Source organism: Eumetopias jubatus, unplaced genomic scaffold (assembly GCF_037043125.1).
Source record: "Eumetopias jubatus isolate StellerSeaLion01/CBP00866 unplaced genomic scaffold, mEumJub1_p1.0 scaffold_8, whole genome shotgun sequence".
Taxonomy (NCBI): domain Eukaryota; kingdom Metazoa; phylum Chordata; class Mammalia; order Carnivora; family Otariidae; genus Eumetopias; species Eumetopias jubatus.
Window position 1 is genome coordinate 122,879,584 of NW_028274814.1, and position 144,179 is coordinate 123,023,762.

Consider the following 144,179-nt stretch of genomic DNA (forward strand, 5'->3'; position numbering starts at 1 on the left):
GCTGATATCCTAATTATTTTGTTGTTACTGTGCTTAGTTAACAATGGTTGCTATAATTAAAGTCATGTTAACAACAACAAAAGAAAACTTCTACCTATGTTTTAAAAGGCATATTTCTTTAAATGTATAATTAGAAATGAATGTTAGCTGTTTTGAAATTCTTTCCCAATGCCTGTTAAAATAAATGTTTTTGAATCAGCAAGGTGTTAGATTAAAGAAACAGAGTGTTCTCTCCTGTCCCTGTTACTGAGCACACCGACAGCTTGATAAAGATCTATTGGAACAGAATGTTGCTTCTGAGGACTTGACTATGCTCTCATGAGGAATATGTGGAAATGGACCATCATAATGGTGATTTTTACTTTGCACATTTTATTTGGGCTCAAAACTAAGGCTATTACTGGTATCATATAAAGTTGGGTTGAGTTTAAATTTTCGAGCTACAGAAAAAAATGGGGAATAATCTGGAGCAAATACGTGTCCTCTCCTCAGAAATCAGTCTTGGGCACAATACTGTCTCATAACTTCCCAGTCAGCATTTCTGGGATAATGTCAGATTTTGGACAATTACAAAAAACCAGACACAAATGTGCAAACCAGATTTCAATTTCTTCTTCACCGACATGAGATTTAAAACAGCAACAGGAACATTTCTAGGTCAGTGTCAATATGTAGTCACAAATTACCAAAGAAACAAATTGGAGTGCATGGGTGTGTGATTTTGTGTTTTGGCATGGGAGAGACATTGAAATATTCACAGTGTACAAGCCAAATCATAAAAATAAAATGGGACTTATGATCCCATCATTTTGAAAGAGTAGGATTTAGTTCTGACATCTTGCAGATTTGTGATATCCTGACTTTTGCTTCAACAATCCTAAATAATATGAGTTTTAGAACATAACTTTTTCTTCCTTTCCACAATGTTTGTATGTGAAGCAATCCTCAGAGAAACTTATTTTCAACAGAAGAAAAACCCTCTTAGCCATACACAAACATGGAAAAACTAAAACTAACTAGGATACATGTACATACACAAAAGCATAACTCATGTTATTTATCAGGAATTAGAAGTCATGACCAATAAAAACTCCCCATTAAAGATTGCTTCCTGTGTTAGTCTAATTTAAACAGTTTACTAAGAACAAAGTTTTCTAAGGAAAAAGAGTATCATTAAAGTAATTGAACATAGTAAAGTTTAACAAATGCTTACTCAGGATAGCCTGAATACCGCTCCTGAAGCTAAGAGGTAAAGATATCCCTCTCATTTCTTGAGACTTTAGTGTCACTATAGTCACCATATTAATTCACAAATGAAACAACCATTTTCTCTCTTTAAGGACAACACTTCCTGCCTCTTGTTGGCATAAATCCACCAATTTAGTACTTACATGACCACCATGGGTTATCTTCTCCCAGGACAGCTTCCCTTAACAGACAGTAGTCCTACTGGGTAATTTCTTCAGATAACTTATATTTGGATAAGGCCTCATTCCAGAGAACCCATTTCCTAAACACCCAAATACCCAAGGCCAAAATACCTTTTTAATCTCCATCCTTAATCATAACCCACTCAATTCCTAAGTCAACTTTCCTAAGTATAAGACAATTTTCAAATGCACTGGCTCAATCTGTCATCTCAATATGTATCCCTTACTTTTTTTTTTTTTAAAGATTTTATTTATTTATTTGACAGAGAGAGATAGCGACAGCAGGAACACAAGCAGGGGGAGTGGGAGAGGGAGAAGCAGGCTTCCCGCTGAGCAGGGAGCCCGATGCGGGGCTCGATCCCAGGACCCTGGGATCATGACCTGAGCCGAAGGCAGACGATTAATGACTGAGCCACCCAGGCGCCCTATCCCTTACTTTTGGGACACATCCTGAAATGATAAATTTTTACAAATTCTTTTGTCTATCCTGATGCTTTTAGGGTTCTCTGTCCCATCACAGAAATTGTTAAAAGGAAGTAAGTCCAAATTCCCTGCCCTTTGCCTCTTTAAGTTCCAATCTGCTTATGAAAGGGTAGAGGCAACTATTTCTACTATTTGGTAATAATATTTTATTGTGTCAAATAGTTGACTTGGAAATTGCTTATGCTATGCAATTTTTTCATCTGCACTATAAGCATGTAACAGTTTATACCAAACATCTACATGATTATAAAATTTCATTGCATTAAAAAAAATTACCTGCAACATTTGTCTCTTAAAGCTAATTTTCTTGATTCCATTAGATATGTATTATAAGACAACTTATGAATAAAACACGATTAAAAAATACTCATTGGCATTCTTAATTAAAAATAACACTTAAATTCCTCAAAAATAAGAACTGTACATCTCTGAAATAAATTAATAATACCTACAAATCCCTGAACTGTGAGGCAGACCCATGTTAGGTATTTTTATTCACCTTAAGTTAATACTCACAATAAATCCATGAGACAGTGATTCCTATTTCCATTCTATAAGAGGAAATGCAGTTGCAGAGGGCATTAAATCACAGGGACATGGAGTTTGTAGGAATTAATTTTCCTCTATGCTTTATGGATAAACAGAACCATAATCTTATACTTTTCTGATTACATCACAATGTGTCACAAAAACATGATATGGCTGCCTTGCATAATGATAATTTCAGTGATCTTGAGAGTCAGGTGAATACAGTTCTACTGCCACTAGGGGCCATCACAAGAACATTTCAGTTTCTTGGTAAAAATGGTGAGGATTCATAAAAGGCAGAGGCTGTCAAGATTAAATTATGATTCCTTTTTTCAAGGTAAGCTTTATCCCATACACCAGAAAGAACTTCTAAGAATGTTGAGATGTCTAGTCAAAAGAAATTGGCAGGGGCGCCTGGGTGGCTCAGTGGGTTAAGTGTCTGCCTTCAGCTCGGGTTATGATCCCAGGGTCCTGGGATCAAGCCCCATGTCGGACTCTCTGCTCAGAGGGAGACTGCTTCTCCCTCTGCCTGCGGCTCTGCCTACTTGTACGCGCTCTCTCTCGTCAAATAAATAAAATCTTAAAAAAAAAAAGATTTAAAAAACAAAACAAATTGGCATACAGTAAACAGGGTTGAGTAAATCAGTCACATTTTTAAGAAACTGAAAATCATTTTTTTTAAAGATTTTATTTATTTATTTGAGAGAGAGAGAGAGAGAGAGAGAGAGAGAGCGAGCACAAGCAGGGGGAGTGGCAGGCAGAGGGAGAAGCAGGCTCCCTGCTGAGCATGGAGTCCAATGCGGGACTCAATCCCAGGACCCTGGGATCATGACCTGAGCCGAAGGCAGATGATTAACTGAGCCACCCAGGCATCCCTGAAAATCATTCTTTATATTAAACTGAATAATTTTTTATAATTACTGAGGAAGTTGTAAGACCCTTACACATACAGAATGCTAACAAAAATGGATACACCCACACATATACATTGAACCACTTCCAGAGTAACACTGAAAGAAAATACATTTTCTTCCTTTTGTAAATGTTTGTGTCTCTGAGAATTAGGAAAACAGCATATATGTGAAGTATAGAGGACAGGATATACTTTGGATAATCCTGTGATAAAATCACAAATATATATGTTTCTCTAGTCTTCTCTTTTCTAGAGCTGCTGAGTCAGTTATAGCCTTAAAAGATGATTTAAAAAAATATATGTATGTGTTATGCATGTACATATACACACATATAGAACAGAGCAAGAAAATGATTTTTCAAACCATTAACATTTTATTTAACAGAAGCAACAATTGGGACATTTCTAAAGCTTACCATATATTTGATATAAAAATAAGGAATTCTCCAAAATATGTATTAAAAATACAAAGTTTATGGATCTAAAGTACACAGAAAATTTGTTTTACATTTCAGTTACCCAAAACAATAGCTTGTGGTCTCCTCCAATTGCACACAGTGGCAGAGTTCTATGCCAGGAAAGGCCAGATCCGACGGCTACAGAACCAATGAGGACAGGCTACAAAATACGTGAAGAATTAAAGAAACTTAATAAATCACCAAAGTTAATAAGTAAAAACTACCCTTCAAAAATAAGAAATGCATTGATAAATTGTCTTTGGCTAACATAGAGGAAATAGAATGAAAAATATGCTCCCTCATAGCTGGAATACACATTATTTGTCTGCAGCTGGCTAGAATGAAGGATACATATAATCTATGAGTAACTGGTTTAGCTTAGACTCACACATTTTTGTAGCCTAAACCAAGCAAGCGAGTAAAATAATTATGTTTAAATGAAGAAGGAAATAAAAAAGAAGTAAAATGCTTCTTACATGAATACTGGCAAAAAGGTCTGTTACCACTGGTGATTTAAACACCAAAAAATGCTTTCTCTTTCCAATTTAAGCAGATAAGACATTCACAAATGTCTTTAGTTACACATTACAGATTTGGGGGCTATGGGCAGAAGAGTAGAAAACACAAATTTAAAAACAACTCCAAATTACCTGAGGGTGTCCTAAATGATGAATTTGAAACTGGCTTGCAATTTTGCCAGGATAACCAGTGGTTGCAAACAAGTTCTCATTAATTGTGGACCACCTAAGAAAAGACAAAAATACCTATAGTATCCTAGAGATAACTATGAACTTTTCTAAAACAATTTATTTCTTTTTGCACAAAACCAATAATTTTATAAGTCTAACTTTGTCAATACAGCTTTACAACTGGACTGGAAATTTCAGGGAAGTTAGCTATAAATATTTTCTCATTTTGTGAATATTTATTAAATGCTCGCAATGTGCCACTTTGTTAAGTTCCAAAGTTACACAAAGTTAGCAGTTCCTTTCTTATAACCGAAGGGCTGACAGTGTGGTGGGGGATATAAACATGGCATCAGACAAATATAAAATATTTCAGTGTAATACATTAAAAAAATCAATGTTCTTATTGACATTTGTTAGAAAATTAGTGATAAATTCATGCATTTAAACACCTAGAATAGACATTTGAATATTTAAGTTTCAAGATATCCTAGACTTGAAATACCTTAAGTTAATGAAACAAAAAGTGTTAATATAGCTCCAGCGACATGCCTAGCACTATAATAAGTCAGTGGGGAAGATAAAAAAAGAAAGGATTCATTGATTAAAAAAAAAAGGCTAAAGTCTGGTTAATATTTTTATATGGGCAGACATTATTAGTTGCTGTCCAACAGCCTTTCTGCCCTTTTTCCATGCTAACTGAACCCAACTACCTTCTGACAGTGTGACTGACCAGAAGGGATGGTAGACAATGACAGCAATCCCTAATAAAAGAGGAGTGCTCCTTCTCCTCCTTACTTTGGACAAGCTCGTATGAGGCTATGACACCTGGAACTCTGGTAGTCATCTTGTGACTGTGAAGCTACAGGACCGAAGCCCTGGCACTGTGGACAGCAGAGGGAAAGGACTGAACTCCTGCTGGCACTGGTGAGCTACTGAGCCAATCCTGAGACTGCCTCCTTCAGAAGCCATCACGTCTCTATGATGTGCGCTCACATTTCTAAAATCAGAGTGCATCTTACAATCTATGGCATCTTACATTTTGTTGAATACATTATTTTCTTTTAAGATTTTATTTATTTGACAGAGAGAGACACAGTGAGAGAGAGAACACAAGCAGGGGGATATGGGAGAGGGAGAAGCAGGCTTCCTGCTGAGCAGGGAGCCCGATGTGGGGCTCGATCCCAGGACCCTGGGATCATGACCTGAGTAGAAGGCAGACGCTTAATGAATGAGCCACCCAGGCGCCCCTGAATATATTTTTTTCTAAGGTGTACAAAAAATGATGGTGTCCCCAAGTCCTGTAAGTTTATTGGGGGTATTTTAGATTTGACGAAATACAGCATATAAGAAATGTACTACTTGTTTTAGTTTTGGTTAGTAAGTTTTCATGTTACTTGAAGCTAAAAGCACCCTAATGACTACATTATACAATGGAATATTACGCAAAAGTCAGTAAGAACAACATAGATATGTATATTAAGTAGAAAAAAAGTCAGATACATAATACAGTGTGTTCTCATCTAAAGCACAACAATGAAGTTTATATGCATAAACATGGGCCCACCTACATTTTACATCTATCAGAACAAAATATAAGGAAGCATATATTCCAAATTGTTGGAGAGGTATTAGCGGAATGGCAAGATGTTTTGTACTTTATAAAACTTTTCAAAGAAAATGAATCACTCCCTCACCCAGACAAAAAGACAAAAGCAAAGACTTAGTTAGGAAAGCAAAATAACCATTTATCAAACAATCAGTAAACAAACGCCAAAACACCCCCAACACTTCAGTGCAAAGGAGAGGACTGGGAAAGTATTCGAGATGGTGGCACAGCATGTGATGAAATAACCAAATTCAAAAAATTAAATAGAACTCCAACAAAAATGGTACATTACCTGAATAAACAGGCTTGATCCATGTGGACAGGCCTCTTATCTTGAGGATAACTAAAAGGTAACATTTTGTATTTTATGAATTTATGTGCTGGTCTCAAGTAGAGGAACTTAAATTAAGGTTTAAACGGTATTTTTTCTTTAAAGGACATGATGCCCAATGTACTTAAACTGTGACAAAATTCCAAATAAGCACTGGATTAACACAGATGAAATATGACAGAGACACAGACATGATTTAGAACTGTTATAGAACACCATCATTTAACAGAGTCAATGTTTTTCTCTTTTTTTTTTAATGTAAATAAACATTGCTCAGATCAAAGATCTTTTCCTTTGCATTGTTCTTCCCGGGTTACTCTCAAAGTAAATCTGCAAAGCATGGGCATCTATCTCTGTTATGTAAAAACCCATAGCTCTGGTCCTTTTGCAAGAGAGACTTGTTTCTGCTCTATAGTGAGGCTCAGGTATATAAGAGTGGCTCTGTGGATCATTTAGCAATAGTGACTGACTTTTTGGGTATGCAACAGATAGTTGCTAAGGAAATACCTGGATCGAGTAATATCCCAAATTAACCAATCATTTCCTGCAACAGCTCCAACTTTGAAGGTATTTTTTAAGCACCAGTGGGCTGACATTAATGGCATCTGTTCTGATTCCAGAGATAAAATAGCCTGTTGAGTCAAAAGATCATAAAACCGGATTGTTCCATTCTTCTCTGCAACCATCAGCTGTAAGACAGAAAAAAAAAATTCACCTAATTCACTAGCCAAATCTGAGGCAGTAATTCAATATTATATATAACATGTAAACATTTGCATATATTACAAATGGGACATCGAATGCAAATGAAATAGGCGAAGCCAATGTAAAAATCTCTGTCAAATATTAAAAAACTTACAGAAAACTGGTGAAATAAAGACTCAGAAAAGTTGAATACAATTTTAAATGATGATGTATGGTTACTAGGACATAGTAAGTCCAAAGAATCATTCTGGGAAAAGTTACAGCTTTAAGTTATGTGTCTAGAAAGGATAGCTAAGTGTGTATTTCTCAACAGAGCTATATGATGTGTTACACATCCGCATGTGTTGTGAGATTGTTTCCAGAATGGAAGGCAGCATGGTGTAAGGAGCACAGACTGGCCTGGGGAGCAAAGCTGCTTCCTCCACTTAAAAGCTAAATGACTGGTCAAATTACAAGTCCTTGACTGGCAGCTTTCTCCTTTCTAAAATGTATATATAAGGATAAGAATAGCTATAGCATTGTTGTGTTGATTAAATGAGTATTATAGGGGGGCACCTGGCTGGCTCAGTTGGTAGAGCATGTGACTCTTGATCTCGGGGTTGTGAGTTTGAGCCCATATGTTGGGTGTAGAGACCACTTAAAAAAATAAAATCTTAAAAAGATAATACATGTAAAGCACCCAGTACTATGCTTGTCACAAAGCAGCCACTCACTCAATATGTAGTAGTTACTCTTACTTCAATATTTCCTTTATTCTAAAATACTACTGATTTAAGATGTTGAATAATGAGCTTGCTTGCTTCCTTCCTTCCCTGATCCCTCTCTTCTTCCTTCCCTTATATCTAAGAAATATCAATGCAAAAATAATAAATTTCAATTTTATAAAATATTAACATGTGAAAAAATTTATTTCTTAGACTCAAAGAAGCAAGGCATTAGGATATCCATTTGTGAGAGTTAAGGTAAAGAGATTGCTATGAATAGATAAGTAGTTGTTGCCCAAATAAAATGGTTTAAAAACTCTCTACATTTTCTGTAAAGTTCTTACTTTCTAATTCTGGTTATATGAAAATATCCTGTGTGAAGTACCAGTGGCAGCCTGGAAAGAATGAGAGACTTAGTGTCAATAATCCTGGGTTCTACTAATCTGTTGAGTGACCTGGAGTTTGCTTTTTTCCTATTTGTGAAATGTGGGATAATTACATCAGACTCAAAATGTTACCATATGGCTATAATGTGATATTGTACATAACAGTATTTTCCTAAACCCATAAAACACCATTAAAGTATTGTTACTACTTCTAATAAGACAGATCATGTCTGGCTTAGGACTACTGGCAGTCATTCTATTATTCATTATCTAAGAGACCTTTACTGAGCATCTACCTCCACATTCCCGCACTGCCCACACACAGAGTTGAGTCTTATTATTCATAGTAGTTAGAGTCTATTAAATTGCTGCGAACAAGGAATTAGTGAATATTGAACACTGATCCTAGAAGAAATAAAGGGTTGGGTTCTTGTGAGTCTCTGGGCATAACATTTTTTGTCAACTGACCAATGCATAATCTGGTCTTATGTATTTTTAAAGATACCATGTTTCATATATATTAATTCATTTAGAACTCACAGCAGGGGCGCCCGGGTGGAGCAGTTGGTTAAGCACCTGACTCTTGGTTTTGGCTCAGTCTGATCTCAGGTTCTTGAGATTGAGCCCTGCATCAGGCTCTGCACTCAGTGCGGACTCTGCTTAAGTTCCTCTTTTTCTCCCTCTGCCCCTCCCTGCCCCCTCTAAAATAAAATAAATAAATCTTAAAACAAAACAAAACAAACCTCACAGCCAACAGCACTATAGCTCATGCTTGAATAAAGCTTATCTAATACCATATTATTTTCTCCATAAAGCACATCACAGCCTTCTGGCACCTAGGAACCCTAGACTGCACTTTAGCACTTGGCTTTATGCTTGGGGGCAATTTTACATGGTGAAATCACCAACAAAAAGCACAAAAATGTGGCACTAAATAGACCACAAATAGGACACTTGCTTAGAGTACGAGAGCTAAAACAAGAAGGCAGAGCACTGGCCTCATTCAGCCTTAGCTGGAAATGTGCACGTTAGCCGACTCGAATTTCTTGTTGCTCTGTGCATGTCTGCAACTGTGAAATGCCATGAGTACTGATTTTGGGGTTATAAATAAATTTCAGTGAGTAGACAAACTTGCAGATACAGAATCTGCGAATAATGAAGATCAATTATATACATATGTTTATGCAAAATACTATGCTAATTTCCACAGAAGTCAAAAGTAAAAGATGATCCTTGATATCAAGAAATTTCCCATCTAGAGAAGAGAATTATGAAAAAAAAAAAACAACTGACCCTAGAATATGAGTAGAATATTGGTAGTCTTTCCAATTTTGGAATTCCTTTTTTTTTTTTTAAAGATTTTATTTATTTGAGAGAGAGAATGAGAGAGAGAGAGAGCACATGAGAAGGGGGAGGGTCAGAGGGAGAAGCAGACTCCCTGCTGAGCAAGGAGCCTGATGAGAGACTCGATCCTGAGACTCTAGGATCATGTCCTGAGCCGAAGGCAGTTGCTTAACCAACTGAGCCACCCAGGTGCCCCAATTTTGGGATTCTTAATAGAAAAGGTAGAATTTAAAACTTTTCTCTAACAGGCAGAATGTTAAAATAATACTAATTCTACTAACAATAACATCAGGTCAGTGACATGTTATACAACAAAAACAAATGCAACACTGAGCTTTACATGCCCTGCCTTACTGAATCCTCATAACCACTGTATGAAAATATTACTATCATTAATCCCATTTTTCAGAAGAAGAGACTGAGGTGCAGAGTGACAAAAGTAATTTGTTGAAGTCTCACTGCTAGCCTGCGGCAGAGCCTGCATCTGAACTCAGGTCTTGAACCTAGGTCTGTCTGACTACAGAGCACATGTATTTCTACTACAAGCTAGACTGTGAAGACAGGTGAATGGTTTGGTGTGCTAATATATAGTTGAGGAGAGGAGACCAAGGAAGCGTCACTAGGAACTAATAAAAATATTTGAGATTTTAAGCCTGACTCAAAAAATCTTAAGGATTTCAGGTATAAATTATGGATTGGGGACAGGCAAAGTCCATCTGGGTCCTAGGTCCTAAATTAGGAGGGGCAATAAGTGGGTTTAGAATGCAGCCATTGTTAAACAGACTGCTTGGGTGGTTCTTAGCTCTGCTGTATGACCTCGAGCAAATGACCTCTCTGTGCATTAAGTCCTCATCAGTAAAAGTGGAACTAATAACAGTACCTATTTCATAGTATGGTATGAATTAATACATGTAAATCACTTAGAATGGTCATAGCACAAAACATTCACTATTATAGGTTGAAGTCAGATTGAAAACTGTTCTATTACTTATCTTTTTAAAACTGTGCTCAATTGTGATGATAGATGTTTTTTTATTTTTTTGGTTGAAAGCAGATAGAGTAAAAAAGTTAAATAAGTTTGGGAACTGCTGGAGCTAAAAAGTTTACAGGGGAATTTTTCCTTTAGGACTTCCCAGAACCATAAACAGAATATGCATTGAATAAGAGGGGATTTATCTTTTGTAGCACAGAACACTAGTACTTGAACCAGAGTAAGGTCAAATCTGTGACTGTGTGGCCTTGGGCAAATTACTTATTAACCTTTTGGTGCTTCAGTTTTCTTATCTATAAAATGGATAGAAAAATGTCACCAACCTCAGAGTGTTTTGTGAGAATTACATGAGAGAATGCATGTAAAATACTCAGCCCAGTCCCCGGTGCTCAGAAAGCATTCAACAAAGTGTCGGTTGTTAGAACTCATTTGATTTAGCAGCAATCTACTCTCTTAGAGTCAGAGACTCAGATGTCCTCAGTCCCAATTCTCTGATTCTGTGACGTCCTAAACTCTTGGTTCTGTTATGACTACCTGGTAAAATCCTAGCTCCAATTGTGGTTAATTGGATTTAAGATCTTAATTGCTTGAGATCACTTCTGTGTCGCCTTTCTGTATTTTAGATTTTTGCGTTTAGGGGTGACATGATGAAACGGGTGTTTTAAGATTAGTTTAACTAAAGTAGGCAAGAAAAATCAGAGTGGAGAGTCAAAACCTTTGAAATAGCTAAGCCTTGACAGGAGTTACTCGTGGGAAAAGAAAGGTGAAGAATGCACCTTAATGACAGAGGAATGTGTTCTAGTAATGTGTTCCTAGGGAAGGAAAAATTAAAAACCTGGTAAAGTTTGCATATATAGAAGGAAGACATCAAAAGTAATTTCAGATTTTAAGTGTATGTGATCTACAGCAGGGACTTCCAAACATTCTGAAGTCATGGAAACAATAAAAAAAGGAGGTGGGGTGGGATGGAGTTTTAAAGATATACAGAAGTAAAACAGAAATTAACTTAAAGCATATAAAGGAAAGGGACCTGAATCACAAGCATTAAGATACAAGTTTTGGGATAGAAGTTGTAAGAAAAGTTCTCATTTCTCATCTAGGTCACAGATTTTAAAAAGTAGCCTATTTGGGGCATCTGGGTGGCTCCAGTTGGTTAAGCGTCCAACTCTTGATTTCAGCTCAGGTCATGATCTCAGGGTTGGGAGACTGAGCCCCGTGTCAGACTCCTTGCTGGGCATGGAGCCTGCTTAAGCTTCTCTCTCTCCAGGGCACCTGGGTGGCTCAGTCAGTTAAGCGTCTGCCTTCGGCTCAGGTCATGATCCTGGAGTCCCAGGACCAAGCCCCAGATTGGTCTCCCTGCTCACTGGGGGAGTCTGCTTCTCCCTCTGCCCCTTACTCTGCTTGTTTTCTCTCTCAAAAAAAAAAAAAAAAAATTCTCTCTCCCTCTCCCACTGCCCCACCTTCATTTGTTCTCTCTAGAAAAAAAAAAGGTAGCCTATTGTATTTATACACGGTGATATTAACATTTAGGTAGAATCCCTGTTATACTTCACGTAGACTCACTGCTACAGGGGAGAAATCTTCCAAAGAATAAAATATAGGACCTGGCTTCAAAAACAATACTTATACATGGAACAATCCCTACATATTTAATATGAATAAATTGGAAAATTTTACTCATGCATATATACAGAGTATACAGTTCTACTAATGAAAGATCCAACATGCCTGAAACAAGGTTTCATGGTATCCCAAGGCTCAGAGAACATACTTACATAGTCTGGGACATCTCAGCTCAGGATTACCTCCTCTGTGAAGGCTATCAGCAGATCTGATTAATCCTTTTTGCGGGACTCCAGCCCAGGACCCCAGGATCATGACCCCAGCCTAATGCAGACGCCTAACAACTGAGCCACCCCAGCGCCCTGATTAATCCTTTTTTATGTCATGGATCTACTTACTAGATTTTTTTATTCCAACACTTAAAATCTGTGTTGCTGTATTTACATGTTTTTCTTCCTTATAAGCCAGTAATTGTGTAACTTAAGGGCAGGGGCTTTATTCATTCTTTTATCCTCTCTTACACCTAAAGAGCACAGTGTAGGCGAGAACTACCTCTGCCAACAATTCACAAATACATGGTGAAAGAAAAGTTGGCAGAGAAGGAAAAAGGGAAGATACACGCAGAGATGCTCAAGAGGACTAGAATGATGCATCTTCAAAGATCAAGTGAGCAGGGTTTCAAGACAGAAGTGACAGAAATGGTTTCCTTATCTGTAAAATGAGGGTCGTCATAGCTGCTATCTCATAAGGTTGCCATGAGGATTAAGTGAGCTAACATGAAATGCTGACAATGGGCCAAGTATATTTAGTACTATGTGTTTGCTATAATTAATCAAGCTTATCTTTTTGTGCAAGTATGAGGACAGAAAAGAGTCAATGGAGAAACATGACGATGTTAGACAGCTATAAAAGCAAGATGACTAGGGAACTGGCATGAGATCTACACAGCTAAAGAATTAACTTTAACAAGATGAACACAGTAACTTCTTAGCTTCTGGGGAAAGATAAAATAGAGTGATGCTCAAGAGCAGATAGTGGCAAATGAGAGAACTCTTGTTGAATGAGTCCTATCTTCTCAATGAAATAAGAATTAAGGTCAATTGATAATAACTTGCAGTGTATTTTTAGAATTTTAGAAAGCTCTACTCTGAATAGGAGTTGAATACCACTGCAGCTAGCTCAAATTTGCCTTATGCCACAGATACTTTCTGTTTACATATTATGGCTTCAAGCATGGATTTTAATCTTTTTTTTTTTTTTTTTAAATGAATACTGCTACTAGATAGTCTGGGCATCTGTTTTTAGATTGCAATCTACCAAAGGGCAGGAAAAATGTACTCTGAAAAATGTCATTTATGGTTGATGAAAATAAAAGCTTAATTACAGAGTTTTTAAGTTACAGAATTCTAGACTAGTCCAAATGCATTTATGACAATTAGAGTCGCTGAGGTGGAAAAAGTAATTGATTTTTCTCCTCTATATATGCATGTATTACACATGTATATGTCTTTTCAGCTTAATAAAAGAAAGCTAAGTTATAAATAACAACCTTAAAAGTTTCTTCAGGATGCCAGCACACACTCATTCCAGGGGAATGAAGAACAAAATGAGCTGTCTGAATTCCTTCCAAGTTCCAAATCCTAATAAAAGAATAGGAATACAATGTTAAATATTTTTGCTATATCACTACTAAGAAAATGACACTTCCATGAATTTATTCAAAGCTATTAACTAGAGATTATAATATATAGACATTTATACCTAAAGTATATGTTTAAAAAAAACCTAACAATTATTTTGAAAATGTGAAAGTAGTATGAAGAATTTGTTTTACCATACTCAGTCATGGAAAAACAGTCACATACATTTTCTAATTTAACAATGCAACACTGTAACACAGTAACCAAATTAAATTATTCATATAATCTTTATTTTGTGGGCAGAATCTTGAAGTTTCCAGTTCACTAAATAGGTTGCATTCCTACTTCAGTAGTCATTTCAATAACAATTTCTGCCAGGGGTGCTTAACACACACACACACACACACACACACACACCCTAATACTCTCATTTTTCAAAATAACACATAAAGAAGCTAGTATGAGGTGATGTGATCTGAATTTAGGGAGATAATTTCCATACTTGTTTATTCCTTCTGCTTTTGGCTTTCCATGCCAGGGGCTACTTCTTATCCTATACCTTCTCTGATCTGGTTCACTTCCCCAATTCTCCTTATCAAAGGTGGCCTTGATTGAAAGCTACCAGATTAAACCAGATTAAATGTTGGTTGAAGGAAAAGATACCTGGTTCCTCCTATTCTTCCTCTCCTTAATACTACAAATCCATAGTAACAAGGACCAAGCTACTCATTGACATGGCTTTCTATCTCAATTTCTTTCCCAACCTCCTAGTAGAGATCAAGACTTAGAAATCTCAATAATGGCACTCTACTGTGAGCAGTGCTGCTCCCCCACCCAGACTGCTAGTTGTCCAGTTCATCCTGCACACTCAGCCAGTTATATTTCACTGGTCCAGAGTATGGCAGAGTTAGCATGGCAGGGGACACATGTGGTGAGTGGTTGGCAAAGTTCCCACAGAATTCTGGTCTTTAAAAATTTAAATTAAGAATTAAGAGTTAAGACAGCTCATTAGAATGCTTAGACCTTTTCTCCTAGGGTTTATAGTTCATATCTCAGTAGGGACTATAAAACAATTTCAACAAACTTAAGGAATATATGTTTAAAGTGTAGGGAAAGATTTACTTCAAAAACAGTAGACATAGGTATTGAACAATGCTGCTATTCTGTGCCAAAGCACATTATTTCAAATATTTTCTCTCCCATGTAGAAATTATAAGGTCTCCAATCATGAAATATCAGTTACATATAAACTAACAGAAGTGTTTTTCAAAATGATTACCTACTTGATTAAATAATTTAGAAGCATACTCTTTTCTCTTGCCAAATCAACACTTTTCATCTATATTTACTATACAAGGGAAACAATTATAATTTCATTGAAGAGGGGAATCACAATTGTGCAATTGTGTTTCACTCCCCACAATGAATAAAATTATTAATTATGGCAACTGAATATTTCTTTCTTCTCTATTCCTCTTGCATAATAAAGTGTTGGGCTAGCATATATTTTACTACTATTGAAATAGTAGGAATGTCTTGCAAATTCAGTGAGTCTCATGAGAGAATGGTTTAAAGGCTCCATTCTTTTGAACTTATTCTAATATGTATTTGATTTTTGTTTGCTATTATATAAATTGAATAAATACGTATCAGAATATTTTCATGACTTTTTTTCTTTCAAATGAAGAAAACCAAAGAGCTAGAAATTATGAAAAAGGATATTCTATAAAAACAGGTCAATTAATGAAGTGTATTTTAATTTGGTCCAATGAACCAAATTTTAGTCTAATTTTTAAACAGTATTTTATCCTGACAGAGCCTGATGCTTAAAAAACAAAACAAAACTGACTTAAAAGTGAGGAGGGTGATCCAGATTACTTTACAGGACTAGGATAAAGTGATTTATGGTTTATATTTATATGCTTATTAAATAATTCTCAGTGGTCACATAATCTAAGTACTAAGTATGCAAAATACAACAAATTGGGCTGAAATGAGTTATCATAACTAAATAAGCTACAGATGGTACACTTTAAGTTGTTAAGTCTTATTTCCCTTTTTGATAGATTCCATAATTAAGTTCTTCTCAAATCCCTTTGTAGAGCTCAACTCATTTTTCTGTCATTACTTCATGGCTCATCTAGTTAATATTAGTTCCATCAGATAAAATCACATTCTTTTATTGTTTGGATAAATTTTTTGCAGTTCACCATACATCATAAAAACACACAAATTTTAAGCATACAGCTCAGAGAGAATAGCACCCAAATTAAGAAACAATATTTCCAGAACTCCAAAAGTCATCCTGGGCTTCCTTTTGATCATACTTCTTTGCTTTCTCACAAAAAGCACCTACTATCCTGACTTCTAATACCATAGTGTACTTTTGCCTGATTTGAACATCATAAAATGGAATCACATAGTATGTATTTTCTTGGTCTGGCACCTTCCGCTTATCATTAGATTTTGTGAGAATTACTAACATTGTTGCATGTTGTTGTACTTTGTCATTCACATTGCTATAGATAGTATTCCATTAATTAGGTACACTGTAATGTATTTACTTATACTGTTGACACTTAGGCTGTTTCCAGTTATAGTCATTAATAATGCTGTTATAAATCTTCTTGTATGTTTTTTAGTGAATACAGACACAAACCCACTCCCCCCCCACACACAAACACACCCACCCACTCCCCCTGCAGAGTATATACCTGAGCATGGAATTCATGGATTATAGCTTACAAATATGTTGAACTCTAGCAGGTATTGTCAAATAGTTTTCCAGACTGGTCGTACCTTATTTTTCTTTTTTCCTCTCATATTTCTTTTAATTACCAACAGAATAAAACCTACACTTTCTCTGACAAATTTACGACAAAAACAATTATTTGACTGGCAAAATGTGCAACTTTTCAGTTGGTCTTACTTGTAAGGCAGACTTTTCAAATCCTCCCCTTTTTCTTGCATATGTTATTTTCATGTATCTATGTATGGACTAATTTGCACAAATTTTAAAATGTTGTGAATACAATGTGTAGTCAAAGCTCTTAACTGACTTCCTTCTGACAGATTCTTCCTTTTTCCCTCTGTAGAATTGACAGGAATAAGAAGGCTATTTTCTAATAGGCTCACACGTACATTTGTGTGACTTACCAAGAAGGAAATTTTTTTTTTTTTTTGCTTAGTTAACCCCTGTAAGGGTGTAAAACCCATGCCTATTTATTAGTATAATTACACAAATATTATGTAAGCTGACAGAATATGAATGTGAAAGAGCTATTTCAATGAAACTAAGTTGATGGCAACTAACTAAAGGTAAATTTCTAACTTAAAATTGCTCTTAAATTAGGAAGGTGTGTCAGTTACAGAAGATTAAGCAATCAAAGTAAGTCATCTAGATATATTTGAATTAAGAATACTCAGCAAATGTTTTCACTACAGACACTATTATAGGTGCAGTTCATGCAAAAAAAGGTCCAGTGCTAGTCAACAGACTCATAAATTATAGAAAAATAAAGGTCTTGATCTAAAATTAAAAAATCGGCAATTAGCACATTGGTAAATTTTCATCCATATGTTGCATATTAAAATAAGGTGGGTAGACAGTCTCTTAAAATGATTTCAAGTCACATTTTTATTTTTTTTTATATTTTATTTATTTATTTGAGAGAGAGTGAGAGAGAGAGCATGAGAGGAGAGAGGGTCAGAGGGAGAAGCAGACTCCCCACTGAGCAGGGAGCCCGATGTGGGACTGGATCTTGGGACTCCAGGATCATGACCTGAGCCAAAGGCAGTCGCTTAACCAACTGAGCCACCCAGGCGCCCGTTAAGTCACATTTTTAGACTAGTTTAATTAATTAAATTTTAATTCCAATTTAATTAATATACAGTGTTATATTAGTTTCAGGTATACAATATAGTGATTCAATAGTTCATATATTACTCAGTGCTCATCAAGATAAGTGTACTTTTAATCTCCTTTACCTATTTCATCCATCCCCCACCCACCTCCCCTCTGGTAACTATCAGTTTGTTCTCTGTAGTTAAGGATCTGATTCTTGGTTTGTCTGTCACTTTTTACCTGCTTGGTTTATTTGTTTTGCTTCTTAAATTCCATATATGAGTGAAATCATATGGTATTCATCTTTCTCTCTTATTTTGCTTAGAACTATATTCTCTAGCTCCATGTACAATATATATATTATACATATACACATGCACACACACAACATCTTCTTTATCCATTCATTTATTGATGGACACTTGGCCTGCTTCCATAGTTTGGCTACTGTAAAAAATGCTGCAATAAACATAGGGGTGCATATATCTTTTCAAATTAGTGCTTTTATATTCTTTGGGTAAATACCCAGTAGTGTGATTCCTAGATTGTAGGACAGTTCTATTTCTAATTTTTTGAGGAACCTCCATACTGTCTTCCACAGTGGCTGCAGCAGTTTGCATTCCTACCCACAGTACATGAGGGTTCCTTTTCCCCCACATCCTTGCCAACACTTCTTGTTTCTTGAGTTTTTGATTTTAGCTATTCTGACAGGTGTAAGGTGTTATCTCATTGTGGTCCTGATTTACATTTCCTTGATGATAAGTAATGCTGAGTATCTTTTCCTGTGTCCGTTGGCCACCTGAATGTCTTCTTTGGAGAAATGTCTCTTCATGTCTACTGCCCATTTTTAATTGGATTGTTTTTTTTTGGTGCTGAGTTGTATAAATTCTTTATATATTTTGGATACTAACCCTTTATCAGATGTGTCATTTGCAAATATCTTCTCCCATTTGGTAGGTTGTCTTTTAGTTTTGTTGGTTGAGTTTACTGACTTTTTGATTATTTAATGAACTATAGGTTTAGACCATGTCAGATAAGAGAGTTTCTACTGTAACAGGAAAAAAATAATAATAAATTTGAAAATTCATATTAATATTTTCAAATTTATTGCTAATTAATTTGTTTATAATGAATAAAACTACTTAAAGTTAATTACAACCACAGAAGCATACTTTTCAGGGAAGTGGTATGTCACAAAAAAAGAAAAGCTGTAAGGATTCATAGCCTTTTTTTTTTTTAAAGATTTTATTTATTTATTCATGAGAGAGAGAGAGAGAGAGAGAGAGAGAGAGAGAGAGAGAGAGAGAGGCAGAGGGAGAAGCAGGCTCCCCACTGAGCAGAGAGCCCAATGTGGGGCTCGATCCCAGGATCCTGGGATCATGACCTGAGCTGAAGGCAGAAGCTTAACCATCGGAGCCACCCAGGCGCCCGATTCATAGCCTTCTTAATACACATAATCAAGCATATGGAAAGATAATAGACTATAAAAGTATAACATCAAATTAAATTATGTGTTTTTTTTAAAGATTTTATTTATTTATTTGACAGAGAGAGACACAGCGAGAGAAGGAACACAAGCAGGGGGAGTGGGAAAGGGAGAAGCAGGCTTCCCCTGGAGTGGGGAGCCTGATGCAAGGATCATGACCTGAGTCGAAGACAGATGCTTAATGACTGAGCCACCCAGGTGCCCCCAAATTAAATTATCTTGACCAAAAATCAGGAGCTATATGAAATACACTGTATACCTATTTAAATGCTTGCAAGGGAAATTTCAAAGAAAAAGATTTAAGGTAAAATTAATTTACTGACATATTAAGTCAATACTATAGATTAAATCAAAGAGCACTGGAGTACAGATAGCATCCCTCTTCAAGTAAAATAAAATAAATGACAGTTTTGACCCAATTTGACTATAATTATAACAAACACCTCCAGCCCTCCCAACTCTGTGGTCCTAAGTTGAACTCTTAGATTTTAGCTGTAAAATGTACAGATGGAGAGCTGTCCAGATCTAAGATTATGAATTATACTTTACTTTTGGTAGTTAATTGTTAAAATTATTGCCTCATTTCAGGCTGAGTGCTTTTCAGAACATTAAGTATCCCTACCATATGGTATTTAAATGTAATTGTCCTATTCAATCAATAAAAAGGTCCCATAAATTGGGTGTTGGCATATTGGAGATATCCTAGATATTCTCAAAGGTCTTTTAAACTGACAATAGAGGGAGATGTTCCCTCTAAGGATTTGAAAGGAAATTTCCTGGGTAATACTCTGCTCTTTTTATTTGTTCTCCATTTTTTATTGGCATCTCACTGTCTGTTAAGGAGTTCACTGTAGAAGGAAATTTCTGCTACCGAATGTTTCTGACAACACAGACAAAAGAAGGAATGGATGACACTAAATGACACATCTGTATCCATTTGGCCTTCTCTAACCAGTAAAGCAAAAAATACTAACTGTAATCTTTCTAAAAAATACAAACTGTAATCATGTGACTGGATCACATGAATCACTACTGATTAATTAAATATGAAAGCAAGAAAAAAAAGGAGGGGGAGGTACTTTACAATGTTACTGGGTGCAAGAAAGGGTCTTCCAATATTCTTAGACAACAAACACTTTCTTCATTGAGTTTTGTGATAATAAAATAAAGATCTTCCCTTCCCATTTCCAAATAACTGATCACTAAGTTACTCGTTACGTCTGGATAATTTAAAAAAAAAAAAAGGGAAAACAGTATATTTCCTTAGTAAGTGAATGCAGAATTAGGAAGAAGTGAAACAAATTACAAAGTAATTTAGTGCTAAAATGTCTGGTTTTAGGTACAAAAGAAGTTCAGAGGTGGGAAACCACATTATTGAAGACACAAATCTAGGGATTGGATGGGCAAATCTTGACAGTGGGTATGACAGGTTCGTGTGGTGAATCAATAAACTTTGTCAGCTGGGCAAAAGCCTTTTACAAAATGGCATGATAGTATAAAATAAGAATTTTGTATAGGGTACTTTCAGTATGTGTCAGTATTTCAAATATATTGAGAAATAACATTAGCCTAATTTTGCTTTGTCTTTTTAAATGCTAGAGACTACTAAGCAAGTAGTATTAATGTACTACCATTAATGATAAAAGAAATGGATTACCAGAAATTTTATTGACTTGAGTGTAAGAATTATAAGGAGGAAAATGAGAGATAATTGCATTTGCTTATTATTTGATCCTTCAATAACAAAAAATAATGAGTCAAAAATAGAGTCAATAATCAAAGGCTGTGTGTGTTTTAGAGGGGAGACAAAGGAGGCCTGTTTCAAACATAACACTAATAAACCAACTATACCACACATAAAATAATCTACTATTGTAAATCTTCACAAAACCTTAGAAGAGTTAAAAAAATCTTACAAGCTCACATGTTGTTGCTTCATTTTGTTTTCTTGAAATTATAAACAAATTCAGCAGAGACTACAAGTTTATCATCACAGAGGTGAGAAACTAGCTGAGGCTGCCCCAAGGGATAATTAACATCTTCACTTACATAGACAGATTTTTGAAGGAAAGGAGTTGTGAGAAATTTTGTCATATTTAAAAATAAACCTTAAAATTAAACTCTCAACTGCAAAGAAATACCATATGGTAGTTTTCAAACAGATCATATATAATGATTTCATCTTCAAGGAATTCAGAGTAAAAGGACCTTCCCTTTAACTAACATAAACACCAGTAACACTATCCAGGAAATATTAGCATTTCATTATTTCCAAGAAAAATTTTGATATATTTTATAACCTAAAATTTGACTATTATGTTGTAAATGAGGGAAAGTAGTCCTTATTAGTGACATAAATGGGCTTTCAAAATAAACCTGAAAAATGTTTATGGATCTGATTCTCATTTATACAATTCACTTACTGCAACCACACGAGGGCCACATAAAACAAGCTTAAATTACTGCAATCACTGATACGGTAATACACTTTATGAAATACTGGTTTTGTATTTCATCTACAAGGGGACATGAGAACAAATAATTGAATATTACAGAGAGTAGTGTGACTAGCACACGATCATATAAAAGTTTAGAAAAATCTTGTATCACTTTAAAACTTTTACTCTATTATAATCTTGCATTAACATACTATTTCACTGCATTGAATTAAAAAAGGTCTGCAAATGTGATCAACGGATTTTAGTATAAGTTTTGGATAGTTCTCATAAAGACACTGAATCCTTACGTTCCATTCATTGGAGGTAAACTACAACCAAACCCAACACAAACTTTATTTATCCCATTCTTAAAGCTGTTATAACTGTGCAATAATTGATCTTGATTCAAAATGTTACAAAAATTACATGGAATTTTAGAAGATAAGCAGAGAATTTTATTTCTGCAATTATTTAACCATAACATTATAATAAAGAATATAAACTCTCCTGATTTCACTTTGTACCTGGAATTATTTAGGCACAGTTTATTGGCTCCTGAATTGGGATTAACCTCCCAAGAAACGCTTGGTTTTCAGTCCCCTTCTCTGTTTCCTGAAAGGACTATTTTTAAAATAAATCACATATTTTGTGATCCCCGTTGGGGTGGGGGTGGTATTGGAGCACTCCATCTTAGCTATGGATTTTGAAGACTATCAAATGTACATGAACAATGGTCATATGGAAAGAACTTGGCTAGCATGGGGTACAGAGAAGACATTTGATAAACATTCTTTTTCCTCTTGTACAATTTTTCAAAAAACAGTACAACTGGCTTAGTGAATGTCTTAGGTAATTTAGTATTCCCTTATCCAATGATTTGGTTATATTCCTAAAAAAAAAAAACATTTTTTTATATGCTACCCCTCTCCCATTCTTTTTAAAAATGATGACAGCTAGAACATGACAGCTACTAATATCCCATGTTTTATAGACAAAATGAATAGCACATTACATGTTTCTATTATTTTAGTCTTAAACTAAGAATTCCTTGGTTTCTAGAAGCCAATTTTCCTTCACCATAAATTTTATCTAATATTTAAAAAAGACTATTGAGGGGAGTGGAGGAGGAAAGGGATTTACTTCTGACATCCTTTGTAGTTACAGTGAGTACTGGGTCTTCTATTTCTTTTATATCTCCCAAAGTACTAAATGTTGGCTATACTAAACGTGTTTAATAAATACTTGATCTGACTTGTTCTTACAGAACGGTACTGTTTTTAATATACAAGAACATCTGTTATTTGGCACTGACTGGGAATGAGATGTTCTGTATTAGTGAGTTTTTAAAATAATAAGCTTAACCCATCAAATACTTAAATACCACTTTTACCTTCTTTTGGAGGTATGGGATAATTAGTTTTTCTAAATGAATATGCCCTTATTTACTTCTCAAATATTCTAATAATTTTAACCTTCTTTTGATAATGCTGGGTCATAATTATGAACACCGGTATGGGCATTTCCCTGTGCATGCATATACATACATGTATATACATACATGTATATGCATATGTATTTGAATATGGTGGACACGATGAGGGACCACAAAAGAAATGGTATCAAACATAAGGCTGAATGGCTAGCAATGCCATGATTTACCTGAGGATTTTTCTTAAACACATCTCCTGTCAGATGCTTTGTTTGGTGGTGGCAAGATGCTGTGACAGGTACAAACTGGTATTCATTCCTTCACCCACTCACTGAGTACCTGCCACAAGGGCATCCTTCTAGATGCTATGATGACTCTAAGGCAGTAAAACAAGGCTGACACTGTAAAATACTTTATTAGTGCAAAGGCCAGAGCAGTCTCCTCTAGAATAATTTTTCTTATCCTCTACAAAAGTCTGTTTCTCTTTACTCTTCTTCCTCATCTATAAACTGGGCTAATGAAGTATGAAGAAGGAACATGACATCTTCATTTCAAGAACTGGTACTAGAATGTTTTAGCAAAGGTATCTCAAAAATTATAAATTCTTCACAAGCAAAAGATAACACTTCTGTAGAAATGACTCTATAACTACATTTCTATCCATTTTATTAAGCCCTACATGTTTGCTTTTGATCAGAACACACAGGTAATCTGAATATCTGCCTTTTCAATAATATAAAAAGACTAAAACTTAGAGTGTTAAAGTAGAAACAGCATAATGAGTAAGCTAGAATGCCTGGAATTCCCCTCTATATAAGAGGAATAACAAAAAAAACCTACCACGTAAGGTTTTTGAGGATTAAATGGATTGATTCATTAAATGAGAATGAAATTTAGAAATACCTCAAAAGGTGGGGGTGTTTCAAGATAGAAGATATACTTTTTGCAGTCTTTCTTAGTATTCTATCACATGGTACAACAGTGAATTATTCTCGTATTATCCATATAAAAACTGACTGATTTGCAAGAATGTTATCCTTCCTTAGTTTTTCAACTTGACATTCTATAGTTTGTCTTGTGTTATTTCTACTTTGAAGCATTATTTCCCTCTTTAATTTTTTTCTATTACTACTGACATGAGTTTTATTCTGACAACCATAGCTTTACTCAGGGCTATGACACTGCAGAACTCCGGATGGCACTATTTACATTGTACCTTATGCAAACCATATCCCTGTAACTGCACTGGCAGCCTTGCCTCTGCCTTCCATTTTCCTGTCATCTTATATTTCTCATATTCAACTTTATTCATTGTAAAGAGGGACAAAGACTATCTCACTATGTCTTCTTATGTAGTATACATAAGTATACTCAGTATACACACACTGCAATGTTATTCTATAACAATTTGTTTTCTTTTTATAGAAATGTATAGTACAATTAAGGTACTAAAATTATTTTTGATGGTTTTATACTTTGATAGCTTATATTTTCATGAGTTTAAGACTGTATAGCTGGCATTATAAAATATTTTAAAAGGGGGATATTAGGCCTGATAAAGAACTGCTAACTTAAACGAGAACTTGATTTTCTTACAAACTTGCATAGATCACAGAATACTAAAACTACATGGAAGCTTAGATAAAATTTATCATCTTCTATAACATTTCAGACTGTGAGTAACACCCTGGTTCATAGTTTGAATTAATGAAGCTATATTACAGAATATAGAGAAGTAAGAAAGATCTAAAATACTTTTAGATATGAATACGATCTTCTCAGGATAAACTTGAAAATTGTCACTCAGGCAGGTGAATGCAGGTAGTAGGGCCAGACTGCCTGATATGCCTGTTCCTCTACTTAACAGCAGCTCTATCCCTTTCTACAAATTACTTAGCCTCTCAGTATCCCTATCATGTAAAATGAGCATAAAACAGTACTTACCTCAGAGTTGTAAAAATTAATTAAATTTACATAGGTAAGGTAATTAGAGTGGTGGTTAACATACAGTAAAGCACTCAATAAAATGTTTAGTAATACTTTGCTTATTAATATTGTAATTCATTTGGGCACCTGGGTGGCTCAGTCGGTTAAGTGTCTGCCTTTGGCTCAGGTCATGATCCCAGGGTCCTGGGATCAAGCCCTGCATCAGGCTCCCTGCTCAGCGGGGAGTCTGCTTCTCTCCCTCCTTCCTGCTTGTGCTCTCTCTATCTCTTTTCCGCTCAAATAAATAAAATATTAAAAAAATATTGTAATTCATTTATACAAAATAAAATACCTTTGTCAGTCTTGGAGAAGCCTGAAATGGTTCTGAAATGATTATTCACAGGTTTAAAACTAAGTCAGTGATTCCCCCTGCCCTTCCTCTCCTCTTTCCCCTACCGTCCCAATACTCCAAAGAAAAAAAAAAAAAAAAAGTCAGTGATGACTGAGTACCTAGCACAGTGCCTGGCACACAGGAGATGTTTGATTATTTGCTGACTGAATGCACTAGTCTATAGATTAATTTATTCTCAATACATCTATTTGTTCTTTATAACGAGATAAACAAGTGACAATTTTTTAATCCATAGATTAACATACTAGTATAAGAACTATCTTCATCCTGATTTAGAATTTAGCAATTTCAATAAAATACGTAACTCTTATGAACCTGTTCAGGGGATAGATTGTTTTGAAAAGATGTCCCTAAGGCCATAAATCTAGCTAATTATAATACTGTGTCTCTCTCAGAAATGACAAAGTCAAACAGTAGAAAATATGTATAGATCAAAATATATTTATTTTAAAAATTATTTTGGGCGCCTGGGTGGCTCAGATGGTTAAGCGACTGCCTTCGGCTCAGGTCATGATCCTGGAGTCCCGGGATCGAGGCCCGCATCGGGCTCCCTGCTGGGCAGGGAGTCTGCTTCTCCCTCTGACCCTCCCCCCTCTTGTGCTCTCTCTCATTCTCTCTCTCTCAAATAAATAAAATCTTAAAAAAAAATTATTTTAAGTTGGCATTGAGTCAGAGAGAAATATTTCTTCTGCTCTTTCTAGTACAAAATTTTAAGAATCCATATTGTAATCCTGCTCCTATTATATAGTCTTTTTTGTTATGTATGTAATAATGTAATATTCCTTTGTACAGACTATAATATTTTACATAACAAAGCTTAGTATTTAAAAAATTTTATTGACATTTTATTCACTTATTTTACTCACCATTTTAACCATTTTACAGGGCACAATTCAGGGCCACTTAGTACATTCACAATGCTATGGAACCATCACGACTCTCTAGTTCTAGAACATTCTGATTATCTCAAAAGGGAACACTATACCCATTGAGCAGTCACTCCTATTCCCTCCCACCCCCACTGTTGCTGGCCACTAATGTTTGCTTTTGAACATTACTAATGTATTTCCTGTCTCTATGGATTTGCTTATTCTGGAGATTTTATATAAATAGAATCAGAGAATATTTTATGTCTACCTTCTTTTGCTTAGCCTAATGTTTTTTAAGTTTCATCCATGCTGTAGCATGTATCTGTACTTCATTCCTTTTTATAGCTGAATAGTATTTATATGGATATACCACATTTTGTTAATCTAGCCATTTGTTGATGGACATGTGGGTTGTTTCTACCTTTTGGCTACTGTGAAGAGTGCTGCTAGGAATATTCCTTTGTAAGTTTTTCTTTGTGCACCTGTTTTTTTTTTTTTTTTTTAAGATTTTATTTATTTGACAGAGAGAGAGACCGCAAGAGAGGGAACACAAGCAAGGGGAGTGGGAGACGGAGAAGCAGGCTTCCCGCTGAGCAGGGAGCCTGATGCGGGGCTCGATCCCAGCACCCTGGGATCATGACCTGAGCCGAAGGCAGACACTTAACGACTGGGCCACTCAGGCACCCCAGAACACCTGTTTTTAATTCTTTTGAATATACACCTTGGAGTAGAATTGCTGGGTCACATGTTTAACTGTTTGAGGAAATTGCCAAAATGTTTCCAGTGTCTATACCATTTTACATTCCTACCAGCAGAACATGAGGGTTCCAATTTCTTCACACTTTTCCCAGCACTTGTTACTTTCTATTTTTGTTTGTTTTTATCTATCCTTGTGAGTGTGAAGCAATATTTCATTATGCTTTTGATTTGCATCTCCTTAATGACTAATGACATTCAGCATCTTTTCATGTGCTCGTTGGTTGTATCTTTTTTTGGAGAACTGCCTATTCAAGTCCTTTGTCCATTTTGTCTTTATTTTATTGAAGCAAAATTAGCATATAGTGTTATATTAATTTTAGGTGTACAATATAATGACCCAACAATTCTATCTGGGTTGTCTTTTGTCTTTTTAATGTTTATTTTAAGAGTTCTTCATATATTTTGGATGAGACCCTTATCAGTTATGATTTGCAAATATCTTCTCCCATTCTGTGAGTTCCTTTTACTCTTTGACAGTGTCCTCTGATGCCCAAAGCTTTAAATTTTGATGAAGTCCAATTTATATCTATTTTGTTGTTGTTATATTCACCTTTGGTATCATATCTAAGAAACCATTGCCAGATCCAAGGTCATAAAGATTTGCCCCTATGTTATCTTCTAAGAGCTTTCTAGTTTTAAATAGATATTGAGGATTTTTTTCATTGATATTTGTAAGGGACATTGGTTTGCAGTTCTCTTGTGATGCCTTTGGTATCAAGATAATGCTGGCATCATAGAATGACTTAGAAAACGTTTCCTCTTCTATTATCTAGAAGTATTTGAGAGATTGGTATTTATTCTTCTTTAAATGTTTGGTAGAATTCACAAGTGAAGCATTTTGTCCTGGGCTTTCTTTGTTGGGAAGTTTTTGGTTACTGAGTCAATCTCTTTGTTATAGGTCTATTCAGATTTTCTTGCTTTTTCTTGAGTTTTGGGACTTTTGTGTTTCTGGGAATTTACCATTTCATCTAGGTGAATTTGTTGGTGTGTAACTGTTTATAATATGCTCTTAAAATCTTTTTTATTTCTGTAAGGTTGGTAGTAATGTCCCACTTTTTCTGATTTTACTAAACTGGAGCATTCTGTCTAGTCAAAGGTTTGCCAATTTTGTTATATGAACCAACTTTTGGTGTCATCGATTCTCTATAATTTTCTATTTCTATTTTGTTTATCTCTGCTGTAATCTTTATTTTCCTTCTTCTGCTACCTTTGGGTTTCCTTTGTTCTTTTTCTAGCTCCTTTAAGGTATAAACTGAGGTTACTGATTTAAGTTATTCTTTTTTTCCCCCTTCTTTTTTAATGTAGGTGTTTACAGACATAATTTCCCTCTGAGCATTGTTTTGCTGCATCCTATAAATTTTGTTGTGTATTCATTTTTACTCATCTCAGAGTATTTTCTAATTTCCCTTATGATTTCTTCTTCTTTGACTGTTTATAGGTTATTTAATTTCCACATATTTGTAGATTTTTCAATTTTTCTTCTGTTACTGACTTCTATTTTATTCCACTGTGGTCAAAGAAGACACTCCGCATGATTTTAATCTGTTAAAATTTATTTAGATTTGTTTTTAGGCTTGACATACGGTTTATTCTGGAGAATGTTTCATGTGCACTTGAAAAGAATGTATATTCTGCTGATGCTGAAAGTGTTTGGAGTGTTTCGTATATGTCCGTTAGGTCTAGTTGTTTGTTGTTGTTCAAATCCGCTAGTTTCTTGTTGACCTTCAGTCTAGTTATTCTACTGATCATGTATTTTTTAAGCATGGTATCACCTGCATATAAAACTACTCCCAAGATGAAATAGCTTTTGCCTATAAATGGACAAGGATTTTATTTGTCCAAGTGAACAAGTGAAACATGCAGACCCAAACTAATTGGTAGGCATTTCTTTAGTATAGTGATAGGAATGATTCCTAGGATATAAATAGCTATTTCCATTGCTCAAACTGTAGTTGCCATTTGGGTGGTATCTTTATTAGTAACTTGGCAATTCTATACTTTGAATTAATGAAGACAGTTGTACTGAAATGTTTTTTCTTGTAGTCTTCTCAGAATTCCTTCTTTCCTTTGTTACTATGAAAGTGTATGATACCCACTATTCCTCCTTAAACTTCTTGATTTATGCTATTTCTTTTAAAAGTCTTATCTATATTGCTTTTGGCCCAAGAGGTTTGACTTTAATGGCCAATCAGAACTGTCCTTTACCTCTCATTGGCAAACTAAGCTGATGAATTCTAAATTTAGCTCCCAGCTATTGCTAAAATGATGTTATCAACCCTTATATCTCAGTGGCTTACAAAAATAAGCATAAATTTCTTGCTCATGAGTCTGTGGGAGGCTTTTTTTCATAATGCCAGATGGGTCCATATTTTTTCCATGTGTTTCTCATTGTGGGACCAGTAGCTATCTAGACATGCCCATCTTAGAGAAGACAGAGGACAGTAGGTTAAGACAAACCAGGTAAATCATTTAAATATCTGCTTGCATCACAACTGCTAACATTGTGTTGGTCTAAACAAGTCACATAGCTAAGCCCAATGTGTGAGGAAAATTTCTTCCTTCCATGGGAAGGGGAAGGGAGAGTAAGTATTTGCTGAACAATAACATCATCAACTACATAGCAAAATAAGGCAATTAGGGACAACACAGTATGTTTTTTAAAAAAGTTGTATTTATTTAAAGGACTTACTTTGAAGCTAAGCCTTTCTCCTTTTTAGAGTAATAAAGTTCTTACTTTCATAAAATGATGGTAATAATAGAAGGCAGTAGACCTTTTAAAATTCTTATTACTTGACAAAATAAAAAGTTGGCAACCCTTTGTCAATCCTAAAATTTTAGGACAATTTTACTAGTCTACAAAAACTCAAAATTCTACTACAAGAAAAAAGTAATCAGACCACTGAATGTAATCCCAGGTCTCTGGCTACTGTTCACTATTCACAGGCTATTCTTTGGCTTGCAAAGACACTCATTTTCCCTCTTCTCAGGTTTCATTATTCCAAATGCTTGTGATTAGGAAAGTCCTTGAGTTAGAGAACTAAAATGTCATTATTTATATCTAGTGATCTAATCTAACTTTTACCTTAAAAACGGTCCCATTCACTCTTCAGGTCTCTATACAAACTTGGTTTTGTAACACTCGAGGCCCTAAAATCTTAATGGCATGTAAATCTTTCATGTCCTTGACATGAAAATTTTAAGAGGCAGTACATAAAGAATAATGGCCTATGACTCTATAACTTTAGAAATATGAGCTATTATGATTAAAATTTAAAAAGCAGCCAGTGGCTTTACTTCCAGTGTGAAAGGACACATATTTAATGGTTTTATATGTATACAAGTATTTATGAATACTAATGATTTTGTCATACTCTTATCAAACATTAAAATTATGTAAAATAGCAGAGCCGTGGTTTTTTTTTTCTCTCTCACAGTACTGTTAAAGCAAATGAAGCAATTGGCACGCCTATAGAATTCCCTCATTTCACTCCTGACTCCTCAGCTTATTTCCACTTCCTACTCTTGCTCTTCATCTTGTTCTTTACTTGTGATATTCTCCAGCTTTAGGCACTATTAAAAAATGTCATAGCTATCTAATCCATTCTAGGGGTGGGGTTGAAGAACAGGATATTGAAGTGCATTACATCTACAGAAAACCTTATATAGAGACTTCCAAATTTGTCAAAACAGGAAATTTCCTGTGAGTCTTACTTTAGCAAATGAGATTTGCAATTGATTTTTAAACATTAACTTATCAGACAGGATCTGTGAAATAACTTGACAATACGGCAACTGCCTTTTATTATCTTATTATCTATTATTATCTTATTGATCTTACCCAATATTGGAGAATTTGACACAATATATATTTAAATTTCATAAATGTACAACTTTACAATAAGAGGCAGAGAGGGAAATTTCCATTAACTGGGATGAGAACTCAAGTCACCAGTTTTGAAACTCACGTTTGTGTTACGCTTACAATTTAAATAAAGTATGTATCTTTTACAACATTTTATGGAGTATATACAGAAGTTAAATTTTCTGTGATTTTTACATAATGTAATTCTCATTAAAATAGGATGAAAATTGAAAAATGTGGTTTTAACATAAGCAACATACCTGCAGGTATGATCATCACTCACACTTGCAATTTCTTGGCCTTCTTTGGGATCAAACACCAAACCATTAATGAAATCTGAATGGCCCTCTAAAACCTGACATAAGGGGAAAAGGTAGTAAGAATACAGGAAAATAATCTATAATATTTCCACCTAATATTTTTACTTCACTGCCTTAAAAGCTTTCACTGCATGCTTCCCTTTTCTATAAATATTTCTTAAGCAATCTGCTATTTTTAAAGCACGATTTATACACCGCACGATTTATACACCCACTTTTCTGGAAGGTTTATCTTGGAAAGAAGCTGATCATTCAACACATTGCTATTAGCTTGATCTTTCTTTTCTAGCATGCATTTCTTATAAAAACACACACATACTTTTTCACTGTACCTGTCCTCATCTCACCTCCTCTTATTACATAAAGCTTAAATAAAAATTAAAGCTTGAAGAATTTTCTAGGGGCACTGCACTGAAACAGAGCCCCCTCAACTTTTTAACTCATACCTACTGCTCTGCACACTCACTGCCTAATACAGTATAGATTTCACCTTATGAGGTCTTTATTCACTTCCTCAATGTGACTGCCAGCACTGAAGACAAGTTAGTATTAGAAGCCCATAATCACAACAACCCAGAAATCCATTTTTGTTTTGTGGTGAGAACATTTAAGATCTACTCTCTTAGCAACTTTCAAATATATAACCCATACTAACCCTAACCCTAATGCACATTATGCTGCACATTAGGTTCCCAGAACTTATTTATCTTATAACTGGAAGTTTGGTACCCTTTGACCAACATCTCCCCATTTCCCCCAGCAACTACCATTTTACTCTCTGTTTCTATGAGTTTGGCTTTTTAAAATTCCACCTGTAAGTGAGATCATACAGTATTTGTCTTTCTCCTATTTTACAAGGTTATTTATTATACTAAGAGAAAACATATATATAGGATTTACTATGTACAAAACATTGTTCTACCTATTTTATAGGAATTACCTCAGTCAATGCCCATAACCCTATGAGAAAGATGCTATGATTATCCCCATACAAGGAACTGAGCACAAAGAAATTGGGAACTTGACCGGTCACACCGTTAACGTGATAGACTTGGGCAGTCTGGCTCCTGTGTCTGTGCTCAAGTGCTTTATAACCCCACCCTACCTTATATGCTGCGCTGATCGTGGGTTCTCTTGAAGTTTGACTCTCAACTCTAGGTGTGTTCATGTCTATTATACTCCTACTATACCCAAATGTGAATTTCTAAATCTCCCTCATTTGCTGTGCCTAATATTTAAATAAATGATATCAGATTTATAATATGTAGTCCTTTATATACTTATTTTTTAGATATTTATTTATTTGGAAGAGAGAATGAGAGAGAGAGAGAGAGAGAGAGAGCATGAGAGGGGGGAGGGTCCGAGGGAGGAGCAGACTCCCTGCTGAGCAGGGAGTCAGATGCGGGACTCGATCTTGGGACTCCAGGATCAATACCTGGGCCAAAGGCAGTCGCTTAACCAACTGAGTCACGCAGGCGCCCCGAATTATATATTTTAATTAAATGTCATTTTAAATTGAGATAAATTCAATTAAAAAGGCAAAAATAATGTTTTAAAATAAAGAGTTATGAATTATATTTGTCAACATACCTTGTATTCATTTTTATCTTGAAGGTCTGAAGTAAACAATCTTATTTTCGTATCGGCAGCTGAAGTACAAAATCTGGAAGTAAAAAAACAAAAACCAACACAAATCAATCACCAGAGCTACAAGCAGAAAGAAGGATGAATCTCACATACATAATGTTAAGTGAACAAAGCAGGACAAAAAAAGGATATTATTATTCCACTTATATGAAAATTCGTAAGTAGAAAAAATAAACTATATTGTTTTAGGGATGCATACATAGCTGATAAAACTATTTAAAAGGCAAGAAAATGACTGTCATAATAATCATGAGATTAATAAGGGGAAGGGAGGTTGATTAGAGAGGGGCACAGGGGGACCCTGGGTGCTGGGAATGTTCACTTTCTTGACCTGGGTGATATCACATGGGTGTTTGTTCTACAATAGTCATGTTAAACTGTGCATGTACTTTTTTTTGCACTTTTTGGCATGTATGCTCTATTTCATAACACACAAATAAAAGGTAAGAAAACATAAAAAGCAAAGCTTATCTACCTAATTCTTCTCCTTTGAATTTGTCCCATTACTATTTTGGTTATTCATATTTTCCATTCAGAGGAAACTTTAGAACAGACTTGCTATAACGTTACTAATGTGAGGTCTCCTAATGTAGATCTCCTCATACTTATGTCATAAGAAATCATTTAAAAATCTCTCTCCAAAATATCATTTCTAAAACAGAAAAAGGCTACTTTAGAAGGTTTTTAAAAGAAATATTTCAAGCAAAAAGCTTTATAAAGTATTAGTAGAAGAGTAAGGCCAAGTTCAGTAAAAACATCAGAGAACAAAGGACTTACGGAGTCAAAGATTATTTACTAAAAAAAAAAATGACAGAATCTTATTAAAAGAAAAAAACACACAGACACACACAACTTTATGGCAAATCTTGTTTTGCTCCACTTTTCTCCAAACTTTGCTGCTTGAGTTTATACATGGTAAGTGTATTTACATCATCCCTTAATTAAACCATAAAGCCTCAGAGAACATAAGTAAGGTGAAAAGTTACTTTCCAGCAAGTGTGAAGAAAAGCAAGTGGGGATGAAGAGAGAGAGAGTAGAACTGAGGCAACTAAATGTTAAAGATAAAACACTACGAATGGATTCTTTCTAGCTGTAAGTTAAAAGTTAACGATGATAAGACAGAAACCAAGTTATAATTCAGTCATCTTGATAGATCAATCTTTAGTCATGAAAAAAATAATATTTACTTTGTAATATATATATATATATAAAAGTAAAGTAAAATAAGAAATACAAATATAATTTAGTCACAATGGTGTAAAATTATTTATGATAAAAATAGGATATTGAATGTAGAGACGGCCTTTAAAAATGTTTCTGTATATTCCAAATTTGATATAGTAAATATATATTGTTTTGTAATAAAATATATAATTTATTTAAAAACAAAACTGTGTGGTCAGCTTGTTCTAAAAATACTGTCTTTAAAATTGATGGCTGGTTAATATTCTGAATTTATCATATATATTTGCAGAATTCCAAAAAAAATTTGAGACTGCTTATCAAAAAGCAACAACAAAAAAGATGAAACAATACAGCATATCCATTAAAAGGACAGGAAAACAGGCACCAAGCAGAACCATGGAAGACTATACAGCTTTCAACATCTGCTAGAGAATGCAGAGACTGACTGACTCGTTTAGCTCCAGATTCTGTGAACACTTTTTTTTAATATAAAAGGAAATGAACAGCAAACTGGCTGTTGACAATGATATACGTATGTTAACAAGTGCTGTTGTGTGGATTATGTAAAATTCAGTTAGCTAAAACCAGTACAGCTTCTAGAAGAAAACAGAACATCTTCAATCTTGTTGTAGGCAAATATTCTTTAGATAGGAAATAGAATGCATATGAAAAACTGCTCAAAATCATGAGTCATCAGGGAAATGTCACTGTGGTCCCAACCATAATGGCTAAAATAAAGACTGACAATAAACGAAGAGTTGGTAGAGCAAGTTGAACATCTCTAGATTATTGGTGGGGATATAAAACGGTAGAACCATTATGGAAACTGGTACTTTCTCAAAATGTTAAAAAACACTCAACCACCCTCTGATTCAGCAGTTCTACTCCTAAGAGAAATGAAACCATGTATCTACTAAGAGCAGGGGTGCCCGTAGCAACTTTAGTCATAATAGCTAAAAACTGGAAACTGCCCTGGTGTCTATTTAGAGGAGAATGGATAAACAAATAGTGGTATTTTATACCATGTAATGGAATACTTTTCAAAAATAAAAAGAATCACCAGTAGTTATAACATGAATAAATCTCAAAAACAAATGAGGCACAAAAAATACATTCTGCATGATTCCACTTATATGAAGTTCTTGAATAGGCAAAACTAATTTCTGAAAATTAGATTAATGGTTGCTTTAGCAGAAGATGGGGTAGAAGGATTGACTGGGAAGGAGCACAAAGAAACTTCTGAAGTGACAGAAATGCTATGTATTACCAGCATATGGGTTATACATGTGTATGCATGTCAACACTGATTAAATGGTACCCTCAGAAGTTGAGAATTTCATTATATGTGAATTATCCCTTAATTAAAAAAAATTAGGTTAGCTCAGTAAGGTTACTATATTGTTTACTAAAAGAAAGCATATCTTTTAGATTTGGTATCTGTGGAAGTGAGGTTAGTGTTTTGAACAAACATTAAACAACCTGACACATATTGCCTTTGTGAAGAAGCCCTCACCAGGTATTGTCAAGATTTTTCTCAAAAAGGAACTGTTCTTTTCAAATGCTTTCATAAAAACTGAAGCCCAAGGATTAGAATTATAGTTTTATGTACTGTTAAACATGAAAATGTGATATTGGTCTGTGTGTGCAGCAGTAAGGTTCATTAATGACTCAATCAAATTTACTTACTTCAACAGAGTTGTATTTTCAGTAAGTGGAGTGGTGAACTCAGTGAAGAATCTGTAGACTTCAAATGATTCGGGTAGAACTCAAGTAAAGAGCTCTGTAGTCAGGCCCCAACATATACTCAAGGCATCACTACCATGTTGCGTATTTCAATCACAAATTCAGATAATAAGTCTAAATTATGAAATAATGGCTGATATTAAAATATCTAATACTGAAATTGGGGAAAATGGAAGTGGAGGGAAAAAAAGTCCTTATGATCAAAGGCTTCAGATCACTTAAAACAAAGAACATTAATACTGCACTTAATATTTTTAAACTTACTTGATTACTGGAGGCAATGAATCAAGTCTAGTTTCTGGGCTCCAAGCTATACCATCGACCCTGACTCCATGCTGAAACGTTCGTAGTGTTTTATATTGAAATCCTTCAATATCTGCTTCTTCCTCCTAAGCATACAGAGTAAATGTTTTAAGAAGTTATGAGAACAAACACTATAATATTCTGATTTTACCATAATGAAGACTTTATCAGGAGGTCATATATACTCTTTTGAGAAGATCAAAAACAGATTAGATAGTGAGATTTAACTGGTTCACTGAACAATGACAACAAAAATAGCTAAAACTGTCTAAGCCTCATGGAAAACTCTCTAGGGCAACTAAAAACAAGCAGTAAACATATTTTCACATAGTATTATATATGGCACTATACATGTGTAAGATGTTACAAATTGTTCATCTGTTACAGACTATGAATAATGAATATGTTAATACAATCTGGTTAATTTAGTCTTTTGGATATAGGATTCTGGTTTAGATATTTAAAGCCAGTTTATTTACCTGCTTTGGTACTACTAAAATGATTTCAGTTTATCTTCATGGGAAGATGAGGAAAAAAATGAATTTTGAAGAGTCATTTAGGTCTGGAAATAGGGATAATCACCTGAAAAACTTTCCCATTATAAAAATAATATAATGCAGCTATCTTAAGTACTTCTGTCCACATCCAAAAACTAACAGCTTCAGTTTGCAGGGCAAAAAGACAAAGTTTAGTGCCTGCACAAGGAAGGATGACTGGAGACTTCTGCATAGATCCAGGTCTTCTAAAGGGGAAGTAGAAAAAAAAAAACCCAAACCAAAAGTGCCATGCAAAATATCTACCTTGGGTGAAGGCTAAGAGAGAAAAGCCACTTACGAGAAATCTCTACCATTAGCTGGCCGTAACATGAGTCTGCAGATTGAATTCACATTATGTGCTCCAGAAAATGACAATTGATTTCAAAATGGTCATATGTTGGTAGTGGCCCAGAGCACCTGACAAAGGCAAATTCTCTGGATGAACTACCCCTACCCAGGTCTCAAAAAGTTCCCACAGATTTGGTTCAATCAAATATGATCTTACACACATGCACTCAAAGGTGAAAACAAAGAACCACAAACACAACAAGTATGAGTAAGCAACAAGAGATTACCAAAAATGATTAGGCAGATTTTAAAAAGAACCAAACAAAACTTTTAGATTAAAATATCACAATGGAAAAAAAAAAAAATCAATGCTTAGAGCAGCTAGGATACAGATTTGAAATTACTCAGAATGGAGCAAAGAGAAGACCCCCCCCAAAAAAGCTAAAAGGGATTCAGTGAGAAGTTCCACCATGTATTTTATTTGGGTTGTAGAGGAGAGAATAGAGGGAATGAGAGAAAAGGCAGTATTTGAAGAGATAATGGCAAAGGACCCTCCATACTTGATGACAGACACCAATATATATATTTAGAGAGAACAATACATCCTAGACAGCTTAAATAAAAAGAAATCTGCAGGCAGATATAGTGCAACTTCAGAATACACACACAAACTCTGATACATATTTGTGTGTATGTGTATATACATATTGAGGGAGAGAGGGAGGGAGGGAGGGAGAAGAAAGCAGGGCGAGGGTGGGGATTTCAGCAACAACGGCCAGAAAAAAAAGAGGTTTCTTATACAAGAGATTTCCTATAAAAGAATTAGAACAACCATAGACTTCTTGGCACTAGACTTCTCAAAACAAATGCACAAAGATAGTGGAATAAGATCTTCAAAACAATGATAGAAAAAACTTTAGGACTATAAACACAAAACTGTTTTTCAAGAATGAAGCTGTATTAAAGATATTTTCAGAAAACCAAAACCAAAATTGAAGCATCAATAAACTCTCACTAGATCGTTTAATCTAAAGCAGAGGGTGGCAAACTACGACTGGGCCAAATTTGGCCTATGGCTTGGTTTTGTACAGCCCATGAACTGAGAATCATATATATATATATATATATATAAGATTTATTTGAGAGAGCGAGCGAGCACAAGCAGGGGGAACAGGATAGGTAGAAGCAGGCTCCCCACTGAGCAGGGAGCCCTATGCGGGGCTGGACCCCAGGACCCTGGGATCATGACCTGAGCCGAAGGCAGGTGCTTAACCGACTCAGCCACCCAGGTGCCCCATCATTTTTATATTTTTAAGGAGTTGTAAAAAACAAAGAATAATTTGCAACAGGTACCATAAGTGGCTGGAAAAACCTAAAATATTTAGGCCATTTGGTCCTTTATATGAAAAATTTAGTAGTGAACTTTTTCTTGTAGTAAAGGATGTGCTTTCAGGTGAAGAAAAATGACCCCAGAAGGAAGGCCTGAGATATAAGAACAGTGAGTAAAAAAAATCAAAGGCAAACACATGGGTTAATCTAAACAAATATTAGCCCTATAAAACACAATTTGTGGGTTAAAATGAAAACAATTGAGAACTAAAATATGACATTAATATAAGTCTGAAGGGGGTGATAGTAGTTCAAGAGCCAAAAATCCTTATTTTGTTCATGAAGAAGTTAAAGATATTAATTTTGACTTTGTCTAATTAAGTATGCATGTTGAAGTGTCTTTGGTAACAATTAAAAGAGAAACAGCATGCACAACCTCCAAATTATCAGGGAGGAAAACAATGAAAGGAGGTAACAAAACACAAACAGAAGACATAAGAATATGCATACTGGCAATGTTTTCAAGAGTAAAAAACTAAAAATAACCCAAATAGCCAATGGAAGAATAGACAGATTAATTATGGTATATTTGCATAATATACCATTCAACAACGAAAACAAATGAATTCTGACATGCAGGAATCTAACAAATAAAATGTTAACACTAACACACTGTAGAAGAACATAATACAGAATTTCAATGATACAAAGTTTGAGACATGAAAAATATACTCATTTGCAACACCTACATATATGGTAACTCTATAAAGAAAAACAAAGAATCACCAACACAAAATTTCACACATGGTTACCACTTGGGGGTGAGTAGGAAAGGCAGTAAGGGAAGAACACCCAGAGGGATTCAAAGGAATTGCTAATGTTCCATTTCTTAAGCTGGGTAGTAGGCATCCAGGAATCTATTTTATTGCTCTTTATACCTTATATAGATAACATATATTTTAAAATACATTTTATAAGCTTAAAATATTGTAATTTAAAAATTGTTTTGTTATTTAAATCAATACCCTAACTGGGTCTCGAGACTACAGCAAAATTTTTCATGACAAATTTTCCCAAGGAATCCTCTGTATTAAGTGACTATAATTATCTTTTACAAGTTTATAGAATTATAAAATATCACCAGGGGAAAAAAATCCAGAGCAGGTGAAACTTATTTAATGGAATACATATGTCTACATAGATAGGAATATCATCTGAAGGCCTGTTCTAAGAATTCCATTCATCCTGAATTTAAATGCAGTTTTATTTGTACCTTAATTGAATCCTATTGAATGTGTTGATTTTTCAAGGATAAAATTTTAGTCTTTGGGATCCTAGCAAAGCCATTTCACAAATACATTGCACATGGGTTTTCTCTACATAGTTCAGATGCCCCTTGAAAAACAAATTTCAAACTTAGAGTTAACAGCAAAAAGTTTTTCCATAAATGAAAACAGGAAATAGAAATGTACTTATCAAGGAAAGAAAAACACTGTCAAATTTTATTACTTCATGATCTGTTTGTATAACTGTATAGCTAACAGCCAGATATGCCAAGGCAGCAACCACTAAGCAATTTTAAAATAAGGTTAAGAGCCTACTCATAGCTGACTTCATAGTTTGGGTTACATCTATTTTTCCACAATGGACAAATCAATCTTCTAAAAATGAAGTTTTTACCATCAAAACAACCATTACTTTGCTACTGTAACAACAGTGTTGACAATTAGGTCCTGTAATTTGTTACCCGAAGTATGTATCGAGTTATTGGGTGGCCATGGAGATCAAGAAATCCCAGGGACTGTATAGCTTGAGCTTTATGTATTCCCAGTGAAACCTTTTTTCCTGGCAGCAATGTCTGCCACTGAGCCAACTAAAAGGCCAGGGTGTGTGTGTGTGTGTGGTATAGGCAGAGACAAATGCTATTTTGGGTTTAGTTTGGGGTGTAGGCAGTATTGTATAGGCAGGAAATTAAGATACTTTGGAAAACCTGCTACAACATAAATCGTTATAGAAGGCTCTGGCTTATTTGAGGTTGGGGCAAAGCCAGGTTGATGCAAGGGCTCTTCTAAGGGTTTGAAATTGGCAGGCCCTCTCATCACACCCAGTTAAGGCCAAATACAGAATTTTAGTCAGATGAGACTAAAGTTTACCTAGTCCGCTTCTTTCACCTCACACTTGAATTTATATAACATCTGGAGAAAGTTTGCATAACTCTTCTCTGAATACTCTCAGTGACAGGAAACTAGCAACTACTTGGGGGAGCTTAATCAACTCGGGGGGGGGGGGGCGGGATAGTTGTAATTTGAAGAGCTCTCTTTAACATTAAACCCAAACCTGTTTTCATGTAAATTCTACTCATTGCTCCAAATTCTGCTCCCTGGAACCATATAGATGAAGTCTACTTCAGTGACGGCAAGTATTTGGCCACAGCTGATCTTAGGTGAACACACTCAAAGAAGATTCAGCGTCAGTGTTAAAGCACTACAAGCCACAAATTCACTCAGACAGACTTGACAACACAAAATACATTTACCATTCTGAGTCTAATCCCTCTTTCACATGACAGTTTTAAACATTTTAATACCGTTCTGAAATGTCTTCAAATACAATATCGCATTTGCATCATAACATACACTGCTGAGAAATGAAGATTAAAGGATACAGAGCTATGCTGTCCAATATGGTAGCCACTAGCAATGGGATGATTAAGCACTTGAAATACAGCTAGTTCCAACTGTGTATACTTTATAAAGTGCAAAATCCATACCAGATTTCAGACTTAGTATAAAAAATATATAAAAATCTCATTCATTTTTTGTTGGTTACACATGAAACATTTTGGATACACTGGGTAAAATAATACATTAAAATTAATTTCATCTGGTTTTTACTTCTCATAATGTGGTTACTGTAACACTTAAATTTATATTTGGGCTCACACTGTATTTCTATCAGACAGCATTGAATTAACTCCTTTTGGCAGTTTAATCATTACACTGATTCATGGTGAACATCCAGGTGACTAAAAACTGTAAGTCACAATTGTCTCTTCTAGCTTCAGTAGTGTATCATTTTAAGACTTTATTAAATTTTAGCTTGTTCAACTTGGCACATTAATCCAATCTATTAAATACTTGAATTCTAAGCACAGTGTCTGGCATACAACAGGTGCTCAATGAATACTTGTTACGTGAAGTTTATCATCCAAAGCATTAGGTATCCTTCTCAGCTTCATGTTCTATATAAATTTAATGTGCTTGCTTAAATCAAATGTTCTCGAAATTCAAGTCCCCAATTCATTATTGGTGATCCTTTGAATAGACCTAGAAACTTTCATGTTCCCTCTACCCTTTGCACATAGGACTTCTTATAGCAGTTTTCTTACTGCATTGTTTTACACTTAAACATCTTGAGGTCAGGGTCTTTGCTTTTTTAACATAGGTATTACCAGTTCCCAGCACCTGATTTGCACTTAATACTTGACAAATACATGATACCAATTAATAGTACTATCATTCAGTTCAAATTTCCATCATATTCACAAGAACACCATAGAATTATTCTGAAAAATGCTTTTGGTGAAATTTAAATCTTCTGTATTGACAGTGTTTTCCTGAGTCTTAGAATGAGGATTGCCTTTCCAACAGGAATGTGGAAAACTTTCAATTCAATTTACCTTTACTTTGTTTTTTCTCAGACAAGAGAGAAGCATGAAATTGGATGCTATGGAACTTGAAGATTCTAACATGAGAGAAGAGAAACAATGTTTAATAGTGTTTAATTAGATAACAAAATCATTTTAAAGGGAAGTGATAATTTATTATGAATCCCCAAGGGCAAATTAATTTATCATGAATCCCATTATGACTTGATTCTCCTCCAGAACTGTTTGAACTATGGTTTCAACCTATCTGAAGAGCAGCATCAAAGGAAAAGAACAAGGGTTTAGAAACGGGGTCTACAGCTTGTTTTTTCCTTTACTAGTCTCACACATCCCTGAACTTCCTTGAAGTACAACACAAACTCTATGAGGATGGGGACAGTTGCTTAATTTTATTGCCAGTACTTGGCACAGAAACGTGCCAAGTTAATAAAATCCAATTCTTTATGTAGTTTGGCTGTAAGACCTAGACTGCCAATGTGACAGGTCTGAGGATCAACAAGGACAATGTACATGACATGACAGAGCAATACAAATGTTGCTAGTTCTTTCTTCTGTCTTTTTCTCTCTGCCACTCATCACCTCTGGCTTTTTTTCCTGATTTTTTTCTCCCTTCTTGACTTTCTCATTTCTTAGGTGAACATAAATTAGAGATAAAACATATTTTTTCAGTATTTTTTAACACAATTCTGTGTTCAGTTACTAATTTTAAAAGTAATGAAGTAGAGTTAGTGTCAGCTGTAGGGAGTTGCTTTATTCTTTTGTGGGTTAGTAGCCTGCACCAGAAAAATAGTTTTCCCTCATTCTTTTTTAAGAGTGTGTTATATTATTTCTCCTAATCATGTGGACTTTTTATGATCCTAACCAAGTAGTCCAGCTAACATCAGGCTATGGGTCACTTAGCCTGAAAGCTAGCAATTCTTACTCCAACCCTAACAGACAACGTGGGGCAATGTAAGAGCTCTTGTATTCTACTCAGACACCAAAAAACCAAAGCCTTTCATACTTTCTCCTTAGGATAAATATGCATGCAGTCTAATTTTGTTTAACTTTATTTAATGCACTGTAAAATGCTAAACTGCATTTATGTCAAAACACCAAAATAAAATACTGAACTGCCTGAGTAAAAGAGGAAATAATAATGTTTATAATAGTACCACATTAGTGGTAAAGTTACTTTAATCTTTGAAAACTGATCACTGCCAAATTACCTGATTAATCTTGAGAAATATTGTTTTATGAATAATATTCTGGTAAACAAAGGATTAGCCAAGATTTCTGCATTGTTTACACTCTTTCACATGTGGAACTAGCTTTCCTGTGAGAAAACATGGTGTGTCCTCACCACAAAGCAATCTTGCTTTGGTGATTATATATGGGCCAGTGCTGGGGGGAAACACTGACTAAATTAATGACAGTTAAAACATATATATATATATATATATATATAAAACATGCCAGATGCCTTCCAGGAACTTCACATGATGTACTAATTACATTCTCATAAGACCCTATTAAGTATTATTTTCCTCATTTTTATAGAAGAGAGGTTAAGTACCTGTTCGAGGTCATATAGCTATTAACAGGTAAAGCCAGGCAGGAGTAAAAACCTTGGCATTTTGGGCTCCAGAGTTCACTGTCTTAATGACTATGCTAAATTGCCTGTTCAATTAATAGGGTCCCATACTTTGTATACTCTGGATGTATGCTTTAGATGTATAAAAAGTATGAGAGCATACTAATACAAAACCTGAATATCATGACAGCTGTAAAAATCTCCTGGAGGATTATTTTTTAGGCTTGTTTCCTATATCTATTTCTACATTAAATATATTCTATTTAATGTAGAAAAACTGGATTAAGTAATTACTTAGGTCTCATTTGTTTTCTCTGTACATACCAAATGTTCAGTTAGTCACAACCTTCAATTACCAGAATATTCCATTTCTAATCACGAGGCAAAAGAGAAGCCTCATAGTCTTTTTTTTTCACTACCTATTTAATGTTTGCACAAATCTCAGGCATATATTACTGGAAATATCTTCCTCTGTAGTTCACATCATTTTTTTTCTTACATTCAAACTCAATATGCTTTCCAGGTTTAGCCAGTTTACCAAGGTTTGTCTTTTTAACCAGTGAAATAGCTTCACTGTCATTCACTGAGTTTTGTACACTAACCTGAAATGTACACATGCCAACCACCACATAATTACCGCCACCATAGGCAATTAGGTTTCCTGAATCCCCACTGTCAAAGGGATTAAATTCTACCACATGCACATAATCTTCACAATCCACAGTGTAGGCAGCATTTCTTGTGGCATCTTGCTTCATCTTGTATGTCAATACTTGAGCAGTTGTAAAAATAAAATAGCCTTCTACCGGACAAGGTCACGGAACTGTGGATTACAGCACATACATAGTTAGACAGAAACCATCAAAGTGTCAGCCACTTTCAGCAAATGAATGAAAATAAGGACATGGTATTTCATATGCCAGAGACAGCTAAAAAAAAAATCAAGTACTTCTTTAAATACTTTATGAATAATACCTGTAGAATAAATCATAATATCCTGTTTAGATTAACTAAAAGATAGTACTTGAAGATGTAATCACTTTAGTAGTAAATATACTCATAAAAAATTAATGATAGTTAACATTTACAGAGCACTGACACCTAATACTTGCAAACCTAAGCGGAAGCAAATGGCTCTCATTTTACAGAAGAGGAAATCGAGGCTTTAATAGGTTAGTTAGCTGCCAAGCTAACAGCATTTGAAATACTTTACTATGTGTTGGACACCAGTGCTAGAGAAGAAAAACAGCCCTCCGCCTTGAAGATCACAATATCCGGTAATAGTTATGATTCAGTGTGAAAAGCACAATAACATAAGCAGATCCAAAATATAAGATCTGGAGAAAGGAGCGCCAAAATGCGTGATATAAAAATGATATTCATAAAACCAGGCACAAAACTTCAACCAACCTGTTATGGCCTGGTGTGCACTCTGGAAGTAGCATTCCCAGATGAGACTTAGGGATCTAAAGAGGTCTTCCCCCCCCCCACCCCCCCTTAATTGTATGCAGTTGTCCTGAGAATAGCTGGGCTCAGTTAACTAACACATCAAGACCTGATAAGTATTTACGGAGAATCAGTTGAATCCCACCTGAGGGAGCCTATAAACTAGTAGCCATACGAGTGGGAATCCAGGACTGGACATCTGTTAAGGGTGACCAGCAGGTGGATGCCCTTAGAGGCACAGTGGTGTGGGAAGTGGAAAAGATGCAAGGTCAGGAAACTCGGTCCCCTTATTGCTTGTTAAACTGCCCAGTCTCACTACACTTTCAGGGTTTCACTGCACACGGCGGGCTGGACTTGCCCTCTAAAACTGGAAGGGCAGAACAGGGAGGAAACAACTGAAGTGCCCGCAAAGCGCCGCAACGCCTCTCCCAGAGAGGCAAGTCCCGCGAGACCCCGCTACCACCTCCCGAAGCCCGAGGTCAGAGGGAAAAGAGGTGGGGTACGGCGCAGTAAAGAAGGAACTCGCAAGAATAGGAAGGGATCCCTGGGCGGCCAGCAGCAAAGCGGCGCGAACCCTTAGGTTCCCGCGCGATACGCACCGGGGGCGTCGGGAAGTGGCGAGACGGAAGCCGGTCTCCGCGGGCGCCGACCGCGGCGCGCGCCGACTCTGCTTCCGGGTCAGAGGGCGGAAGAGGCGATTGGCTCCCGAGCCTTCCCGCGAGATTTAAAATATAACTCACGACGGACTCTTACAGCTTCTAGACTGCATCCCGGTAGGACGATTCTTCAGTCCAGTCTGCACCTACTAGGTCTATCCTGAGTGAGGTGAGTCTCATCTCTTGCTTGCCCGCCTGTTACACTTTAATTTGTGATTCAGGCCGGGGCTGGTGAGAGATTTTCGGTGACAACTACGTGACTGTCTAGTGGTTTTGCTCTGGAGTCTGGTTGGGTTTGGGGGTGTTGAAGAATTCACAATATCTAGTGATGAATAGAGCTAGAAGGTCCTGAGGAATCATCTGCGCACTGGAAACCTGGGGCCCGTAGAGACCTACTTAGGTTCATTGCGTTAGCAGGAGATCAGGGTTCTAATTCCAAGACGCGCAGACTCCAGTTCCACTACTTTCGCCCTCTCCCTGTTATATTCTCCCGAAGAATGTTTAGAATCTGCACTCTGACGATGATAGCACCAACGACTGCCTTTTCTAAAAAATTGAGCACCTATTAAGTGAATGACACTAGGTGGATTTTTACTTGTGTCTGATAGTTTTATGAGGTAAGATATCTTTTATATTTAAGGAAATTTATGTTCATCAGAGATTTTAAATACTGAAGGGCATACATCTTATAAATTGGGTGCCAGGATGTGGGCCCTGAATATCTGGCTCAAAAATTCTTTTACCATCTCACACTCTCCAGTGATAATTTCCTGTCTCACAATTTTTGCTCCAGTGCAGTTTGGAATCCAGTTTTTTTTTTTTTTAACAAGTATTTATTATCATTGCCACCTTCTACTCTTTTTGTATAGGGCAGCCTGACATTGGGAGTGCTTGCATATTCATTATCTCATTGATTTCTCATAACTGGCTAGAAGATATTCCTGTTTTCTATATGATGATACTTTCACCTAGGCAGTCAGTTGTAATGCTTATTGCCTAGGCTTATACAGCCAGCTGGCTGCTGAAAGAGCTGAGACTAGACCAGAGTTGGCAAACTAGGACACTACTTCGTTTTGTGTAGCCAGTTCCTGAGCTAAGAATAGATTTTACATGTTTGAATACTTGAAACAAAAACAAAAGGATAATATTTTGTGACCTGTGAAAATTATATAAAAGTTAATTTCAGTTTCCATAAAGTTTTGTTGAAGCACAGCTATGCTCATATGTTTATGTGTTGTCTGTGGCTATTTTCACACAGCAAGGTCAAGTTGAATAGTTGTGACAGAGACTGTATGCTTTGCACTCCTTAAATATTTACTATTTGGCCCTTTCCAACAAGTGTGCTGACACTTGGATGAGACTGTTGGCTTTATTTTTTTTTAAGATTTCATTTATTTATATGAGAGAGAGAGAGAACGAGCAGTGGGGAGGGGCAGAGGGAGAGAGAGAGAGAAGCAGACTTCCTGCTGAGGAGGAAGCCCGATGATGTGGGGCTTGATCCCAGGACCCTGAGATTATGACCTGAGCCACCCAGGCGCCCTGAGACTGTTGGCTTTTATATGTGTCAGACACTGTGCTAAAAGCTAAACTTGTATTTATGTCATTTACTTTTCACAAAACCCTGTGAGATAGGAACTATTATTATTTTTGTTTTCAGTACAAGGAAGCTGATGCAGGGGAGGTGACATAACTTGTTATATATCTCACAGCTAGTAAGTGGTGCAGCCAGGATTCAGAACAGTCTAATTCTTGACTAGTTTTCATTCTTAGCAATCTGAACTCATATTACTTTTAATTTTTTAAAAGATTTTATTTATTTATTATTTAGAGAGAAAGAGAGAGAGGGTGGGTGCACATGTGAGCATGGAAGAGGGGCAGAGGGGAAGGGAGAGAGAGAATCTAAAGTCAGACTATGTGATTTGGAGCTCTGGGTGGGGCTGGATCTTAGGACCCTGAGATCATGACCTGAGCTGAAATCAAGAGTGGGTCACTTAACTGAGCCACCCATGCACTCCAGAACTCTTAATACTTGTAAAGAGTACCCTAAATAATTTAGTACTAAAGATTTTTTTCAGGCAAACTGATCATATCACTGAAGCATTACTTCTTCACTTTTTTTTTCTTTTAAGAAATGAGGGTGATATTTTAAAGAGAAATATAACTTTTAGCTATTTACTAGATTGTAAAGATGCTGAACAAAATCAGCAAAGAGACAAGCTATATGGGGAGAAGGTGCATGGGGTAAAGTCCTGGGGAGATCAGGCATAAACTTCCAAAAGTCCTCTCTTAGTGGAGTCACACAAGACATGCCTAAATCCTCCAACAACAAATTGTGACAAGTTATATGAAATGTTGTCTGTCAGGGAAGCTCTTTAGAGACTCAGTGTCCAGGGTACTGATGTAGGCATCCTCAGTCTATATTACAAAATTCCAGACTCAGAAGAAAAGCATGTGTTCAGCATAAACTATATTATTTGTATAAACAGGTTAGCTACAGTGAGCCACTCTTACTGGAAAATCTCCTGAATTCTAAGTTTCCAGGTGCAGCCAAGGGTCAACCATGTAAGCAGTCCTTTCAAAAGATAGACATCAGGCCTGCTGCTTTAACTCTTCTTGTGAGCCTTTTGAGCTCTAGGCTTGAAACCCCCATGATGTCATTCTTCCATATCAGTTGGTCAAATCAAGTTACCAGACTAACCCATATTTAAAGGGTGGAAAAATAAACCACTTCTTTTGAGACAATATAGGGATGGGAGGAAATTGGCACCCCCCCTTTTTTTTGGCAGTCTACCACACATATTACCATCTATCTCAAAACAAATATTTTGAAAATACAGCTTTAATTAGCTATGTCTGTGTCTATAGATATAAGTTTATAGAATTTGCATATCTGTTTTGTATGCATTTTCAGATTGAAGGTTGGATTTTGTTATTTCAAAAGATTTGGCTTAAGAAAAATAAAGGAGAGGAATATATGATTGGGCAGAAATTGCATTGTTCTGTTTTCCTAAATTTAATTAAAAGGAATCTTAGTAAATATGAAATGACCTCTCGTTCACTACTTATTTTTCTCTAACTCTGCTCCCTTACACATGTTAAATATTAGTTTCCAATTAAAATAAGGTTTTTAACATTGCATTTTGTCCTACTTTCAGAGGATGGCTGAGCTTAATCAGAAGTCTATCTTGGATATGATTAAAGAGTTCAGGAGGAATTGGCACACTCTTTGTAACTCTGAGAGAACTACTGTATGTGGTGCAGACTCCATGCTCCTGGCATTGCAGCTTTCCATGGCAGAGAACAACAAACAGGTTAGTAGACTATATTTAGGTTTACTTTTTTTTAAGTGAGTTTTGGTAGCTGCTTACTTTAATTATATTTATTTTTTTGCAATATATGCCCTCCTATGATAATATCAATACACCATTTTCAAAAATGCCTCTGCATGTCTATGTCAGAATATTACAATTGGATTTGAAATGATTTGCTTCAAAATTAAGGTCTTCATATGGATAATATAATGTAGGACATACACATTCCATGTTTAATTTGAAGTCTTAAGATAAACATGCAACTGTTATTAAGGTTAAAAATATTTTTATTTATGATTTCTTTAAAAAGTTCTAGAAGGCACACATAAATAATGTTTATTTTAATATAATCAAAGTATTTTATGACTAATTTCAAACTCTGGTATAGATTGATTATTCCTAAGCCAGGCTATGAATCAGAATCTCTTGGGAGGGTTTTTTTAAACAATACTGGCTTCTGTGCTTCGGTCTTGGAAATTCTGATTCTCCTAATCTGCACTGAGACTCTGGAAATTGTCTTTTTAAAATCTTTTCTTAATCTGATCCTTATGTAGTTGGCTTGGACCAAACTAGTTTTTGGAATGAGCTATACATAAAGGGCTTGAGGTGTTTAGATGAGAGAAGGATGAATATAGGCTGGAGTGGTAAGAAAATGACTTAAACATATTGGATTTCAGGTAGTATACTTAAAGGAGGGGAACTCTTTGGATGGGAATGTTTTAAAGAAGGGATGAGGGAAGGGAAAAATCAGTTAAGAAGCATCCAAGGGGATCAAAGTCTTGATGGTTTGAAGATAGTAAAGGAGATTGTCTTGACCAGAGAAGATATTTGAAGTGTGGAATAGTTTCAGTGGGTCTATTGGGCTAGATAGTGAAATGACATTCTGATGAATTATTTTAATCCTATATGTCAATAGTTCCCAGATTTTTATTTTATTTTTTTAATAGTTCCCAGATTTTTAGATTTCATACACCAATAAAATTTCCAAAAAAAATATTAGACATTGACAGATTTGAACATTTCTCATGTTGGCAAACAAGGCCATTGAGAAAAAATAGTTACTAGAACCATCATTTTGAAAAAGGAGGAGAATTTTAATGCCTAAAAATTAGGAATTGTAAACTCTTAAAATAAGAGTTAGTTTTTACTACACATGGCAGTTGGCAGTGTTGTGTGTTTAAAACAGTATATATTAAAATAAAGTTTGAACATAGATTCTAATAAAATTCTATCTTGCATAGTCATTCTTTTAACAAATATTTGAATTTTTACTATGTACTGGACATTATTCTAAACATTCTGAGGGAAATCTCTGCTTTTATGGCATTAATCTAGTGAGAAGAGACAGATAATACTCTAATAAATAAGATATTTGGTATTTTAGGTCATAAGTACTACAGAGAAAAATAAAAAAGAGATGTAGTTAAGGATTGTATAGGGTTTGGGGTGAAAGAGTTCTTGGCAATGGGAATTTTTGTGGGAAGGGATTACGAGGCAAAGGGAACAGCCAATGCAAGGGCCCTGAGGTGGGAATATGCCTGGGCATGTTCAAGGAACAGCAAAGAGGTCTATCCAGCTGTTTATATACATGTTAAATGTTTATTTCTTCCCTTTCTCTCCCTTCTGGAGATGTATTCCTTTTCTATTTTTTTTTTTTTTAAGCTCCTTTGTGCCAGGCATTGTGATAAGTGTTGGGGTTAAAATGGTGAGCAAAACCAGACATGGCTCCTGCCTAGCTTATTGCCTAGTGAGTGAGGTAGACATTTAGTAGAGAAAAATACAAATAAATGCAAAATTATAGCTGTGAGAAGAGGTATATGATGCTATGAGACCAAGGAGTTGACTTGGTTGGAGAGATCAAGTTGAACTGTAAAGGAAGGAGAAGAGTTAACTAGGCAGAGTGGGGGGCAAGATGCTAAGGATGAAGGACCAGCATATGCAGCGGCCCTGGGCAGGACACTGCAGAGAGATTTGAGAAAATGCCAAAGAACCAGTGTAGCTGAGGGTGGTGGTTGTGGTTTACATGCCCCATTTGTCTGTTTGTTGTTTTTAATCAAAGTCATTGTTAAAAATCAATTTTATATAGGTATGTTGAAGAAAAAAAATGGAAGTCACACTTTTTGGCCCTTGTGTTTAAAAAAAAAAGTTACACATCTAGAAAAGTCAGAAGAATAGTATACTGAATTCCTTTATGCCCTTCACTTAATTCACCAATTAATATTTTGCCACCTTTTCATCATTCTTTTAATATTTTTGTATGTGTATATAATATAGATACATAAACATACACAGGTATATATCATACACATGCATACATATTATTCATATTACTCTGTAGGAACCATTCTATGGTAAGTAGTGGACATCCTGAGTCTTTATCCTTAGACACTCTTGGTATTGTACATTCTGTGGGTTTTGACAAATATATAAGACATGTATGCATCTTTATAGTATTTATAGAATTGTTTCACTGACGAAAATCCTCTCTGCTCCACTTATTTATCCTTCCCTCTCACCAACCCCTGGCAACTGCTGATCTTTTAACTGTCAGCATTGTTTTGCCTTTTTCGGAATATCATGTAGTTGGAATCGGGAAGTATATAGCCTTTTCAGATTGACGTCTATCACTTTCTTTCAGATGCATTTATAGTTCCTCCAGGTCTTTTCATGGCTTGATAGCTCATTTCTTTTCAGTTTTCAGCAGTGAATAATATTCCTCTGTATGAATGTAAATATTGTAAATATTTATGTAAATTTAAATATGAATGTAAATAAATATTCATTTTCCTTTTACTTTTCTTCCAAACAATGTTCAATAAGATATTCAATATTTAATAGCTTTTTAGTTTAATAATTATTGGATATTGTTATCTTTTTTAAAATTTTTATTGTTATGTTAATCACCATACATTACATCATTAGTTCTTGATGTAGTGTTCCATGACTCATTGTTTGTGCATAACACCCAGTGCTCCATGCAGAACGTGCCCTCTTTAATACCCATCACCAGGCTAACCCATCCCCCCACCCTCTCCCCTCTAGAACCCTCAGTTTGTTTCTCAGAGTCCATAGTCTCTCATGGTTCGTCTCCCCCTCTGATTCCCCCCTTCATTCTTCCCCTCCTGCTATCTTCTTCTTTTTTTTTCCTTAACATATATTGCATTATTTGTTTCAGAGGTACAGATTTTATTTTTACGTAATCTCTACACCCAACTTGTACTTACAACCCCGAGATTAAGAGTCGCATGCTCTATTGACTAAGCCAGCCACGCGCCCCTGTTATCATCTATCCTCTTTATTTCCAAGAGCTCTTTTTTGTTCTGTCTTTTTGAAATATCATACTATTCTTGCCTCAAGCATATATTTTTCCTTTGAGACTATTAATGATATTTTTTTTGAGGTTTTATTGCATAATCTGTGTTCAAGTTTCTTGTTTTATTAGTCTTACTTAGGAAGAATTTTTATTCTTCCTATCAGAGACTTTCTTCATGATGATCCTTGACCATGCACTTATATTTAAGTGGATCACTAAAATGCTTACTGGAGACTCTGCATGGAGTGTTAGGGGTTGTCAGTCTGATCTGACTGGGCTGTTTGGCTGGGAAACATCTGATGCCTATCCCTTTTAGAACAGTTTTTTCAGAAAAGAGTCTTTACACAAATGGTGTAAAGTTGAGTTGTCAATGTGTTGGGTGCTTGAAAGAAGTATGAGTATTTAGAATATAAGTGGTCATGTGATTCCTGTTGTTTTCATTTGGGTACTCTTGTTTTCACCTGCACTCTTCAGTTCAGAGACTCTATTTTACCCTCTCCAGGGAACAAACCCCCAATTTTTTGCCAAAGTGGTTGACTGTTCTCCCCTTTCTTAGCAGAAATTAATTATTAGGCAAAAGTTTAAATGAATATACACTAACAATGAGACAGAAGAGAGAAATTAAGGAGTTGATCCCATTTACAATTGCACCAAAAGCCATAAGATACCTAGGAATAAACCTAACCAAAGAGGCAAAGGATCTGTACTCAGAAAACTATGGAATAGTTATGAAAGAAATTGAGGAAGACACAAAGAAATGGAAAAACGTTCCATGCTCATGGATTGGAAGAACAAATATTGTTAAAATGTCTGTGCTACCTAGAGCAATCTATACATCCAGTACAATCCCTAACAAAATACCATCGACATTTTTCACAGAGCTGGACAAATAATCCTAAAATTTGTATGGGACGAGAAAAGACCCATAATAGCCAAAGGAATGTTAAAAAGAAAACCAAAGCCGGTAGCATCACAATTCCAGACTTCAAACTCTATTACAAAGCTGTAGTCATCAAGAAAGTATGGTAGTGGCACAAAAACGGATGTGTAGATCAGTGGAACGGAATAGAGAGTCCAGAAATGGACCCTCAACTCTATGGTCAACTAATCTTTGACAAAGCAGGAAAAAATATCCAATGGAAAAAGTCTCTTCAATAAATGGTGTTGGGAAAATTGGATAGCTACATGCAGAATGAAACTGGACCATTTTCTTACACTATACACAAAGATAAACTCAAAATGGATGAAAGACCTAAACGTGAGACAGGAATCCATCAAAATCCTAGAGGAGGACACAGGCAGCAACCTCTGTCACCTCATTCGCAGTAACTTCTTGCTAGACATATCTCCAAAGGCAAGGGAAACAAAGGCAAAAATGAACTATTGGGACTTCATCAAGATAAAAGACTTTTGCACAGCAGAGGAAACAGTCCACAAAACCAAAAGACAACCGACAGAATGGGAGAAGATATTTGCAAATGACATATCAGATAAAGGGCTAGTATCCAAAATCTATAAAGAACTTATCAAACTCAACACCCAAAGAACAAATAACCCAATCAAGAAATGGGCAGAAGACATGAACAGACATTTCTGCAAAGAAGACATCCAAATGGCCAACAGACACATGAAAAAGTACTCAACATTGCTCGGTATCAGGGAAATCCAAATCAAAACCTCAGGGAGATACCACCTCACACCAGTCAGAATGGCTAAAATTAACAAGTCAGGAAATGACAGATGTTGGCGGGGATGCGGAGAAAGGGGAACCCTCCTACGCTGTTGGTGGGAATGCAAGCTGGTGCAGCCACTGTGGAAAACATTATGGAGGTTCCTCAAGTAGTTAAAGCTACCCTGTGACCCAGCAATTGCACTACTAGGTATTTATGCCAAAGATACAAATGTATCTTTGTAGTAATCTGAAGGGGGCACCTGCACCCCAGTGTTTATAGCACCAATGTCCACAATAGCCAAATTATGGAAAGAGCCCAGATGTTCATTGACGGATGAATGGATAAAGAAGATGTGGCATATATATATATACATTGGAATACTACTCAGCCATTGAAAAGTTGAAATCTTGCCATTTGCAGCAACGGGAACTAGAGGGTATTATGCTAGGGAAATAAGTCAATCAGAGAAAGACAATTATATGATCTCACTCATGTGCGATTTAAGAAACAAAACAGAGGATCATAGGGGAAGGGAGGGAAAAATAAAACAAGATGAAATCAGAGAGGGAGACAAACCATAGGAAACTCTTAATCATAGGAAACAAACTGAGGGTTGTTGGAGGGGAGGAGGGCAAGGGGATCGGGTAACTGGGTGATGGACAGTAAAGATGGCACATAATGTAATGAGCACTGGGTATTACATAAGACTGATGAATCACTGAATTGTACCTCTGAAACTAATAATACACTATATGCTAATTAATTGAATTTAAATGGAAAAAAAGGAAATGAAAAAAAAAGTCTAAATGAAGATTACCCAGAGGTAAGCATAGTACCAAGGCTACTCCACAAATCTCCATCATCACCTTTTTGCTGGGCAGATTTTTTTTCTAGTGGACTTAGTAAGAGTGTTGTGTTTAGAGGCTTTGACTTCTTTGGCAGGGTGGGCAGGGCGGGGTCTCTGATCCAACTTCCTACCTCTTATGCTTAGCCTTGTCTCCTAAACTTTGTGCTCAGGGTTCATAAAAACCAGTTTCTTTAGTGCCAGGAATGGTAGTTACCAGGGAAATACTGGTCCCACCATTTGCTTACCCCTTTATATTGGCATTTGCTCATTGTTTTTGACCTTTTGTAATTTCCCTTTCTTATGAACAATTCAGTCATGCTTAAAAAAAGTTTTCCTATTTTCTCTTATAGTTTTAGGTATTTTATACCAGGAGGGGTTTCTCTGCATATCTAGCTGGGCAGATTGCCTTGTTAATGTATCTGTTTTAAAATTATAACAGATGGTATACATTCTTTCTGCATCTTGTTTTTGTTATCCAACATTGTTTTCAAGACCTCTTTAGGTACTGATAGAAAAGTTGATCTAATTTATTCATTTTAACAATCATCCTTTGTATGACTGGTATATTTTACTCATTGATAGACTTTTTTTTGGTATTATAATCAATTCTTCATTGAAATGAGATGTCTGTGCACAGAACAAGAGTTTCTCTAGACCCCATACACAGGTGGTCATATGATAGATACATCTTTAATTTGACTTGTTGCTACCAAATTACTCTTCAACTTGGTTATTAGAATTTACATTTATATCAACAATAGGACAGTACCATTTTCTTATCTTTCTCCATATTAGATGTTGTTGTCTAAGAACAAGAAAAGAGAGAAGAGGGTATTTCATTTGAATTTTTCTATTAACTAGAGCAATTAAACATCTTTAAAAATGCTTATTTGACTATTTAGGTATCCTCTTTTTATTGTCTGCTCATACATATCTTTTGCTTATTTTACTGTTGAGTTATTTTTATCTCTTTCTTACTCTTTAAAAGAGTTCTACATGTACTTTGGATACTCGCTTTGTAACACACTTTGTTGATAACTTCTGATGTGCTCCATTTTACCTACCTTCAACTGGTTATATTTCCTTTTACATTGTTTCACCAGTATTTATATGCCAGACTTCTCTACTGAGTCTAACTTGGTATGATCAGCTACTTACTGGACATTTTACCTTGATGTCCCAGTATGGTCTCCACATCAGTTTTTAAAAGTAGACCATATTGTTTCCTCCCTCAACTTACCTTCTTCTTCATATTCTGAGTCTTAATCTTATATACCATTGTTCACTTAGTCTGTGAAGCTAGACACCCAAAGGTCATTGTAAAGTCTCTTTCTTTTGCTTTCCATTGCAATCCACATTCAAGTCTTTCCAATTTTACTGCCTGAGCATTTAAAAAAAAAAAATCTCTCCTTCTTTAGTAACATGAAGAAATGGTGCCAAGGTAATTAATAGAATCTGAGGATATTGTGTAAATGGAATAGACTAGCTAAAGGTTAAACTTTGGTGACCATTCACTGGAAAATGAAAAGAGAGAAATTGAAGCAATTATTAAGAATCATTATTGTACAGTAATTGAGGGCTGTTGGAATTAAGCAGACCATGTTCTAATCACCTTCTACTGTTTGTTTATGAATAATTTTTGAAACATAAATATATCAGAAAGGTAAGTGAAATGTACCCTGAAGAAAATTTAGTTTTCATTGTAAAAATTTTGATATGTTGAAATACTCAGTTCAAGTCGTTTTTTCTTCTGGGCTTGTCTGTGTAGCACTCACTCAGGATCTCTTTCTACTTTTTAATTTTCCACTTGCTAATTCACTTAATTCACTGTGAAAGTTCAGACTCTGGGTGGGAAAGAAGAGGAGGGGTGAATTGCAACTGAGCTTATCACAGTTTGTGTATGTGTGTGCACATGTGCAGTGGAGATGGTGGACTGCAGTTCTGATTGACTCCAACTCTCCATGTGGAGTTAGCTCAGGCATCCCCAGCTGTGCTCAGACTTCCATGTCACTCAGCAATATGAAACAACATACACATATGCCTGCAAGTGCATTCATAAGTAGTAGACGGTAATAAAAAGTTGGGGTTGATTGTATATATGCTTCACCTATATTTTTCACTTTGTGAGCTTTATTTAGGTTTTTAATTCTCTGAAGTTTGAGAACACAAGTCTCTAAAGTATGATCCTCCCAACTGAATTTGACTACAATAAAACTTGTGAATACCTAGTAGAGTTGTTAGTCTATCTACTGGCATGTTTGTTTTCTTCACTGCTTTAATGGGGATAAAGAAAAGGTAATTAAAATAATCTTTGAGTTTTAGGTTTTGGCATGTTTTCTGAGGGGAAGTTTTTTTTAGCTTAAATTGGATGACCTCTAGGAGTTTTATACTGCTAAAGATTTAACTTATAGATTCCTTGAGGACTACATGGCAAATATATATGACTTTTATTATTAAGTTGCAAATAGTGTTTTAGCTTTTCCTTTCCTTGGAATTGACTTCATAGTTTGACTCTGTCTGGCAATTACATTATAAATGCTATTTTTCATGAACTTAAATAGCCTTAAGAACATTACAAATGTTCCATGGGGTGAAACAAAGATATTAATTTTATAACTTCATGGAAAGCCACAGTCTGTGGTTGACTGTCAGATTTGAAAATGACCTAACATTGACATAACAAATAAGAAGAAACAGTTTTTACAATTGTATTACATTTATATAATACTCCTCCTAACAAACAATTATTTTAGTTTGAATAAGAAAAGAGAAAGAATGACATTTTTTGATCACCTGCCATTCATCAGGTGTTATTTAATCTGTATAATCTCATTTTATAATCAGGGAAAAGTATTCACAGGATTTTCATTATTTTACCCATGGTCACCTAGCTGATTAATGCCCTTAAGTAGACTTGCTATCTTTTCTGTTTTTTGATAACAACAAAAGTTCCAGTTAGTTAAAAATGTAAAGTTTAAGTTTTTGAATAATTATTAAAATAACTTCAGCAAAATATACAAAGTACAAGTGCTCTGAAAAAGTGTAACTTCATTTTTTTTCTCATTTTTTCTTATGAAATATAATCCTTCTTATGTCCATCAGAGAACTAAAGCATTGACCATCTTGAACTTCCTTCAGATATTAGCCAGCTGGCATGTTTTCCTAGCAAAACATTTTCTGATTTGACCACAAGCTCTCTGAATCAGTTGTTACTGGTTTGAATAATAGAATATGCTGTCATGGTGGGCACCTGATCATGAAAACTGATATCTGGAGTACATTTTTATTTGGATTTAAAATGTTTTTACAATCCCAGTATAAACACTGTTAATCTAGTCAAAACCTTTTCTCACAAGATCAAGAGCTTGCATGGTTTTACTTTAACTAGTTACAGTCAACAGAATGAGACTGAATTGTACATTTACATTAGGCAAAATTTTAATTTATTATTCATATGAAGGATGTCATATCAAAACAGTTTTAGGAATTTTTGAGATAAAACAAGTTAGTTTCAAACTCTAAATAGCTGGATTTATTTAACTTAGTTACCATTTGGAAATTTTATTGTATAATTTTTGTGGGATTGGGAAGTAAAGTACACAATTTTTGATGCAATGCTGAGAAATTACAATCTGTCTTACATTTGGGTTATGGATTCAAGATTTGAGAGTTACTTTTTTTTGGTTTTTCATTGAATTAGTTTCATGAAATATAATTAATTTTTATAATTTTGATATAGCAGGTCCCTCCAAAGACAGTAAGGATAATTTTCTTAGTTGTCTCCATAAGGATGAGTAAAAGTTAATTATTTTTAAGACAGTTTAAACATAATTGCCTTAAATTTGGATAGTAACTAGAAATATGCCTGATTTTTATAAAAGAAATATAGATTTAAAAGAGTCAGGTAGAAAATAGTATATTATTTGGCTCTTTTTTTTTAAGATTTTGTTTATTTATTTGAGATCGTGAAATAGCACAAGCAGGGGGAGCAGCAGAGAGAGAGGGAGAAGCAGGCTCCTTGCCGAACAGGGAGCCAGACATGGGGCTCCATCCCAGGACCCTAGGATCTGAGTCGAAAGCAGACGCTTAACTGACTGAGCCACCCAGGCGCCCCTACTTGTCTCTATTTGATTCTTTTTATTATTCTTCATTGGCTAAAGATGATGTTACAATTTTAGTTCCAGTGAATTACGGTTTTATTTAAATATCCACCCATCTTTCAGTGCAAATGATGGAAAAATCTTGATGTTACCAGAAACTACTAACATATTAAGGGATCTTAACTGTGGAAGAGAGCAACATAATACATTTCACAAAATTACATATGGATACTTAAAAATATTTGTTATTCATGCTGTATTGGAAAGGAGTAGTTAGAATTTTTTACTGAATTAGGGCTGGCATTTTTTGGAGGACACCATTTTTTTTTTTAAAGATTTTATTTATTTATTTGACAGAGACAGACACAGCAAAAGAGGGAACACAAGCAGGGCGAGTGGGAGAGGAAGAAGCAGGCTTCCTGGCCAAGCAGGGAGCCCGATGCAGGGCTCGATCCCAGGACCCTGGGATCATGACCTGAGCCAAAGGCAGATGCTTAATGACTAAGCCACCCAGGTGCCCCATGGAGGGCACCATTATTAATATCTGGGATATTAAGTGGGAGCAGAATGCAATCAATTAAAAAAAAATCCTTCAGCATGTCTACTAATACATCATGTTGATATTGAAGAAGAGAAAAAAGAACAATTTTACCTCAGTAGGAACATCCAACAACTTATAGGAAGAAGCTGTGGGTTTTTAGCACTTGTTTATAGTTTAATGTGTCCATGAGCAGGGAAGAATCAAAATTCTTCTCTAACCCAAGGTTTTAGCACTGATATTTTGCTTTTCCTGGAACAATAATGAAAGAAAATGTGATTTTTAAAAATTTAGTGTTTATGATCATGTTTTAAGACTAACAGTTGGAATAGTGTGGTATGTGGTAATTCAGTATGGCATTGAAAGTTTTGAATAAGAGATTAAAAATACATTAGCTAGAGGAGCTAAAAGGAACTAAGTATTAACAGAATCAAATGTTTCCCCGATCAGTAGTACTTAAGAACAGATCACTGCCCACCCATTCCCTGAACTTGGGTAGAAGAAATTTAGTGAAGAATGACTATATATTTGCTAATTTTGTCATGCACAAACTTGCCAGTTATTTATATTTTATAAAACCATCAAAATCTTTTTCTTTTCTATCTGGTTTTAAAATTATTCCATAACTCAGCTTGGATGATCTCTTCAAATCCACAAGAATTCAATGTAGACTTTTCTGTAACAAAATTCAATTTGTACTTCCCATCTCAATTACTAGTTAATGAATATTCTGGTACCCAACTTTATCTTTTGATTTTTGGCATTGTCTCTTTCAGCACAGTGGAGAATTTACAGTTTCCCTCAGCGATGTCTTATTGACCTGGAAATACTTCCTACATGAGAAGTTGAACTTATCAGTTGAAAATATGGAAGTGATTGACCATTATGAGGACATTAGGAGGATTTACGATGATTTCTTAAAGAATAGTAATATGTTAGATCTGATTGATGTTTATAAAAAATGTGTTTTGATTTCTAGTTGTGAAAATAATGCCAACATATCCCCTGTAAGTATTTTTTAAAATAATTATATCTTAAATGAAAATTGGCTAGATTTATTTTTATTTTAAACTATGGTATCAGCATTTATAGTAACTTGATAATGCTTTTGCTTTTAAGATCATGTTAGAAATGGAAATTTATCTACCTGAAAGTTAGTTATTACTGGAAAGAAATATTTCAGTGGTAAATTTTACTGGAATTCTGTTATTTGGTTGAAATACAAGAACAGCTTCTTACTAGATCAAAAAGTTTTAACAAAGAGATCAGTCCCAAATGCGTGATTTCTTTTTGAATTTGTGCCAAGGATTGCTTTTCTATTTTACTTTCTTGGTTTAATGTGCATCTGTTCATTTGGCATATGTTGTATAAATGATTGTTATGACTCTCTCTATGGATTAATATTGTTTTACTGAGATAGGGTATCATTTTGTGACGATAGTACGATGCAATAAACATGAGGTAATATACTGTTCCTTTTTTTTTTACATACACATATTCATTGCTTTATTTTTTTATTGAATGTAAATTTTAAAACTAATGAGATGCCATCCTTTGCAGTTTGGCTTTATCTACATTAGAATTAATAAACTGTTTTAGAATATATTTGGATGTATCTAGTTGTTTTAAAGTGTTGAAATATATTTATCTTAACATTTACTGAGTATCAATAAAGTAGCAATTAAATAGTGGTAATAACAATAATTGTAGATATAATTAGAAGAAAATGTTTATTATATTGTCTAAGATATTAAAATATTTTATAAATATTTCTATCTGATACTTGGAAATCATGTTTTGGCTGCTTGTAATAGAAACCTCCAGAGTAACAGTGGTTTAAGAAAATGGAAGTTTAGTTCACTCCTTATGAAAGGAGTCTTAATGTAAGCATCTGGGACTGATGTGACAGCTCTGTGGTTATCAGATACCTAGGATTTTTCTGTCATTCTGCTCTCCCGTCGTAGTTCTTGACCTCTGCCCTCAAGATCATTTGTGGTTCAAGGTAGCTGTTGAAGCTCCAGATTCCATAGCAGCTTTCCTTGCATCAGGAAGTAGTAAGGGAGCACAACACTCCTTTCCTTTTAAAGAGACATGGCTCTTTTGCTTCCATGTCCTTGCCCAAAGCTTAGTCACATGGCCACACCAAGATGTTAGGGAAGATGGAGAATATAGTCTTTTTTTTTTTTTCTGGGTAACATGCCAGAATAAAAACAAAATCTCTGTTACCGAGGAAGAAGGGGAGAGTGGATATTGGCAGGCAGTTTGCTGTCTTGGCCTCACTGGGCTATAATGGAACCCTTTCCCCTGTTGTAACTTTTTTAAAAATTTTTATTTATTTATTTGAGAGAGAGAGAGCACGAGTGTGGGGGGAGGGGCAAAGAGAGAGGGAGAAGCAGGCTCCCCGCTGAGCATATAGCCCAACACAGGGCTCAATGCGGGCTCCACTTGGGGCTCAGTCCCAGAACCCTGGGATCATGATCTGAGCCAAAGGCAGATGCTTAACCGACTGAGGTACCGAGGTGCCCCCTTGTTGTAACTTTCTGAGACACACATGCATACCCACACTATGGTAAAGATACTTGTGAGGCAAGATAGTTTTTTTTCATTCCTCCCTACCTATATTTTATTTGCTTGTAGAGATGATTTTTGACTTCTTTTCATATAGTTAATTTAGAGAGGCTAATCAAACCTAAGTATTAGATTGTAGGAACAACAAAGAGAATCTTCTGATAAACCAATGAGAGTATAATCTGCCTGAGGTTTTTGGGCACATTGTTTTCATCTTATCCTTTGTTCCTGTCTAAGTCTTCTAATAAGCCTCTTCATTTAAGTGCATCAACTACAGTATGAGATATATAGATCTACATTGGAGGGAGTTCTGTGTCTCCAAATATCAATAATGTTCTTCTGCAGAACATCAGGAGTAGAGTGGAAGCTGCTGAGATGATAGCATGTGAAGTTGAAATTTTTCTGCACTTAAAATGGAAGATTTGATCTTTGATACTTGTTTGCTCTAGGGAAATTTCCAATGAAGAAAAAGTGAGCAGGATAACAGATCCCTAGATTGATTTCCTCAAAAATGCATTAAAATAACCCTAATTTATGCTAAAAGTGTCTTTAAAAATTATTTATTTGAGGGGGGGAGGGGTGGGAGAGAATCTTCAAGCAGACTCCCCACTGAGTACTGAGTCCTATGAGGGGTTTGATCCCACAACCCATGAGATCATAACCTGAGCTGAAACCAAGAGTGGGATGCTTAACCAACTAAGCCAACCAGGTGCCCTAAAAGTGTCTTTAAAGATACATATGCTTATGTATCTTTGTTTCTTATTTATTGTAGCCTAAATAAGGCAGAAGTTACGAGGAATTAAGATAAAGGTAAGACAGGGATGTTCTGGGAACATGGTAACTTGAACAAGTTATTTCATACATTATAATTGTATTTCATACAATTATAAATGTATAAATACATATAAATATTTCATACATTATAATTCCTCTCCTGGGGAACATGGATGCAGGGCCTGCGGACATCTGGGAGCATATAAGACCTTGAATTCTAAATGGAGTCCAAATAGAGACGATTGGTACAGAGTTTGCTTTTTCATGAATTTAACAATTATCTGAAGGACATTGGAGACCTGGGCTGAGGAGAAGAAATTGTAGATTCCAAGAAGAGCTTAGCAGCCCTCAGAAATCTGGGGACTTTCTGGGGAAGGTCAACAAATACCCTCTGTGAGTGTGCCAGGATTCTCTGACTCAGGAAGCTAAGAAGTAGCTGAATGGATGGGCATACTGTAGGTGATCCTTGAGAGACCACAAGAAGACTCTCCCTTGGCTTAAGCAGGTGACTGGCATCCTGTTTATTTTTCCACTGATGCTTCATAAAGAGTAGAGACTATTTCAACTTCTATTACTTGTAAAATTGTCATCACTTAGGGTACCTCAACAGTCTCAAGGCTGAGCCTTCAAAGAGCCAATGAAGAAAAGCAACAGGCACTTAAGGAGTCCCAGCAGCCACAGAAAGATGAGTTAACTAAGATCACATGTGACCAACAGAATAGAGCTCTTAGTGGTGAATGACAACTTGAATCCGTAAAAATAGTAAGTACTCAAGGAAATTCAAGGACTCACCTAAATGTAAGACTTTCTAGATTTAAAGAAAAGAAGAAAAAAGAGAAGTCTTCCCAATGCAACAGATGAATTCAGACACAAATTAGAGTTCTGAAAGTCAAATACAATAAATATTTAAAAAACAGGGGCACCTGGGTGGCTCAGTCGGTTCAGCGTCTGTCTTCGGCTCAGGTCAAAATCTTAGGGTTCTGGGATCGAGCCCCATCTCGGGCTCCCTACTCAGTGGAAAGCCTGCTTCTCCCTCTCCCCCCTGCTTGTGATCTCTCTCGCTCTCTTTCTCTCAAAATCTTTTAAAAAAAACAATCTTTTAAAAATAAATAAAGTACAGAGAGAAAAATATGAAGATGAAGAAATCATGAAGGAAAAGTTAAGAAACTTGGAGGTTGGATCTAGAGGATTTAACATAACAAATGATAGGAATTCCAGAGGAGAAAAAGGAACAGACACAGAAGAGGCCATGGTTAAATAAAATATTCTAACCACATTTGTGATAATAAAATTTCCCTGAGTCTGTTAGTTAAGAGTGTTTATGAAGTTCCAGGCTGTGTTGAAGACAAAAGACACATACCTAGGCATATCCTGGTAAAATTTCTGAACTCTTAAGGATAAAGATAAATATTATAAGTTTCCTGGTGGAAAGAACAAGTTATTTAAAAGGAACAACAATGAAATAACATGTCCTGAAAGAGGAGGACAGTGACCTAAGAATCTCATCCTCAACAAGATATCACTTACCAGCTAAATTAAAGGAAGGATTTGTGAGGATATGCAAAAATTTGAAGAATGTCATCTTCATACTTCAAGTGAAGAATTTGCCTTTCAAAGACCGTAATAATTAAACAGATGAACTAGAGAGCAGATGGCTATCCAGGGGAAGATGGTAGTGAGCAATGAAACTTGGACTGTATGTGTGCCTAGTTAAAATTATAAGGGTGGACTGGGAATATGTGTGCTAAAATGGAAGGCTTATACTAAGGGAGATTCTGATAGTTTAAAATTAAAATGGCTAAATATTGGAGTTTGTTGGCATTATCACTTTTAAATAATAATAGAGAAATGGATCTGATGCGAGTACAGGAAAGTGAAGGTAACCGTTAATTGAATGGAAAAATGTAGTTAAAAAGAGGATAAAAATAGAATGAATAACAACTTACCAAATCAGGAAAGATAGAAGTCAGTAAAATTCATAGTGTATCACAGAAAATCCATTGTGATTTTTGTGCTTACTTCAGAAAGCTTTATGCTATATCATCTAGAATCCTTGTTAAATTTTTAGTTCTAGGAACCCCTTTGCACTCTTAAAAATTATTTAGGACTACAAGGAGATTTTGTTTATATGAGTTATATCGGTTGATATTTATATTGAAGATTAAAATTGAGATATGTTTAAAGTATCAGTTATTAAAATATTGATAGCAAACCTATTATATGTTAATGTGAATAGTATTTTATGAATAAATTTTCCAAGAATAAAAAAATTGTGAGAATAGTGACACTGTTTTACATTTTTAGAAATATCCTTGATGTCACGTGTGATAGAAAATAGCTGGATTCTCATGTCTGCTTCTTTTTGATATGTTGTTTTGATTGAAGTATATCAAGAAAATTTAGATTCACAAAGGTACATCGTTGGAAAAGGGAGAAACTCCTGGGTCCCCTGAATGGACCTTTGGGACTCAGGAGTCCTTGGACCATACTCACTGAACTGATCTAGAATATTGTACTTTACATGTCATTAAACATGAAAATAGTTTTAAACCAGAGGGTAATATTATTAAAAAAGATAACACTGTGTTTATGAAAGAATGAATCTTTGCTTTTAACATCTCTTCTGAAAACATAAGAACCACAAGTGTGAGGACTACCTCTATTCAAAATTAAATAGTGAATTATTTTTTTAAAAAAGAGACACATCGAGTCTCTCTTAACTAATGCTTAACAGACTCTTAACTATGGAGGACAAACTGATGGTTACCAAAGGGGGAGGTAGGTGGGGGAATGAGTGAAATAGGTGATGGGGATTGAGTGCACTTCTTGTGATGAGCACAGGGTGATGTATAGAAGTGTTGAATCACTATATTGTATACCTGAAACTAATATAATACTATATGTTAACTATACTGGAATTAAATTAAAAAAACAGTGATTGTCAAACACAAATTCTCCCAAAATGATTTTTCTATTTAAAGATAATGACCCTGAATTATTTAATAACATTAATTTTTTAAATATTGAAAATTTGCACTGTAATGTAGTCGGTGGTCATTAAATGTTTCTGGCTAGTATTTAGAAAATAGGTATCTAAGTTGTCCTTTGTAATAAAGGAGTAAAAGTCAAAAGTTGTTAAGAAAGAAGGAAATTCTTTTTTTTAGGGAACTTGAATTTTGATATTCAAGTTATGAACAACAAAATCCTAGTCTTTCTAGTTTTTTTTTCTTTCTTACTGTTAGCTCTGAGTTCCAGCTCATCATATTAGTAGAATAGTGGCAAACTCTGTTGCTTTTTAAGAAGTATATATTGGTGTTGGCTAATTGAATTTCAATTAAAAAAATAGGAAAATAAAAATAAAAATGTATATATTGGTGAGTTGTTTTAGTTATAATTTTGCAATGGCTGAGAGGATAAGTGGTTTGCATTCTCATTAGGCTTTGTTAATTCAGTTTGTACCTTCCCTCCAGGTTGACTCATTAGGAATGGGGTGTGTGAATACCTATATAACCTTAGATCCCTTAGAACAAATAATATGTTTGAAATATTATGCTGTTAGGACACTAAGTTTACTTATATATAATTCCAAGATGAAGCATTTATTGTGTGCCTTAGGTAAGCCTTTTCTTTGCCATTCATTTTTTTCTATAAAAACAAAAGCCTCGGATTAAATTTCCAAGGTTATCTTTTAACTCTAAACTTGTAAACTCTTTGAGTACAGTCATTGGAAACAAGTATTTTGTTAGAAAGTTTAATTCCATGTACACTTACTGCCAACAAAGATCAGGTAATAATACTGTATACGGGAATATCAGTGACACTATATACAGTTTGGTGTGAAATGTTTTTTATAGTTGTCATAGCACCTAATTATTAGTAACCTATGTTTTCTACAGAGTCAACTACGGGATTTTCTGTCTGGGAGAGAGTGTGTAGTAGCTGGTGAAACTGATCTTTATGTACCGACATCACCAATGAGTAAACACAACCAGGATAATGAAAAGGTACTGATACATTGTGAGTAAATTAAAGCAAGATATGATTCTCTTCAAATCACCATTAATTTATACATTACAGTTATTATTTTTTTTAATTTTTAGAAGTTTTAAATTTGTTTAAATAAAGCTATATTTGCAAAGAGTAATACATTAGAGACTGCTGAGAGCCTAATAGTTTCTTCCTGGTTTTGGGCCAAGGTAACAGGCACTGTGCAAAAATAGGTATCACTCTTAAGTCTCTGAAAAGTAGTTGGAAGGTCTAGGTTGCCAGAGTTCTTTGAATCTTTGTATTTGGTGAATTTGCTTACGGTTTTAAATGAATGATTCTTGGGAGGATATGTACAATTGAAAATTCTGTTCTGTCCCCTTTGCAGTAGATAACTGATGCATCACAAATTGTGTTAATAGAGTTTGTTGTGCAAACAAACCACAGAAAACAAACCACAGGTTTGGTCTAATATAATTTACCTTCGGTTAAATGCTATGCTATTAGGTACCTAATTAAATATAGTAACCCCTTACTAACCATGGGGGTAGTGTTTATGGAAGTTTCTATGGTGAATAAAATCGCTATTGACAAGATAAAAATTTAGGAGTATTAGAAACTGCAGTAAAATTACATTCAACATATCTAAATCCATCTTCTTCATTCAGTTTGATGAATCACCTTCTTCATTTTTAAGGAAACATTGCTAAGGCAGATTCTCCCATAAGTCTCATGCCATACAGATTGCACTTTAAGAAATATATTTGTCTAATGCAATATATGTTAAGGAAAAAAAAAGAAGAAGATAGCAGGAGGGGAAGAATGAAGGGGAGTAAGTTGGAGGGGGAGACGAACCATTAGAGACGATGGACTCTGAAAAACAAACTGAGGGTTCTAGAGGGGAGGGGGGTGGAGGGATGGGTTAGCCTGGTGATAGGTATTAAAGAGGGCACATTCTGCGTGGAGCACTGGGTGTTATGCACAAACAATGAATCATGGAACACTACATCAAAAACTGATGTAATGTATGGTGATTAACATAACAATAAAAATTTATTAAAAAATATATTTGTCACTGCCCTCAATTAAATACCTGTGCATCTACTTCCTAGACTTACTAACGTGCTTGAACATCTGCATCTAATATTTTTTCTCCTGTATTTGAAAGTTAAGTTTCTGACATCATGACATTTAATCCATACAGTTCTTCAGCATATCATTTCCTGAAAATAGAGGCATGACCATAATATCATTATCATATATAAGAAAACTTAACTATTCCCTAATATCACTTACTGTCTTCCCTATTCAGATTTCTCCAGTTGTCCCACAAATGGTTTTATATCTCTTAGAAGAACTCCCCTCAGTCTTTTTCTCTTATTTATCTGTTTAATTTCTCCTGGTATTTATCTTGTTCCTCTATTTCCAGTAAACTGGAAGTTTTATGCAAACCTTGCTTAGATTAAAGTTTAACGTTTCATAACAAAAACTTCATAACTGATGGTGAGTATCACATTAGGAGACACAAACTTCAAGTTGTCCCAAATTGCCAGATCTTTCTAGGATAAAGATGTAGTTTTCCCTTTGCTATGAGCAGAAATCTGTGGGGTGACACCATGTAAATATCCTGTTTCCCAGCAACCTTTCACCCAGTGGTTTTACACATACATTCATGATCCTTGTCTGAATCAATTATTTCTTTAGTGTTTACAGAATGGTGAGTTTCTAACTCTGTCATGTCTTTATATTAATTAGCTGCCATTTCTCAGTAAAGCAGAGCTTGGTAAGATAAAGCTATTTAGGGAAATAGTTCCCTAAGAATGGCAGAGTCACGACTTAATTCTTTCCCTTTCATTACTAGTTTAGGAGTCAGGATGATAGTTATTTATAAGATAGGATGCAAATTAGATTTTTTTCTATTTATCTTTCTCCTTTTTTATGCGTGTATTTATTGCTATGGACTCATGAATTTTTATTTTTTCAGTTTTAAAATTAATTACCATCATTAATCTTTGATGCTAAAATGGAGGGATTCCCTTCAACCTGGCTTCTTTGTCTTTTTTACATGCCCTACTAGACTTCTGAGCACTTCTCTTTTTTCTGGCATAATAAAATATTCCAAGTCCATTTTTGAATGTTTTCTGCCCAGATATGATTCCTTTCAGTGATTTGTAACTATTTTTCTCTTGCTTGAAGTTAATTTTTCACTTGCATTGTTTTTCCCTCCTGTCTCAAATATTGATAAAATGTTTACCAAATGCCCGGTCTTTCTCATTGGTACTTAAGGGGTACATTCATATATCAAGACAGTAGATCACTTACAAATCTCTTCTCTCTGATTTATCTTACAGGCTCTATAGGGAAGAAACAATAATTGTTATTGTTTCTTTTAATTAAGAGAAATGAACTAATTTGTATGTGTAAAATACCTAGGTGTTTATAATTTTGGCTTACAGATATAAAATGTTATCTTAAACGGATATCCATGAAAAAAGAGTATAGCATATAGAAACTAATGGGTCTTCATTGCAAGCATATAGTTTTCTCATTTAAAAAAAGTCATAGCTTCATTGTGTTAATCCTCTACTTTTTTATCTCTTGCCTCCTTTTTCTAAGAGTATTCTACCTATTAGCCGATAGATTAGATTTTATGAGGACTATTAAAGTAGCAGCCATCCTCTCAACTATTTTTCTGTTACTTGCAGACTTCTAATTTTTCTTTTTGCAAAGTCTTTTTGGAAGGCAATATATTTCTATTAAAATTCCAGAGTGACTTTTTGAGCTGAAGTCTTGCAGAGATATATATTTGATCACAAAATGTACCTTACTAATGCCACACCAAAGTCATCAAGTAGATGAATTAGATAAATGGCATGAATTTGAGAAACAATATTTTTGTTTCCTTATTTTATCTTTCCTAAGGTACTAAACTGCTTTAGAAATTCTGAAGTAAAGAAGGGAAAAATAGAATAAAAGCCCTAAAAGAAAATCATCAGTTAAGGGGTTGCCTGGGTGGTGCAGTTCTTGAGCGTCTTCCTTCGGCTTAGGTCATGATCCCGGGGTCCTGGGATCGAGCCCCGGGTCATGCTCCCTGCTCCGCGGGAAGCCTGCTTCTCCCTCTCCACTCCCCCTGCTTGTGTTCCCTCTCTTGCTGTGTCTTTCTTTGTCAAATGACTAAATAAAATCTTTAAAAAAAAATCGTCAGTTAAATAAAAAATTCTACTGGTATATTAGTTCTAGGCCAACTCTTTTTTTTTTTTTTTTGGTCATTATATGTAAGAATTTATGTGTTTGGCAAAGAAAGTAAAAAAAGAAAACCTATATAAATTATTAATCTCAATCTAGAAAAACTGACTTTCTTCAAATTGAGATTGAATATCTGCATTTCAGTAATAATTAAGGGATAGGAAAAGGAACTTGGAGTTGCCAGAAAGCTTAAATAAAATTGTTCAACTTCTAAACAAACATTGCAAATACTTTGTGGCATGGATTGAATCAGTGTATTAAATAAATAAACAGAACATTATCTTTATTTTTGGTATCTTGGTAAAAACTTCAATCTTGTGGATTTTTTCAATTTAGGTCCTTGCTTCTGGACATCATAACTGTATTTATGTGGAATGCTTTTCCAGAGAGCCTCTTTAAAACACACTTGCAAATACAGGAGCAGGGAAACCATAACTGCCATGTTATATGACCATAATGATAGAGATAGATTTCCAATTGCAGCCATGAGTTAAAAGAAACACTCTAACTGTGAGGACTCCAAGATGTTTTTCCCTGATGTTTGTCTAGCATCACAGATCAGAAGGGCGGAATTTGCTAGCCTTAGAGAGCAAGTTGTAGATGTGGGGGTTTAAGCCCTGGTTTGTACCCAGTAAGGATCAGATATATACATTTGGTAAATTCTCATTATTTTTGGACAGCAGAAGCACAGTGAAACAGGGATTGAATGAAATTAAATGTTGAAAGAGTAAAAAAGTTTCTGATTGCAATGTGAATGTCATTTTTTTCCCTCTCCTTTGATTTTTCACAAAATGTGTTACTTTTTTGAAATGTGAAGGGATAAGATAAAGAGATTCATGTTTTAGACTATTGTATTGTGAAGTTAAAATGGAAACTTTTGTATTATAGATTCACATGAAGTGTTATGATTTATAAAGTAAAGATAAAAGGACACTTGAATTCTAAGCAGAAAACTATATTATGTCTTAAGTTATAAAATTTTAGGGTGGATCTTAGAGATGATTTTAATTTAGTTGTACCTTAAAGTAATTTTCTTTTTAAGGCAATGTAATACAAATATGTGAGGGCTTATTTGATCCCAAGTAAGTTTTTATCAGTTGTTTTCATTTTGAAATTTCTAAAAGGGCCAAATACATGTATTAAGTTTTTTTCATTTATCATTGAACAAAAACTAATTGAGAACCTGTTAACAAAAATGGATTGATTACCTACTATAATGCCAGTCATTCTTTTAGGCCCTAAGGATACATCATTTAGGAACCATTAAGACCTATGCAGGGTATTATAATTGACTGATATGCATAGGTAGAACAGGGTGCTAAGAAAGGGAGTACATGAATTGCTGTTCTGTACTGGGAAATCAGGGAGCCTCTCTGCAAAGGTAACATCTGTCTCATATTTTAGTACTTAAGAAAAAATTTTTAGAGGGCTAATATTTAAGCTTTTTTTCTTAAATCAATTTTGCTTAAATGTCAAGTCCATATTTAAGGTAACCTTTTCCTGTCCAATAAAGTTTTTTAAAATTGATCCTGACTGCCTCCCATGTTTCAAGAATTGTTTTTCATAAGAAATTTAAATAATCTAAAAGCATGTTACCTTTAAAAGTGCTTTTAATATGTCTATGAACTTGAGACTTCCTTAATTGTCTCAGGGACTTCCTAATAATTTGTAATTTTTTTTGCTACCTTTTAAAGCTCTCTTTTGTGCTTTCTAATTTAAAATGTGATTAAACAATATGAAAGCATTTTAATTTTAATTAGGAAAATATTTTCTTAGAGTTTATAGATGATAAATTATGGGGTCTGTAGCTAAGTTGTCAGTCACTGAAGGACTTAATGAATTTCATGTTTGGAGAATGAATTGAGTTTAGAATTTGTGGAGTCCATTTTTCTTTTTTTCTCTTTAAAATTTTTAAAATTTATTTTTTTATTATTATATTCATTTAGCCAGCATATAGTACATCATTAGTTTTTGATGTAGTGTTCATTTTTCTAAGGGACTAGGCAAGGAGAGGATTTCAGGTAAATAGCATGGGAGTGACATTTAAGAATTAGATACAAACAAGATTCCAGAGCAAGAAGATGGGGTGGAAGTAGTTGAGAAGGTGAGAATTCCATAAAAATAATTTAATTTTGATGAAATCCAATTTGTCACTTTTTTCCTATTATAGATTGTGATTTTGGTGTCACATGTAATAACTCTGCCTAATTCCAAGTCATAAAGATTTTTTCTTATGTTTTCTTCTTGAAGTTTTACAGTTTTATATATTGTACATTTAGACTTATGATCCACTTTGAGTTAATTTTTATAAAAAGTGTGAGGTTGGGGCACCTGGGTGGCTCAGTCAGTTAAGTGACTGACTTTAGCTTGGGTCACAATCTCAGGGTTCTGGGATTGAGCCCCACATTGGGCTCTCCGCTCAGCAGGGAGTCTGCATGTCCCTCTGCCCCTCCCCCGACTCGTGCTCACTCTCTCTCTCTCGCTCTCTCTCTCTCTCAAATAAGTAAGTAAAATCTTTCAAAAAAGAAAAAAGTGTGAGGTTTCGGTGAGTTTCATTTGTTTCCCATATGGCTGACCAATTGCTCTCATACCAAATATTGAAAAGACTGTCCTTTCTCCATTGTTTCTTTTGCACCTATGTCAAAAATCAAATGGCCGTATTTGTGGACTCTGTTCTGTTTCATTGATATGAGTGTCCCTTCATAAATGCTATATTATTTTGTTGTACAGTAATACTTAAGATAATTTTCCAGCATATTTAATATGTTGTTCCAGGATCTTCTGGCTTATTTTTTGATGATCTATTATTAATTTTATCATTTTTCCTTAGTATGTAATATTTTGTTTTGTTGTGGTCACTCTCAAGATTTTTTCTCATCTTTGGCTGTCAGAGTTTAATTATAATACAGGAATAATATTCTTTGTGTTTTTCCTATTTGAGTAGTTTCTTAGATCTATAAATTAATGTTTTCCACCAAATTTGGGATGTTTTTGGCCATAATTTCATGAAATACTTTTTTCTGCTTCTTTCACTCTTCTGCAGGGTTTCTAAGTACATGTCCCACAGAGCTCTTTGGTTTTATTTTTCTTTCTTTTTTTCTTCTTTTGTTTTTCTGGTTTGGTAGTTTCTATTTATATATGTGCAAGTTCACTTATACTTTCTTCCACTTTCTCCAAGTTGTTGTTGAGCCCACCTAGCAAATTTTGTTTTGGTCATTGTACTTTCATTTCTAGAATTTACTTTCTTTGTAGTGTCCACTTTTCTGTTGTCATTTTCCCTATTAATTCATTGATAACACTTTTTTAATTCATTGAACATTTTTTTGTTTGAGTTCTTTGAATATATTTATAGCAGCGACCTGAGTGTTTTGTCTGCTAAATCTAACATCTAGGTCCACTTGGTGTTAATTTTTATTGACTGCTTTTTATCCTGAGAAGGGGGGGTCACACATTTTTTTTCTTTTTTTTTTTTGAACTGTCTAGTAATTTTTAGATGAAAACTGGACATTAAAGATAATATTTTATAGTGATTCTGGGTTTTGTCATGTTCTTCTGAAGACAATTGAATTTTCTAGTAGGCAGTTTTCTTGCCTGGATTTCAACTTCATATTTTGTCTCCTTGGTATACAGCTTTTTGGATATCTATTCTTATGGTTTCCCTTTGCTGTTTTTTTTTAGGTTGGCTTTTGTAGATCTTTCTTCTGCCTGCCAAATGTGGCAGTAAGCCAAGGATTTGGGAAAGTATGGAGCTCATTCTTTCTGTGGATTCTTTTTTCCTAGGGATTTTCCTGTATTTTCCAGTTGTTCTGACAAGTTTTGGCTCTATACACTTAAGACTTCAAGCCTGTCCAGCTTCAGCTTTCTGCGACTTAAGCTACACACATTTATGAAATGCACTCATTTTAGCAAACCTTCCAACTCATAGCTCTGGTTCCTCATAGCTCAATCTTTCTTGAATATATTTTTTTCGATTTCTGCCTGCTTTTTTATGGGCCTCGCTGGAGTCTCCCCCATGCTTGGGTAGTTTCACTGTCAGCTATGGATTATGGCTCTTTATGTTCTCAGTTATTTCCAAGATTTCCCCCTTTAAATTTCTAGCCGCTTTCCCGGCCCTGGATTCTGAGGGCACCATTATAGTCACTTCTATCTGCTACAGCCATAGTCATAAAAGTTGGGTCAGTAAACCACAAACTTAATTCATACTTTTTTTTTTTAAAGTAGGCTCCATGCCCAGCATGGAGCCCAAAGTGGGGCTTGAACTCATGACCCTGAGATCACGAACTGCGCTGCAATCAAAAGTTGGATGCTCAATTGACTGAACCACCCATGCGCCTCTAATTCATTCCCTTCTTGCTGCAGTTCTGCTAAAATTAAATATTCCTCCAGCTCCTGTCTACCTTCTGGATACTTTCGAGTGTCTTTAAATAGTATTTAAAACTTCTTACTATTTTATGTTTGTTGTCTGAGGTTCACATGATCACTCACTTCTCCACTATTACACGAAATTTAGGACCTTGAATAACCACAAACTTGCTATTCTTAACCCTTCTTGTTGCAGTTCTTTTAAAATTAAATTCTTCTCTAGCTTGGGTCTGCTTTTTTTTTAAGATTTTATTTTATTTATTTGAGAGGGAGAATGAGAGAGAGGGCACAGGAGGGTGTAGGGTCAGAGGGAGAAGCAGACTCCCCACTGAGCAGGGAGCCCGATACGGGACTCAGACCCGGGACTCTGGGATCATGACCTGAGCCAAAGGCAGTCACTTAACCCAACTGAGCCACTCAAGCACCCCTTGGATCTGCTTTGTGTATGCTTTCCAGTGTAGTTACATTTTTGAAATTTTACTAATATTTTATAGGTACCTGTGGGAGTTCACACTATCACTTCCCCAGTACTAGAAGCTGTAAGACCTTAAATAGCTGTAAGTAGGTAATTTTAAGAAGGAGATCATTAATGCCCTGGTTTATAAAATGCCCTTGACTATAAAAGACAAGTACAGTATATATGAAAGAACAGATGCCCATATTAAATTCTCACAAATATTATTTATCTTGTGTTTGAACAGTCTATAACTCTGTTTTAGTCCAGTTAATGTCAACATCAACTACTTGTTATTATTTTCTTAACATTTGCTTGAATCTCTTCATTGTAATACTTACTTGGTTATTTGGTATTGTCAAAGTCAGTATCTAATAATTACCCCGAAATTTAACTATTTAACTTTAGCCCTTATCTCCAGCCCTGCATAGGTCTAGGACCAAATAGTGCCAGTTGGCCCATTCCCTAAGCTTTAGGGGGCTGCATTACTCCTTGTTATTTAGTGACAAATGTGTGCAAGGGAATGAGATCCAGCCTTATTAGGAATGCAGACTTTGGACTTTATCTTTTATATCATTTTCTAAGAGGTATTTTTCAACAATTATGATAGTTGGTATTTGCTCATAGATACTTACTAGTGGCACATTTGTTTCATGAGCAGGGATATGTTAATTGTCCAACTCAATCTTTTGTTGTATGGCAGTTCTCTCTTTTCCCATATATTTGAGTGAAATATTGTTATTGAATGGTCATAAGTATTTTTACTGCGTATGAAGAAAGGATTATCGACTTAGAACAACTTCAATAAAGAAAATAATATTTTATTGTACAGGTGCGGTTACTAGCAAGAAAAATTATCTACTCATATTTAAGCCTGCTAGTGAATTCAAAGAATGATCTGGCTCTGGCTCATGTTCTCAATATTCCTGATAGAGGACTTGGAAGAGAAGCCTTCACTGATTTGAAACATGCTGCTCAAGAGAAAAAGATGTCTATCTTTTTGGTATGAACATGTTACATTTTCAATATGTTTTAAAGACTTATGAACAGTGGATAAATGTAACTTAATATAGAATTCTTGTAATTATGATAAAACAACATGAATACATGTTCTTCCTTTGTATTTGAAAATCTATGGTATTTTTATTTATTACCATATTCTTCAAATTTGACAAGGGAAAATTTCTCTAAAGCAGTGTTTTCCTACATGTGTTCTATAGAGTGCTGTCTCTGTTCAATTCTCCTTGAATAAATATTTACAAAGGCAAAAGACCTTGTTAAATGCTTCTTGAATAAATGTTTCCAAGGGCAAACAGTTTGGAAATAGTGTCTACCTTTATTGGATATAGGTAATGAATATTTGTATATCAGAAGCTCTGAGAAGTCCTACCATTTAAGAAATTTAAGAAATCTGCTTAAATTAACCTTGTTACTTAATCTGCTGTTTCCTAAGTTATTTAACCTTGGAAGTTTCTTCCAAATTACTGAAATTTCATAGAATTTGTTTTAGGATACACTTTAGAATATTTCATCTTTGATGGAGATGCTCTTAAGTGTAGCCATCCTATATGTATTTTTATCACTGTAAGGCAAGGCCTTTTGAACTACACATGATCAAATAATCCTAAAATGTGAAAGCTAGATAGGGCTTTGTGCTTATTTAGTCTAAATGTTGAGCTTATAAATAAAGACGATAAAGCTTGGAAGAGTTGAATTAATTGCCCACCCTTGAATAAATCAACACAGTGACACTGAAAAACCCCTTTGTTTCATATTAAAAATTCCAGTTCAATTGATATGAGAATATATTCATACACTAATATTTTATAGTCAGTGATGTACTCTTATGAATATATTCTTATGCCCTTAGTTTGTCACCTGACTTGGCTCCTCAGTTTCCACTTGCATTGCCATTACCCTTGTTGGCATGAATTTTGCATGGCATCTTCTTTCTTTAATTATTTGCTTCTGAATCAAAGTGACATGAATCATAAAAAGTGCTTACTTTACCTGTATACCCAGAAATAATATAAATATACCCAGCTTCATAAAGTTTTATTTTTAACTTACTAAATCATTAAACATAACTAAATCATTTATTTTAATTCATAGGTGGCCACATCATTTATTAGAACACTAGAGCTTGGAGGGAAGGGATATGCACCCTCACCATCTGATCCTTTAAGGACACATATAAAAGGACTGTCTAATTTTATTAACTTCGTTGACAAATTAGATGAGATTCTTGGAGAAATACCAAATTCAAGGTAATGACTTTTCATAAATTACAAATGTGTGTTATTAACCTGTCTTTAAAACTTTACAGAATCAAATGTAGATGTGAATATATGAGCTGTTGAAATGACTAAGCATCAATAGTAGGGAAAAGAAACAAAATATCTAGATGAATAAATTATAATCTCATGACCTTTTCCCCTAAATTTCTGCCTATCTTTGATTCTAAAATTTTTGCCAAAGTCAAATGGCATGTTCACATGAAATTTGACTAGAGAAGAGGGCTATTTGTCTTTATCTGGAAGAAATAGTTTTGGAGGACTGGGCATGACTGAATAGGTAATTTCTTTAAAATTTGTATTTAGCACTAAAGGAAATCTATATCAAGAATGAGGAAATTGACAAAGATATGATAAAATCTATATTCTACTTCCTGCTATTTTTTTTCCTTTTTCTTGGGTGTAAATCATTGGTTCATCTGGAATTTGTTTTTATATGATATTAGAAGTAAGAGATTCTTTCTTATCTGACAGACTTCCATTTATAGTATATACATATTGGATGATTAGTAATTTTGTGATTAATTTTGGTGCAGAAGTGGGCTGTATATATTAGCAATCAAGGTAGATCACTCAATTTGGGCATACCAAACAGCTGGTATTTACTGAACACTTTTTATGGGTCAGGCTCTTTATGGGGATTATCATTTGATTTTTACAACAACCTTACATTATAGGTACCATATAAATACACAATTTAGAGCGTAAGAAACTGAAGTTCTGGGACTAAGTGATTTACCTCAGTCACATTGTTATTTAAGTAGCAGAGCTGGGATCTGAACTCAGTTATGACCCTGGAACCCATTCTCTTAATCACTATATCTTATTTCATGAAACCTCTTTTCATTTTAAGATTCCAAGAAGAATTTGTTTCTCAGGATTTTATTCTGAATTGCATCCTTCTGTCTGTATGGATATCCATTACAAGAAAGTAAATTTGGAAGAGGGTTGAATATGTCTTATAGCCAATATCAGTGACACCTTCTGAACTTTCAAATAATGTATTGGTTGGCTATTTCTTCTGAGATAGCAGATAATTTTTAAAAATTTTTATTTTTTTATTATCTTTATTATTTTATTATTTTATTTTATTAATTTTTATTATTTATAAATTTTTGTTTATTTTTATTATCCCACTGTATAGTACATCATTAGTTTTTGATGTAGTGTTCAATGATTCATTAGTTACGTATAACACCCAGGGCACATCACAACACACGCCCTCCTTAATAGCAAAGCAAATATAGGTATATTCTGTTGAAGTCAAATAGTAAAAAAGTCCTCCACAGATGGTCTTTACATTTTTTTGTGTGTTTGTTTTTATATTTACCTCATTTAAATGAAATTTTAATGCAGATATTTGTTGATTTTTTCCATTTGAGACATTATTAACTTCCTACCCTGGAAAATGGTGATTTGCTACTCATTCACCAACCTCCCAGCCTCCCTTGTCTGTCTTCCCCATCTTGTTACACACACAGAACTTCTCTTTCATCCTTCTAATATGGTTATACCACAATTTCAGGTTAAGTTATATTTTAGAATTTATATTATTATGACTCTGTAAATACTGCCTGCACCTAAGTTATGATATGCTGTGATTGTACTTCCTTTCTTATACAAATTTTTGTTTTTTTTCCTAGATTTAATAATTATCTACTTTTTTCTTTTACTTCTTATATATTTATCATTGATTCTTTTTTGAGCTTTCCAGTAAAACCATACATATTCTTATTATTAGATAATCTGTCAGTTCTGGTTTTTGCTCTTGAAGACATTCCTTCTGGAGAGTCCTCTATCTTCTTCACTGAGTATGTACTTTTGCTTGTTAAGCCTGTTTCACAGTGGTAATGGTGAAGCTTCATTACTTTGTGAATTTTCTTTGCCTCTGCCTTGTTTTTTGGATCTTGTGACTTTATTTTTAATTGGTAAACCCCTTATTTTACTCACATGGCTTTCTGAGAAAAATAGGCAAATATCTTTATCATATTCTCACATTTGGTTGTATATGATCTTATATCATGTTTCATTTATTTAAAATTATTTAAGATTATTTTTATCTGCTTCCTGGATGGTCTTTGTTTTATCTAAGTTGAAAGTTTTTGTTTGTTTTGCCCTCTTATGTTAGAGGTATTTCTAAAATGTGTGGTGATTCTGAACAGTCCTTTTATCTTATTTAAGAATGAGACCATAGAAAGCTGATTAGTAGCTCTATACAGTGGATTTCTTTATAGCATGGTAGCCATTTGGCTCTTTTGTTGGGGATTCTCCAAATGTCAGTAATGATAGGTCTTTTCTTTGGGACTTACCCCAAAATTTCCAGAGTGGCATCCTTTAGTCCCTTTCAGAAAGCTGTAAATCTAGCTAGTAATATTCTGGAATTTGAGGTAGGGTAGGGGTTGATGCTGAGTCTCCCAGTTCCAGTATGTAGACTTTTACTTAATCAGTCTGTTTTCAGTCCCTGTTACCTCGAGGTCCAGAGACCATCTGGCTTAGTTTCTTCAGAGTAATCCTGCTTTCCATGCTGAGGGGAGAGAAGTGAACTGGCCTGACTGCTCAGAATAGGAGAGGAGATTTAAGTGTCTAAGTGTTTCTGATGTAGACTGTCAACCAGCTTTCTCGTTGGCAACCCTGTCTTTATTGTAGCCTTCAGTATTGAATTCGATTTCTGAGAATTTCTGGGGTTGCTTCTTACTGGTGTCTCTTTTAGCAGTTACTTATGTTTTAGCTTTCTCTGTTCTGGGTAGTCAGCTACCACATGTCCATCTGCTTTTCATTTTCCCATGCTTTCATTATATGTCTCTGCTGTGATCTGTTATTGTCTCCTCTAACATTCTCTTTCTTTGTGGATTTTAAAACACTTGCCTTTTTGTCATTTTTAGTGCAGTTTTAGGAGGGAGCAGATAAAAATGCATATATTCAATTCAATGTAGTTTGTTATAATTACGGAGGAATTTCTGGTTGGGATAAATTATCTACAGGATAGAAGTACATTTTAGAGGCATCTAGGAAGAGATAATAGACTTAGATTCCTGTAAACCTGCTTCTCCTCCTGAAGTGCCCAACTTGATGAAGCCTCTCTTCCTCCAGCTACCTAACTAGAAATCTGGAGCATATCCTAAACTCCTTTTTCTCCTTTCTCTGTCCCTTCAGTTACCAAGATCCATGAATTCTTCTTAACATTTTTGATATTCTTTGTTCTCATCTCTATTCCTATAGCTACAATCTTTTTTCCATTTTTTAATGGGAAGTCTGTTTTCAGACTTTTATCCTTTCTTGCTTGGACTTCACTTCTCTCTGAGTCGTCCTTTCTGCCTCCAATCTTGAGTTGCCCCATCCTGTTTTCCTTACTGCTGCCAGTGGTCTTTCTAAAACAGCAGATGTTACTCTCGTGATTAAAATCCTTCAGTGATTTCATATTAGGTACAGGATAAGACTCCCAGAAGCCTCAGTATGATATAGAAATCCTATGTGCTCTAAGTCCTGCCTGTATCTTGCTCTGGCCTCTGTCTCTCAACCTTAACACTTAGAGATAAAAATGTGTTTAACTCTTATAACTGACTATAATAGGGTGGAAGTGGTAGGGAATCACAATAATCTTTGAATCAAAAGGAAGATGGGGAATAGATAGGGAAGAAATGAAAGAAATGATTCTCACATTTCCTCCCCACTGCCAACTTTCATCAAGCCATCCTAGCTGTAATTTTGTTGTATTTCTACATTTTGCCAGTAGGTGCCACCATAAAATGCATACTATACTTTCCTGAAAAATATCTTAAATTAGGGGTTTCAGGTTACATAAATTAGTTAGTTCTCTGTTGTTCAAATGTTTAAAATTATGTATTTCAAGTTTATGAAAACAACTTTTTAATGTACACTTGAATTATATTTATTGGACTAAATATTATACATTTATAGAATGTTAAATCTAGTTGAAATTATCCAGTCCAAAATCTTACTGTTACATCTTTCTCATTTAAAAATATTCTAGGGGCGCCTGGGTGGCTCAGTAGGTTAAGCGTCTGCATTTGGCTCAGGTCATGATCCCTGTGTCCTGGGATCGAGTCCTGCATCAGGCTCCCTGCTCAGCAGGGAGTTTGCTTCTCCCTCTTCCTCCATGTGTGCTCTCTCTCTCTCCCTCTCAAATAAATAAATAAATCTTTAAAAAAATATTCTAGAAGCATTTTTGATATATCTTATGGAGCACTTTTAATTATACTTAATTTTTTAAAGATATGTTTTAGCAAATAGTTATCTAATTCTTGAAGATGGTAGGGGAAAGCCAATCCATATAGTAAAGATATTCAATAATTACACTAAAGTATTACCAATCATTTGTATTATTGCTTATTGCTCTTTTTCAGTCACTACGCTTTAATACAAGCTTGGGCATTTTTTTTTTTAATTTATTTATTTATTTATTTGGCAGAGAGAGAGAGAGAAAAAAAGAGAGAGAGAGCACAAGCAGGGGGAGATGCAGAGGGAGAGGGAAAAGCAGACTCCCCACTGAGTGGGAGCCTGATTGGGGACTCAATCCCAGGATGCCGGGATCATGACCTGAACTGAAGGCAGACGCTTAACCAACTGAGCCACCCAGGTTCCCCCAGGCTTGGGGATTTAATTATGTTTTCATCACTAGCTCTATTTTTCTCTTTCTGCCCCAGAGATCTAATGTGATACATTTGGTAGTCAGGAGCTGCAGTTTACCTCTTTTTTCGCCTAAAAATGTTTCTATAAATGTTTATCCAGGGTACTCATAATGTATCTTCTGGGATGCCTTCCTGAATAACTCTTTTTCCCTTACCCACCCACTCAAACTCCCTCTATACCTTCAGTATCTCACTTTCTCACACGATCAGTTGTGACCTCTTAAAAATATTTTATTCATTGTATGCCAGGGTCTAGCACAAATGTTCTAGTGTCATTTGAGTTAAAACTTCAGAGATTCCAGGTTCTAGAAGCAAGAGTCTAGATTATGCCACCATGTTGCTGAGCAGATATTTGAAGAGCTAGTATTTGCCTCTAGTAGAGAATGTATAGCAATAGACTAGTTGTAGCGCTGGTACGTGAGGTATTTTGCCAAGGGTCAAAACGTTGAGCTTGGCAATTATCTGAAACACAAATCTTTTAAATTTCTTCCTAATATAATTCAGTCAGGGAATCATATCATCTTTAATATTTAGTGTAATTGTTCTTATAGAAGGAATGAGAAAAGGAGGCAAAGGTAACTTTTACCTAATATCATTGAAAGCATTTTTTTTTTGTTCTTGTAATTGACATTTTAACACTCTTTCATATTTTATTGTCTTTTTGAATCTTTTCCAAAATTCTTCCATTAGATTACTTTGCAGAAAAAGCTCATAGTGTTGTGTTTTCATTCTGGCTTCATTTCATCCAATCACTTTCTGTGCTTTTGATTGAAAATCAAGGGAAAAAAACATTGAAAAAGAAAGTGCCTATATATATATAAAAGAATTCTTAGAGTTTACTCAGACTTCTGATTACACATATATGGCAAATTAGGTCCCCTGGCTGACCCTTCCACTGAGAATAGTTAATAATGCTGGATAGCATATTTTTAAAATACTTCTTGAATGCACTGATAAGTAGGCATATGTAGTGAAAATACAGGCCAAAAACTAGGGAAGGCAAGAAAGCCAGAGAGGGAAGTCAAGAAGGGAAATGAGTTTTTATTTTGAGAGTATTTGGTGATTTGGAAGGTCTCTTCTTAGAGCCACTAAGTCTGAGTGCAAGGACAAAGCCCAAGGACTGTCCAAGGTGAAGAGTCCATTGGAACATTCCCACTCTACAGGGCTGCCCACTCTGTGTAAAATGGACTAAGAATAAGGGCTTTAACCTGATAAAGGGTTTCTGTACTTAATGGTAAAGTGTTTTAGCATTCTACTTAAGATAAAACAAGATAAGAGTTCCTACTCTTATTTCTTTTCAGCACAATATCAGATGTTCTATTCAGTGTAGTAAGGCAAGAAAAAGAAATAGGAGATATAACAATTGAAAAGGAAAAAATAAAATTCTGTTTGATGATATATGATTATATGTGTAGAAAACTCCAGGAATGTAAAGGCAAATTTTTAATATTAATAATAGTGTTTAATAGTGTTGCTGGACACAAGGTCAATAAACAACAAGCAATTGTATTTCTATACCATCACCAAATAGAAATTTAAAAAAAGCTTCAAGAATATAAAATACATAAAATAAATCTAATAAAAGTCATAGTAGTTCCTTCCCCGTCAGAAGGTTCAGACTCAAGGTGAAATTCTCTGCTTGCCCTCACCCACGTGGGGCTTTGTGTCCTGATAAAGTGCTATCAGAGATTTTTGTCTTCAGGAAAACCCATACATTCTGCTTGCCTCCCACTTAACAGCTCCCAGCTTTCCACTCCAGCTCTTGTTTTTTCCTTTTTTGGGGAGAGATTAGAGATTTCCCCCTATTGCTGCCAAACTTGGTGAGATATTCCCCCAGAGTATTTATTTAGTCTGCCATAGTGTAAGTGGAAAACCCCTAAGTACTTTTGTATTGCAAATAATAATATAGTAATAGTACAATATATATCTTTTGTCTTACTATTAAAAACTTTAGATGGTTGCCTGTGATAGTGGTCATTTATTCAACAAACGTAGCAATCCTTCCTTCTGTGTGCCAAGTATAAACTGGTAGTATAAAGATTAGTAAATATATTGTTCCTTTCTCAAGGAGCTTGCTTGCTTGCTTGCTTGCTTGCTTGCTTTCTTTCTTTCCTTTTTTTTGTTTTGGTGCAAAAAGGTGATTTTATTATAGAATGGGGACAGGACCCATGGGCAGAAAGAACTGCCCTGGGATTGTGAGGAGTGACTGATTATATATTTTTTAATTAGTGGTGGTTAGGGACAGTGCAAATCTCTAAGGAATTTGGAAGCAAGCCTTTTAGGACTTTGAGGGGCTAGCTGCTGTTAAGATAAGGTTACTTTTAGTCTTTGATAAAACATAAAGGCACTAAGGTGGCCATGAGTTCCTTGAGGAAGGTCACACTCTGCATGTGTCAGGTATCAGTGGGCTGCAAGCTGTAAGGAGATTTAATTTAAGCTACATTTCTCTTGACTCTGTTTCCCTCGTCATTTCCCCACCTTGAACAACTTTGACCGTTAAATCTTTAAGGTTGTTGAAGGCAGAAGGTCTCATCTTCTGTAGCTTCTTCCTGCTGAATAGGGGCATAGAGATGTCCCTACCTATGGGTCAAGGTTGGTCAGTTGAGAATTTAGTAAGAGTTAGGAAAGGCTAAAGCAGCTGTATTTAGAGTTGATAACATATGGGAGTCTCCTTAAGTTTCTTTCCCTTTCTCTTTCTTTCTTTCTTTCTTTCTTTCTTTCTTTCTTTCTTTCTTTCTTTCTTTCTTTCTTTCTTTCTTTCTTTCTTTCTTCTTTCTTTTAATGAAATGTTTCTCAAGCTTGTGTAGTTGTCAGAATCACCTGTGGTATTTTTAAAACAGAGCAGTTGTTCAGTACCCTTCTCTGCAGTTTGTGATTCAACAGGGTGGGATCTGGAGTTGATATTTTAAACAAATGCTGAATATGATTCTGATGATCAGGTAAATTTGGGAGACACTGGTCTAATCATACATTAAGTGTTTCTGCAATTCTTCTAACTTTCCTTCTCTATTTGGAACTATTTGAATGTGAACAATCATATTTCCAGTGTTTGTTAGGAAACCTGGCTTCTTCTCCTAAACATAAAACCTGGTAATAAGGCAATGTGGATAAAAACTCTAATTCATAATTTCCTTTATGCCACTATAAAAGTCACAGAAAAGTTAAATAGCATACTCAAGGTAGAAGGTGGGGCAGGCGAGGGATGGGGAACTGTTATTTTGTGCTCAGGCAGTCTGACCTTACAGCCAGGCCATATCACCTTCTCATTCAGCACTGCACAGCCTTTCCAGGGATACCTCTAGGGATGGAGATCTTCTGACTTTAAAAAAGAGCTCTCTTCTTTTGTTGGATACCTCTAATTTCTTCCTTGCAATAGATCAAAATCCTTCTTCCTATATATTTCTCACATTTTTTTAGGTCAGCCTTCTAGAGCAGGAACTGCAACCTAAATTCATTCAGGTTCAGGCTTAGTGTAAAGAAGTAATTGATCTCAGGTTTTTTAAAACACTTGTCTGTTGGACATAGTTGGTCCAGTCTTTGGTTTGCTTTAGATCAATATTAACTAGCTTAATTTCCCCTTCCACATAATAACAGTTCTCATATCAGAATGCAGTGTCATGTTTCAGGTCAGTCCTCACCACCTCCTTCCTAGCCCAGAACACTTCGTGTTCTTGGACAAGCTATTTAACCTTTTTGAGACTCAATTTTCTCATCTGTGATTTAAGGATAATAATACTTATGGAAATGATTTTAAGATTAAAGTAATGTAGGATTCTAGGTATTCAATGAGAGGTAGCATTTCTGTTACCTTGTATCTAAAGGTACATATTTTAAGTATATTATGTGTGTATAACTGCCCCTGAAACTTACTATGTATCATCTATAACTAAAATATTTCCCTTCAGCTTTCAAATCAGGGAAGAAGTAACTTTGTTGAAATGACTTGCTTTAAGAAAAACTTTTTAATTTTGTTGCTCATGGTTCTCATTATTTTCTTAAATATGTTAATTTGATTTATAAGATCAAAGTCATATTTTTTGAAAAGTGTTAACTTTGAGAAGTTTATTTTCAAGCTTATAAGCATATTGTCATTTCTAATACTATTATAAAGGTGATCTTATTTCTATTTTCAGCACTGCAGGGAGTCGGATACTCTCAGTGATAAAGATGCAGCTGATTAAAGGCCAGAACAGCAGGGATCCTTTTTGTAAAGCAGTAGAGGAAGTCACTCAGGATTTGGATTTGAGGATTAAAAATATTATCAATTCTCAACAAGGAGATGTAGCTGTTAGTACCACTGACATCAGTCCTGCACGGGTAATGAGCTTTTTATTTTCCATTATACTTCTATAGAAAACATTATCGCTTCTACTTGTTATAGAAATGTTTTACTATTGCTACTTAAGTCAGAAGAATGTTTTTCCTGTGTTATGAGATACTGAAAATTTAAGTGTCTCAATAGGATTATATAGGATTATGTTTGACTTGAAATAAATCATAACATCTTTGGGCCAAATTGCATTTGTTAAAGTAGCATGTTGGATAATCTGCAGTATCCCTTGTAGCACTCGAAATTTATAATTCTTGATGGTTATTAAAGTGTCTTAAAATATTTTTCAATATTTTTCCTATGAAACCATTATTTTTTGCCACTTACTCAAATATAAAATAAGAGCAAGGTTTCTCTGGTTCTGGCCCCAGTACTAGGTATTCTGTAGAACAGCCACAGAAATGGTTTCTATTCAGTTTATTTTTCTTTAATAGAATTTTTTCATCTTTATTATCTGTTGTTTTCTACCTCTATTACCAGCCTACTGCAAACATTAGGAATTTCTCCTATACTTAGAAATCTTTTAACTATATATTCCTAGAATGTTTACCTCTTCCTTTTTTTTTTGTTCAAACATTGTACAATACAATAACTATAGTATTATAGCAGAAATTGGCTACCATCTTTCCAGCTCTAAAAAAGAATTTGGCGGTATATATTATAATCCATTTGTTGCAGGTTAATTCAAGCAACAAAAGCCCCTTTTCCTTAGGTGTGATTGTGATAATCAGTGTATGAAGAAAGACTTTTGTTTATGTTTTATTATTCATCTATTATTATTATACATCTATTTTATTTATCATTATACATCTATTATTCATCTATTTTCACAGCTTTGGGAATGATTTTTAGTTATTTTTCTGTAACAATGCATGTTTTCAGATTAATTGGAAGGTGGGACATAGGGGAGATTCTGGGTTGTTGCCCCATGTGTTTCATGTGTGTTAATGCTTCCTGTGACTAGCTGGCTCAAATGACAACCAGGTTGTTACTATAAGTCTAAATCAGAAACTGTCACACCTCAGGTAATTAAGAGCCCCAGTCTCTGCCATTTCCTGTCACAAGAAATAAAGATACAGACAACCTGGTTCTTAATTTTACGTTTTCAACCAAATCAGAAATCTTTGAAAAATACTATCCAATAATTCTCAGTAAGTTAATATTAAACAATATGGACTTTTTCTCTGGTACTGATAAAAGGTATATGTTAAGCACATATATTGTGATAAGCCATTACTATTGTGATAAGCGCATATAATATGGTAGCAATCATTATTGTGATAAGTAGTTTGTTAAAATTCTAGTGTAGCTCTACAGTACAGTTTGGTCAGCCCAGTAGAGAAAGGAGGCTAAGACCATGTTGGTGAAAGCTGAGGAAAGTGGCACAGCTACAACAGACGTTTTAGAAACTTCGATATTTAGGTGCAGTGTCTAACATACTGTATGGGTTGGGCACTACCATTCTATCATTACCCTTATTTTACCAGTGATTTAACTGAAGCACAGTGAGGTTAAGGAACTTTCCCAGAATTATACAGTACATACTACTGGTAAGTTGGTATCAAACTCAGCTAGAGATATCTTCAAAGTTTGTGCTTACATGTGTCTGCATATAATATTATATTATCATCTATTTTCCCTTACTCTGTCTAGTCACTAAGTTTTTCTAGCTCTCCTCTTTTAACCTGCTTTTTCTTTATCTGCACTGTTACTATTTTAGTTCACTGCGACTACCTTCTTCATTTCCAAGCTGGACTATTACAGTCTCTTAATTTGTGGTCCTGTCTCCAGACTTAATAACATTCTTACCCTGGAATATATTTTATGCATTGCCATCATTTTTTAATAATCTAAATAGGATCATTTATGTTCTTGATTAATAAAGCAAAAGACTTTAACTCCATAATAGACTGATTTATAATTTCTTGGCCAGATTTATAGAGCTTTCCCAGGTTCATCTCACATAACTCCCTCTCTGTTACCCTGTTCTTCAGCCATATCATGTTAACCTGGTCCTTAAAATGCCATGTTCCCTCCCACCCCATGTGTCTCCTCCTCCATGAAGCCATCCTTGATTTTAGAGTAAATTGATCACTACCTTTGTGTGCTCCTCTTGTACCATGTATACATTCTGTTAGAAATAACACTTAGTACTTTGTAATGCAGTTAGTTGTTGGTTATTTACTTATTTTATCAAGGGGACTGTGGGTTTCTTGAGGCAGTGGTTTTTACCTTTGTAACCTTAGCTTCAAACACTGTGCTTAGGACTTGGTATGTACTTATCAATGGATTACTGAATGAATGAATGTCAACTCATTTTTAATTATTGCATTTGAATAGATATTTTTTTAAGACTTTATTTATTTACTAGAGAGAGAGAGAGAGAGAGAGCATGAGCTGGGGGAGAGGCAAGTGGAGAGGGAGAGGCAGACTCCCCACCAACCAGGGAGCCTGATGTGGGGCTCAATCCTAGGACCCTGGGTTCATGACCCAAGCCTAAGGCAGACGCCTAACCAACCAAGCTACCCAGGTGCCCTGCATTTGAGTAGATCTTTACAACCATCTACGGGGTTGGTATTCACATCAACAGAACCCCATCTCTCTTTGGTATATAAGAAAGAAAAAATACACAGGGAGGCTAAGTAAGTCATGAGGCCAGCTAGGGTCACATAGTTAAATAGTTACTAAATTTTCTGACTTAAAGCTAGATGTTATTTGAGCAGAACCAATATCTTTCTGTGATGATACTATTTTCTGTATTTTTTTGTGCTTTGGGAAGGTGATAAGACTGATTTAGTATGACTTGAGGGAGAAATATTTCATGCCTTAAAGCCATTTCGCATGGTTGAGTTTTTATAACTTAAACAACAGGAAGAGGAGAACAGCAGCACAAGAAATGGAAAAGAATGGCTGATTGCCCCAACTTTGGTGATTGTTACATTTACTTAATAGTATTTTTTGTTCTAGCCAAAATCTTATGCCATAAACCATGGCACTGCATACTGTGGCAGAGATACTGTGAAAACTTTACTAGTTCTTTTGGATGAAGAAGCAGCCAGTATGCCTACCAAAAACAAAGCAGAGCTTTTATATGACGATGAAAACACAATTCATCATAATGGAACTTCTATTCTTACACTTTTTAGGTAAGTAATGTGGAAGTGATATGTATGTGAATGTTAACTCTAGTCTATAAAGGGAATTTAAAAAAAAAAAAACCACCTCATTGATTAAAAAGAAATACATTATGGTAAGAAACTTGGAGACTACAGAAAGTGTGAAGAGAGAAAACAAAAGTTAAAGGGAGATTGAACATTTGAATGTGGGGAAGTTTTTATAAAAACAGTATTTTGTGAGAATATGACCGGTATTTTTGTTTTTATTTTTTTGTGCTTGTGTTTTGCTTTGGAAATATTTTATTTCCTTTGCTGTGTAAGTCAAAAACTTTGGTGACTGCTTTCATTTATATTATCTCAGCCCTCATGACATCTTTCAGTAATAGCCCCACTTGATAAGTAAAAAATTAGACACTTGAGAGACAGAGATTAAGTAATTTGCCTAAGAGAGTACAGTTAGCAAACAGCAAAAGTGTCATGCTCCAAAGCTTAAGGTCTGTCCTCCAAGTATGGTGCTGCTCTTCATGAGAACAGGAGAGAGCATATACACCAGACTTACATTGGAATTGACATCTGTTGATTCTTCCTTTTATGAAGAAAAATACTTACCAAAGTAGTTTTAGTATTCTGTGCAAGATATTGATACGCTCCAGTTTTAACAACAACTAGGTCAAACATTGAGTAGGTTTGGTGATATTTTGCATTAATAAACATTCATTTATAGAAACATGTAAAGTTTTAGAACAGCAATTTTAAATTTTATTTAGTACATTGTGGATAAACTTTATAAAGTCATCCTACTTGTTGCTCTCTTCTATTTTTCTTTTCTCTTTAAAGAGAAACTTTGCAATGGTCTGTCATACACGTTGTCCTCCAAGTTATTTAAATCTCTTCACCAGCTTTCAATGATTATGCTTTAATATTTGGGCATGATATAATTCACCCATGTTCTACTTCAAAAGTGTTCAATATTTTCCTAACAACGAAAACTTATTTTATCAATGATTTACGAAAAAAGTGGAAAGAAAATGAATCTTTGTGTTTCTTCTTTTACCTTCTGTTTAACAAAGTTTGCTTTTTAGGTAAAACATAAATGATTAAATTTTCTCTCAGAGTCAATTCTACCATTTTTTAAAGAGAAAGTTATTTTGTTTATAGAATTTTATTAAACAAAATCAATCCCTACATCCATTTTAAAGAAGTATTTTTCTCAACCATGTGGCCAAAAATATTTCAATTGTTTACAGTTACCTTAGCATTTGCAATTGTCATTGTGGACACAAGTGCCAATTCATGGTAAAGTGAATTTTTTTCGTGGTCTGCATTGAAATGATAAAATTAAGGACAATGTAGTATATGAATATAAGTCAATGTAAGGTTATAAACTAGTGGTTCTTAGAATAGACTCTCCTTTATTCTTATATAACAGTCTTTTGAGTTAAAGAGGTTATGACTCTGGCTCTGCTAAGCCAGAAAGGAATTTATTGAGGAATCCAGGTTTGTCTGGCTCCAAAGCTCCAGTGTTTCTTTCTCCATTGTACCTTCTTTGACCGTCCTATTTCTAAACTGTATTTTTCTCTTGAATTCCCCTGCTGCAGCACTTGTCCTTTTTTATTTTAAATTTTAGTTGTGTGGATATCTTACTTCCTTAGGCTTCATGATGCCTGAATTCAGGGCAGTGAATGAATCTACTTTCTATCCTTCATAATATCTTATACAGTGCCTCACATTTTTTAGAAACTCAAATATGTAGTGACTGAATTAATTAACTTAGCAAATTATTAATATTTAGAACTCTCAATAGTAATACTGACACTTTTATGCAGTATTATAAACAACTAGATTTAGTTGTCTTTTTATTTTATTACTGCTTTTGGGTAAGGGAGGGGGAAAAACAAGTTAACAAGCTACTCTTGTTCATACATTTTTGCTTTTTTTGGACTTAGATCTCCCACACAAGTGAATAATTCATCAGTGAAACCCCTAAGAGAACGCATCCGTAAGTCAATGCAAGAGAAAAAAATTAAGGTATAGTTTACTGTCATAAAAATGATAAAAATGGTTTTATTTGTAGAAGAAATATAGCAACCTGAACTGGATATTATAAATATACATTGTATATGGAACAATAGGAATAAAATGGAAAATGAGTTATGACACTGACATATAGAAACTTTACTTTTATACAATCTTGGCTAATTAGTCTTTGGCTTATTCCATTTGCTGGACCTAAAATAAAGAAAGGAATAAGCACTTGATATTGTAAGTGTTCAATAAATATCTATTCAGTGAATGAAGGGGAAAATAAGCCATGATTTTCACATTTACATTTCTCAATTTTAAACTGAATCTTGAGAGACTATATAAATTCCATTTTGTTCCTGTCTGAAGACATGTGGCAGAATATCATTGATTGTAGATTAAGACAAAAAGAACATTTCACATTGTTGATTGACTAGAGCTATTCTTTATATTTTTATATCTTTATTTGATTTGAACTAATTTTCCTGTCCTCATTTCAAACATTTGTGCCTGTAAGGAGCCAATAATATGTTTTTTAAGTGTTTAAAATTTTCTTGGCCTTATTTTTCAAAAAGAAACTTGGTCTTAACTCATTCGGCATACGTTTATTGAGCATCTACTATGTGCTAGATATAGATACTCTTCTATGGTTGGAAATTCATTCATTTGTTCAACAAAATTTTCATGTAAAATTTACAATTGCCTTAAATTATCAAACAGTTGTTCATCTTGATACAACTTTGAGAACTCTATTTTGTATGCTCTTTATATTCCCATTTGGAAAGTTAGCCCCAATTAGCAGAACTCTTAGTTATCATCTGTTTCATATCCAAAACCCATTTAGTTTATATTAATAAATCTTGTCTTTCTTTTGGTTATTTTTAGTTGTCAGTACTTAATACCTGTGGAATATATCAAAGTGTTTTATACAATTTTTCTATGAGTAAAATTTGTTAATCCTTTGTTATATTACATAAGTACTTATAGTCAAGGCATAAGATCTTTTTTAAAAAAAATCCATTCTTTGGACTTTATTATAAGCAGAAATGTAATGTGTAAATCCTTTAATTTTTTTCCCTGCTATGGATACTGACAAACTTTAATTTTTTCATTTAAAGATCATTGGGATAATACCCTCTAGTTCCACCAATGTCATTGCAAATGGCAAGATTTCATTTTTTTCTTGATGGCTGAGTAATATTCCATTGTATATATATACACCACATCTTTATCCATTCATCTCTTGTTGGACATCTGGGCTCTTTTCATATTTTGAACTAGAGGGTCTTATGCTAAGGGAAATAAATCAATGAGAGAAAGACAGTTATCATATATTTCACTCATGTATGGAATTTAAGAAACAAAACAGAGGAGCATAGAGGAAGAGAGGGAAAAATAAAACAAGATGTAATTAGAGAGGGAGACAAACCATAAGAGACTCTTAACCATAGGAAATAAACTGAGGGTTGCTGTAGGGGAGGGGGATGGGAGAATGGGGTAACGGGGTGATGGGCATTAAAGAGGGCACATGATGTAATGAGCACTGGGTGTTATATGCAACTGATGGATCACTGAACTCTACCTCTGAAACTAATAATACACTATATGTTAATTAATTGAATTTAAATTAAAAAGGATCATTGGGGTATTTTGTTAGAATTAAGTAAATCAAAATGAAAAAGTATTTGAAGAATAAGAAGGTTGTTTTTTTTTTTTTAGAAACTGCTAAGAGTCAGCTAATTACTGTAAAATGTATAGACATATTTAGGAAGTTTTGGGAAGTAGAGGAGAGATTATCTAATACAGTCTCATTTACAGATGTGGAGACCAAAATCCTGAGAAAACACCTTATCCAAGATCTCATAACTACAATGAAATGTTTTATGCCAGTGTGCAAAGCCATGGTTAAATACTAATGAGATTATAATTACATTGCTTCCATTACCTAATAGTGGAGCTGGCTTAGTCTACTTGGCTCTGACACTAAAATGGCAATAGAGGAAGGAATCGGTGTTTATGATTGTATTTTACTGTATAGTGGTCTTTATAAAAGCAAAGTGTGAAAATAATTGGTTTAGCCAGGTATACAGCTGAGCCATAGTCAGCTAAAGTATTTTGTTGGAATAACAAAAAATATTACTAATATTTACTACTAAGTAACTATGGAAAAGTAGTTTAACAGCTTTTTGTCTTATTATCTGGTTACTTTTGATCTTTTTGCATATAGTTCTTTTTTTTAGTCATGGAAAGATTATATGATCTACAGTTGAAATAGTGTCTTGGAAAGAGGACTTCAAAAATAGTAAATACTAGGGAGGGGCACCTGGGTGGCTCAGTCGTTAAGCGTCTGCCTTCAGTTCAGGTCATGATCTCAGGGTCCTGGGATCGAGCCCCACATCACGCTCCCTGCTCCACGGGAAGCCTGCTTCTCCCTCTCCCACTCCCCCTGCTTGTGTTCCCTCTCTCGCTGTGTCTCTATCTGTCAAAAAATAAATAAAATCTTAAAAAAAAGAAAATATTAGGGAACTTAGAATTTTGATGTTGTAAATGGTAATTGTGAAGTATCATGTCATTATTATATGGGGCAAATTAACTTTTCTTAGATTTTAGTTTCTCATTTATAAATAAAAACAGACACCCCTCTGATCACAAAATCTTGTGAAACCATATTCATTTTAAGTCCTCGAGTTTTATCTCCTACTATTAATTATTAGGAAACTTGTCCATGACAGTCAAATAAACTCCCCTGTGATAGAAATCAGAAGGTTCTTCCTGAACCTTCATGGTTTTGATAGGAACCTTTAGAGAAAGTTTACATCCCATTCCCCACGCCCCCCATTCCAAGCAGTTTATACAAGTATCCTCATACCTCTTTCTTTTTTAAAATTTTTTTAAATTAACAAATAACGTATTATTTGTTTCAGGGGTACAGGTCTGTGATTCATCAGTCTTACACAATTCACAGCCTCACCATAGCACATACCCTCCCAGTGTCCATCACCCAGCCACCCCATCCCTCCCACACCCCACCACTCAGGCAACCCTCAGTTTGTTTCCTGAGATTAAGAGTCTCTTATGGTTTGTTTCCCTCTCTGGTTCATCTTGTTTCATTTTTCTCTTCCTTCCCCTATGATCCTCTGTCTTGTTTCTCAAATTCCTCATATCAGTGAGGTCATATGATACTTGTCTTTCTCTGATTGACTTATTTCGCTTAGCATAATACTCTCTAACTCCATCACATCTTAGCAAATGTCAAGATTTCATTTTTTGATGGCTGTGTAATATTCCATTGTGTGTGTGTGTGTGTGTGTGTGTGTGTATATATATATATGTATATATACATATACCCCACATCTTCTTTATCCATTCATCTGTTGATGGACATCTAAGCTGTTTGCATAGTTTGGCTATTGTCTCATACCTCTTAAAAGATTTTCAAGAAGATACCTCCTTATATCCCTGTAAATTAATTAGTTTTATTCCTTACACTTTGGTTTAGCAGTATTTTGCACATCGGGCACAACTGAAAAGTCACATGTACAGGCCTTTTCTTTATTCTGAGTGTAATGTTTTTGCCCATATACATACAATTATACACAGAATAATCAGGATTAACTGATTAAGTAGCTTAAGTGAACTGATCAGGAAAATACTGGATCTTTAAAACATGGTGTAGCTGGGACAGTGAAAATTAGGGCTCAGGTAGTGTGAAAAATAGACTGGCTATATCTCTGGTACCTTTGTAAGCAGTCAGGCAGTCCAATGCTTATGGTATTAGAAAATTCTTAATTAGATATCCAAGTTTAACATTTAGAGTCTTAGAAAACTCTGAGTATATCCAAATTAAAATGGTAGATTGAGCTTAACTCATAGAATTTCTCTCCCCTTAAAATGTCTATAAAGTAGTAACAACTAGCAAAAACATTCACCAAGAACAAGCAATGAAGAATAATGCAATTAGATACAATAACTTCAAAAATGATGGCCAAGGAAAGAAACTGAAGATTTCGGAGGGAAGAGGCACAGCATGACTTAGTGACTTAATATAGCCCCAGTCCCTGGATACTCTACTAGTGAGTTGACAAATTCTGAGAATTATAACTAATACTTCCCAAACTGAGGAGCCACCTAAGTGTGTGTATTCTTTTTTTTTCCCCCTTGTCAGAGAAATAGTAGAAGTGGCAATTAGATAGTAATGTGGCTTAAATGTGAAAAATGAACCCTGGAACTTATACACTTACACAAATGAAGCCTCCAGTATCACATAATGAAATGGGGAAGTTATCCAAATGATTCCCTTCCATTTGAATGAGATATGGTGGCTAAGTAGAGGGAGTAAACCTTCTTATAGTACATATAATGTATAATAAACTCTTAGGAGAGAGTGTAGAACCCAGAAATATTTTCAAACTCTTTCCTTGGCTGAACGCTACTTCTGCCTCCACCACTCCTCAGGCTACTGAAAAATGAGGTCTAACAGAAAGTATGCAGCCTTCAAAATGTAACTGAGGAGAAAATAAAATGCTCTCAGATAAGGAGGGAACAGAATCAAGAAATCACTCACAGACTTGGAGGCTTCTGTGTTGAACTAGGATATAGTAGGTCATGGCAGAATACCATTTCTGCTACAATAACAAAATAAAAAGCAGATAAATAGGTGAGAATATATTTTAAAGACATAGAAAAGCTATGTAAGCAAAGCAGTTTAAGTAAACTAAAAATCTGGGGCGGATAAAGTCCTTCTGAGGTGAGCAGCTTATTATCAGCTGCTTTCTTCCCTGGGATTATTTACCAGTTTTAGGTATGAGCCAAGGATTGATGCTGGCCCACGTAAAAGACCTCTACTGAGGGAAAGAGGAACCAACAAATATTGTGGGTATCTTGAGGCACTGGCAACAATTTGGAAACTTTAGGAGCCCTGAATTCACGGTTATTTTTACCTATTGCACATATGCTGGATTTTGAAACTGAGTGGGAGGCTAAGAAGCTTCAATTTGGTAAACTAAAATCACCTATGCTCTTGAGATTGCTAGAATACAAGGCTCTGCTTGAGGAGTGGGATCTGCCCTCAACACATGGCTGTCTCCTTTCACATATTTGTCATATTCGGAAATGAAGTAAGATGGGAGGCCAAAGAGCATAGGTCCGAGACGATAGAAATCCACAAAGTTCTTGACTGAAAGCATGGGAGGGTCATTCCCAAGGAAGAGATAAGAACCAGAAGTCAAAATGTAATTGATGACAAGTGCAACCTAGCTCTTAGTCAGCTCAGTCCCTGACTGCATTGAAGTTATTAGCCCTTTGCTATGTCTGCTTAATAGAAACAAAGGAAACCCTTCTAGATAGAAGAAGGTTCTTCATCTGGAGCCTCTACAGTTTCTTTATACAGTGCCCAGCATGAAATAAAAAATATACTGGACATGAAAAGAGATAGGAAGATTTGTCTTTTAATTAAGAGAGAAAACTAACAATAGTGGTAGACTTACAAAAATCCAGATATTTGAATTAGCTGATGAGGAATTAAAAATTTTTCAACATGTAAAAGTAATTATAGGAAAAGACAGGCAAAATAGATGAAAAATTGGGGAATTCCAGCAGAGAATTAAAATCTGTAAAACTGTATAGATATTCCAGAACTGTAAAAACATCTAAAATTAAGAACTTATTACATGAGCTTAATAGAAACTGGACAGAGCATTAGGTGGCAAACCTGGACTTGAAGATGGGTCATTAGAAAAATTAGAAAAAGTCTAACATGTGCCTAATTAGAGTCCCAGAATGAGAGGAGAAAATAGGGAAGAAATGGTATCTCTAGAGGATATAATGATTGTAATTTTTTTCCAAAGCTTAATTGGTTCTTTTACATCAGGTGGTAGAAGACATGGGGAACAGATGTGAGGTCTTTTTTACTAATATAAAGTTGCATATGGGTTCCAATATTACAGACCCAGCAAACAAAAAAATGTCCCAGAGTCCTTTGAGAATCCATTTGCAGCACATAAAAGTGCCACAGGATGGGGCGCCTGGGTGATTCAGTTGGTTAGGCATCTGCCTTCGACTCAGGTCATGATCTCGGGGTCCTGGGATTGAGCCTCACATCAGGCTCCCTGCTCAGCGGTGAGTCTGCTTCTCCATCTCCCTCTGCACACCCCCTACCCCCCGGCTCGTGTGCCCACTCTTGCTTTATCTCAAATAAATAAATAAAATCTTAAAAAAATGCCATAGGGTATAGATGATAAAGCTTTGTTCTAGAATAGTGCTCTCCAGTAGAACTTTCTATGGAAATGTTCTGTAACTGTGCTAACACACGTGGCTATCAAGCACTTGAAATGTGGCCATTGCAACTGAGGCAGTGAATTTTTTTTTAAATATATTTTTTTAAATTTTTATTTATTTTTTTTTTCGAGAGAGAATGAGAGGGGTGAGGGTCAGAGGGAGAAGCAGACTCCCCGCTAAGCAGGGAGCCCGATGTGCAACTTGATCCAGGGACTCCACGATCATGACCTGAGCCGAAGGCAGTCGCTTAACCAACTGAGCCACCCAGGTGCCCCTGAGGCAGTGGATTTTTAATTTTATTTAATTTTAATTGATGAATGACATGTGGCTAGCATATTAAAACAGTTGCAGTTCTGGTAGATTAGAGATACCTACAAAAGGAATAATGGGAGACCAATGAGTAGAGGAAATGGTGCTCTGACTGTGCGAGATGAGAGTAAGATTTAAATAGGCAGAGAGAATGGAAGAGGGACTTCCAAGCTGAGCAAATAACCTGATGAAAGTATTAGATTATATCACTCGTATAGACTATATATTGGGTAGTTGTACAAAATAAGTGAATAAATAGTGTGGGTCAAGTTTAAGGAAAATATGGCTTTTGTGGTTTTAAGGAACAGTTATTTTTTATAGGGCTTTTTGTAAGGATATATGCATGAGAACCTGAGAAAGGTGGATTATTTAAGAACTTTAAAGGGCCGGTGGATATAATGGGGCTTAAGGATTCAGCTGCATGATTCTCAGTACCCAAATGTGATTTAGGTTTTCTCTGTGTGTATGCATCTCTCTTGTTCTTTACCAAATGGTTTCACCACTCTGTTGAACAGAGTAGAGTTTACTTTGTACATGTTTTTCTGTCTCAAAGCTTTTGTTCTCGGGGTGATTTAGCTATTCTTTGCCAGTCTACTTCTCTCATTTCTGTATTTATCAGATGGTTTCCTTTCTCTCTATTAAAGAGTAGAATCCATTCTGGAAATCTTTTTTCTTCCTCCAAGCCTTTGCTTCCTCATGTCTGTGTTCCCTCATGCCTTCCTCTTGCATATATCTGTTATAGTCTTAAAATTTTACGTAATTGATTCATTCAGCAAATATGTATCAAGTGCCTCCTGGGCTCTGTCCTAGGCACTGGAGATACATCAGTGAACAAAACAGACAAAAACGCCTGCCCTCTTGGACAAGTCTTCCCCAGGTATTTGTGGGGCTGGGGTACAAGAATTTAAACAGAAGTCCTTGGCCCATCCCTACACCCCCTTTCAACCCTTGTTCTGTTCCACACCCTTAGAGGTGTGCACACTCTATTCCCCATAACCCTCGCCATAAATAGTCAGCCCTTGAGCCTACAGGAAGAGGCCAGCGCAAGTTCAGTAAGGAGGGGAGGGCCACAGGAAGGCTAGAGCGGGTCACCACCAGTTGCCAGACTAAGGGTTTTGTTCGTGGAGCTTACATTTTAGTTGGGAGAGGCAAATAATGAACAAAATGAACAAGTGAATTATGTGGAACATTAGAAGGTGCTGTGGAGTGAAATAAAGCTGGGGAAGGGAGTTAGGAGAGTGTGTTCCTGTGTGTGTGTTTTGGTTTTAGATAGCATGCTCAGTAGAGGTCTCTTTGAGAAGGTGACATTTAGCAAAGACTTTAAGAGAGTGAGCACATTTTTTCATTATGATGGAGATGGGATGTTTTTATTAGACTGAACTAAAGTTGAATTCATTGGGCTGAGATAAGGAAGTTGGTATTTATTGAGTACCTACTAAGTGTCAAGTGTTATATTAGACATATTATATCCTTCATCCCAGTTAATCCTTGTTCAATTCTAGAAGGCATCATTTTCTAGATCTTATAGTTAATAAGTAAAAGAGCAAGGATTTGTATTCAGGTATAAGACTTCAAAGACTTTATGCTGTTTCCAAAGAGTAAATAAAGGCATAGTAACTATAGTGAAGAGTCATAAAAAAAGTAATGCTACTATTTAGGTTGAAAAAATTATCTTTCTGCTATTTAACAAAATAAATGAAATTTCACTGATGAAGAAATGAATTATTTGATATATTTACAATCCATATTCCATGAAGGGTAGCAAATCTGTTCTTTTGAAAAGATAATAATGTGGGGAGCCTGGGTGGCTCAGTCAGTTAAGCGTCTGCCTTCGGCTCAGTCATGATCCCAGGGTCCTGGGATCAAGCCCCACATCGGGCTCTCTGCTCAGCAGGGAGTCTGCTTCTACCTCTCCCTCTCCCTCTGTGCTCTCTCTCTCTCTCTCTCTCTCTCAAATAAATAAATAAAATCTTTAAAAAAAAGAAAATAATGTAAGAATGAAAAGATAAATTTAGAATATTTATTTTCAGTTCCATATTTAAGAAGTATGTTGAGAATAATCTCCTTTTTCAAACTTGTTGATATATTGATCAGCCTAACGAGGCTTAACACTTTCATTATCTTATTAATGTAGCTAACTCCAGGAATGACTGTGACTTTACACTATTTTGACTCATTTGTTTTAATTTAACTGGAGTCAGGCTTTCCTGTGTGAAGTACTATTTTCCTCAAACTGGGAACCTACTAATAATTCTAATTTAAAAAGAGCTTGTGGCAAAAGGACTTTTCCAATTCTTGGCAAGTTTGAAGTCCATTGCAATTTTACTGTGGATAGAAATCTTTCCAAAGGGGAGAAATCACTCTACAAAGGAAAAGGTTCAATCCTTTTCTCTCATGTGACTTGAACATAAAATGATTTTAACAGCCATGTATGAATCTGGACATTATTCTTAGTTGTTTAGTACTTCAAAAGCACTTTCAAGAGGGAATTGTTTTGCTTGTTTGTGATTCCAAATCAAATACACAGAGAGATTTGGAAGATTTGCAACAGGAAGTAATCTCAGTTCTATGTAGCCACTAATCCTGTGCAGAAAAATTCAACTTTTATGAACAAAGGAAAAGCAATCTCTTTTAAGTTATAAATAAAAGCCAGCGCAGCTTGTATTGTTTTAATAACTAAAATGAAGATGCTGATTATAAGTTCAGTTTTTGAGTTGCATTCCTAGAATAATTTTAGAGGGGCCGGGTCCTGAGGAATCTATTATAACAGATTTCTTACTCCAGAAAAACTGTCTTCATAGATATTATTACATTAATTAATTGCATGGTATCTACATGGATCTCTAGAACTTATATAGTCCTTTCAAATTTTTAACTTTATTTAATTCTGACAGTTTTGTGAGATAAATATTATTCCCATTTATGTGTGGATAAGTGAGAGAGGTTCAGAGGTTTACCCGAAATCATCTAGTTTATAAGTGATAAGGCCAGTATTAGAAGGCAGGTTTTTTAACTGCAAATCTGCTGCCTTTTCCATCATATCATTGTCTTTTTGTGCTAATCTTTTTAGCCAGGTATCACATTGTTGACTGAAGTCAGGTTCTTGATCAGTGAAAATCTCTAGGTCTTTTTCATATGTTGCTTTTAAGTCAGGTTTTCCTCACCCTCATCTGTAATTGATATTTTGAACTTAAATACAGGACTTTGTTTATCCTCACTCATTTTTATCTTATTGTTTTCTACTTATGGTTCTAGCTTTCTGACATCTTTTCAATCTTGAGTCTGTTATCCAATTTATTATTTCTTCCAGCTGTGTGTCAACAGCAGATTTTGTAAGTGGAATGTCTTTGTAATTATAGGAACCATCTTAGTAATCTCTTTAGTATTCTATGTGCATATAGTTGGAATTAATAAGTCATAAATGATAAAAGATTTGTGTACAGGGCAGGGAAAAGAAAACTCATATATAATCTTTTACAAAAAGAAAAAAATACCTTCAATGTAACTATTCAGTTATTTCTTTTTTTTCTGAATAAATTTTGGAATTTAGTTAATACTGGTGTACAATTTTTATGAACAACATCAGTAACAACAAAAAGTCTCTTGCAACAATATAGGTGGTTATTGATAAAAACTATGAACAGGGTGTTAAATTAGGGAAGAAAGGAGTGTAACAGACATAACAAAAGGCAAATGAGCAAGCTTAAATTTGATAGGAACAAATTCAAGGTACATAGGTACAAAATATAAGAATTAAAAATTATAACCAAGAATCCTGGAGAAATTTCAATTTTTTAAATAGAATTAGCATAAATCTGAAAAATTTGAATGACTGTAAAATATTTGTGGGCAGTAAAGTTGAGGGGTGAGTTAATTATACATTTGTCAAACACACAGAATGTACAACACTGAGAGTGAAACTTAATGAAATTATGAACTTTGGGATAATAATGTACCATGCATTTGAGCACGTGAAAAATATCAATGATAACTAACCCTCCTTCAATTTCCTTGTTCTTCAAGTCAGGTAAAATTAAAATATTTAAGGTTTTAGTATGCCATGCAAACAGGGGCAGCTAGTCAATTACATGCATATTTACAAATAACAAGAGTTTTACTACAAGGGATGGAAATTTTAAGCTCCTTCCTCCACAAGTGACTCAATTCTGACTACTCTTGTAGTGCTACATTCCCAGTAAAGAGAGGGTTATTAATTTGATTGATCAAAAATCAGTGATTGGGCCACAGTGAGTAGTGGACATTCCTTATTTTGTGTTAATAGGAGTGACACAGAAAATGGCTATTTAGAAAGTTCTGAATCACACTTATAATGAAACTTTGTGTGTTTAATTGCACTGTTTTGTTTCTTATTTTAAAGAGTATGTGACCCTAAAGTATGTGGTTCTTTAGGTCAATTTCTTTTACAATACCACCCACGTCTTTTTGTATCACATAACTTTCATCTTTAATCATTTTCAAAGCTCTCAGAAAAACAATTTGAGATAAATGTAATAAATTATAAGATAGAAATTTTCAATGTCAAGGTATGCTATTATTTTAGTATTATAGTAATATACTTTTTTTTGCTTTTTTTAAATTTTATGTTATGTTAATCACCATACATTACATCATTAGTTTTTGATGTAGTGTTCCATGATTCATTGTTTGCGTATAACACCCAGGGCTCCATTCAGTATGTGCCCTCTTTAATACCCATCACCAGGTTAACCCATCCTGCCACCCCCCACCCCTGTAGAACCCTCAGTTTGTTTCTCAAGTCCATAGTCTCTCATGGTTCATCTCCTGCTCCGATTTCGCCCCCTTCATTTTCCCCTTCTTACTATCTTCTTTTTTTAACATATAATGTATTATTTGTTTCAGAAGTACAGGTCTGTGATTCAGCAGTCTTACACAATTCACAGCACTCACCATAGCACATACCCTCCCCAATGTCTATCACCCAGCCACCCCATGCCTCCCATCCCCCCACCACTCCAGCAACCCTCAGTTTGTTTCCTGAGATTAAGAATTCCTCATATCAGTGAGATCATATGATATATGTCTTTCTCTGACTGACTTATTTTGCTCAGCATAATACTCCAGTTCCATCCACATCGTTGCAAATGGCAAGATTTCATTCCTTTTGATGGCTGCATAATATTCCATTGAATATATGTATACCATATCTTCTTAATCCATTCATCTGTCGATGGACATCTTGGCTCTTTCCACAGTTTGGCTATTGTGGACATTGCTGCTATAAACATCGGGGTGCACGTACCCCTTTGGATCCCTACATTTGTATCTTTGAGGTAAATACCCAGTAGTGCAATTGCTGGGGGATAGGGTAGCTCTATTTTCAACTTTTTGAGGAACCTCCATACTGTTTTCCAGAGTGACTACACCAGCTTGCATTCCCACCAACAGTGTAGGAGGGTTCCCCTTTCTCCGCATCCCCGCCAACATGTCGTTTCCTGATTTGTTAATTTTAGCCATTCTGACTGGTGTGAGGTAGTATCTCATTGAAGTTTTGATTTGGATTTCCCTGATGCTGAGTGATGTTGAGCACTTTTTCATGTGTCTGTTGGCCATTTGGATGTCTTCTTTGGAAAAATGTCTGTTCATGTCTTCTGCCCATTTCTTAATTGGATTGTTTGTTCTTTGGGTGTTGAGTTTGATAAGTCCTTCATAGATTTTGGATACTAGCCCTTTATCTGATATGTCATTTGCAAATATCTTCTCCCATTCTGTCGGGTGTCTTTTGGTTTTGTTGACTGTTTCCTTTGCTGTGCAAAATCTTTTTATCTTGATGAAGTCCCAATAGTTCATTTTTGCCCTTGCTTCCCTTGCCTTTGGCAATGTTTCTAGGAAGAAGTTGCTGCGGCTGAGGTCGAAGAGGCCTGTGTTCTCCTCTAGGATTTTGACAGACTCCTGTCTCACATTTATGTCTTTCAACCATTTTGAGTCTATTTTTGTGTGTGGTGTAAGGAAATGGTCCAGTTTCATTCTTCTGCATGTGGCTGTCCAATTTTCCCAACACCATTTGTTGAAGAGACTGTCTTTTTTCCATTGGACATTCTTTCCTGCTTTGTCAAAGATTAGTTGACCATAGAGTTCAGGGTCCATTTCTGGGCTTTCTCTTCTGTTCCATTGATCTATGTGTCTGTTTTTGTGCCAGTACCATACTGTCTTGATGATGACAGCTTTGTAATAGAGCTTGAAGTCTGGAATTTTGATGCCACCAGCTTTGCTTTTCTTTTTCAACATTCCTCTGGCTATTTGGGGTCTTTTCTGGTTCCATACAAATTTTAGGATTATTTGTTCCATTTCTTTGAAAAAAGTTGATGGTATTCTGATAGGAATTGCATTAAATGTGTAGATTGCTCTAGGTAGCATTGACATCTTCACAATATTTGCTCTTCCAATCCATGAGCATGGAACGTTTTTCCATTTCTTTGTGTCTTCCTCAGTTTCTTTCATGAGTATTTTATAGTTTTCTGAGTACAGATTCTTTGCCTCTTTGGTTAGATTTATTCCTAGGTATCTTATGGTTTTGGGTGCAATTGTAAATGGGATGGACTCCTTAATTTCTCTTTCTTCTGTCTTGTTGGTGTACAGAAATGCCACTGATTTCTGTGCATTGATTTTCTATCCTGCCACTTTCCTGAATCCCTGTATGAGTTCTAGCAGTTTTGGGGTGGAGTCTTTTGGGTTTTCCACATAAAGTATCATATCATCTGCAAAGAGTGAGAGTTTGACTTCTTCTTTGCCTATTTGGATGCCTTTTATTTCTTTTTGTCATCTGATTGCTGTGGCTAGGACTTCTAATACTATGTTGAATAGCAGTGGTGATAGTGGACATCCTTGCCATGTTCCTGACCTTAGGGGGAAAGCTCTCAGTTTTTCCCCATTGAGAATGATATTCGCTGTGGGTTTTTCATAGATGGCTTTTATGATACTGAGGTATGTACCCTCTATCCCTATACTCTGAAGAGCTTTGATCAAGAAAGGATGCTGTACTTTGTCAAACGCTTTTTCTGTATCTATTGAGAGGACCATATGGTTCTTGTTCTTTCTTTTGGACGTTAAGTATCCTAAGATTACCGTTGAACTGTTGTGGTTCTTATGTTTTGAAATTTTTATAAATAATATATTTTATGGTGAATAAAGTGGTTAACTATTTCCTTTCACATCTGAATCCATTCTCAGTATTTTAAGAAACCATTGCCTTGCAATTCTGGTTTTCTGAAATTACCCTACTGTCACTGAGGCTCACAAATTTCTCTATAGGAGGCCTGAAGAGAGGAAATCTATGTAAGGAGGGCTATGACACTTATTTTGTGACTGTATTTACATAACAAGGAAAGGTTTTTACTTAGATGTTTGTCAATAATTACTAAAAATAACACAGCTTTCTAAGGATATGTTTATTTTTGCTAACCATGAGATTGAGAAAACATCAATTTTCTGTCCTAAATAATATAATTATTGTATTTTTATTTAGAAATGTTTTATTGGGGTTGCTGATGAAGGTTTTGTGGTGGGATGCTAAAGTCCTCCAAAGCACTCCCAGGTGCATTCACTCTGTCTACCAGGAAAGTGATCCCAGCCAGCCACTTAGCATTCACTTGCCTTCATGGTCTTACCATACTCTTTATAACTCATTATGGGCAATAAGTTTATAACTCTCTCTAAGCAGTAACTCTGGTGAAATGAAAGAAATGTTGTGTAATGTCACAGATAATAATAATGATAATAATAATAAAGTTAACGTCAACAGTGCTGGTTTTGCAGATAGCAATAAAAGGTCTTTGATAATGTTATTACAGTAATGACGTGATATAGTATAAACTTTATAAAGTTCGTTTTATTAACAAAATTTATTTTAATAGCTTTATCATTTGTTTTAATTCTGTTTTTATGGAATAAATAGAGTCCAGAAAGGTCTAGTTAAAACCTTTGGTTATACTTCAGGGCATCTCATGATGGAAACTGTATAATAGCAGTTGTATTCATAGAGATTCAGGAAGATATTGTGTTGTAGTCCATCATCCATAATCAAGAGCTTATTCTCTTGTACTTTTTAAAATAGTTTTTGATCGAATCATGGAACACTACATCAAAAACTAATGATGTAATGTATGGTTACTAACATAACATAAGAGAATAAAACAAAAATAAATAAATAAAAATAATAAAACCAAACATAAAAAAATAGTTTTTGATCTTTAACATTTTCACATTTTTTTCAATTTTGTGAATTTTTGTGTTTAAAATAGAAGATATCAAACTCCAATTGTCTAAATTTCCAAGCAAATTAAACATAATTTTTAGTGATCTGGGAACTAGAGCCAGAATGATATAGAACTTGATATATAAAGAATATAAAACTTGTCATCCTGGAAACATTTACTTTTTTTTTTTTAAGATTTATTTATTTATTCATTTGCAAGAGAGAGAGAGAAAGAGAACAGGTGAGACTGAAAGCGTGGGGGAGGGGCAGAGGTAAAGGGAAAGGGAGAGAAGCAGACTCCCTGCTGACCTTGGAGCCTGACCTGGAGTTCAGTCTCAAGACCCTGAGATCATGCCTTGAGCTGAAATCAAGAGTTGGGCAGTTAACCAATTGAGCCACCCAGGCGCCCCCTGGAAACACTAGCTTTTATGAAGCAACTGGATTAACCTAATTTCTTTTAAACTGTAGTCTGTGGATGTCACTGCCATTATCTTTGCTAACACCTAAGTTGGTTAATGCAATGATCCCTCTGAATGTATAATATAATATTTAAATACTGAATATGAAATATAAAATTGTTTCAGATTTTATGAACAACATATTATGAATCAGTATTTTGTAAGTAATTTCAGCATAATATAGTTATGCTTTGAAGTGTTAAATTTTTGAATTGTTGAGGTCTTCTTTATTTATTCATTTATCTGAAATTTAAACATCTACTTCTGAAAAGGATTTGACATCTCAATTTGAAGATATCTCTCCATGATAACTGAAAGTCATTACACATCAGCTCTAATTTATTGAAATTTGCATTATCCATATAGATTACTTTGTTCTGAAATTAATTTCTATCCCTAAAATGGCCACTGGTTTTATGTTTGCAGAATACATTTCCAAAACTACTTTTTTGACATCCTTTTTTGTGGTTAAGAATTAAATTTAGCTTTCTGATTTTCTCCTACTTACGATCTTTGAAGATAAACGCAAGAGTTTATTTTGAATATTTGACCATTAAATCACTTGGTCAAATCTTCCTAGAATGGTATATTTGAATTGTCTTTATTATTCTCCTAAATATGCAAGTAGTAACATATTCTGCAGTCTAAAATTGATTTTTCTAAACTGTTAAAAAGTACAAAAAGTGTGCGTAAAGCTGGTATTACTGAAAAGAACAAACATGCCAGTGTAGCAATGGATGAGTTTGTAAACTATGAAACATCAAGGGTTAACAGTTTCCAATGAATAATGGAATTTTTAAAGGAAATTTTGTATCTTGATTACCATAGAGTATATTTCTATCTGGATGAAAAAATAAATCAAAATAAATCAAATAAAATAAATTGTGTACTTTCTTCTTTCTTCCTGTTGCTAGATGAAACAAACCTTAATTAGGTCCCAGTTTGCTTGTACTTATAAAGATGACTGCACAATAAGCAAGGATAAGTGGAATGATGTTAATTCAGCATCCAAGCCTTTGTATGTACTTCACGTGGAAAATGACCTTTCTGGTAATTGAGCTTGAGTAATTAAATAACTATTTAATTCTAGTATATTAATTGTTTTTTTAAAGATTTTATTTATTTATTAGAGAGAAAGAGCGTGCACGCACATGAGAGAGAGCATGAGCAACAGGAGGGGCAGAGGGAAAAGCCAGCTCCCCCCTGAGCAGGGAGCCAATGTGTTGGCTTGATCCCAGGACACTGGGATCATGACCTGAGCAGAAGGCAGATGTTTAACCGACTGAGCCACCCAGGCTCCCCAAATTGGCTTTAACTTAAGTAAAACGACATTTTGTTTTACAAAGTATGAAATGTGAAATGTAAAGGTTTATATTTTTAAGACCTGGGTTTATTTAAAAAGTTAAATCTAGGTACACATCTAAGGAGGAATAGGACACAGTTTGATTTAACTAAATGTATTTAAGGAGTAACTTGTAGCATTTAAGGATTAAGTGTCATGCATTCAAAGAAAGTAAATATTTGTTGTTTGCAGGGATAAAAAAATGATATGGTAAAATGAAAAGTAATGTGCTAGTAATGTAGTTGTATTTGTTAATCATGTGACTTACAGCATTATGTGATTGCAAATAAAAGTTTTGAATATTCTTTAGCAATTTTTAAAGTTTATTGTAAAATTTTCACATGTAATTCTAAATATTATGTAATTTCTTTCTTCTTTTCATCTTGCATAACAGAAGGTGTAAATTCATCTGTTGGAAGGCCAACAATTGGAACAAGTTCTGGAAATGTTCCTCTGGACAGAAGTAAAAGTGAAAAAGTAACAAGAAAATCAAGTAGTCAGACAGGAAATAAAAGCTCAAAAAGGAAACAGGTGGATTTAGATGATAAAAATGATCTCTGCGATAATGGAAATGAACCAGCTCAACATAAAAATGTTAAGATACCTGAGACATCAAACAATTTCCAGAATAAATTGTGTGGCAAAGTAGCCAGAGTAGCAAAAAACAAGTGTACAGCCAAGGACAAATTGATTACTGGCCAGACAAAGTTAACTCAATTTTTTAGACTATGAATTTGTTTTTTATGTGCTTTAGATTTCTGTATATATTAAACTATTCACCAAAGCCATCTACTTAATTTTTAAGAGAGCAAGATGTAAGTTATGATTCTTTATTATATTGGTCTGAAGTGTATATAAGGTTAGTATATTAAGCATTTACAAAATACTAGTAAGTCGTAATTATGCAGAATATTCACAAAGTTTAATGCACAGATAAAGCATATCATTTAGGCTACAGATATATGTTAATAGCTGCTTTCTTTTAAGACAGACATTTAAAATAATACGTCATAGTAATGTTAAGGGCTTTTTCCCCAAAAGACAATTAAATGATTTTGTTTTCTTCAGAAAAGATGATGTGGTCCAACAGGTTTCAGACTTGCCAACAAGGTCGATAGACTCTTCCCAGCATGCACCTGAGCACTGGAGGAAAAAAAAGTTTAAATTGTTTAAAGCACTATTATTATGACACAAAATTTATTAGAAATAGAATGGATCTAATATAGCTAATTCTGAATAAATCAAAATTACAGCAACTCTTGAATGCCTTTTAATCCCACATCTTTGGCAGGGGTCACTTAACTGAACCATGGTCTTATTTGATTTTCTTAAGATTGGTTCCAAATCCAGTTAAACTCAGAGTTCTATTTTTATGGTATTAAGATACAAGAATTGAATTTTAAAAAAGCTACTCACTGTCAAAATCTCTCCTTCCTATAGGAAATTTAGCTGAGTTTTCTTCATCCCCAATTTCTCTCTTTTCTTGTGTTGATTCAGTATTCTGAATTCCATTCTCGGCTGGAAAAGCTACAGATCCTTTTAGAGCAAGATAAGGTTTTATAGCCAGATTCAGTGGCAGACCATGATTTAAGAAATTGTGTTTGGAGCCTGTGTTCTGTAAAGAAAAGGTTGATTTGTGTTTTAGCTGTCTTACTGGTAATAGAACTACAATATATTTGTATAATATTCTCATTGATCAATTTAAAGATGCTCTGCACTGTTTTGACTCTAAAAATACATTAGATACAAATTTTGGGGGAAAAAACTTTTGGATAAGAAGTGTTGTCCAGAGTGGAAGAACAACGTGGTATGTATGAAATTTCATCAGTTGTCCTAAAGAATAGTGTGACTGTTTATATATACTTCTGTTTATAAAAGTATCAATTTTACTTTCAAAAGTATCATAAAAATCATTCAGATTTCCATTGAAGAATGGATAAGTCACATTGCCACTCACCTTTGAATTTTTGTTTTCCTCATCACTCATGAAACTGCTCTCATCATTTTTATATTGTTCCAGAGAAGGAGCAACAACTGATTTTTGTGGAGTATCTTCCTTCTGAAAGTCTTTCCCCAGCCGGAATGTATTAAATACCATGTCATCTTCTAAATTTCTTATGGACTTGGATGCTGAAAGTAAAATGCCTTGAGAAAACAGAGAAAAAGTTAGGATTAATAGGTAGGAAGAGAGACTCATTTTTGCCATTCTTAGTTTGATGTTTGCATAGAGTCAAGCAAGGATCTGTAAAATGAAGAAAAATTTCTCAGTCAACCTACTTTGTAGGTGATTCCTACCTTTATATATTTTCTAACTTGAATAGAAAGCACTTCAAAGATGTAGACTTTCATCATTGGAGAAATGACTCATCAGAGGCTAACCACTTGTATAGCTGCTAATACCTACATTGTTTTGGTTTTAGTGGCATATTGTTTATTTTGAGTGCGAATTTTCTCGGAATCTGATTAAGATCCTTGGTAGAATGCTTTCTGTTGAGTAGATTATAGTCTCTTGAAAATGGATTGTTATTAAGGAAGACCATAGGACACCAGGCTCTCCATATTCTTATTGTTTTCTTTTGTATATTTTCTGATTAAGTATGATATTAAAACTAAAGTTATTTTATTTAAAGTTGATAAGGATAAAAGTGTTATTTACTTTTAATCCTGATTAAATCAAAATAATCTTCAAAAAGGATTTTCTTTCATAAATGCTCAGTTTAGTCTTTGGTGATTAAAGTATATATGCCTGTCAGTGTGAACAAAAAGTCATCCATAATATATCAAAAATTGACCTGTCAGGTGTGTTTTATCTCTGCATTTGCAAAAGGATATTATTGACATTTATTAATGAATTTAACAATTAATGAATAAAGTCCATGAAGAGAATATTTATGTGTTCCATAAATATCAATTTTGGATGAATATGTTGTATGATTCTTAATTAAACATTTCACAATAATTTCTCATTTTGACCCCACCAAGTAAGATAATACATTCTTGTAATTGTCTTCTGGTACATATGTGCAAAAATTTTTCTAGAGTATATTCCCAGGTATGGAATTTCTGAGTCATGGAATATACATGTTCAGCTTTACATATGCTAAAATGTTTACAGAATAGTAGTAGCCAATTCAAGCTCCCACCAGTGAGGTTTGACAGTTCCCATTGCTCCATGTCCTAACCAATACTTGGATATCTTATTGTCCTTTTGTATTTTTCTGATTCCCAAAGAAGTTGAGTGTCTTTTCATATGTTTATGAGCCATTTATCATTCCTCTTATATAAAATGTCTTTTAAAAAAAAATCTTTGTCCATTTTCTTTTTGTCTTTTTCATATTGATTTATGGGAGTTCTTTATATATCTTGGATATTATTCTTTGTTAGTTATATGTGTTTTAAATATTTTTTCCCACTTTGTGACTCGTCTTCTCAACCCCTTTATGGTGTCTTTTGGTGAATCAAACTGCTAAATTTTATTGTTTAAATTTCTTTTTTTTTCTCTTCATGATTAGTATTTTTGGCAGGTTATCATTTAGAAATTTTTTCCCAACCATTTGATGTTTACATTTAAATTCTTAATTCATCTGAAATTTTGTGTATGATGTAGAATAGAGATACAATTTTACTTTTTCCAAATATCCTCACACATTTCCTGAATAATTCGTCCTGACTCCACTAATCTGCACTGACTTCTCTGCAGTATATCAACTTTCTGTGTACATGTGGGTCTCTTTTTGAACTCTTATTTCACTGCCAAATCTTCAGTCTTAATTGTTATAATTTTAAAATAATTTTTGATACCTGGTAGGTCAGGTTTTCCAGCCCCCTGTTCACCCATCAGTTTTTCTTCTACAGCAGTTCCTTGACTATTCTTGTCCATTTTTTTCATATAAATCTTAATATCAGCTTTTCAAGTTCTGTGAACAACTTTGGTGGGGTTTTGAAGGCAATAGTATTGATTCTATAGATTAATTTTGGAGGGCAATTGACACTTTTAAGATAATTCATTTTCTTATGCATGAACATGGTACTTTTCCATATTTATTTAGATTTTTTAACCTTTTAATAACATTTACTATTTTCTTCATAAAGTTCTTACATTTTTTTTGTTGAAAGTTATAATTTTTTATAATTATAATTAAGCTATTTTAGTTACTGTAAATGGTATCTTTAAAAAATTTACCTTTTCTAACATTATTGCTGGCTGTACATGTGCAGTTGGCTTTTGTGTAGTGCTCTTATATACAAAATACTTTCTAAATTCTTTTTAATTCCAAATAGTTGATAAGTGTATTAATTCTTTTGGATTTTCCATAAAGACAATTGATATAAATAATAAAATAATGGCATTTTATTTCCTCCTTCCAAGTCCTTCTATATTCGTGTGTGTGTGTGTGTGTGTCTGTCTGTCTGTGTGAGCATACACACTGATATTGACCAAACCTGCAGTAAGTGTTGGAAATGGAAATAACAGACATCTTTGCAGCATTACTGATTTTATAGAATGCTTTTAATGTTTTACCATTGAGCATGATGTTTGCTCTTGGTTTTTTATAGATATTCTTTATAACTTGCAGGATGTTCTCTTCTATTTCTGACTGATAGTTTCTATCATTAATTGTTATTGAATGTTATTGAATTCTTTTTCTGCATCTATTGAGATGATCATATCGTTTTTCTCCTTCAGTCTTTAGTAAATGAAATGAACAGATTTTTCTCATGTTAAATCAACCATGTGTTCATGAAACAAACCTTTTGAAATATAATTTGGTTCAATGTGATAATATTTGATTTAGTATATTTTGTAATTATTATCATGACTGAGATTGATATGTACTTTACCTTCCTTATGTTGCCTTTGTCTCTTTTGGCATTAAGGTTCTACTAGCTTCATAAAATGAACTGGGGAGTAAGTTTATTCCTTTTCTTTTCTCTCTTGTAAAACTATTTGAGTGTGGTGTTTTCTTGGTTGGATTTCTTTTAATGATTAATTCACTTTCTTCAGTAACTGTAGAAACATTCAGCTTCTCTCTCTCTCTCTTTTTTTTTAGTTTGTTTCAGGAATTTAAATTATAGAATTTCACTTAAGCTTTCAAATTTGCTAGCATAAAGTTATTAATAATATTTTCTTCTAAATTTTTTAAACCTTGCTCCATCTGTAATTGTATTTCATTTTAATTATGTTTATTTTTACTCTTGTGGTCTCTGCCTGTCTCTCTTTCACCCCTCTTTTTTGATCAGGCTTGTTAGAGGTTTATCAATTTGATTAGCCTTTTCAAAAATAAACTTTTGGTTTTGTTGCTCTTCTCTATTTTTCTATTTCATTAATTTCTGCTTTTTATTATTTTGGGAGGGTTTATTTTTTAATTTTTATAACTTCTTAAATTGGAAGAATAAATCGTTATTATTTATACTTAAAAATAAGCACTTAAGGCAATATGTTTCCCTTTATGTATCATTTTTGCTAATAACCACAATTATTGATGAATAGAATATTCAGTGTTTAAGTTTTTACTGTTTTTATTATTATTTCTTCCTTAGCTCCTCAATTACTTAGATATTTTTAACATTCCAAATATATGGGAATTTAATTTTGGGGAGAGGGTACCAAGTTCCAACAAAATTGTTGTCAGAAGTTTTGGTCTATAAATTATAGAGTATTTGAAATCGTAGATTGAACAATATATAATTATGATTTTCAGCTGTTTTTGACATACAAATACCAATTTCATATAGTTCAACATATAGAAACTTACCATATAGCCTATAATATCTTCACTTTACATTAAAGTTCTGTTTATTCTTGAAAAGAATACATATACATTATTGTTGAGAGAAGGATTCTATATGTGTCCATAAGATAAAACAGGATAATATGTTGTTTAAATCTTGTATGCTTTATATATTTTTTTGTCTACATGGACTATCATTATTGAAAGATATACACAAATCTTTCACTACCATGAACTTATCTAATTCTTTCTGTAGTTTGCAATTTTTGACTTATTTTGAGCTGATGTTATTAGGACACTCAAATTAGAAATTGTTTCATCTTCCTCATAAACCAAGTCATGTATCATGACCCTCTCCAGCTTTAATAATGTGTCTATTACTATTATTTTTTCTGTATCTTTATGTTTTAGATGTGTCTATTGTGAATACCATGTAGCTGAATTTGGAATTTTTAGTCTGACAGTCTTTGCATTTTCTTGGAGACTTTAGTCCATTTACATTTATTTTGTTTACTGAATTACTGAGATTCAGTACTACTATCTTATTTTGTGATTTTTATTTGTTCTAATATGTTTTCCCCACTCCACCCTCCCTTTGGCTTCTGGCTAAGTTTAATCTATTTTTTGTTCTTTTTGAGGGCACCCTAGACATTTTATTTATTTGTTTTTATTTTTATTTTTTTTTAAAGATTTTATTTATTCGAGTGAGAGAGAGAGCACAAGCAGGGGAAGGGACAAGCGGAGAGGGAGAGGCAGACTCCCTGCTGAGTGCAGAGCCCAACACAGGGCTCAGTCCCAGGACGCTGAGATCATGACCTGAGCTGAAGTCTGAAGCTTAGCCAACTGAGGCACCCAGGTGCCCCACCCTAAACATTTTAATATCACCTTCAGTTATTTATGTTCAAGTTAATCAGTATTTTTGCCCTCCTCCCAAATAATGTAAACACCCTAGAATCTTTAACTCCAGGTACCACTATTCCTAATTTATATGCTATTATTTTCTAAGATTTAAGTTCTATCTTGATTTTTTTAATGAAATAAATTAGAGAATATTATGCTGTTTTACAAATTAACAATTTGTTTAGATTTGCCTACAAGTTTACTATTTTTTTCTCACCATTCCTTTTTACATCTGAGATCTTCCTTTGATAGTTTTCTTCTTTCTGAAATACAAGTTTCTGAAATATACTGAGTTAGAGGCTAAGTTAGTGAGGGTCTGTTAGTTATGAACTAAGTTTTGTTTTGTTTTAATTAAATGTATTTTGCTATTTTTCTTGAAAAATAGTGTCAATGACTATACAGTTATATAGTTGACAGCTACCTTCCCTTAGTACATAACTATTTCAGTTTCTTCTGATTTTCATTGTTACTGGTGAGATATCAGTTGTTGGTTTTAATCATGATGTCTTTATAGGTAATCTCTGTATTCTCTCTGGCTGCTTTTAAAATCTTTTATTTGGCTTTAATGTTCTGCAGTTGCACATGATGTGTCTGGGTTTGGATTTCTTTTAATTTTTCCTGGCTTAGATTCTTGAATCTGAGGGTTGAGTGTTTCTTATGAATTCTTGAAAATTATTAGTCATTATTCTTTTGAATATTGCCTCTCTTCTGTTCTGTTTGTCTTTCTGGAATTCCCAATAGATATACATTAGGCCTGCCTGCTTACTCTGTCCTCCATATCTTATAACCTCTCTTTCTTACTCTTTCTTTCTCTCTCTGTGCATTTTAAATAATTATTCAGAGTTATATTCCAGCTTACCAGTGCACTTTCACTTGTATCTAATCTGTTTAACCTGTGTATTGAGCTTTTTCTTAAAGATTTTTATTTATTTATTTGAAAGAGAGAGAGGGAGAGATCAGGAACAGGGGGGAAGAGCAGAGGGAGAAGCAGACTCCCCACTAAACAGGGAGCCTGACACGGGGCTTGATCCCAGCTACCAGGGATCATGACCTGAGCTGAAGGCAGATGCTTAACTGAGCCACTTAGGTGCCACATGTATTGAGCTTTTAATTTAATTTCTTGTATTTTTTATTTTTAAAAATTGTATTTGGTTCCTTTTCAGATCTGCCCGGTCAGTTGTAGTTTTCTATGTTTTAGCATATTTATTTATTTTTATTTTTTTTCCTCAGGTTTGTTCCATTTATTTTGAGAGGGAATAAAAGCCCTTCCTGCACATTAAAATTTACAAGACATTAATAAGAAAATGATTATTCTAGTTATAAAAGCACACATCTTAAATTCTTTAAGTTATAAATTCTAGTTCTTAATTAAGAGTGATAAATATCATTATTTCACAGAGGCTAGAGAAATAACTAAATTAAAAATTTCTCTGAGGAACCATGCCTAAGGAGATCAGTAAGAAAGTTAAAAATCTCTGGAGTAGAAGGGACACATAAGTCAGTAGCAATATAATGAAATTCTTTTAAAAGGCCCAGATTTTCAGAAAAATCCTATATATCTTATATAGGCAGATTAGTGTAGTTTTTCTCCCAGGCATCACATTGGGGTTAAAAAAAATCTCTTTTTATTGCTTTAAATCTATTAAACATTTATTTTATTTTTAAACATTTATATTTGTAATTATTCTAGTATCTGCTGTCTTTCCCTGTTTGATTCTGTAGTTTCTTGTTTCTGCTGATCCCTAGCTCATGGTATCTTCTTCATGTGTTTAGTGAATTTTCATTTTTTTGCATATATTCATTGAACTGTGTCTAGAGGAGTTCTTGAAATTCCTGTGTTTGCTTCTGCCACGCCCCTGAGCATAGAAATCCAGGGCCACTTTAAAATTTCTGCTTGAGGCTTTTCAGGCCACAGAGTCAATACAAATACCAAACTAAGTTAGTATGCCTTTGTCATTATGAATTCTTAGGACAGTATATATTTTTTCCTCCCACCTCCTCTCTCCCCCTTCTTCTCAGAGCCTTTGCTAGCATAGGCTTGTTTCCTTCTACTAGCTGGATTTTTTGTAGTTTACTTCCTTATGGGGGTTCCCAGCTTTATGTGGGATTTTCTGATCTGAGCTCTCATTTTACTTGGGTCCTAAGGTTTGTCTTCTGTCCCAGCATATGTGGGTCATTAAAACCAGGTGCTAGGCCACCAGGAATTCACAGAATCTCCAGAGTAAATGCCATCTCTAACCCTTTTTAACTCCTGTGGAATATTGCCTTTTTTCTTTTCTAGCTTCCTATGGTGTCCCTTATTTTACCACCAGTGCAGCCATACTTTATAAAAGATGTTTTTGTCAAGCATTTTAAGATGTTTTTTACTGAGAGGTCGTTTCTACACAAGCAGTCTGCCATATTGCTGGAATTGGATGTATCAATTCATACTTCAGTGTAAAATTCTCTCTGCAAGGGAATCTGTTTGCACAAAATGTGTATATATATATATATATATATATATATATATATATATATATAACTTATTGAAGTATTTCCTTTTTAACTCTTGTGTTATAGGGGTATATTTCAAGTTCTTGGATGGTACTGTTTAATATTCTGATTTCTATAAGTATATTTTGTTAGAGATAGAAATAGCTGCTGATTCTTTTGGGGGCTATTGAAATCTTATTAGGCATATGTTTTCTGAGAGGGTATTTATAAAAAAAGACTCCGAAATCCTCTGATTTTGCTCTTAGGGCTTCTTAATGTTGTTAGCTGTGCCTTGGTTTGTTTCCCAGGGTTTGAACCTGCTTTGGAGGTGCTATTTAATCTATTAAAGTGCTTGTTAATGGTAACTTTTTTTTTTTAGCTGCTATTTTGGAAATGCAATAAAATTTTAATTATGTATTTTGTTTTAATTTTCCACTGGATGAATTGGTTTGGCTGATCTTCGTCCAAAATTGGGACCAAATTCAAACCATTTTAACAGTTTTAGAAAAGTTAGTTAATGCTTTCCTTTATTTTGCTGAAATTGTCATAGCCTCTGAACAGTATGAGGTTTTACCATAACCATTTAATTATGGAGATAGTTTCCAATTTTCTTAAATGATAACTTAAAAAAAAAAAACATTGGTTACTCTGATGTGCAGTGGAGCATAGTAGATTTCTTTTCCGTTGATGCTGAAAATTAAGTGTCCCCAAGTGGTAGAAAGGAACTTTGAAGAAGAAAAACTATTGCCAGATGGGCTTGGGTGGTTCAGAAAACCTTGGAAAGGCAAAAGTTTTATATCAGATGTGATCTTCATTTTCTGAAGAACTAACACCATATATTTGAAAACTGCTTTATTGAAATTTTCTTTCCTCCAATTAACAGATCTTTGCCCTGTGATGCCAGTAACTGCAATGCAAATCAAAGGGATTGGTCATTGTTTTACTGAGAATCCTGAATTTCTTTTTTTAATTTTTAAAAAATTTTTTTTAAAGATTTTGTTTATTTATTTGACAGAGAGAGACACAACGAGAGAGGGAACACAAGCAGGGGAGTGGGAGAGGGAGAAGCAGGCTTCCCGCTGAGCAGGGAGCCCGATGTGGGGCTCGATCCCAGGACCCTGGGATCATGACCTGAGCTGAAGGCAAGACGCTTAACGACTGAGCCACCCAGGTGCCCCAAGAATCCTGAATTTCTTAATGGCCAGTTTTATGAATCTAAAAGCCAAGATTGCTCACTTATAGTACCAAAAGATATAAGAAAGCTTAAATTCCTTCTCAAATTTGTACAGTGAATAACCCATATACCTCTACCTAGATACTACCATTAATGTTTTACTACACCTGTTTTATTATCTTTCTGGCTCTCCCTGATCTTATTCTTCTAACCATTTCAAAATATATGTATCAACATACTTTCCACTAAATACTTCAACATGCATATCATTAACTAGAATTTAGTATTTGCTTACAAATTTTTCTTTTAAGGTAAAATGTACAAAAAATGTACAGTTCATAAATGTGCATTTAAGTGAGTTTTGACAAATCTATACATCTACCTAACCCAAACTCCTTTCAAGATAAGACATTGCCGTCACCCGGAAAGTTATCTCTTGCCTCTTCATAGTTAACTGCCTTCACTCCTCACCCCAGTCTTTTGCTCTGAGGCAATCTTTGTTCTGATTCTTTGCACACTGAATTAGTTTTGCCTATTCTGGAGTCTTACAGTACGCAGTCTTTTGCGTAAGGCTTCTTTTACTCACAACATGTTTGACATTCTTTTGTGTTGTATGAAAGAGTAGTTCCTTCCATTTTATTACCATTGTTTGAACAAATCACAGTTGGTTTATCCATTCTCCTTTTGATTGACTTTTGTGTTGTATCTGGGTTTTTTTTTTTTTCTGTTATAAATAAGGCTTCTATGAACATTTTTGTACTAGTTTTTTTTGTGGACCGTTTTTTATTTCTCTTAGGTTAATACCTAGGAATGGAATTGCTGGGTCATAGGGCAGATGTATGTTTGATTTTATAAGAAATTATCAGGTTTTTTTTAAGATTTTATTTGAGAGAGAGAGAGAGTGCACGAGTGGGGGTGGAGGGGCAGAGGGAGAGGGATAAGCAGACTCCCTGCTGGGCAGAGAGGACCCTGGAATTATAACCTGAGCTGAAGGCAAATGCTTAATTGACTGGGCCCTCCAGCTGCCCCAGAAATTATCAGATTATTTTTTTAAAATGATTCTACCATTTTATGCTTCAACCAAGAATTTATTAGAGCTTTGGTTGCTCCACATCCTCACCAACATTTGATGTTGTCGGTCTTAATTCTAGTCGTTTTGGTAGATGAAGAGTAATATCTCATTGTAGTTTTAATTTGCATTTCCATGTTAATGATATTGAGCACGTTTCATGTACTTATTAGCTACTCACATGTCTTCTTTTGTGAAGTGTCTGTTTAAATCAGACTGTTTTAACTCCAGAGTATAATTTAAAAAATTGTTTTTTTTGTTGTTGTTGAGTTGTAAGAAGTTTTTTGTTGTTGTTGTTGAGTTGTAAGAAGTTTTTTGTTGTCGTTGTTGAGTTGTAGAAGTTTTTAAATATCCTGAATTCCAATCTTTTGCTGTGTGTGTGTGTGTTTGTGTATTTTTTCTATCTCCTGACTATTCATTTTCTTACTTGGGTGCTTAGATGAGCAGAAGTTTTTAATTTTGGTAAAGCCTAATTTATCGATTCTTTCTTTTATCATTATTACTTTCTGTGTCCTAAGAAACTTTGGCTTACCTTCAAGACTCAAAGATATTCCCCTATACTTTCTCTAAAAGATTTATGGTTTTAGTTTTTACGTTTAGGTCTATTATGATCCATCTGAAATTAGTTTTTGTGTATGGTGTGAGTATGAGGTGGAGTTTAATAAGTTCTTTTTTTTTATATGGATATACAATTTGTTTAGGTACCATTTGTTGAAAAGATTTTCCTTCCCTCATTGTGGTGCTTTGGTGCCTTTTTAAAAAACTAAGTGACCAAAAGTACAGACCTATTTTGGGACCCTCTAATTTTTCCTTGATCTAATTGTTGATTCTTATTGCAGTTCCATATTATCTTGATTATTGTAATTTTATAGTAATATTGAAGTCAAGAGTATAAGTGCCTCAACTTGGTTCATTTTCAAAACTGCTTTGGATATTCTGTGTCTCAACAAATTTTGAGAATGTTTGAATTCCTAGTGTATATTCTTTTATTACTCTGGAATTAAAACAGAAATCATTAACAGAAAAAACAGGTAAGACTATATAAGTTTAGATATTAAACAACACACTTTTGAATAATGTATGGTTGAAGAAAGCAATCACAACAGAAATTCGGAGATATTTAGAAATGAAGATAATGAAAATATCATATAACAGGGTTTAGTTATGCAGTGCTTATAGGAAAATATATAGCTCTAAAATGCATATTTTAGAAAATAAAAAAGATTGAAAAATTGATCTAAGCTTATATCTTAAGGAACTAGTAAAAAAACAGCAAAGTAAACTCAAAGAAAATAGAAGGGAAAGGTTACTAAATATAAGAGCAGGAATTAATAAAATAGAACACAATCATAGAATAGAAAAATTTTACGTTAAGAGAGTAATAACTTAGTGACTTGTAGCAAGACCAATTAAGAAAGCCAAAAAACACAAGTTACTAATACCAGGAACATAAAAAGAGAACATTACTACAGATCGTATAGACATTAACAAAGATAATAGGTGAATATTATGAACAACATTTTGCCAATAAATTTAGATGAGACAGATCAGGGATTGGTAAACTTCTTCTGTAAAGGGCCAGATAGTAAATAGTTTAGGCTTTGTGGACTGTACAGTCACATACATTCAGCTCTGCCATTGCAGCATGAAAGCAGTTGTACATAATGTATAATAACGGCATGGCTGTGTCCCAATAAAACTTTATTTACAAATACAGACAGCCTGAGGGACATAGTCTCCTGAGATAGACAAATGCAATGGGAAAAAAAGACATGACTGGCACAAGAAATAGGAAATCTAAACATTTCTATATTTCTATATTTATTAAATATATTGAATCTGTAAGTTAAAACCCTTTGTTTTAAAGAAAACTCCAGGGCGCCTGGGTGGCTCAGATGATTAAGCGTCTGCCTTCGGCTCAGGTCGTGATCCCAGGGTCCTGGGATCGAGTCCCGCATCGGGCTCCCTGCTCCTTGGGAGCCTGCTTCTCCCTCTGCCCCTCTCTCTCTCTCTCTCTCTCTGTCTCTCATGAATAAATAAATAAAATCTTAAGGAAAAAAAAATAAAGAAAACTCCAGGCCCAAATGGCCTCTCTGGTGTATTCTCCCAAACAATAATACCAATCTTATAAAAACTATCAGAAAATAGAAGAAGAGGTAATAGTTTCTGTGGTAGCTTTGTAACGTATCACCTTGCCTAGGCTGAATTACATTTTCCAATATTTCCTTCCCTTTATTCGTATCTTTCTAATTGGAGTTGGCCGCAAGAGACATTTTTGTGAGACCTAGGGACAGAAGTGTCAGCAGTCACTTTGTAGCTTACACACGATGTTGCTTACCTGCTGGCTCATCCGGTTGGCTTGGGCAACAGTCAGGCCTGCAACTGCTCTACCTTCCCCTGGATCAGTTTTTCTGACTCCTGGGACATTTGTGTGTGTGTGTGTTTGTGTGTGTGTGTGTGTGTAGTTCTGTGATAAAGAAGTAGCCCTCCTACAGGACAGTTTCAGTCTGTTTTCACTGGTTTCAGCTCATGCTTTCGAGTTCCAGGCTGTCCTGTTCTTCCCTATGTTACACCCATCTTTCCTTCCCAACTGCCTGTCCTGTGGACTCCAGCATGAGATGCTACAATCCTATGGAGACTACCTAATTAGCTTCCACAATTGCATGAGATAGAATCCTTGTAACAAATTGTGTGTGTGTGTGTGTGTGTGTGTGTGTGTGTGTGTGTGTGTGTGTTAGTTCGGTTTGTCTGAATCCTGCTAATTCCCCAACTCTTAATTATGAGTCTAGCATAAACTTGGCACCAAACCTGACAAGGATATTACAAGAAGTGAAAATATTAGGCCAATCTTTCTCATAAACATAGATGTAAAAATTCTAAACAAAATATTTTCAAGTAGAAACCAGTTATATGGAAAGGATCATAATTCATGTCCAGGTGAGGTTCATTTCAGAAATGTAGAGTGGTTTACTTTTCAAAAAAATCAGATTTAACCATATTAATTGAATAAAAGAGAAAGAACATGATCATCTCAATAAATGCAGAAAAGCACAGTGATCAGCTGTGCCAGATGATACTGGGTAAAATAACTGAGAATTCATCTTTGACTTGGTCATATGGTAGTCACTGGTGACCTTGAAGTTTCAATGATGTTGGTAGAGATTGAAACCCCCTAGGAGAGGATTTAAGAAAGAATAGAAAGAGAATAAGTGGAGATGTTAAATATAAAAATATGGCAACAATTTATGCGGAGGAATGCAGAAAAATTGGGCTGTGGACAGGAGGGGGTGTAGCGCCAAGGGAATAATTCTCTTTAAAGATGGAAGATATTATATCATGATGATAACAAAGAGAAAGAAGTGGCATTGCTGAATTTATGGGGCTCAAGTTACAGAAGATTTTTCATGTTATTGACAGTGTGGAATAAAAAGGACATTCATTCCCTTTCCCAACACTTAAGTATGTGTGGTGGTTAAAAGATCAGTGAAATAGAGAAGGTTATAAGGGTGTTTATTACCCAGAAAGCATAGTACAAATTGGAGAGGGAGAGGGGAGGAAGCACAGAGCTAGTTTGGAGATGACAGTGTGGGGGAGATAGATGACTGGAGGAGGGCTCGCATTTGGAAGGAGAACAAGAACAGCAGGATATATGGCAAGGTGGATTTGGCTGGCAAAAGAATTAGCTCCAGCACTTCTTAGAAGGGGGTGGTGTTTCTGTCTGTGTATGGTGTAGCAGTCAGGAAAGAGTAGCTCCTTGTGGGCATTTAGGCCACTGAAAATTTAGCAGTGAAATTAGGAGGTTACACTTCTGAGTGTTTGAATTTAGTTGATGCGTTGACTCCAGTCTCTCTGGGAAGAATCAACTTCAGTCTGTCTTCCATTTGAGGGCTCAGGAGGGATTTAAGGATCCCAGCATGTAGCTCAGGCTCACAGTGAGGGCTTAGAAATCCTTCATGGATATAGGGCCCAGCTGAGGGTTGTGGAGGCTTATAAAGCTTTTCAGTTTTGCTCATACATTAGGCATGGGTAGGGTATCTTGTCACCATGCTCAGTATAGTGGGTTTGTGGGATGGTTCGTGGAAGATAAGGGGAGAGTTGGTGATGCTGTAGTGGAATTAGTCCAGTGAATATGAGACCAGGTGAGTAGAAACATTGGTATCCTCAAGCTTTTCTCCACTGTCACAGCTGCTAATTGATTTAAATATTTATATTGCTACAATATCTATTTGAATTATGGGCCTGCTTTGCATGAGGTTTCCTTTTTTATTTAATTGTATAGAGATTTGAATTCATCTCTGTTTATAAACACTAGTGGACTGGCTGTTTCCCTGAATCTCATTACTGGATGATTTGTTGCTATTAGTGTCATATAAGCAGAATTAATAATTAAAGAGCCAGATGAAGAACCAGTTCTAGTGAATCATATATTACCAGTTTTTAGAGCTTAGAAAATTCTTGAGAATTGCCTTAAAATCTTAATGCCATGAATCAAGATATAAGTAACCTCCAGAGTTACATGAACATGCTTGAGTTTATGTTTGTGGCCAAATTTTTCAGTTGCCTTACAAAGAAAATTCTTAGATATTGTTTTGATTCTTAGCAATTTGGGAGTCATTTGATAACATGCTTCCAAAATAACAATGTGATGATAGCTTTCAACATTGGGTTACCAAAAAGGATTGTTATATTGTATACATTGATTCATAATTTCAGATTCCTTCACTGTTATGGTAAATACTACATTGAGACTTCATTGTTGCACATGTTTGGAATCTTATGTTTGTACTCTCATGGCTGTCTTCAGTCCTCAGACATTCCTGATTATCACATTGAGAACTCTAGACTCTCAAAACATTTTGAAATGAAGTGGTTTCTATTATGTAGGATGCATATGAGATTTGTTTGTTCTACTTCATTTTGTTCTGTTTGTGATAGAGATTGAATCAGATGGAAACATCTTGATATCGGTATACATGCCAGTCTTCATTCTGTGTATACAGTGCTCTTTTCTCCCATCATAACTTTGTTCATGTTATTCTCTGCTCTTAAAATTCCCTCATCTTGTCCCTCCACCCATCTAAAACTATCAAAACCCTTCTCTTTGTAGCTTTCTCTGAGTATTATAGTCAAATACCTTTTTTCTGAACTCCTACAACATTTGCGGTACATTATTATCCTATTTAGAAAACAATTGCTTCTTACATTCATTAGTTTATCAAGGCCCTATATATCTGCAGAAGCTTGCCTTGATGGCTTCAGTTGTTCATTGTTTTCTGTATCCCATGTAACTGTGTCTTCCCACTGTGGGCAAGATGACCTGCCCATTCCTTGACTTTGGCCTCAGTCAAGTGACTTGCTTTAGCGAAGGAAAAGTTATCAGATATTACACAAGCAGAGGCTTGAACCTATCTTGCACACTGGGTATTCTCTGTTGAACCTCTGCCATCACCATGAGAACATTCCCCTGCTAGCCTGCTGGAGAGGGTGCCACATGGAGCAGAGCCCCGGTTGCTACAGCTGAGGCTTTTTTGGATCAGTAGATACCAATTCAAATCATCAGACATTAAAGCAAGTCCAACTGAGGTCACTAGAGCTGCCTAGCAGACTCTCAGCTGATTCTAGAAGTAGAAGTTATAAACATGACCTTTTGTGTGTGTTTGTTAACACAGCATTTTTGTAGCAGTAGGTAATTGATATAAATGTCCTACATGGCTTGGCCGGTGCCTTTTCTTGCTAAGGTTCTTACTGTTCTCTTCCTCTGTTTTTCATCACTCTCCAGCCATATTGGCCCTCTTTCTGTTCCTCCGAAATGCCAAGATATTTTTGGCTCTAGATCTTTGCCCTACTCTTCCCTGTCAGGAGCATCTTCCTCCTATTATTTGTATGGGCATTTATCCCTCATCATCATGAGGCTCGGCTCAAATGGCATGATTTCTGAGAATGCCTCCTTTACTCCACTGCCTAAAGGGGTCCTTTTCCCAGTCGTTCTCTATTCCATCTCATTTTTTTATATTCTTCACTGTGCTTATTATTTTCTAAAATTACCTCATTTGCGTACAAGTCCAGGAGGGTAGGGACTTTATTTTGTTTACATTTTTATTCCTGGTATTAAGAACAGAATCTGGGGGCACCTGGGTGGCTCGGTTGAGCATCAGACTCTTGGTTTCGGTTCAGGTCACAATCTCATGGGCAGGGTGACTGAGCCCCACCCTGGGCTCTGTGCTCAGCAGGGAGTCTGCTTGAAGATTCTTTCCCTCTGTCCCTCCCCCTACTCTTGCCTGTGCTCACTTTCTCTCTTTCTCTCCCTCAAATAAATATATCTTTTAGAAAAACCCCAGAATCTGGCATATAGTAGACTTTCACTAAATAGAAGATAAATGTATGAATAATTATTTGTTAAGATAACAGACAGTATAAAGTATGATATGTTCCTTGGGCTGGTGTAACAAATCACCATAAACTTGGTGACTTGAAACTACAGAGATTTTTTTTCTCACAGTTCTGCAGGCCAGGTATCTGAAATCAAACTGTAGGCAGGGCCACACTCCCTCCAGAGGCTCTAGGGGAGATATTTCATTGCCTCTTCCAGATTCTGGTGGCTGTTGGCATTGTGGCTGGCTACAGCCCTCTCTGCTCTGTCTTCATAAGGTTTTCTACTTTGTGTCTTCCTCTGTGTATTTGTCCATAATATCCCTCTCTTCCTCACCTGTAAGGATTCATGTGATGGCATTTAGGTCCCACCAGAATAATACAGGAATATCTCTTCATCTCAAGATCCTTAATTTAGTCACACCTGCAGAGACCCTTTTTTCCAAATAAGGTGTTGTATACACATGACCATGTTACTTAACCTCTCTGTGCTACCTCATCTCCTTCCAAAATTCAGTTATATACATAACTGAATTTAAAAAAAAAAAAGAAAGAAAAGTTGTTTGTGAAATTGAGAAGTACCTGCTACCTACTTCTGGTCATTAGAATGTAAGCTAGCTGAGGGATTTTGTCTGTTTTGTTTTATTTTCCTCCCTGCCCCCCACCAACACTCTCTTTTCAATATAGCATCTGGAGTAGACCTTTGAAAATGCAATTCAAATCACTTGTCAATTCAAAAACCTCCAAATGTTTCTCATTGTCCTTAGAAGCACATTTTAGGTGCTTCAGTAAGGTCTTCCCTAGCCAGCCCTTTCCTTGTATGCCCTGCTCCTCTTCCCCACTTTATTTTTTTCCTTAGAACTTAGTACCACCTGATATGCTATTTTACTTATTTCTTTGTTGGCTGGCTGTCTCTATCCATCCACCAAAATGTAGACTCCACGAGTACAGGGATTTTATCAGTTTGTTCATTGCTATATCCCCAGAGCTTTAAATAGTGATTTTGGCACACAGCAAGCACTCAATAAATGTATATTGAATAATTCATTGAATATTCTGCAATGTGACAGTACAGTTAGCCATCCAGCGCTGTTGAGGCTGGGATATGGTCTGCCTATCTAATACAATATGGAGATATTATTTCTGTGGATTTATTTGTATTAATGTTTGACTTGGTGCTCTTAAATTTGAGTGTTGTGTACTTGTAATGCTGTTAATTCTCCATGTAGTTAAAAGTGGCTAAACTCTCTTCTACCCTTTCTTTACAACTTTTTGGAGTGGAATTCCCAGTCAAACAACTTGTTAGCCATCTTTCCTAGATTTCTTTTAGTTGTGAATATTTTGGGGATACTGGTAGTGCGGCGGAAAGGGACACATTAATGGAAAAACGTAAGTTATGATTCCCCATTCTCTACTTAAAACTCCAAAATCCTAATTGAAATTTTAATAAAAACCAAGTGAGGCTTGATATGAGGAATTCTTAATCTCAGGAAACAAACTGAGGGCTGCTGGAGTGGTGGGGGTGGGAGGAATGGGGTGGCTGGGTGATAGACATTGGGGAGGGTATGTGCTATGGTGAGCGCTGTGAATTGTGCAAGACTGTTGAATCACAGATCTGTACTTCTGAAACAAATAATGCAACATATGTTAAGAAAAAAGAAAAAGAAGAAGATAGCAGGAGGGGAAGAATGAAGGGGAGTAAGTCAGAGGGGGAGAGGAACCATGAGAGACAATGAACTCTGAAAAACAAACAGGGTTCTAGAGGGGAGGAGGGTAGGGGGATGGGTTAGCCTGGTGATGGGTATTAAAGAGGGCACATTCTGCATGGAGCACTGGGTGTTATGCACAAACAATGAATCATGGAACACTACATCAAAAACTAATGATGTAATATATGGTGATTAACATAACTAAAAAATAAAAAAAAAAACATGAGGCTATGTAGCATAAGATGAGTAAAGGGTAATGTAGTGTAGTTGCACTAGCCACATGTCAAGTGCTCAGTTGCCACATCTCGCTGGTGGCTATCATATTGGACAGTGCAGCTATAGAGCATTTTCATCATTACAGAAAGTTCTGGACAGCACTGCCCTAGACAGTGGGAATTATGAAGATTAATGTAGATAATAAGATACAGTTATTTTATGTTTTGTCTCCCCATGGGAAGTGTAAGTATTGTGTTTTGTAATTGTGCCTTTATTCATTCAACAGATGGTTACTGTGTATATGCCAGACACTGCTAGGCACTGGGAATTCAGTAGATGATGGGATAGCCTCAGGCCCTTCTATATGAAGCTTATATTCTAATAGAAGAGATAGTCATTAAATAGTCAATTATACAAATAGCTACAATCTGCATAGTGCTGGGTGTGTAGTAGCTGTTTAAATGACCTTTGGCTAATTAATGTGTACAGTCTCACTAACTTCTTAGATCCTTACAAAGCATAGGCACAAAAAGTTACATAGTAACACATAGTTCAGGTCTACAGACAGAGACAAAAGTTTCTGTGCAGTCAGTAAATTTAGTAATATTCAGACTGCTTTCTGTATTTTTCTTATTTCTGACATAGAGAAAAGATTATGTCAGTTGCCCTGTGGTTTAAAGCCACAGTTATTCTGGGAGTGCACAGTTGCCATCATTGAACTGATCCAAAAGAATTCCAGCCAAGATCTTGCCAATGATGGAAAGAAATGATGTGTCCTGGCAGTTGCCAAGAAGTATATTTTTCTTGTTGATGGCAATCATTGTGTCTTTGAAGCTCATCATATGTTGTGACGTACATGTATGAATGTTCCTTTGGAAGCAGAGATCATGCTGTCAGATTCATCCAAACACTACTTACCTCTGTATAATTTACAGCTATACAGATGCCTAATAAATGTTTTCAATACTGCTACTGCTGTTGATGTTGCCAATGACATTCCATAGAAAGTTCTACAAGTGCCAGGAAGACTGGCACTTTGTCATTGTTTATTATTTCAATTTCATGTTTCCTTCAAATCAGCAAGTCTTGCTTATGCTGTTAAATCCTAGCAATCCTTCTTTAAGGGAGAGGTTTGGGGACACCTGGGTGGCCCAGTCGGTTAAGTGGCTGCCTTCAGCTCAAGTGGTGATCTTGGGGTCCTGCGATCAAGTCCCACATCAGGCTCCCTGCTCAGCAGGGAGTCTGCTTCTCCCTTTCTTTCTGTGCTCTCACTCTCACTCTCTTGCTCTCTCTTGAGTAAATAAAATTTTAAGGGAAAAAAAAGGAAGTGTAATTTACACCTCTGAGAATTATTTTTGTTGTTGTTGAGTTTTGCAACTTCCTTCAGACTTCTCTAAGGTGGTATATCTGTATGTGCTTTTTATTGTTGGACACTCACACTGTTAAAACTCATAATAATCAAAGGGATTATTGCATTGGTTAATAATTAGCTGAGTAACAGATTTACAATAGAGGCACTTAAATAAATTGGGAGATAGAGTTTCCCCATGCAAAGAGGAGTCTGGGAATAATCAGAGCATTGTGGCTCCACAGTGTCACCAGAAACTAGGTTCTCTCTTTGTTCTTGGGTGTGCTTAGTACCAGATTCTATTCCCTAGGTCACTATGGTAGTTGCAGCAACTCTAGTCATCATATCTGTATTCCTGGCTGAAAAGAGGTGGGGGGGGAAAGGCAAAATCTAGCACACATCAATTGAAGCCCCACAAGATATGTCTGTCTACCTCTCACAAAATCACTCCTTATTGCAAAGGAAGCCAGGAAGCAATTTTTAGCTAGATCTAGTTGGCACCCAGAATAATATCGAAATTCTATTAAGTAAGGAAAACTAGGAGTGTGAATATTATGTTGATAGCTTACAGTCTTACTCACTGCCTAGCACCTATTATTGTTGGTAAACTGTGGGCAGGTGATAAAACTGCTGTTTTAAGAGTGCAAAATTGCTAATGAGTCAGCTTTTATTAATAGGACTTAAATGTAGCTTTATGGAAAGCAAGAAAAATACACTTTCTATTTTTATAAAGGAAAAACTAGTTAAGGTAATGAAGTATTTTTGATAAATTTTGTTTGACCATACCTAGTCAAATATTTCCCGTGACCTGAAGTATCATTCATTAATTCAGGAAAGAAAAATCAAGCACGTAGTAGGCACCCAGTAAATCTTTTTTTTTCCCATTTATTTTATTTATTTATTTATCTATTTATTTATTTATTTTTGATGCTGTGTTCCATGAGTCATTGTTTGCGTATAACACCCAGTGCTCCGTTCAATATGTGCCCTCTTTAATACCCATCACCAGGCTAACCCATCCCTCCACTCCTCTCCCCTCTAGAACCCTCAGTTTGTTTCTCAGAGTTCATAGTCTCTCATGGTTCATCTCCCCCTCCAATTTCCCCTCCTTCATTTTTCCCTTCCTGCTATCTTCTTCTTCTTCTTCTTCTTCTTAACATATAATGTATTATTTGTTTCCAAGGTACAGGTCTGTGATTCATCAGTCTTACACAATTCACAGCGCTCACTGTAGCACATACCCTCCCCAATGTCTATCACCCAGCCACCCCATCCCTCCCACCCCCACCACTCCAGCAACCCTCAGTTTGTTTCCTGAGATTAAGAATTCCTCATATCAGTGAGATCATATGATACATGTCTTTCTCTGGCTGACTTATTTTACTTAGCATAATACCCTCTAGTTCCATCCACGTTGTTGCAAATGGCAAGATTTCAGGTTTTTTTTGATGGCTGCATAATATTCCATTGTATATATATACCACATCTTTATCCATTCATCTGTTGATGGACATCCTGGCTCTTTCCCTAGTTGGCACCCAGTAAATCTTAGTGAAAATAGTCACATTGACCTATCTTTCTTTGGTAGAAGTCTGTCATGTGGTTTCCTTATTAATACAGGATAATGTTACACTAGTGTGAATAATTAATGCTACTTGATGAAGGATGTCATCATGGAAACTGGAATTATTTCTTTATATAGTTAAGTTTTCTCATTTTAAAATATGATAGCAACACCAAAAACCATAAGATACCTAGGAATAAACCTAACCAAAGAGGTAAAAGATCTGTACTCTGAAAACTAAAGAACACTTATGAAAAAAATTGAAGATGACACAAAGAAATGGAAAAACATTTCATGCTCATGAATTGGAAGAACAAATTTGTTAAAATGTCTATACTACCCAAAGCAATCTACACATTTAATGCAATCCCTATTAAAATAACACCAACATTTTTCACAGAACAAACAATCCTAAAATGTGTATGGAACCAGAAAAGATCCCAAATAGCCAGAGCAATGTTGAGAAAGAAAAGCAAAGCTGGAAGCATCACAGTTCCAGACTTCAAGCTATATTACAAAGCTGTAGTCATCAAGACAGTATAGTACTGGCACAAAAACAGACACATAGATCAGTGGAACAAAATAGAAAACCCAGAAATGGAACTACAACTAATGTTCAACAAAGCAGGAAAGAATATTGAATGGAAAAAAGAGTCTCTTCAACAAATGGTGTTGGGAAAACTGGACAGCAACATGAAGAAGAATGAAATTGGACCACTTTCTTTTACCATACACAAAAATAAATTCAAAATGGATGAAAGACCTAAATGTGAGACAGAAAACCATCGAAATCCTAGAGGAGAACACAGGCACTAACCTCTTTGACCTTGGCTATAGCAACTTCTTACTAGACACATCTCCAGAGGCAAGGGAAACAAAAGCAAAAATGAACAATCGGGACTTCATCAAGATAAAAAGCTTCTGCACAGGGAAGGAAACAATCTAAACAAAACTACGGAATGGGAGAAGATATTTGCAAATGACACATCTGATAAAGGGTTGGTATCCAAAATCTATAGGAACTTATCAAACTCAACACTCAAAACCCCAAATAATCTAGTTAAGAAATGGGCAGAAGACATGAATAAACATTTTTCCAAAGAAGACATGCAGATGGCTAACAGACACATGAAAAGATGCTCAATATCACTCATCATCAGGGAAATACAAATCAAAACCACGATGAGACATCACATCACACCTGTCAGAATGGCTAAAATTAACAACATAGCAAACAACAAATTTTGGCCAGGATGCAGAGAAAGGGAAACCCTCTTAACACTCCTAGTGGGAATGCAAACTGGTGCAGCCACTCTGGAAAACAGTATGGAGGATCCTCAAAAAGTTTAAAATAGAACTACCCTATAATCCAACAATTGCTCTGCTGGGTATTTACCCAAAGGAAAAAACACTGATTGGATGGGCACAGGCACCCCAATATAGCAGCATTATCCACAATATCCAAACTATGGAAAGAGCCCAAATGTCCATTGACTGGTGAATGGATAAAGAAGATATGGCGTGCATGCACACACACACGATGGACTATTACTCAGCCATCAAAATGAATGATATCTTGCCATTTGCAACAACATGGGTAGAGTTAGAGTGTATGTTGCTAAGTGAAATATGTCAGAAAGACAAATATATGATTTCACTTATATGTGGAAATTAAAAAGCAACAGATGAACATATGGGGGGGAAAGAGAGGGAGGCAAATCATAACAAACTCTTAACTATAGAGAACAAACAGGGTTGCTGGAGGGGAAGTGGGCAGGGATGGGCTAAATGGGTGATGGGTATTAAGGAGGGTACTTGTGATTAGCACTGGGTGTCATATGTAAGTGATGAATCACTAAATTCTACTCCTGAAACCAGTATTACATTTTATGTTAACTAACTAGCATTTAAATAAAAACTTTAAAAAATAAAATATGACAGCAACATTTGCAAAGAATTTATTTTAATAAGGCTATTTATATTTGACCAGTTAACAAATATTTAGTGGACTTTTTGGCCATTTTATTGTAAAATAACACAAAAAATAAACCCCAGAAAAACTCACAAATGTATAGCTTAATGAGTTACTACAAGATCAAATAATCAGCACTCAAGACAAGAACTAAAACTTTTCCATACACCCAACAAGCCTCTGTGCGCCTAATCTCAGTCTCTATCTCCTAGTTAACACCCCCCAAATAACCATTATTGTTATTTTTATAGTAATGAATTCTTTGAATTTCTCTGTACTTTGAATACTCAAGTGTGCATGCCTAGCCACTATAATTTAGTCTTGCTCAGTAAAAAAAACAAAAAAAAACCCCCAAAAAACTGGGATCTTATAAGTCTCTTTTTAATATATAGGTTTCCCTTCCATCTTTTTCTTTTTTTCACAGCTTATCTGTTGATTAGCCCAAGATATTTGACCTGTAGAATTTCCCACAGTCAGGATTTTGCTAAATTATGTACTTATGGTGGAGTTCAACATATTTCTCTGCCCTCCTTATTTCATGAAAATTGGTAGTAGGATCCAGAAACTTAAAACTCACATTTGGTCCCTTCAGCAAGTGTATAAGTGATTTTTTTTTTGTTTTTTGTTTTTTTTTAAAGATTTTATTTATTTATTTGATGGAGAGACACAGCGAGAGCAGGAACACAAGCAGGGGGAGTGGGAGAGGGAGAAGCAGGCTTCCCGCTGAGCAGGGAGCCCGATGTGGGACTCGATCCCAGGACCCTGGGATCATGACCTGAGCCGAAGGCAGACACTTAACGACTGAGCCACCCAGGCGATGTTTTTGATTTGTTTAATCAAGAGGCACGTAAATGTTATTATCAGGTATTGATGCTTAATTGGGGGCTAAAAACGGTGAAATTCTAATTTTATCATTCTTTTCATTTATTATTTGAAATACTTTTATAAGAGATCTTTCCCCTTGATCTAAAATTTTGTTTCTTGGTAGTATAGTGTATATAAGAAATGCAAGATAGATGCTTAATTTTTCCCCTTATTTACAGTGTTCAGAATAATGAATTGCATCCCCCTCATTCTCAAAATGTGATCATTTACTTTTTTTCCTTAAGTATCAATACGAACTCATGGATTTAAACATATTTGCTGTGTTTCAGTCACTTGAGATTATTACCCAACTTATGGCTCAATTTGTCCCATCTTTGGCCAGGGGGAGCCTCTTTACATGGACCCCTGAGTCTGTGATAGATTTCTTGCTATCTAGTATGACCGTGTTCCAGGTTCATCTCATATGTTTCTTTTGCTAGACCTGAATTTGTCATTTCTTAAATAAGTCTTGAAATAAGAGTTGGAATTTCAATGCAGAGATTTCCTGGTAGCAGAGATTTCATTGCTACCGAGTTGGTCATTTTTTCTAAGCCTCTTGAGTGGATATAGCAAATAAAAACAGTATACTACATAAAATATCTGATGAATTCATACTTCGCTTTCAGTTCAAATTCCCCTGTAGAGATTTTTAACTCAATCTCTTTTGTGTTATATCTGTATCTACTTTTTCCCTCCCACTGAAAATCCTGGTTCTCAAGGACACAGGGGATATTAGAATATCTCATAATTACTCATTAATTTTGTCCTAAATACACAATCTCAAAATATTTATTAATACTTCCACCACCAATATACTGAGGAGCATTTTCAAAAGGTGTTTTGTTTGTTTGTTTGCTTTTTGCATATGTCCACTCCATTTTTTGAAGTTGTGCAAGAGTTGACCATTATCTGAGCATATAACCATTACATACTGTCTTCTGTTTTAAGCACTCGTTTATTTTATAAATATAATATTTATATATTTAATGCTCATTACTAGACTTACGTTGATGTCTCTGTATTCATTTTGGTTGTATGAAGTTACTTCTCTGGTAGGTTCCTCAGTAAGGTCTCATACGAAAAATATTCCCTGAGTTTTTGCATGTTGTTAAATCATTTGTATCCTTTATTAGTGAAGATCAGTTTTGCTGGATATAAAATTTTTAGCTCACATTTTATTTTCTTGAGTATCTTAGATATGATTATTTTAACTGATGCCCACAAGCATTTGATTACATTCCACAGCTGTTCATGAAAAATAAAAACAATTTAATAAATTAAAAATAACATGAAAAAGAACATATGCCAGATATTAACACCAATAAAATAATTAGCTTTACAATATATCCACTATTGTCAGAATAAGACTTAATGTTCACTGTTATCACTGTTATTTATCATTGTTCTGGAAATTCCAACAAATGCATTAATAACAAACAATATATTCTGGAATTTACCAGAGTGGAGGAGACCAAAATTACCTTTGTTCACAGATGATATGAGTGTTTAACTAGAAAGGTTACAAAAATAAATTAAAAAAAAATGAATTGGAAACAAGTATGATAGCTAGAGCCAATAAGGGCTGGCCTTTGGCCCCTGGGAGCTGAGGTCTTGGAATGTTCTTTCTAATAAGAGTGTGTGTGTGTGTGTGTGTGTGTGTGTGTGTGTGCGTGTGCGTGCGTGTGTGTGTGTGTGTTTCATGCCTGAGGCCTTGAGCCATGTTGTACCAGTTTATCCAAATAGTTTATGCTAACAATGTGATTTAAGGTTTGTTTCTGGGATCTGGAGCTTTGGTAACTGATGTTTATAATCCAAGTGCTATATATCTACATGAATGACCCCCAATTAAAAAACCCAGGGCATTCAAGCTTGGGAGAACTTCACTGGCTGGCAACACTTTGCATATGTTGTCACACATTGTTACTGGACAAATTAAGTGTGTCCCATGTGATTCCACTGGGAGGGGACATCTGAAATCTTGACCCTGGTTTCCTCTGAATTGTGCCCTATATGCTTTTCCTTTTACCCCTTTTTATTCTTTCACTGTAATAAACCATAACCATGAGTGTAACAGCTTCTAAGTCCCATGTAGGAGTCCAAGTGAATCATTGAGCTTGAGGGTGGTCTTGGGGAATATCTCTATGGAAAATAAGACCCCAGAGTGATAAAATAGAATATCTAGAATATATATTTCTACCTATAGAATACTTTAAGAAGGCTTAAAATTAAAGACAAATTTTGAAAACACAAAAGATAAAAATTTCACATTGAAGTTTAAGAGGAGACTTGAACAAATAGAGAGGGCTTATAAAAATATCAATTTTCCCCAGATTATTAAAAAATTTTAACATAGTGCAGATTAAAACCATAATTAAAAAAAAAAACATGATCACCTGAGAAAATGGCCTGTACATTTTGAGGAAAAGAATTCTTAGTAGGACCATACCTCCAGATAATATAATTTGCTTTTTTAAAGCTATAAGAATTAGAATAGTGTGGTATATACAGAACCAGAAATAGATAAGTGAACTTAATGGAAACAAATATACCCAAATATTTATTAGAATTTAGTATAAGCTAAAGACTGCCTTTAAATCAATAAGTAAAAGTTGTTTACTCAAAGACTGGTGTTGAGAAAATGGGCTAAACATATGGAGAAAAGTAAAGATGGGACTCTATTAGTCCTGAAAGAAAAATGCAGTTCAGATATAAGTAAATGTTTAAATTGTGTGAAACCAAACCATAAAAGAACCAGAAGAAAACATGAGAAAATGGCCAGATAATCTTATGGTAGGAAAAGACTTATATGTAATCCCAAAGGTATACTATTGGAATATATCTAAACCTTGTAAATATTTAAATCTGGTTTCTGTATGGTAAAACAGCAAAACTGCAAAAAATCCAAGTCATTCCACTAATAAAGAAATAATGCAAGTTAAACTCCAGTAAGTTCCTATACTTTTCCTATTAGATTGGCAATGATTTAGAATAATAATAAAAGCTAGGATTCATGAAGAGGTAGGTTAATGAGGACTGTCATATGCTCTAGTGGAGGTATATATTGATAAAACATTTCTGGAAAGTAATTTGGAAATCTGTGCCAAAATATGTATCTTTTACCAAGGAACTCTACATCTAGAAGTCCTTTTTAGGGGAATAATCAGGAAATATGCCAAGAGGTATGTGTAAAAATACTTTTTGAAAAATTAGAAACTTTAAATTACCATAAATAGGGAGTTGGCTAAACAAATTATGGTACAGCTATACCTTGTGGTCACAAAGGATGATGATGTAGGTATATGTTTGTGTACATGCAAAGATGTTATTAAATATTTATTCAATGAAAAAATTTACAAAGCCATTTTAAGATACCTTTTAAAAACGTTGCGTGTGTGTGTGTGTGTGTGTATGTGTGTGTGTATGTCAAAGATTATAACTGAAATGTCAATAATATTATTTCTGGGTAGGCAGATTATAGGTAGTTAAAATACATGTATTTTCTTTGTGTTTATCTATATTCTGAATTTTCTATATTAAACCTTGTTAAGAAAAAATAATGAACTAAAAACAAAACAACTCACCCTATCTGCTTTAATTATATCAGGATTCATATGGGAAATATGCTTTGATGGAGGAATAGCTTTTAAAACAATGGTTTGTAACTCACATAGTTAATTTTTTTCCTGGCCATCCTGTTACTGATTCTTAACTGATTTCACAGCTCCAGATTGAAACTGCCCTCCCCGCCGCACCACTGCATAATTTGATCTACTTCCTTGATTGTTTAACATTCCTGTTTTGTCTGTGACTAGCAGTTTCCCTTTTGTCATGACCCTAGAACTCCCCACACCTGATAATTGCCCTGTGGTCAGTTTTGTTTGAACATGCTTTCCTTCAGAGTGTAGTTATGGATAGTTGTGATTGCTCAGGATAATATTTATAAAGATTTGAATAAAAGTATTTTTTATCTCTAGATTTTGGTAGTGAGAGACAGATTAAGAATCTGAATTAGATATATCAGCCTTGCCTTCATTAAGCTCTTTAAAGAGATGTCCAAATATGTTTGGTTATGGGTTTCTTTTCTTTTTTTTTTTTTTTTTTAAGATTTTACTTGTCAGAGAGAGAAAGAGCTCACAAGCAGGGGGAGTGGCAGGCAGAGGGAGAAGCAAGTTCCTTGCTGAGCAAGGAGCCTGATGTGGGACTCGATCCCAGGACCCTGGGATCATGACCTGAGTCTAAGGCAGATGCTTAACCAGCTGAGCCCCCCAGGCTTCCCTAGTTATGGGGTTCTATCAGGAGAAGTGAGGAGGCCTAGGTCCTAGTACTTCTAAGATAAGGATATTCGGCAGGGCTTGTAGAGAATCCCATTCAGAATTTGGCTTGCTTACAAATGATTCCTTTTATGTTTCCTAAGAAAGAGGCTCTGGCGGGTCAATATGGTGTTTGTTTATTAAATGAAAGTTCATGCCAAGCAACTTCAGATGCATTTGACTTCACGTATAACCACTGTGGATTTCTGTATGAGCAAATAATCCATCACAGTGATGAAGAAATTAGACAGTGCTCATGATGCTGTGGTTACAGTTGTTCTTTTCATCCTTGATTTTGGTGGATCAGTGTTCCTTGAAGCTCCCTCTTGACATAGACCATCAATATGGAACTCTGAAGCTCTCATTGATAAGAGTTGTTTTCTGAGCTGGCCATCCACCCAAGCCAGTAGACTGCAGTACACTTGTTGAGAATGACATAGTTCTTGATTTTATGTCTGATCCATGGCTTACATTGTCTTCACCACACCAAGTAGCTCTGCTATGAAGTTTTATATCTCTTATTTCCTTTACTTCTTGAACTTCTTTTCCTCCTACAATTCTACTCTGTTCCCATGGATCTGTAGAATTAAATGAATTTTCCAAGCCCATCAAAAGCTAATGATGTACTATATGTTGTCTAATTGAGCTTAATTAAAAAAAAGTTGCATCCTAAATAAAAAATAATATTCATAAATAAACAAAATATTTTTAAATTAAAAAAAAACACTTAGATCTGGACATTCCTCTTTCTTCCAACCAGTTCTTTCCTAAGATGGCATTGAGGATGTTGTCATGTTTGTTTAATACTTCATTATTATTGTTGTAACAGGTAATAGCTATTTTATTTCAATTCTGAACTAAAATTGCTGGCTTTTCTCATTGTGCTATGGTTTTTAGGAACATTGCACTCCAGTTTTGCCACTTAATGTTTTAATTAAGTGGTAAGTATTAGGAGAACAGAATTTAAGAGAAGTTTTCAGAGAGAAATAAAAAAAAAAAGTTCCAGAGTTGACCCTCTTACAATATTCCTATCTAGGCCTATCTTTTCTCCAGGCAGTTAGTTACACTGCTTCTAACACTGGCACTAAAGAGTTCAGTTTTTCCACTCTCTCTCCCAGAAAAGATCAGGAAGTGCAGTAAGGTTCATGAAAATTTAAGCTTGAAGTTTAGAAAACTCAAAACAACCCAAACCCTCAAACACTCAGTTTGGTTTGAATCCTGGACAAAGGTTTGCTATGCAGCTAGTGGAGTCATTCCAGCTTAAGGGCTGTAGTAACTTCATTTCAGGGCTAGTGATGGGGAAATTATGAAACCATAACTTGGATCTTATTTTAACAAAACCAAGAAACAAAAACACTTACTGGGGAATCTGCATGGGAAAGGGGGCCTACCTAACCCCAATTGCTGCTATTTTACTGTGGCAACTCCTCTTACTATAGGAATTATGAAACCATTCTTTCCAATTCCTTCAGAGAGAGCTGACTTTTGAAAGTGATTGAGTTGTCTGCATCTAATTTATAAGCCTCCTGATGTGCACAACAGGGAAAGATCTTTCATAGGTGATTAAATCCAACAGGGTTAAGGCCTGTCCATAGTGATCTCCCTCATGGCCAGCTTTCATTTCAAAAGTCATCCCTGGAGAACAACTGTAGTTCTTTACCTAGTTGACTTCTGAAACAAAGTTTCCACTTCAAAGAGAGCCCAGTAATTTAGACCCTCTCCTCCTTGGATACCATTTATTTGTTCCAGGGATAAGAACTCAGTTTAATGACTATTTCTTGAGTAGCTTCATGGGCTTCATTATATCTGGCACAGGAGAATATATTCTGGGCTGGGGTATACAACATAGAAAAAAACAGTATCCTCAAAAATCTTATGGACCAGTCTATAATCAACAATGAAAACATATTAGAACAAAACAAATACAAAAATGATTCATTCTGAAATAATTTAGAAAACTTGAGTTGATTTCTAAACATACCCAATAGATTATCTCACCTCGTTTATAATTGTTCAGTTATCAAATACTGCAGAACAAAACGAGGTCAAGCCTCAGGCTCTGCAGATGTGGTAGAGAGCCTGAAGGGGCAAAGAATCACAGAGGCTTGCTAAAGTTCTGAAACACACAATCTCAAAGGATTTTAGAAAGATTTGGGGCCTCAGAGTACTCAGAGATACTGAGAATTTAATAAAGTACACATTTTCTTATTAGGTAGAGACATGACAGAAGTGACTAACCGACAGGGTTCTGGTTAGCAAACAGCATAAATATTCCCCCAAAGTGTCCATATTTTTATCAAAATGGATGGTTTACTTACTTGAGAATATATGTAGTTATTTAATTTCCATTATATTAAGGATTTACCATCCTTTTAAGTGATTATTTCTGCTATTACAAGGAATCATGTTGCCGTGAAATCTGAACTAATTCACATGAAATCTGGAATGAATCACAAGCCACTGAACTGTGGTTAATGATATTTGGTGCAACTTGAAATTTTTCTTTTTTGCATTTTTGTTAAAATATTGTTTTAAATATTATGCTTTAGTGACATCAATAACTCCTTTTCTTCTTTCTCTTTGTACTTTACAACTACAGGAAGCAAGCCTGTTTCTTAGAATGTAAATACATCTAGTTAACTTTCCAAATTTTGGAGATTTCCTAGAACAATTTTCTGAACTAATAATGATGCCATAATGATTATAGTTAACAGTGGAAATATAGGAGTATAACATTCTTCAATAACTTGGAATTTAAATTTGATTCTTAGAATATTTATCGAAGCTATTAATGGGCAACCAATAAATACTCTGTGTGGAGTCCTATATTTAAGGAGTGAACCAATGGTTGAGGAAGTGGAATAAACTTGAGTGTTAAATGTCAACTAAGTGGCAGGGACAATCAGTTCCAAATAAGGAAATTATCATTTCCAGATGGAGATGGTCAGAGGATTTCATGGAGGATGTGAGATCTGTGTTCGCCATTGAAGGATATATGGATTTGGAGAAGAATAAGCAAGCTGTTTGAGATGTGAGGGAATCAATGCATCAGACTGGAAAATGCACAAATTTTGTGGGGGACAGAGAGTTAACTTAGGAGAGTAGTGAGAATTAGAGCTTGAAAGATAGAATCAAACCACATTTTGGAAGACTAAGCTAAGGAGTCTAGACTTTATCCTGTAGTTGCAAGTAGCTGTTCTAAGTTTCTGAGATGGGGAATGAAATGGTCAAGTAATGGTTTAGAGAGATAACACTGGTAGTAACTGGTAGGATAGATGGAAAAGGGAGTGGTTGAAGACAGAACAATTGATTAGAAAACTTTTTCTTAAGATTTTATTTATTTATTTGACAGAGAGAGAGACAGTGAGAGAGGGAACACAAGCAGGGGGAGTGGGAGAGGGAGAAGGAGGCTTCCCACTGAGTAGTGGGAAGGGCTCGATCCTGGGATCATGACCTGAGCCAAAGGCAGACGCTTAATGACTGAACCACCCAGGCACCCCTAGAAAACTTTTTCACTTACCTGAAAAATAAAGTCTAGTGTACAGTGGCTACAGTAATGGAAAGAAAAAAATTTTAGGAGGAGAATGAGGAATCAGTATAACTTTGAGGTTATTAGATGTGGGAAGTGAGGAACAACTTAAGAGATATTTTTTGGTTTAATGTATGATTTGAGACCTGTGTATCAGGGAGAATGGTTGCAGAGCATTATCATAAATGAAAAATCTGTATAATCAATTTGCTTAGAGCTAGGGAGAGAAAATATTTTTTGTTTTAGGGGAATTGCTCTTGAGGTGATGACATGTAGTTGGAAATGCAGGACTCAATTTTATTAGAAAGAGAGAAAGTAAAAGGTCAGGACTGGTAATAATGATTTTGGGATTATCCATATGTAAGTAATAGTTGAAGAGTTGAACTTGGAGAGATAGTTAAGATCACCCAAGGACTTAGGAATGGAAGAACAAATATCTGAAATATGAGCTGTAGGATACACCCACACTTAGGTGATGAAAGGCGGAGAGAAGACAGCAGAGGAGACAGAAAGCGGAGAAGAAAATCAAAATATGGTAGAATGACAGAAGCAAAAAAAAAAAAAAATATATATATATATAAAGAGTTTTAAGTTATTACCCTGATACCAAAACCAGATAAAGACCAGACCAGAAAAAGAACTACAGACCAATATCTCTGAAGACCATAGATGCTTAACAAAATATTAGGAAGTAGAATCCAACAATACATTAAAAAAATCATCGACCACAATCAAGTGGGATTTATTCTGGAGTGCAAGGGCAGTTCAATATTTTCAAATCAATCAATGTGATATATCACATCAACAAGAGGAAGGATAAAACCATATGATCATTTCAATAGATGCAGAAAAAGCATTTGACAAAGTACAGCAGCCATTCATGATAAAAAGCCTCAACAAGGGGCATCTGGGTGGCTCAGTCAGTTAAGTGACTGCCTTCAGCTCAGGTCATGATCCCAGGGTGCTGGGATTGACCCCCACATCGGGCTCCCTGCTTAGCAGAGGGTCTGCTTCTCCCTCTACCTTTCATCCCGCTTGTGCTTGCTCTCTCGCTGTCGCTCTCTCTCAAATGAATAAATAAAAGCTTTAAAAAATTTTTAAAAAAGCCTCAACAAAGTAGGTTTAGAGGGAATATACCTCAACATAATAAAGGCCACATATAAAAACCCACAGCTAATATTATATTCAATGGTGAAAAACTGAGAGCTTTTCATCTAAGGTCAGGAACAAGACAAGGATGTACACTCTCACCATTTTTTATTCAACACAGCATTGGAAGTCCTAACCAGAGCAATCAGACAAGAAGAAGAAAAGACATCCAAATTGATAAGGAAGAAGTAAAACTTTCACTATTTGCAGATGACATGATATTCTACAAAAAGCCCTAAAGATTCCACCAAAAAACTACTTGAACTGATAAATGATAAATAAATTCAGTAAGATCACAGGATACAAAATCAATACATAGAAATCCATTACATTTCTATACACTAATAAGTAGCAGAAAGAGAAATGAAGAAAACAGTCCTAGTTACAATGACACAAGAAATAATAAAACACCTAGGAATAAACTTAACCAAGGAGGTGAAAGACCTGTCTTCTAAAAACTATAAAACACTGATGAAAGAAATTGAAGATGACACAGACATATGGAAATATATTCCATGTTCATGGATTGGAAGAACAAATATTGTTAAAATGTCCATTTGCAATGATGTGGATGGAACTAGAGGGTATTATGCTAAGTGAAATTCAGTCAGTCAATGAAAGACAAATATATGTGAAATTTAAGAAATAAAACAGATGAAGATAGGGGAAGGGATGGAAAAATAAAACAAGATGATATCAGAGAGGGAGACAAACCATAAGAGACTCTTAACTATAGGAAAGAAACTGAGGGTTGCTGGAGAGGAGATGGGTGGGAGGATGGGGTAACTGGGTTGATAGGTACTAAGGAGGGCACTTGATGTAATGAGCACTGGGTGTTATATGCAACTGATGAATCACTAAACTATACCTCTGAAACTAATAATACACTTTATGTTAATTAATTGATTTTAAATAAAAAAATCAAATTTTAATTAAATTTTAAAAAAAGTATACCAAACAGAAATAGTTTTAGGTTCTGTGTAACACATCTTTTTTGCTTAAGTTATTTGCATGTATGCATTACTTTTATAATCTATAATTAATTTTTTAAATAAATTTTTCAAGATTGAGAAAACAATTCCACACTACCCAAGGCAATCTACAGATTTAATGCAATCCCTATCAAAATACCAACAGCAGATTTCACAGAACTAGAACAAATAATCTTAAAATGTGTATGGAACCACAAAAGACCCTGAATAGCCAAAGCAATCTTGAAGAATAAAACTGGAGGGATCACAATCCCAGACATCAAGACATGCTACAAAGCTATAATAATCAAAACAGCATGGTACTGGTAAAAAAATAGACGCAGAGAACAATGGAACAGAGTAGAGAGACCAGAAATAAACCCTATTATATGGTCAATTAACCGTTGACAAAGGAGTCAAGAATATGCAATGGGAAATAGTCTCTTCACAAACGGTGTTGGGAAAATTGGACAGCTACATGTAAAAGAATGAAACTGGACCACTTTCTCACACAAAAATAAACTCAAAATGGATTAAAGACCTAAATGTGAGACCCAAAACCATAAAAATCCTAGAAGAGAGCACAGGTAGTAATTTCTCTACAACAGCCATAACAACATTTTTCTAGATAGGTCTTCTGAGGCAAGGGAAACAAAAAAACTATTGGGATTACATCAAAATAAAAAGTTCTGCACAGCAAAGGAAACAACAAAAGTGAAAGAAACTGACTGAAAGGGACAAGATATTTACAAATGACATCTGATAAATGGTTAGTATCCAAAATATATGCAGAACTTATATAACCTAGCACAAAAAAGTCCCCAAAATCCAATTAAAAAATGGGCAGAAGACATGAAGAGACATTTCCCTTCTTTAAAGAAGATGCTCAACATCACTCATCATCAGGGAAATGCAAATCAAAACCACAATAAGATATCACTTCACACCTGTCAAAATGGCTAAAATAAAAAAACATAAGAAACAATAAGTGTTGGCAAGGATGTAGAGACAAAGGGACCCTTGTGCACTGTTGGTGGGAATGTAAACTGATGCAGGCACTGTGGAAAACAGTATAAAGTTTCCTCAAAAAATTAAAAATAGAATTACCATATTATACAGTAATTCCACTACTGGATATTTACC

General features: G+C 35.0%; 3 protein-coding genes across 6 annotated transcripts; 1 reads left to right on the forward strand and 2 right to left on the reverse strand.

Annotated features, from left to right (window-relative positions):
- Nucleotides 1–3,705: 3,705 nt before the first annotated feature.
- Nucleotides 3,706–45,500, reverse strand: NUP37 (nucleoporin 37). Of its 3 annotated transcripts, none has more exons than XM_028121673.1 (10): nt 45,433–45,500; nt 43,990–44,210; nt 35,956–36,080; nt 32,707–32,779; nt 31,057–31,151; nt 13,681–13,771; nt 6,946–7,127; nt 6,400–6,450; nt 4,463–4,556; nt 3,706–3,972 (listed from the first exon to the last, which is right to left on the reverse strand). In XM_028121673.1, the coding sequence occupies exons 2-10, from the start codon at nt 44,143–44,145 to the stop codon at nt 3,859–3,861; spliced, it is 981 nt and encodes a 326-aa protein (XP_027977474.1). In that variant the 5' UTR covers nt 44,146–44,210; nt 45,433–45,500; the 3' UTR covers nt 3,706–3,858. The 3 variants fall into 3 exon arrangements, with proteins under 3 accessions (XP_027977474.1, XP_027977475.1, XP_027977476.1); XM_028121674.2 differs by lacking the exon at nt 45,433–45,500 and adding an exon at nt 44,798–44,861; XM_028121675.1 differs by lacking the exon at nt 45,433–45,500 and adding an exon at nt 41,827–41,891 and having other exon boundaries at nt 43,990–44,077.
- Nucleotides 45,501–45,573: 73 nt separating this feature from the next.
- PARPBP (PARP1 binding protein) lies at nt 45,574–110,512 on the forward strand. 2 transcript variants are annotated; one of them, XM_028121671.2, is made up of 11 exons: nt 45,574–45,658; nt 48,645–48,800; nt 60,048–60,278; nt 66,510–66,617; nt 75,492–75,662; nt 76,772–76,926; nt 85,736–85,919; nt 88,900–89,078; nt 90,995–91,076; nt 107,261–107,396; nt 108,083–110,512. In XM_028121671.2, exons 2-11 carry the CDS (start codon nt 48,648–48,650, stop codon nt 108,418–108,420), a joined length of 1,737 nt encoding a protein of 578 aa, XP_027977472.1. In that variant the 5' UTR covers nt 45,574–45,658; nt 48,645–48,647; the 3' UTR covers nt 108,421–110,512. The 2 variants fall into 2 exon arrangements, with proteins under 2 accessions (XP_027977472.1, XP_027977473.1); XM_028121672.2 differs by lacking the exon at nt 60,048–60,278.
- PMCH (pro-melanin concentrating hormone) lies at nt 109,097–109,894 on the reverse strand. Its single transcript, XM_028121676.2, has 2 exons — nt 109,646–109,894; nt 109,097–109,303 (listed from the first exon to the last, which is right to left on the reverse strand). The coding sequence occupies exons 1-2, from the start codon at nt 109,892–109,894 to the stop codon at nt 109,097–109,099; spliced, it is 456 nt and encodes a 151-aa protein (XP_027977477.1).
- Nucleotides 110,513–144,179: the final 33,667 nt, after the last annotated feature.

Excerpts from the sequence above, each read along its gene's own strand:
- NUP37 (XM_028121673.1), bottom strand. The coding sequence starts at position 44,145 with ATGAAGCAAGATGCCACAAGAAATGCTGCCTACACTGTGGATTGTGAA. Across the intron at positions 6,451-6,945 it reads TGGGATATTACTCGATCCAG|TTATCCTCAAGATAAGAGGC; the intron begins GTATTTCCTTAG and ends GTTACCTTTTAG. Across the intron at positions 3,973-4,462 it reads ATCATTTAGGACACCCTCAG|CCTGTCCTCATTGGTTCTGT; the intron begins GTAATTTGGAGT and ends CGTATTTTGTAG.
- PARPBP (XM_028121671.2), top strand. The coding sequence starts at position 48,648 with ATGGCTGAGCTTAATCAGAAGTCTATCTTGGATATGATTAAAGAGTTC. Across the intron at positions 76,927-85,735 it reads GGAGAAATACCAAATTCAAG|CACTGCAGGGAGTCGGATAC; the intron begins GTAATGACTTTT and ends TTCTATTTTCAG. Across the intron at positions 107,397-108,082 it reads CGTGGAAAATGACCTTTCTG|AAGGTGTAAATTCATCTGTT; the intron begins GTAATTGAGCTT and ends CTTGCATAACAG.
- PMCH (XM_028121676.2), bottom strand. The coding sequence starts at position 109,894 with ATGGCAAAAATGAGTCTCTCTTCCTACCTATTAATCCTAACTTTTTCT. Across the intron at positions 109,304-109,645 it reads AGGAAAACAAAAATTCAAAG|AACACAGGCTCCAAACACAA; the intron begins GTGAGTGGCAAT and ends TTTTCTTTACAG.